At 43.6% G+C, this 137059-nt stretch overlaps 20 protein-coding genes across 32 annotated transcripts; 10 read left to right on the plus strand and 10 right to left on the minus strand.

The window, feature by feature from the left end:
* Positions 1 to 3511: 3511 nt before the first annotated feature.
* On the minus strand, positions 3512 to 4189 carry LOC122614327. The gene has a single exon (XM_043788888.1). It carries the CDS (start codon positions 4084 to 4086, stop codon positions 3739 to 3741), a length of 348 nt encoding a protein of 115 aa, XP_043644823.1. The 5' UTR covers positions 4087 to 4189; the 3' UTR covers positions 3512 to 3738.
* A 1673-nt stretch (positions 4190 to 5862) lies between these two features.
* LOC122612619 (60S ribosomal protein L30) lies at positions 5863 to 6875 on the plus strand. Its single transcript, XM_043786359.1, has 3 exons — positions 5863 to 5950; positions 6012 to 6200; positions 6619 to 6875. The coding sequence occupies exons 2-3, from the start codon at positions 6034 to 6036 to the stop codon at positions 6785 to 6787; spliced, it is 336 nt and encodes a 111-aa protein (XP_043642294.1). The 5' UTR covers positions 5863 to 5950; positions 6012 to 6033; the 3' UTR covers positions 6788 to 6875.
* A 95-nt stretch (positions 6876 to 6970) lies between these two features.
* Positions 6971 to 12022, minus strand: LOC122612618 (probable multidrug resistance-associated protein lethal(2)03659). Of its 3 annotated transcripts, none has more exons than XM_043786357.1 (5): positions 11478 to 12020; positions 11008 to 11262; positions 8919 to 10937; positions 7219 to 8845; positions 6971 to 7165 (listed from the first exon to the last, which is right to left on the minus strand). In XM_043786357.1, exons 1-5 carry the CDS (start codon positions 11543 to 11545, stop codon positions 7145 to 7147), a joined length of 3990 nt encoding a protein of 1329 aa, XP_043642292.1. In that variant the 5' UTR covers positions 11546 to 12020; the 3' UTR covers positions 6971 to 7144. The 3 variants fall into 3 exon arrangements, with proteins under 3 accessions (XP_043642292.1, XP_043642293.1, XP_043642291.1); XM_043786358.1 differs by lacking the exon at positions 6971 to 7165 and having other exon boundaries at positions 7172 to 8845; positions 8919 to 10717; positions 10784 to 10937; positions 11478 to 12019; XM_043786356.1 differs by lacking the exon at positions 6971 to 7165 and having other exon boundaries at positions 7172 to 8845; positions 11478 to 12022.
* Positions 12023 to 12266: 244 nt separating this feature from the next.
* LOC122612730 (probable multidrug resistance-associated protein lethal(2)03659) lies at positions 12267 to 18524 on the minus strand. 2 transcript variants are annotated; one of them, XM_043786539.1, is made up of 10 exons: positions 18489 to 18524; positions 17229 to 17326; positions 17076 to 17161; positions 16696 to 17004; positions 16422 to 16630; positions 14783 to 16365; positions 14239 to 14708; positions 13919 to 14184; positions 12932 to 13861; positions 12267 to 12869 (listed from the first exon to the last, which is right to left on the minus strand). In XM_043786539.1, the coding sequence occupies exons 2-10, from the start codon at positions 17303 to 17305 to the stop codon at positions 12825 to 12827; spliced, it is 3975 nt and encodes a 1324-aa protein (XP_043642474.1). In that variant the 5' UTR covers positions 17306 to 17326; positions 18489 to 18524; the 3' UTR covers positions 12267 to 12824. The 2 variants fall into 2 exon arrangements, with proteins under 2 accessions (XP_043642474.1, XP_043642473.1); XM_043786538.1 differs by lacking the exon at positions 18489 to 18524 and adding an exon at positions 17780 to 17865.
* A 675-nt stretch (positions 18525 to 19199) lies between these two features.
* LOC122613527 (keratin-associated protein 10-1) lies at positions 19200 to 21598 on the plus strand. Its single transcript, XM_043787740.1, has 4 exons — positions 19200 to 19365; positions 19432 to 19542; positions 20175 to 21056; positions 21211 to 21598. The coding sequence occupies exons 1-4, from the start codon at positions 19287 to 19289 to the stop codon at positions 21414 to 21416; spliced, it is 1278 nt and encodes a 425-aa protein (XP_043643675.1). The 5' UTR covers positions 19200 to 19286; the 3' UTR covers positions 21417 to 21598.
* Positions 21599 to 21949: 351 nt separating this feature from the next.
* On the minus strand, positions 21950 to 22495 carry LOC122614889. Its single transcript, XM_043789600.1, has one exon. The coding sequence runs from the start codon at positions 22493 to 22495 to the stop codon at positions 21950 to 21952; it is 546 nt and encodes a 181-aa protein (XP_043645535.1).
* A 448-nt stretch (positions 22496 to 22943) lies between these two features.
* LOC122614230 lies at positions 22944 to 24407 on the minus strand. Its single transcript, XM_043788759.1, has one exon. The coding sequence runs from the start codon at positions 24184 to 24186 to the stop codon at positions 23116 to 23118; it is 1071 nt and encodes a 356-aa protein (XP_043644694.1). The 5' UTR covers positions 24187 to 24407; the 3' UTR covers positions 22944 to 23115.
* Positions 24408 to 24957: 550 nt separating this feature from the next.
* LOC122613428 lies at positions 24958 to 27069 on the plus strand. The gene is made up of 3 exons (XM_043787607.1): positions 24958 to 25072; positions 25138 to 25269; positions 25473 to 27069. Exons 1-3 carry the CDS (start codon positions 25015 to 25017, stop codon positions 26957 to 26959), a joined length of 1677 nt encoding a protein of 558 aa, XP_043643542.1. The 5' UTR covers positions 24958 to 25014; the 3' UTR covers positions 26960 to 27069.
* Positions 27019 to 27650, minus strand: LOC122613429 (ER membrane protein complex subunit 5). Its single transcript, XM_043787608.1, has 3 exons — positions 27483 to 27650; positions 27364 to 27416; positions 27019 to 27295 (listed from the first exon to the last, which is right to left on the minus strand). The coding sequence occupies exons 1-3, from the start codon at positions 27562 to 27564 to the stop codon at positions 27101 to 27103; spliced, it is 330 nt and encodes a 109-aa protein (XP_043643543.1). The 5' UTR covers positions 27565 to 27650; the 3' UTR covers positions 27019 to 27100.
* Positions 27651 to 28083: 433 nt separating this feature from the next.
* On the plus strand, positions 28084 to 37861 carry LOC122613282 (EF-hand domain-containing protein D2 homolog). Its single transcript, XM_043787384.1, has 2 exons — positions 28084 to 28688; positions 36612 to 37861. Exons 1-2 carry the CDS (start codon positions 28450 to 28452, stop codon positions 37024 to 37026), a joined length of 654 nt encoding a protein of 217 aa, XP_043643319.1. The 5' UTR covers positions 28084 to 28449; the 3' UTR covers positions 37027 to 37861.
* Positions 37862 to 37907: 46 nt separating this feature from the next.
* On the minus strand, positions 37908 to 40716 carry LOC122613281. Of its 2 annotated transcripts, XR_006325679.1 has the most exons (3): positions 40539 to 40716; positions 38172 to 40483; positions 37908 to 38111 (listed from the first exon to the last, which is right to left on the minus strand). XR_006325679.1 is itself a non-coding variant. In XM_043787383.1 (2 exons), the coding sequence occupies exons 1-2, from the start codon at positions 40607 to 40609 to the stop codon at positions 38266 to 38268; spliced, it is 2289 nt and encodes a 762-aa protein (XP_043643318.1). In that variant the 5' UTR covers positions 40610 to 40716; the 3' UTR covers positions 37908 to 38265. The 2 variants fall into 2 exon arrangements, 1 of the variants encoding a protein (XP_043643318.1); XM_043787383.1 differs by having other exon boundaries at positions 37908 to 40483.
* Positions 40717 to 40898: 182 nt separating this feature from the next.
* Positions 40899 to 43301, plus strand: LOC122612102 (L-2-hydroxyglutarate dehydrogenase, mitochondrial). The gene is made up of 3 exons (XM_043785489.1): positions 40899 to 41312; positions 41831 to 42688; positions 42743 to 43301. The coding sequence occupies exons 1-3, from the start codon at positions 41191 to 41193 to the stop codon at positions 43128 to 43130; spliced, it is 1368 nt and encodes a 455-aa protein (XP_043641424.1). The 5' UTR covers positions 40899 to 41190; the 3' UTR covers positions 43131 to 43301.
* LOC122612101 (transport and Golgi organization protein 6) lies at positions 43129 to 46236 on the minus strand. Its single transcript, XM_043785488.1, has 3 exons — positions 46108 to 46236; positions 43848 to 46049; positions 43129 to 43787 (listed from the first exon to the last, which is right to left on the minus strand). Exons 1-3 carry the CDS (start codon positions 46166 to 46168, stop codon positions 43285 to 43287), a joined length of 2766 nt encoding a protein of 921 aa, XP_043641423.1. The 5' UTR covers positions 46169 to 46236; the 3' UTR covers positions 43129 to 43284.
* Positions 46237 to 46522: 286 nt separating this feature from the next.
* On the plus strand, positions 46523 to 57697 carry LOC122615251 (AP2-associated protein kinase 1). 4 transcript variants are annotated; one of them, XM_043790218.1, is made up of 9 exons: positions 46523 to 47020; positions 49841 to 49974; positions 50038 to 50171; positions 50247 to 50799; positions 50868 to 51439; positions 51953 to 52251; positions 52310 to 52540; positions 54764 to 55998; positions 56053 to 57697. In XM_043790218.1, exons 1-9 carry the CDS (start codon positions 46858 to 46860, stop codon positions 57124 to 57126), a joined length of 4395 nt encoding a protein of 1464 aa, XP_043646153.1. In that variant the 5' UTR covers positions 46523 to 46857; the 3' UTR covers positions 57127 to 57697. The 4 variants fall into 4 exon arrangements, with proteins under 4 accessions (XP_043646153.1, XP_043646152.1, XP_043646154.1 ...); XM_043790217.1 differs by having other exon boundaries at positions 54764 to 57697; XM_043790219.1 differs by lacking the exons at positions 54764 to 55998; positions 56053 to 57697 and adding an exon at positions 53760 to 54183.
* A 572-nt stretch (positions 57698 to 58269) lies between these two features.
* Positions 58270 to 60007, plus strand: LOC122615252 (homocysteine S-methyltransferase). Its single transcript, XM_043790221.1, has 2 exons — positions 58270 to 59039; positions 59225 to 60007. Exons 1-2 carry the CDS (start codon positions 58425 to 58427, stop codon positions 59603 to 59605), a joined length of 996 nt encoding a protein of 331 aa, XP_043646156.1. The 5' UTR covers positions 58270 to 58424; the 3' UTR covers positions 59606 to 60007.
* A 1104-nt stretch (positions 60008 to 61111) lies between these two features.
* LOC122612158 (homocysteine S-methyltransferase) lies at positions 61112 to 63394 on the plus strand. Its single transcript, XM_043785590.1, has 4 exons — positions 61112 to 61267; positions 61964 to 62133; positions 62200 to 62379; positions 62626 to 63394. Exons 2-4 carry the CDS (start codon positions 61977 to 61979, stop codon positions 63282 to 63284), a joined length of 996 nt encoding a protein of 331 aa, XP_043641525.1. The 5' UTR covers positions 61112 to 61267; positions 61964 to 61976; the 3' UTR covers positions 63285 to 63394.
* Positions 63395 to 63741: 347 nt separating this feature from the next.
* On the plus strand, positions 63742 to 64418 carry LOC122612159 (NEDD8). Its single transcript, XM_043785591.1, has 3 exons — positions 63742 to 63880; positions 64040 to 64170; positions 64235 to 64418. The coding sequence occupies exons 1-3, from the start codon at positions 63863 to 63865 to the stop codon at positions 64338 to 64340; spliced, it is 255 nt and encodes an 84-aa protein (XP_043641526.1). The 5' UTR covers positions 63742 to 63862; the 3' UTR covers positions 64341 to 64418.
* An 88-nt stretch (positions 64419 to 64506) lies between these two features.
* Positions 64507 to 66690, minus strand: LOC122612157 (glutathione S-transferase C-terminal domain-containing protein homolog). The gene is made up of 4 exons (XM_043785589.1): positions 66446 to 66690; positions 66218 to 66387; positions 65689 to 66154; positions 64507 to 65629 (listed from the first exon to the last, which is right to left on the minus strand). Exons 1-4 carry the CDS (start codon positions 66587 to 66589, stop codon positions 64652 to 64654), a joined length of 1758 nt encoding a protein of 585 aa, XP_043641524.1. The 5' UTR covers positions 66590 to 66690; the 3' UTR covers positions 64507 to 64651.
* A 1925-nt stretch (positions 66691 to 68615) lies between these two features.
* Positions 68616 to 69440, minus strand: LOC122614299. Of its 4 annotated transcripts, none has more exons than XR_006325737.1 (2): positions 69104 to 69436; positions 68616 to 69020 (listed from the first exon to the last, which is right to left on the minus strand). XR_006325737.1 is itself a non-coding variant. In XM_043788853.1 (2 exons), the coding sequence occupies exon 1, from the start codon at positions 69331 to 69333 to the stop codon at positions 69160 to 69162; it is 174 nt and encodes a 57-aa protein (XP_043644788.1). In that variant the 5' UTR covers positions 69334 to 69440; the 3' UTR covers positions 68616 to 69020; positions 69113 to 69159. The 4 variants fall into 4 exon arrangements, 3 of the variants coding, with proteins under 3 accessions (XP_043644788.1, XP_043644786.1, XP_043644787.1); XM_043788853.1 differs by having other exon boundaries at positions 69113 to 69440; XM_043788851.1 differs by having other exon boundaries at positions 68616 to 69043; positions 69113 to 69440.
* Positions 69441 to 73708: 4268 nt separating this feature from the next.
* On the plus strand, positions 73709 to 101491 carry LOC122613375 (S phase cyclin A-associated protein in the endoplasmic reticulum). 3 transcript variants are annotated; one of them, XM_043787522.1, is made up of 12 exons: positions 73709 to 74391; positions 74647 to 76905; positions 76968 to 78414; positions 78605 to 78862; positions 78925 to 79048; positions 80977 to 81116; positions 97199 to 97344; positions 97449 to 97541; positions 97830 to 97921; positions 100362 to 100688; positions 100787 to 100877; positions 100946 to 101490. In XM_043787522.1, the coding sequence occupies exons 1-12, from the start codon at positions 74205 to 74207 to the stop codon at positions 100963 to 100965; spliced, it is 5184 nt and encodes a 1727-aa protein (XP_043643457.1). In that variant the 5' UTR covers positions 73709 to 74204; the 3' UTR covers positions 100966 to 101490. The 3 variants fall into 3 exon arrangements, with proteins under 3 accessions (XP_043643457.1, XP_043643456.1, XP_043643458.1); XM_043787521.1 differs by having other exon boundaries at positions 100787 to 101491; XM_043787523.1 differs by having other exon boundaries at positions 73709 to 74385; positions 100787 to 101491.
* Positions 101492 to 137059: the final 35568 nt, after the last annotated feature.

Below are 137059 nucleotides of genomic sequence, written 5' to 3' on the forward strand. Positions count from 1 at the left end.
GCGGCGCACATCTGCATGGAATTTCTAAAGTACGTGCCACGGACGAACGGACAGAACGGACAGAAAGGACGGAACGGACACAAGCAGCCAACGAACGAGCGCCATCGTCCTGGCCCGATGCCATCGCAATGCCACAGCCGGCAGCTTTGGCGTGGTGCTCCAACCTCGTCCTGCGTTCGGTGTCCTTCCTCCTCTGTGCTGTGGCACATTCATGGATTACATAGCTAACCGTACCAGGAGCAGCCATTCCTATTCCGCCGTCGTCGCCTGTCTGTTTGTATGTATTTGGCGGCATGGCGGCATGGCGGCGAGAGCGTGAACCGAAACATGCAGAAGCTTTAGTGAAAAGACGCACTGAGCGAAAATGTTTGGCGAATAAAAAGATGGGGGTGTAATTTGTATTATAAAGGCCAGGATAGAGATAGGACTAAATATAGCAAATTGAAATAGCTCAAACCTGATGTCTTATATAAAATGGAACTCTACAGGTAAAACGTGTCCACAATTGTATTCCTATGAATATATGGCTTCTGAGGGTGATAAATCGGCGTAATTTCATAGCATTATCCTGGATAAGACCTTTGTTTTGAAGATTTTCCATGGTGCTTGTTAAACAATTGTTTTCCCAATTTCCGTTTGTGGTTCCAGTGTTCATTCGACACTGGCGTGCGGTGTTCAAGCTTGGCATTATAATTTCTTGCTCGGCACAGTGGCAGGCCCACGCACACACTTGCCAAATGGCACACAGACGGTCGCAGGAGCAGGATAAGGCTGGGAAACAGGCGGGCTCACACACACAGGGCGCACATTTTAACACTCTCGACAATAAACAGCATGTCACTTAGCTCAAACTTCAAAAGTGCGCCAGTCTGTGCACAGGACTTGGGCTTCGGCAGGATTGGAGAGGGGCGGAACCGAGGAGCAGGACAAGGGGAGTACTGGATCAGGGGCAGGAGTCATCGCCGCAGTCACCGACATCGTTATGCGAATGCCGCCAGCAGGCTTCCGTGCCGTGCCAAAGTTTTTTATTTGTCATCCCCGTTCGCTCGAAAACAAGAAGCGGCGACAGCGCGAAGTTTCCACCAGAAAGACGGTTGGGGGCTCGCTGATGGGCGATAATAAACAGGCCCAGACCAGACCAGACCACACCCACACCCACACGGGCCACCCACTCGCACCCACTCAATCCCAGCCACCTGGGCAGACGGAAGGCGCAACGGCATGAAAAAGGCGCTGGCTGAAGTGTGTCTCCTGGTCCTCGGGAGCATCGTCGTCGTCGTCGTCATCAGGAACAGGCGCTTGTTGATATTGCCTCCCAGTGTGGCATTAATTGGGGCTACTCCACTTGGATGAAGCCATACCAGGAGCTCCCATCGGGGTATGATTATACCCGAAAAGCAAGCAACAAATAAGTCGGACGGAGTAATTCGACGAGGATGGTGATTTTTCAAATCGGCTGCCGTTCAGATTGGCTTTCCATTCTAGAGATCTGAGCAATAGTTTACTAGCATGAAAAAAGTTTTGCCTATACTTAGGATTTGAGAAGGAATATATAACTTTTGCAAGAAATCACCTATATTCATATTAGCTTAGGCAATAATATAGGGATATATTAATATATCCCTCTTTGGCCTGTACTTGTAACAACGTACAGCCAAGAACTGGTTTTTAAATAATTTTTAACAAATTCCAAAATGCCATCATCATCCTTTAGCGCACAGAACATTCCGTGTACTGTCCGCTTCACAAACTTTCCGCCCAAAACGAAGTCAATTTGCCCCACTGTACGTGTAAGCGGTTTGATTGTCATGGCAATTCGAAAGCATTTGTCGGTCGCTCGCCCCTCATCGCCCACTTTTGGACGGAGCCAGCTCGACGCAGACACAGAATTCCACATCGCAGCGAAGTCCTGGCAAATACCATTCTGCGCCCCATCCCGCCCCTCATCCGGTGAGCCAGCACAGCAGCAACATTGGCAGCGACGGAGGAACACAGCAACGGGGAACGGCAGCGGCACGGCAGCAACATCAGCCACTTGCCACATTTGGCTTTCTGCCAGGACCAGACTCCAGGACTCGAGCGGTGGGCGGGGGACCGGGCGGGGTGGGTGTGGCAGCCCGACGGCAACAACAAGTACGTTCTACACAGCAGCAGTAACGACTGTGCCAGCAGCAGCAGCAGCAGCAACTAAAAATGCGACGTGCGAGATTATCGTGTCGCTTGTTGGTCGTCCCCGGCCATAGTCCGTAGTCCTCAGTCCCCGTCCGTAGTCCCCCGTCCGTAGTCCGTAGTCCCAGTGGCTGTCCCACACACACACAAAACTCTACTCCTGTTGGTATTTCTGTGGCTGCGCACGACCTCCTCTCCCCACCAGGCGGCACAACTTGCTGCCGCTGACGGAGGCAACTGCTGACTGCTACTTATGGCGCTGATGATGGCACAATGACAACAACAGCGAACGCAGATGAACGCCTGCGGACTGGGGGATACCTCATGGGGGATAAAATAATCAAGGGAAGCATCCAGTCCATCTAAAAAAACAGGATCCGTATGGCTTAGATGGGATGTGTATGACACCCCATCAAGACTACCGATATACCCAACGACACCCAGCAGTCGAGCTCAGCCAGAAAGTATGCAGCGTGCGCACGCGAGGATAACGACTCGACTCAACTCAACTCGACTCTGCTCGACTCGACTCGACTCGACTCGAGGACGTGGACGAGAACGAGGACGAGGACGACAACCAGCTCGACAGAGTGTGCGTGGGCGGGACGAACGAGTAGGAGGAGGTCATGGCATGATGTGGACGAGGATGTGGATGTGGATGGGGATGTGGATGTGGCTGTGGGTGTGGATAAGGCTGTGGGTGTGGATATGGCTGTGGCTGGGTGTGAGTGAACTGTGTGCGACTAATTGGGTGAGAGAATGTGGGTGCTTAAATTGGTTTCGTGCTTTCGTGTGACGCGTGCGGAGGCGTGTAAAGCCCGGCGTGTTGCTGTGTAAGTGTGCCTGGCTGAGGGTGTGTGCGTGCACATGAGTGTGTGTAAGTGTGCAGGCGACAGGCTGCTCTGCGGGTCCTCCTTCACGTCCCCCGCCCGCTTCCGCCCACTCCAGCCCCTTCTGTTGTTGCTGTTGCTGTTGGCATGAATGCTTGATGGCGTGACGGCAGCCGGTTGTTGCCAGCAATCGAAACGAACTCAGGGGAAAGCTGGGGGAGGAACTTCCCCGCAGACCGAATCCATAAATACCCAATCCGGCTATGCCAAGTGGTAAGCCATCAGATTCACGTACGATCATCGGTTTTCAAATTCAACCCATATATCTGAAGATCTATTATCTCATTGTCGGATATGCTGTGTATGTAGTTATCGCAAAGTAAAAGCTTCCAAAACAGTTAGTATACTCTATTTCATTTATTTTTATGTAAAAACAAATATGAATATATATTTTGAATATTACTAACTGATATTAACTACAGTTCGGAGGCGCATAACCTTTGCCCCAAGCCAACAGGACTCCCAACAAGGGTACGCAAACACAATTTACCCCGCCTGTATGTGGATTTTATTTTGCGTGCCTTTCCAGCACAGCAATGCCCGGCTCACAATTTCAGTTCTGTACTTTGGATTTGTGAGCTCGTCCGTGCAAGGACTTCTCACCCAGGACATGGTCGTTCCCCGCTGGTGCAGCTTGCTTACGACACCCAGTGCTGCCTGCCTACTGGACTCGAATCCCTTAGAGCGCCGAGGACCGCCGGGAAGCGACACTGTTCCTCCGGGACTCGTCTAGCACACGGTTGTCCTGGATAAGGATGATCGTATGCTCGTGCCCGGTGGCCACCATCGTCTCCTGGCGGCGGGTGCGCAGCCGCACGTAGGTCAGTTCATCCCCGTTCTCCAAATCATGCACCATGGAGCGGGCCAGGATCACCAGCGGCCTCATCCGATCGGCGTATATTTGGGTCACATCCGCAGGCAAATTGGTCCGCACCGGAACTCCACCGCCATCGATCAGGATTGCCCCCGTCACGCCGGGCAGTTGAACCAGCCGATCGAAGGTCGTCTGCACAGTGTTTGACGCCATGGCTTCCAAGAGCGGAAGTGGAACCCTACTTGGGCCAACTGAGGGGGCAGGGGCTGAATTATTTGGGTCCGGATGTGGGTGACTTAAAGCAAACACACAGACGCTTTGATCTCTGTTTCAAAGATGTGGTTAGAAGTTGGTTATCTAACTGTTCCCAGAATCTTTAAGGTCCCAACTAGTGATAAAGTGAAAATAAAAAAATGTTTCGCTTGACTAAACTGAGGGATTTGGCAATCACTAAGAATTTAATTTGTTGGCTGTAACGAATAGATTCATATTTTATTTTTTGAAAAATATTGCAGTAGTTGGCTATCAAGCAAATTGGTCAAAGTATTAATCCTGGCGTTCGAGCTACACATAACATTGCCCTTAAAAAACTGAATGCCTTGCGAATGCTTCATAACGCATTAGATACCACAGGGAAATGATTTAAGTCAATCCTGTAATTGAGTCCTTTACCATGGGGAACTAGCAGCCCCGCAAATCAATGGGCATTTCGCAACTTCATTTCATAGCGACTTGGAGTTAATTTCGCGGGGAGAGTGCAGATCTGCCCCGTGGCTATTGGGAAGGACATCCCAGCATCCCAGCATACAACCATCTAGCTAGCCGGCTAGTGAAAGAATTTCCGGACTCCATGTCAAAGGTTGGACCTTATTTGTGCTGCAGCACGCGTCGCCAGGGGAATGGAAGTGATGAGAAACTGGAGGTGGAAGAAGTAGCGAGCCCAGTCGAGGCGCCACCACCCACGGTGGGCAGGCGGCAATCATTCCTGCCAGCATGCGGCCACGGCTGCTGACGACGAGGGCGGAGTGGGGTGGGCCACGTAAATGGCGTTGAATTACAGCCCGACAATCGAAGCGTTGAAGTCCCGAACTGAAACTGAAAAGTTCACTCCTGCCCGGCCAGCAGCCTGTGCATCATTCATAAGCCGGGCCAGGCCACAGATTGTCTGGAAGCGAGTCGAGTGCGCACGAACGCAACGAGCCGATGATGATGAGCTCAGGATTCCCTAACAGGCAACTTTATGACTGTGGGTCATGGGCTGGGATTGGGTTGTGGTGTCGTCACGTGCCGGTCGCCGTCTGCGACTGACTCTGACTCTGACTCCGGGTGCCGGTGTGGATGCGGATGCGAATGCGAATGCTCCGTCCCGCCCTCTTCGGAGCCCCCAAATCCATGTTGTGTAATTCATTTGGCGTTGCGGACCCGTTCGCCGTGCGGAACTATTTATTCAATAATTCGGCGTAAAAGCTTGACACGGCGATCCAGGGTTGTTCACTCACAGAGCAACTGAATCTCCTCCAAACACGCGGTTGTGGATACCCACACCAACTGTTAAGTGTTTTAAGCTCTGTCAGGAATAGATTGTTAATACAAAACTTTAAGAGGTTGGCTACCACGCGGCTCTATCTATGTACTTCAAAAATGGTGAAATTGAACATATAGGTTTGGCATCGATAAATAAATAAGTATTTGCGAAATGTAAGCTTTAATAGATACGTGTCTATAGTACTTAATTTACAATTTTGCTTTACGCATTATTACGATGTTTAACATTTCAAATTTCACGCCCACCCATAATCTTCAAGAAGGTTGGCATCTTCAAATATTCGAGGTCGAAAACCGCGTTGCCAATCTCTTCCAGTTAGGGGTTGTATCGGCTAGCAGCTAATTTTGGTAAGAGACCACGCTAATTGTGGATTGTGCACTCACTAAATGGTACTTCTATGGCGTGTGTGGTATATTTTGGTATGGATCAATGGTATTATTTAGCATCACCGCGCCGGTCACACCAACAGAAACGTGCTACCCATTTCCGGCTGTTCTTCCTCTTTCTTTTTGCCATTGTCAGCCGACGAAGGTGGGTGTTTCTCATCCGCTTGCATAAAATCATTGGACTAACGAACTTCTATTGCTTGCAGTGCTTTAACCCAAACTATCAACATGGTGGCCCCTAAGAAGCAAAAGAAGGCGTTGGAGAGCACCAATGCCCGTTTGGCTCTGGTGATGAAGTCCGGCAAGTACTGCCTGGGCTACAAACAGACCCTGAAGACCCTGCGCCAGGGCAAGGCCAAACTGGTGCTCATCGCCAGCAACACCCCCGCCCTGAGGTGAGATGCCCATGAGTGTGCTACAGAGGAGTGGGTTCCCACTGCGCCCAAGTGGCCACGTTTTTGATGGAACCATATGGAGTCTGCCCTTAAAGCTGACTGAGAAGTATGATTCCGAGCGGCGGAGTAGTTGATGGAAACTATGGAGTAGTACGATCAATCAATCTCAAGCTTCGGACTGGTTCGCTTTAATCTGCGGCGCCTCCAAATGGTTCCACCAACAACGGGCCTGCACATCACTTGGGGTAAGGAGCCTGCTTAAAATTGCTTTAGTTGACTAAATTATGATGATCCTATTGATTCCGAATGCCTTGACGAATCCTTATTATACTAGAGACTCTTTCTGACTCTCAAACCAATGGTTCATCTTCATCGTACGCATGTTTTTCGGTACTGACATCCGTTTTTCCCATTGCAGGAAGTCGGAGATCGAGTACTACGCCATGCTGGCCAAGACTGAAGTCCAGCATTACAGCGGCACCAACATTGAGCTGGGCACCGCCTGCGGTAAATACTTCCGCGTGTGCACTCTGTCCATCACCGATCCTGGAGATTCGGACATCATCCGCTCGCTGGAGACGGCCTAAACTTATTTTTAATCGAACAAGACGACACAATAAAGTTTTGTATGAGCAGAGATAAAGTTTAAAATAAAAGCACTATTATTTTGGTAAATTCACGGAGATCAATGTTGGGATTAATTATTCCATCTTCAAAAGCTGGAATATTCCGTGATTATTGCACGGCCCAGACAGAAGGATTTCCAACAATTAATTTAAGTATCATTTTATTTAAAAGAACACATTGCCATTTTTCTTACTCCTTTAAGTACAAACGATTTGTATTTTACAATCATTATCCAGGACATCAAAATTCCACATCCATTAACAATTCAGCCCAATTACATTACGTAGACTAACACATTAATATGGTAGATATTGGTTTCAAATATGGTTTTGTTTGGCCTAAAAAATCAAGAAAAGTTAAATATTTACATTTGTTTCGACTTAGTGCTTACATTTTCGGCAACTTTAAGTAGATGATCAAAACTGGCCTTTCCCGTTTGCATAACCATTCCATGGAATACTTTAGCCTCTGACTGGGTCAACAGCTCATATGGAGAACCGAACTCGACGACTTCACCAGCATCCATCACCAAAACTTTGTCGGAGTCCATGATGGTATTTAGACGATGGGCTATCGTAAGTACTGTGCAGTCCTTGAATTTGTTTCGAATGGTGGCCTGAATCAGGGCGTCCGTCTGAGGATCCACATTTGCCGTAGCCTCGTCCATAACGAGAATTCTGTTTTCGCGCAGGATGGCCCTTGCCAAGCAGACCAACTGCCGTTGGCCTACGCTAAAGTTGGTCCCGCCCTCAGATATGATGCTCTGCAGACCCGTGGGCAACTCTGAAACTTCCTCCTTGAGGTGAACGTCCTCAAGAGCCTTCCAAAGCTTATCATCGGGATACTGCTCGAAGGGATCCAAGTTGTATCGCATTGTCCCGGAGAACAGGACGGGTTCTTGTGGAATAATGGAGATCTTGCTGCGTAAATCGTGCAGACCCATAACCTTTGTGTCCAGATTGTCGATGATTATTGCTCCATCGTTGTAGGACAGTCTGAAAAGTGCATTGATAATGGAGGACTTTCCCGCACCTGTGCGTCCTACGATGCCCACTTTCTCCATCGCCTGTATCGTGAAGTTCAGCCGCTTCAGCACACTAGCGGCATTGGGATCGGGCTCATATCTCAGACTCAAATCCTTGGTCTTCAGTTTTCCCTCCTCGGGCCAACTCTTTGGAGGTTGCTTATCCGCAGGCGAGTTGAAATCCCCTTCAGGCTCAAGATCTTGGTACTCCAAGACTCGCTCCACTGAGGTCATTGCATTCTCCAGCTCTGCGGATTGACGCATGCCCCACTGCACCATTCCCGTCATACTCAATGCTTGGGTAATTGCCAGGCCTATCTGGCCAGCATTGTGTAGAGGCGGGTTAAAGAAGTTGTGCAGTATCACCGATATCACGTATGCCACGCAAAACAAATCAAGGTAATAACCGAAGGCACGACTGGTAGAAACAAAAGTGTAGTAGCCGGAGCTGTGCAGATCCTGGTAGTTGTCATACTGGCCCGTCAGAGTTCGTTGGGCGCCCATCGCCCGGATAGTGGGAAGTCCAACAAGAGTGGAACTGAAGTGCGAGTACATCGGCGACCGAGCCACCGCCTCCAGGCGCTTTACATCCCTCGACGTCTTTAGGTAAAAATTGCGCCAGTAGTAAAATGCTAATATCATTGCAAATGTGTTGATCAAGTACCACGGGTTGGTCACGCACAGCACGCAGATGATGCCCGTCAGGGTGAGAAAGATCTGTATGCAATCCAACATGACGGCGGGCATCACCTCATCCACCTGACCCAGGTCATTGGCGAAACGATTGAGGATCCGGCCGGAGGGATTGGTGTGGAAAAAATACAAAGCCGTGCGAGACAAGCCCTGGAACATAGTGTTGTGCAGCTCGGTGGAGGAGTGCATGGTGATGTTAAAGAAAAGCAGCGTTCGGAGCAAAGCACAAATAACCAGTCCCACATTAATGGCAGTGAAGTAGTAGATATCCACCGTTGACGAAGAGGCGGTGTTTTTAACCCTATTAACGATAAAACGAGTTCAATAAACGAGTTAAATATATATAAATATTTGCAGATTCCTGTAGCACTTACCAGTAGGAGAGAAAATAATCTCCGCCAGACGCCAGGAGCTGAGTGCCAAAACACAGCATTATCAGCACCGCGAAAACGAGGACGCCGCAGCCTGCACCAAAGTATTTCTTGTACATGGACAAGCCGATTTGACCACCACTGCGGGACTCCTGCACCGTTGGCGCACTTGGTTTTGGTTTTTCCTTTTCGACCATGGATTCTAACGAGGATGAGCTTCCATTTGAACTTTTAGAGCTTAGAGAGCTACTCTGACGGGAAATTTTCGTTGACGTTATGGTCTCATCACCTCCGCCGCTGTTCTGAGTACTTTCCACCAAAAGCTGGGCAAAGTCCTGTCCGCTCTTCAGCATCTCCTCATAGGTTCCGCATGCCGAGACGTGACCCTTGTCCATGATTACAATCAGATCGGCGTCCTCCAGAAACTGCAACTGGTGGGTGACAAGTATCACCAGCTCTTTGCCTAGGAAGCCGCGCATGCATTCGTCGAACAGGTGCCTACCCACATGGGTGTCCACTGCGCTGAGGGGATCGTCTAAAAGGTATACATCCGCCCTGCGGTACACAGCTCTAGCCAAACATATTCTCGCTCGCTGCCCACCGGACAGTGAAGCTCCGCGCTCACCCACGAAGGTTCCATCACCGTGCAACAACTCCAAGTCCCGCTCTAGGGCACACCGCTTGAGGACAGTTCGATAGCGCTGCTTGTCCATGGGCAAGCCAAACAGAATGTTGTCGCGAACAGATGCATTAAAAAGCCAGGGCTCCTGGGAGGCGTAGGAATACTTGCCCGAGACTTGTACCGATCCTGATTCAGGAGGTAGCTCTCCTAGGATAGCCTGAACAAGGCTTGATTTACCCGATCCCACGGGTCCAATCACAGCTACAAGTTGGCCACGGCGCAGCGACATGTTGACGTTGTTTAACACCGGCTCATGTTGCTCCTGGCTCCAGCGCGCTCTTAAAGCTTTAATTTCCACCAAGGTATCTGGTTCCGTGCCAATCCGAGCCGGGTAAGACCTCTTCTCCACTTCTTTTAGCAAATGTTGTTCCTCTTCGGCTTGATCGTCCTTTCGCTCCGACATATCTATTATATTTGCTTCCTCCCGCATCATAAAATTAGTTATACGTCGCATTGATACCAGAAGTTCAGCAAACTGCGACATTCCACTCGGAAAGAACTTGCTGACAGTACGCCTAAGGATGTTGTAGAAGGCAGTGACGCAGAAGGCGCGCTCTGCCGTCAGTTTGCCTCCGCCTAGGACGAATCCCAGAAGGCTCACAAAGATAGCTATGCGACCTAGAGTTATCTCAAAGGAGAGCAGGATGCCGCGCAAGAGGTTCATCTTGCGAATGGAGCTCATCTCGCTGCGCCGCATCTGCCCTATCAGTTTCCCGAACGGACGCTCCCAGGTATACATCTTGATTACCTGAATGCCCGAGATGATTTCGTTCATCATGCGCACTCGCTGATCCGTGCGTAGGGCCGTCTGCAGGCGCAGCTTTGAAGTTACTCGGCTTAAATAGGTTTGCAGTGGTAGATACAGTACTAGGATGCTGATCCCGTAAAAGGAAGCGATTCCGATCTGTTCGTACAGGAAGTAGGAGGCGATCAACAACTCTAATGGGCCCAGCCAGAGGAAATGGAAATGGATAAGACACCGATCGAAGCGGTTGAGATCGTTAGAGAGCAAGTTAACCACCTGTCCGGTTGTGGTACCCCCCAGCGATGTGCGACTGAGACGCAGGGCCTTGCGGTATATGGCGCTACTTACTGCCACTCGCATTTTCATGGCCAAGTGCTGCAAGAATTTAGAAATAACCAAATTATATTTAAGTTTACTCAAGCATAAAGTTAGAGCCATTACCATCATTCCCATCATGTATGGGTGCGTGAGAAGAACGCTGGCCAAGATACAGGCTATAAGGAGCACTGCGTAGATCTGGGCATAGTAGCTATGGCCATTTCCGTGCTCACTGAACTCCGATATGAGTCCGGCCAGAAGAAGCGGCACTGTGGCCCTGTAATAAAGCAAATTAATCCGAATAAATTATCAGTGACATGTTGACACGTAAAGTCCACGGCTCTTACCTGGTTCCCAGTTCCAAGGCGGCGATTGTAATACCGGAAAAAATGAGCCTCCAGCCGAAGACGCGTCCGATGACCCGCAGGACACTTGGTTCAGGGCTGGAATCACCCTTCCGCCGGCACCGAGCCACTTCGTCCTCCCATGCCCGGAAGAACTCATCGCCCAGGCTCTCCGCTCCATGCTCATCCAGCGTTTTGTACAGATCCGTGGGCTGGAGCGTCTGCTTGCGACCCTTGAAAAGAATGGGCAGGGCAAAGCTGGAATAGAAGAGTAATTGCGTAAATTGATTTCGCAACGGCGGGTAAATGGGAGTTATGCTACGAACAGTATGTGGTATCCGATAACGGTTGTCTTCGGATGACACTTCTAAGTGGCAGTTGAAAGGTACATGGGTGAGTACATATGTACCGATGTACGTACAAAAGTGGTCAAAGGAGACACTTCTTAGCGGTAGGATGAAACGTGTGCGTACCAGAACATAAGCGAGGATAAGATACCTGCCGACTCGCGGGGATTGGTCGGAAGTTTACTGGCCTGCATGATTATGTAAATGCGCTGGCAATTTCACAAGCTCTCATAAACAATAGACGCGGAATTCAGTTCTTATTTATCAGCATTTCATCACTCGAGAGCATGCAACGTATGTATTCGTATTCAGCAGCAAAAGACAAAAAAGACAAACAAAAACCGACAGATGCTGGATCGCAATTTCGCAATATGCGGAACACGGAACAATTGATAGCGGAAAACTTTCCACTCGGCCGAATCGCCAAACACAACAAATCACTTGAGCCGTCCACGACGCCCCGCTTTTCCAATCATTCTGTTCAATGGTCGCGAGTAGCAAGCGCTTCGATGCCAAATCAAACGCTCGTCGAGCGCCGCCGAATCAGCTGTTCGACCGGCTGACGCAAGGGCCGTGCGTGTGTGTGTGCTTACTTACATGGTCACTTCAGCCTTCAGAGCATTAGAGTGGACCACTCAAAGATAAGATAAAGAGCGGCTTTCTAATTCATTCCCATCCTGTCATAGCCCTTTTACACTGTCCTGTACTATTGCAAAAATTGTACTAAGAGAAACTAATGCAAGTCAATACAGTTATGTAAACTTTTATATGCGTTAAATTTTTAATAATAACTGATAATATTATTAATATTATTTGAAAGTCTAGGTAATCAATTTAGCAGCTTGCTAACTATACACCTTTTTGAAAAATCAGGGTGGTGTTCCCACCGAAAAAGACTTCAGATGTGTAATAAAGTGTAATTTAATTGTTTGATTATCTTTTTATGTACATATGTTTGTATCAGTGTAGGTATCAAATACTACTATCTAGGAATTTTAATAATATAATATGGACAAAGGTTGCACTTTTCAGTTATAAGATAACTAGTATCGATTCAATGCGAACAATTATTTTACCAATTCTCCTGATGTTTAGCATAATAAATTATTTTCAATTTCAAATTATTGGTTTTTTAGGCTTGCCCCACCACAAACGGAAATTCAGTAGACAACTTTTTCATCGTATTATTAAATGAGGAAACCTCATTAGTCTACAAGTACTTCACTTGAACTTATCGCGCCTGTCAGATGTGATAACACGTATTATGTATATACATACATATATATCTAATCAATGTAATTTTTCTAACATATTCTAATATTGCAGCGAAGAGCGAAATATTAGGGTTCTTTTTAATATTTTTCTAATATATACTCCAGAGCATTTTATGATCCTTTTCTTAGCTGAACGTCTAAAAACTTAAGTGAGATTAAACTTTTCACACAATAATTATTTCAAAGCACTTTCGGCTCGTCAAGAGGGAAGCCTTGGGCTGGGTTTTTCACAATTTTCGAAGGCCTGAAATGCATATTTTATAAATATATATGAATTCCTTACAGATGAACCCGTTGAGATCTTACCCGTTGAGAAATCTTAAGGAGAGCGTCGTATGTGGCCTGCCCAGTTTGCTTGACCAAATCGTGGAAGACATTGGTGTCTTTCGCAGTTAGGAGCTCAAAGGGCGTCGCAAATTCCACAACTCTTCCGGCATCCATCACCAGTACCCTGTCCGAGTCCATGATGGTGTGCAATCTATGCGCTACGGTAAGGACGGTGCACTCCCTGAACTTGTTTCGAATGGTGGCTTGGATTAGAGCGTCCGTCTGGGGATCCACATTGGCCGTGGCCTCGTCCATCACAAGTATTCTGTTGTCCCGCAGAATAGCCCTTGCCAAGCAGACCAATTGGCGCTGACCTACGCTGAAGTTGGAGCCACCTTCGGTGATTTTCGTCTCCAGGCCAGTGGCCACACTGGACACCACATCCTTGAGCTCCACCTCCTCCAGCGCGCACCACAACCTTTCATCGCTATACTCATCAAAGGGATCCAGGTTGTGTCGCACTGTGCCGGAGAACAGAACTGGCTCCTGTGGTATGATTGAGATCTTGCTCCGAAGGTCATGCAGACCCATATCACTGGTGTCCCTATCGTCTATGAGCACAGATCCATCGTTGTAGGACAGGCGGAAAAGAGCGTTAATCAGCGAGGATTTACCCGCTCCTGTTCGTCCCACTATGCCAACTTTTTCCTTGGGTTTTATCACAAAACTGAGGGATTTTAGAACGCTTTCCGTTTTCTCATGGGGCTTGTAACGCAGACTTAGGTGGTCAAATTCTATTCTTCCGTGCTCTGGCCAAGATTCGGGTGGTTTCTCGTCAGTCGGGGCCTCCAGTGCTCCCTCTGGCTCAATTTCTTCGTAATCAATCACCCGCTCCACGGAAATCATTGTGTTTTCCAACTCTGTCGACTGGCGGACAGCCCATTGAACCGTGCTCGTCAGGCCCATGGCCTGGAATATATGCAGATTATATTATAAACGAGACATAATGTGCTTCCGATCGTATACCTGGGTTATAGCCAGACCAACATCGGCAGCACTAGACGGCGGAAAGATGAAGAAGGCCAGCGTGACAATCACTATATAGAGCACACAGAATGTATCCATCCAATAGGCGAAGGCACGCGAGGTGCTAATGAACATGTAGGAGGCGGAACTGTGCATATCTTGGTAGCTATCAAACTCCGCCTCCAAAATGCTCCCGGCCCCAAATGCACGAATGGTGGTAAGACCAGTCAGAGAAGAAGCAAAGTGGGAGTAAACCGGAGATCGAGCTGTCGAAAGGTAAGAATGGGTTTCCTAGTGGCAATTAGTTAATAAGTACTTACTACTGGCCTCCAAGCGTTTTACGTCCCTCGAAGTTTTGAGATAGAAAGAGCGGAGGTAGTAGATAACTACTCCAAAAGCCAGGGCGGGAATGAGAAAGAGGGGATTGACAATGGATATGACAATAATATTGCCGCTAATCAGGAGAAACTCTTGGATGACGGTCATCATAATGGAGGGCAGCATCTCATCTACTTGACCCATGTCCTTGGAGAAACGATTAAGGATACCTCCCGCAGGATTCGTGTTGAAAAAATACATAGAAGCTCTAGACATCCCTCGAAACATTGAGTTATGCAACTGGGTAGAGGCCTTCATCGCCAAGTTAAAGAACAGAAAGGATCGTTTAATGGTCACAATAATGGATAGCACTGTAATCAACATAAATATGTATGCAGCGTGCACTTCGATATCCACATCCCTAGAATATGTTGTGTCGTTATGGGCAACCTTGATATCATTTCCTGAGACCCTGAAAGCATAAGTTTTACGAATTTTACATAAGTTCAAAAACGTTCAAAAGCGTTAAAGTAATCGACTCCTTACCAGGGGGACAGAAAGTAATCTCCAAGAGAGGCTAGGCCCTGGGAGCACACGAAAAAGCTCATTATCACTGAAAAGGAGAGAAATCCGCCGCCTGCCCTAAAATAATCGATGTATACTCCTAAGCCGTTGCGATCCACATGTTGCCGGTCAAGGTTAATCACTTGTTCCTCCTGTAGATCCTCTGGGCAGGACTCCGCATTGGAGAGCACAGATTTCACACTGCTGCGCCGTTGGTCAGTCACGCTGGAGATTATTGAGCGGTCCTCCGCCGGCTCATTGTGATCAACAGGATCCACCAGTACGCTGCCAAAGTCTACACCCGATTTGTGAAGCGACTCATACGTTCCCACAGCCCTCACCTGGCCCTTCTCCATGATCACAATCTGATCGGCCTGCTGCAGGAACTGCAACTGATTGGTGACCAGTATGACAGTCTTGTCTCGCAGATATCCACGTAAGCAATCTTCGAAGAGTCGACGGGCCACATTGGAGTCCACCGCACTCAGAGGATCATCCAGCAGGTAGATGGAAGCATCCCGGTAAACAGATCTTGCCAAGCTGATTCTCGCCTTTTGGCCACCCGAGAGCGAGGCTCCGCGGTCTGCCAATATGGTTTTATCCTTTAAGGGAAGTAGCTCAAAGTCTCGTTCCAGAGCGCATTTCCTCACCACCAAATCGTATCGCCGGCGATCCATTGGCTGACCGAAGAGAATATTCTGACGCACAGTTCCGGAAAAAAGCCACGGCTCTTGGGCGGCATATGATATCGATCCAGTTACCTCGATCTCTCCCGATTCGGCACGCAGTTCCCCCAAAATGGCTTGTATCAGGCTCGATTTTCCGGAGCCAGTGTGACCCACAATGGCGAGCAATGTGCCAGCGGAGACCTGCAGGTTTACCCCACTGAGCGTGTAATCGGGTGACCCACTCGTGACCCACTTGGCTGTGAGTTCACTTATGGATATGCGATCTTCCGAATGGTGTTGAGGTTTCTCGGGAGTACCTATTAGCATGGGCATCTCTAGGAGTTTTTCGCTAGCCTCCTGAAGAACATCCTCAGCTCCGTTGGCAACTACCTTTTCACCCGGCGCTTCTACCTCTCCGGATAGCAAAAACGTCTGAACCCGCTTGATGGAAACGAGGGTTTCTGCAGTTTGCGTCATGCCCAGCGAAAAATATACTGTCATGTTGGTGCGTACAACATTGTAATAGGCTGTGATGAGAAAAGCTACTTCCGCTGTAAGGAACCTGCCCAAAAGCACATATCCCACCAAACTGAGAAATATGGATACTGGAGTGAGGAATCTGTTGAAGGAGAAAAGGAGGCATTTCGCAAAGGCCACGTGCCGGATGGCATTGACCTCCTTGTGGCGGGCATGGGCTACCAATTTTTCAAACGGAAGCTCCCAGGCGTACATTTTAATCACCTGGATACCAGCAATAATCTCAGTCATAATCCGCATCCGTTTGTCCGTCCGGAGAGCGGTCTTCAGTCGCAGCTCCGAGATCTTGTTGCCCAAATACATTTGGAGGGGTATGAAGAGCAGCATGAATGTCATGCCAAACACTGCAGCGATTCCTATCTATGAACAAATTATAAGTTTAAATTATTATCCGGTGTGATATTCTGGGAACTCACTGCTTGGTACATAAAATAGGTCACCAATAGCGTTTGTAGTGGTGCCAACCAAAGATAGTGAGTGAATTGAAGGAAGGTGTCCATTCTGCCGAGGTCATTGGAAATTAAATTCATTATATGTCCGGTAGATATTTCGCCCAGTTCTGTTTTGGTCAATCGAAGGCCTTTCCGGTAGATCATGCTGCTCACACCCACTCGAATCTTAAGGCCTGCAGATAGATAAAAAAATCATTTTCCTGAAGCTCAGTGCAACTCGGAAAGGTGAGGAACAGACCCAGGTGAGTGACGGCGAATGAGTACGGGTTCATAAGAATCACTTTGAGGGCAGAGCCCAAAATCACTCCACCCGCGTAGGCATATGCCATTCCATTTGATTTCGGACTGGAATGGGAAAAGCTAGATATAAGCTCCATGAGAAAAATGGGCTGCACCGTTAGTAGAGCCTCCAGGAAGAGAAGAACCACTCCGAGGAGAACGAAGTACTGGCCGAATACACCAAAGAGAACTCTTAGCAAACTGGCGTTTTTCTCGTAGGCCTCCAGTTCTTTCTGCCAGGAAGTGCATAACTTGTTGCCGAGCGTCTCTTTTCCGAAAAAAGGAAATGAGGATGTATACAAATTTGAAATATTATAGCTTGAATCTGGAAACACTTACCGGCTTTATGCTCTTTCAAGACCCTGAAAAGGTCTTTCACTTCCAATGTGACCTTGCGCCCCTTAATAAAAGTGGGAATGGTATACCTGAATTATTAAAACAAATTGACACAGTTTAAATATAGTTGGACCTTACACGTATGCACTCTCTTACCAAAAGCAAAGCGCAGAAAAAATATTCGATCGTTCGCGAGGATTCTTGGGAAGATCTTCATTCTTCAAGGACTGCATTTTACAAACCGGCTATGATTACTATTTTATGAATTAATTCAAACAGTAAGTAATAAATTCGCTCTCATTCGATCTAATTAGTGATTTTCTAATCATTTATGAATTAGCTATATAGCAGCTTGTCTAAGACAGGACAGAATGCCATAGTCGAGTGACTTTCAGTGACTATCAGACGTACCAGGTATTAGATAATAGATGTGAATGGGGGATGCTGAGGAGCAAGTAAAAAGCGACAATTATTCCTCACGACTCTGACGTAACTAAGGCCGTATTCTTAAGCTAATAAAAACTTCTACAATAATATAATGCTTAAGAAGCAATTTTTGGTGGTCGGCAAGGGAGTTCTTACCAAGTATTTAAGGTTTTGTTAATATGGGGACGGACTGTCATACGGACAGACGAACATACGGACATGGTCAGACCGACAATGCAAAAATGTTTATATTTTCGAGGCTCGAAACCGTATAATTCTACCTATAATATGCTTTCAAACGAAATAATTTATTAAATCGTGGTGCCCGGAATCTGGTTAAACAGAAATACGTCCGCACACAGAAAAGATCTTTAAGGGACTGAGTGGGTGCTACACCATTGGCTCTCGGTGCCAACTTTTCGGCAGATTACCCAGATTAGATTTCTGTTATATTTTTGAGCATATTGTTAAGATAAAGACTTTGTGTTGACTACCAGTCTGGTTACAAAAAGCCGTTAAAAGATATGTCTTAGGGATATACAACTAAGCACCGTCTTACAAAACAAGGATACTGTTTGTACTTTGGATACTTAAGGATACTTTGATAAGATTTAAGGGACCTAAATATAAAGGACTTGTAGCTAAGGTACATTGTTTATGATTGTAACAAGGCATAAGATTAATGCCCACTTATTTCCAAGAACAGAATAAATCATTTCGTTATTTGGTAATGAAGCATTATACGTTACTCACAGAGTTAAAGGGGTACTATATTATTTGAAAAGTATGTAAGAAGTGCAAGGAAGTGTCCTCTATGACTATTTATTCTTGCTCAGTTTCACCAGCTGAGTCTGGCTATCAATCTGAGTATCCGATAGACGAGGAAATTGACAATCACGATCTCTCTTGTTAGATTCATAATTAGATCATAATTACATTTGTTTGATTAATGGAGCTAAAGTCACACAAAGCAATAGAAACCAGTTGTACCTGTAACAGCTGGACTCACTGGACTTATCACTCCCACACTTTTTAGCTTTTTGCCCTTTGCAGAGGGTGTATTGACTTCACATGTTCGACCATAAGGAAGTATACACTTTGGCAAGATCAGGTACCGGTAGTATATAAGTCGGAACGGGCCACTATATCTTATATGTGTAGCTGCTATAGGGAAAATCGGATTCAATGTTTCTGATCATAAAGTGTTCTAATTCGGTATACATCAGTTTTTTGACCACATTTAACTTCGATTTTAACTTGATCGGAATCGGACAACTATATCATACAGCAGCATACAGCCAGAGGCACTATATTTTAAATAATATATTATATCATATTTTTTATTATAATTGTGTGCAATGATCTGCCGAAGATTTCGAAACACTATTTTGGCAACGATGAAGTAATGCAAGAACTTGGCAGCATGGGTTAATTTTTCAACTTTTCCAAAAGCTCCAAAGCAAATGCAGGCTTGTGGTAACTATCATCGCATGTGAACAGCGATATACACGCCTACACTTATATTCACACCTGGCCATTGAAGTTATCAGCCAAAAGAGAATAGACTTGCTCCGGTTATATATACATATACAAACATACATACATATGTAGAACAGATAAGCGCTGCATGCGGAGAGCTTGGTGAAGTTCAGGTGAAATTGATTATGCGAATAGGGGTAAAAACTATGGACAAACAGTGGGGGAGCCAGTTAACCAACGGTGGTCGATCCAGCCAGTTCGACATTTCAGTTAAGAAGTAAGGAGTAAGAAAGAGAACAAACGAGAGCCATGAGGGAATACAACCTATGTATTATTGTGATAGCAGCACTCATCGTCACCCAGCCGGACAGAACTTTGGCCACTTTGCGTAAGTTGCCCCGTTTTTGTATACGTTGTTCAAATAATTTACTTGTATTCATTATTGCTATTGCAGAGTGCTATTCGTGCAACTCATTGATAACTGAATCTGGAAGCTGTTTATTGAGTCCATCTACAGAAAACACTATACCCTGCGAAACTCAGTGCTATACTCAATTTTCAGCGGGTGAGTTTGTCTGACTCATGAGCGACTATTTAATATTCTTAGACAATGGTAGTGGCCCTCTTATCGTTCAGTGCAGCCGAAGGTGATAAGCGATTATCTCTGTTATTGATAGCTATTGATCCTTGCTTTTCCTGTACTTCCATAGCACTTTTCTAATTTCGTGCGGAACGAAAAGGTTTATGATGTAGTGACTCATTCGGCTGATACTCTGCCACCTCGCTTTAACGTTTTGTTGTCTTAGATTTGAATATTGTGTATGATTAGATTTAAGACGATAGACAACGCTATAGTAGAGTCCCTCGTCTATCAGATACCCCTTCGTCAGCTAGTTGGAGTTTAGGGAAGAAATTTCAAACTTCTGTCGAAATATCGGTGGAAAGTGCCAAGACATATACTAAAACTAAACACTTTTCAAAAGTGTGGGCTTCTAAGTGGCAATATTCTAAATCAAACTTGCTCAGCGTAGGCGTCACTAGAGTCTGCACTCTAGGCGAAATCTCGAAGGTTCAGAGAAATACTTGTTAAGGTTCCTTATGTGAACTATTTCTAGTAAGGATATAAGGAACCATAAGAAGTTTTTCTCTAAACCTTTTTTCTTGGCATTCAGTTATTGATTTTCTATATCCCAAAAGGAAATTTAACTCGGGGCTGCCTGGAAAATGGAACTCCGTGCACCTCACCATCCTGCTCGTCCTGCACAACAGAGAAATGCAACACGAATTTGGTGTGCCAGGAGTGCCTCGGATTAGAGGATTGCGCCACGACCAACGTGACTAATACGGAATATAATACGCTGTGCGACATTGGCCAGGTCTGCGTGAATCAGTTGAATGACAACAAGACGGTGACCCGCCAATGTGGCGTTTCCTGTGCTGCTGGAACGGAATCCACGTGCTCCTCATGCACGGAATCCCTGTGCAATGTGGGATTATACCCCAAAAATCGTCGGCAATGCTATACTTGTTCGGGAGCGGAATGCAATGCTGTCACAAGTACGTCGGTCGCGGGATGTAGTCAAATCGATGCCGGGTGCTTCACCACGGGAACCTCTACAAGCAACATGACCCGTGGTTGCACATCAGCCACCACCAACGTGAACTGTGCGGCTGACAGCAGTGATCCCAGTTGCCTCGTCTGCAACTCCGACTTTTGCAATAGTCTGGCGTACCAACGGGATGCCGGTTCCTGTATCATTTGCGAGAAGTGTGCGCCTCTACAGTTTGCAACCGATGCGAAGTCCTGCGGAGAGGCCCAATACAACCAGACAGTCGGATGTTATACCATGACTTCGGGAACCAATGTAAGCCGAGGGTGCTTGAACACCTTGGAGGCTGGGTGCTCCACAACCAATTCGTGCACTTCTTGCTCCGAAAATGCCTGCAATGTGGCTGCTAGCGAGATCAAGTGCATTGAATGCATCTCGAATGAGGTTTCCGGCTGCTGGTCGGCCAGTGATCCGGCCACGCTGCCTGCGGTCAGCTGCCCCAATGGAACGTGCTTCAGCGGAGTCTGGAGTAAGTTGGTACCAAATCTAAGAATAGCGAGTCAATGCTATAGTTTTCAAAGATTTTATTTGGAAATTTATAGGCGTACTCCCAAATTATATTATTATAATGCCTAAGAAAATACTACTGATTATACTGATAACCCATCAACATTTTCCCCTAGATGAACTTGGAGTACGAGGATGTTTTACCAATGCTAGTCACCTGATGCAGTACCAGTGCGATGCCAAAGTGGAGGCCTACCAGTGCATCATGTGTACGGAGAGCCTCTGTAACAAGCATACCTTTAATGGAGCAGGCACACTCGGGCAGGTGGGCTTGGTTGGTCTGCTAATGGGTCTAGTGATCGCACTACGGAGTGCCCTGTAATCCTGCTACCTACATATAGTTGGCTGATCTAACCAAATTACCAGGTGCCTGGGTCTATGAGTAGTGTAAACTATAACAAACAGACTAAAAGACATAACTTAATTATAGGAGCTGAAGCATTTTAAGAATACTTGTATAATCCAAAATAAATCATCTTAATAAAACAATGTTTCTTTCCGGGAGTTTAGTAATTATGTTCATGTTATGTGCTTAAACTGGCTGCAGAATACATAACCAAATAATCACAACGCCTTATCAACCGTAGTACAAATAATAATATCCTTGGTATATACATATATGTATATATTTATTGCAACAAAAAAAAAGACAGTTAGGTCAAAAAAGTTGATTAAGGTGCAATAGAGCAAGTTGGTAATATCGCAAGTTAAAGTTAAACTTTTGCATTCTAGATGACTCACTTAACAAAATGTAACATTTTAGTCGGCATGGTGACATCGCCGAATTACATCATTTAGGTTCCCAATGTGCCATTATTAGGTTGAAAATGCTTATAATAAAACAACGGTGCATTTTTAACTCCTGAAAAGCCATCCGGTTAAACAGAAGATCATTAGACTTGAGAACATTATTCGCGAGCCTGCATTCGTGACCAATCCATGTTGGTCTATTTCCACATAATTGCAATCATCATCGAAGCACTTCTCGCAGAGTTTTTCATGTTTCGCACAGTGTGCCAACGAAAATTCGTCCATGTCGGAAATGCAACTTCTCTCCATATAGCCATCTGGTCCTCCAGCGTTGTTGGGGAAGTGGAAGAACATAGATACGCATCCGTTCACTTCGCCCAATACTATGGGACACATCTTTTTTCCCTTCTCAGTTCTAGTTTTACCCTCGTTGGGAGAGCAGTATCTACAACTAAGGCATCTTATTGGCGGAAAAACGGTTGATGTTCCCTCGACAGGGGCCGAAGTTTCCTGCATTCTAGTGGTGTGTGCTGAGCTCATGGTGTACACTTCACTGGGTAGATTGATACTTGATTGCTCCTGGTAAACTCCATGAACTTCAAGGCATAACAGTAGAGTAAATAAAATAATATTTTTGGAAAGCAGACCCATTCTCAATTCAATTCTCTCTTCACGCATAAAACAAAAATGCTATTAGTATACTAGAATTATTCAACTGTGGCTCTGCTCTGCTGTGCCGTGCTTACAGACACGCTTCGATGATCTGGCTAACTGCAATCTACGTTTTGTTGAGCCATTTTATATGCTTTAAATATTATGGTTGTGGAAGTGGTCTCAAGGGACCAAATTTAAGCCCCGATCCCAGTATCCCTGTTCCATTAAATGGCTCGAACAATAATTATCCAAGTAATATATTCATATGTAAGTACTAGTTATGTTGTCGATAACCTTGCATTTTTAATCAAGGCTTTGTTAAAGTGAACACAAATAACTCAATAAACTGATTCGAACGTTGCGTCGCCTTTGAATACTTTATTTTATATATACATTTGAATATTAAGAACATTATATTTTACTATTCAAGAATGCGTTGTCCGCTGCAAAGAGATACTGTTTCATACAGAAAAATTCCTTGTAATTAGAGTTATGTATTTCATAGATAAACAAACTTATCTAGTCAGACAACCGATCCAATCTGCGATATTCAATATTAGTCATACCAACTGCTTTTTAAGTACCTCAATCTCAATTTACTTTTTAATTATTTTGACTCAGAATAGCGTGGGTGGATAAAAAGCCACCTGCCAGCTAATCAAACAGATGCTCCAGATGAGGAATGGAACCTCCAGATAATGGGTAACTGCTGAAGAGCCAGGAGTGACCTCATATTCTGTCATATTGTGAACATTACAATTGTCTTCGTAGCACGTAGGGCAGAGCTTCTCATTGTCAACACAATAACGAGAGAGCTCCATATCTAGTTCGGATACACAGCCCCGATGCAGGAAATACTTTTTCCCCGGAACAACATTGGGATCAATGAGAAGTATGGTGCGGCATCCATTCCTCTTTCCGGGTATCGGGCCGCAGAGGGACTTGGTTTCATTGGTGATCGTTTTGTTGCAGAACATGCAGGAGAAGCAGCTCAGAGGTTTTTTTTCTGGTTCGGGAACTGTTGGCTTGAGTGGTGCCAAGGTGGTTTCATCTGGTGGTGAAAGTGTGGTGTCCTCTTGGGGCCCATCAGCCGGGTAATCGGGTGATGGAGCTTCAGTTTTGTTGGTGGCTTGGGATTCCACTCCGCTCTCTGACAAAGTTGGTGGGCGAGTATCGGCAGTCACTTCAGAAGATGATTCCGGAGTATCCGTAGGTGAATGATCTAAATCAACTTTATCGGTTTGAGGAACTTCAATTATGGGAGAGCCACCAGAATTCCCGAAACCCTTTTCTGGCTCTTCCTTGTCCCCTTCTAATTTGTGATCCGTTTCAGGATTAGTGCCTGCACTTGAAGCTTCCGGAGCCTTCTCATCCTCTCCTGACTGGTGGCCTACTTGTCCTACTTGACTTCCATTATGTGGTATTTCCTGTGTACCCATACTAGCGTCCTCTGGCTCATGGTCATCAGTTGGACCTTGTGTTGTGTTCAAAAATAACTGGCTGTGCCCTAGGGACTCTGTGTTATTTTCACTGGCTTCCGCTCCCGGTAACTGATCTTCTTTGTTGTCTGAGTCTTCACCTGCTAGACCGCCGCTTAGGCTGACCTCTTCAATATTGTCCTCCTGCGCCCTGCTCCATTGAAGGAGAGCAGTTAGGGAAATCCAAATGACCAGCAGTCTCATCCGCATTGTGGTCACCGATCGGTTGTAGCTTCTCGGAGCGTATGACTCGGACAGGGAATAAATCTTCAACTGAACCCGCAGAGTGGATGTGTTTATCAGGGGTGTATCTTTTGTTATCGGTTTATCCCCGTTTTGAAGAGCTCTGCAAACATGAATATTTGCTCCGGGCTGGCCACCGATGAGGTTGTTGATTCCAACCTGTCCCGTGCCTGTTTAGCTGGCAACTGAGGTCGATGGTCATTAAACCGCTTGGACATGTGCTATGTGTACTCGAATCCGCTGATTGTCACGCAATTATCCGGTCTCTAAACTAAATCGATACGTTGGGGCGGTCGCGGGACCCTTGACCCACACTTTTGAGTAGCTCCAGACTTTCCCGCAACAAATGCGAGCCTCTGAATTATTGATGATGTGAACCCTTCGATGGAACCTATGGGACACTCCGATAATGGGGTCAAGGCACAGAGCACATTATGGTTATGACATTTTTGGCCATTATGCATATGCCGGAATTAAATTGACTGTGGTTGGGATGTGATAACTATGGAAAGGATTTCATTAAAACACCGGGAAATCCTTTTTTAATCTATTAAATAATTTCCACATTTCTACTCATGAAGTTTAGCTTTTTTTTTTAATGCTTTTATATGACTTCTCTGACTACTTTCAAGTTAAGTCTTTTTCTAGCTTATCCTTATCACCAGTTCAGCTATATCAACTCATTGTTATTGGTGTCTGATAAGTCATAAACAGATTATGGATTCCAATTTTGCAAACAAAGGTGCACATTTTAGCTTACATTCTTTATGAGCTGTCAAAAAGCATGGACTAAAGATGTATCGTCACTCAAGCTTCCAACGCCTGCTCCTCCTTCTCCTGATCCTCCTGAAAAGTGAGATATCCTTAAGTTCCCACGGAAATGCATTGTTAACCTTTGAAGGCGTTTTTTAATGACAGGCCGTTCTTTTGCAATTGTTTGCTACCACTGCGATTCCATTGCCCTGCCGGAATGTTCCCAGACCCTCGGAGAAGTGGGAGTTCTTCCCTACAAGGAGTGCCCCACCGAGCTGACGTGTGCCATGTCCATTGGTAAGTGCAGCTAAATGTGATTTGTAATTGATTCTAAATCGACGGATGGTCAGCCAATTTATAGAATCTATTTTTGCAATTCATTAATTTTAATGGGTAAAGTCCATTGATGGTTTTGTAACCGTGGGGGTAACCCTCATACAAGTTACTCAAAATATTTAGTAAATCAGAACTTTTAATACCATAACTTACACATAAACTAGTGGACTCCATCACATACCGCGGCTGTGGAGCAGAAACCCCCATCGCAGGAGCAGCTTACTCAAAAACTTGCTCATCAAACCTGTGCAATGCGGGTGTCTATCCGCCGGGACGACTTAAATGTCATCATTGCGCTGGACAGGAATGCGTTACGGCTCCAGCAGCTAAGCCAAAACCCTGTCGCTATCATTTGGAAGAGGATCAGTGCTACACGGATGTTATAAGTTCTTCAGAGGCGTACAGGGGCTGTGTCTCCGAGCAGAATCACACGTTGTCCAATGCCGCCAAGCTGTGTGACATCAATGGCTGTAATGCAGACCAAGGTGCTTGGAGTCAAGTCTGCGCCACCTGCGATTCAGCAAACAGCAGAGGCTGCAAGATAGATCTCTTTCAGGTCAACACCGGCAGGTGCAATGTGAGCCTATACGAAGAATGCCAGCAGGATGTTCTTTTGGGTGAGCAGGAGGACAAGTACTGCTTTAGCTTCCGAAGATTAAGCCGCGTGGTCAGAGGCTGCTCTACTAAAATGCCTTCAGACCTCGAGCCGTATGTAGAGCAGTTGGATAAGTGTAGATCCGGTGGCCATTGCAACGCGGGCTGCATTGCGCAGCAGAAGTGTTTAACATGCAACTCCATGGATCAGGAACTTTGCCGGACAAATATTACCTCTATAGCTAATAGCACTTGTAGCTCCGCTGAGGCCTCTTCCTGTTTTTCCTGTGAGTACTCAAACTGGAGTATTCAACGGGGCTGTGGAGCACCGCCGACCAATCCTCAAATCACCAAGTGCTATGAATGCGATGAAGGCGCTGGGTGTAATAGTAAGGATTTCACCCGGTGCTATCAATGCAGCACGGAGCAAGCTGGAGCAGGCTGTGCAAATTGGGAAAGACCTGGCGAGATATACATAGAAGAATGCGCTGAGCCAGGAGCACCATGTGTGGTGGTCTCCTATAATAACGGCACCACTGCGAGAGGTTGCCAAAAAACGGACTTCAGCTGTACTTCCGCAAATGTGGCCAGTTGTCGACCATGCGAAGGAAGTTTCTGCAACAAGGGCCCATTTCCGGAGGAGCGCCTTTGGTGCCATCAGTGTAGGGGAGTGCAGAACTGTGAGGACATCTCCAGGGGACAAACAGCTTTGCCTTGTCCTCTTCGAGGGAATGAGCCGGAGCATCAGGAATTGGCCTGCTTGGAGTACTTTGACATCAACAGTAAAGAAATTGTAAGAGGATGTCGTTCCAATGCCGAGCTATACTATGAATGTCTTTTAAAGAGTAACCATCTCGACAGTTGTCGCACATGTCACAGTCAGGCATGCAATAATAGTCCTGGCCAGGACTTAAGAGCTGGTTATGATCTGGAGACCAAGGCATTGTCCTTGTTACAAGGCAAGAGTGCCGCAATATCCATCAAAATTGCAAATGTTGGTTACGGAATTTGGTTGTTGCTAAGCGCTGGCTATCTTTCGAATTACGATAGAACCTGAATGAAATCAAGTCCTTAAAGTCGAATTATGTTTCAATATAAGTAATGACAGCCCTGTAATTGCTTGATCTTTAGCGTTATCTATATTGTAACTTGCAGAGACTATAAATAAAGGGCTAACAGAACTTAAAAGAAAGGCCTTTTATTCCGGTGGCGTATAGCCAGGATTCAAGGCACGACCACGGTGATTGAAGGAGTAGAACGAGGGAAAGTTGCCCAAGGTGTCCCAAGTTTTCTGTTGCATGTCCACGGTGGCACGGATCTCCTTAAAGTTGCCAACCACCTCGATAATGTTGTAAATCACAATCACCAAACTGATGACGGTCTGCAGGATAATCTAAGGATTGTCAAAGGAAAATCTTTCGTGAGTAACCATGAAAGCACTCTGCATGCCCTGAAACTTACGTCTAATGGAAGGCTAGTCCATTCCTGCTCCGTCAGCCTCAAATAGGTGCGATCTGTGGGGTGGTCCAAATGGTGGTTAATGGTCCAAAGTTTATTTACCACAAGCGACGGAAACTTACGATGGGCAGCAGAAAAAGCTGCGTGCGCCAGGCTGGCAAATCCGGCAATCAGCAAAAGTTTGTTAAACAATTTACTGCCCATTTTTTATTGAACAACTAAGAATTACAATCACAGTCGGAAGAATTTCCTACAAAATTTTGCTAAATTGCTATAAAAATGCGGGCACACCAGGGGATGGAACTTTGGCCGATATTTTAGGGTTGTCGGTACATATAAAATCTTTGAATTATTATTATTATAATAATCGTTTTAGTATTAAAATTGAAAAACAAAGTTTAATGCTAATCATATAGAAATACAAAATATATACCCAAATTTTAATGAAGAAATACCCGCTAGAAAATTAAACTCGTTTGTTCATCAGCTATAAATAAATATTTTGTATATGCCAAAATATTAAAAGAATTTATTCCTTGAAACGTTACTTCAATAATAGTTAGGTATTTTAATACCCCCAATTTAAATAGTCTGATTTGTATTTTATTATTTACTTTTAACTATCGCTTCAAAGCTCAAGTAATTTAGGTATTTTTCCGTGCACGGTCACTGCAAAAAAGTCGCCGCGCCCGCTGGTATATTTGAACGCACGTGTCACGGTCGCACTATTCGTCTCTCGGCGTTCAGAAGATTAAGAAGTCGCGGCGGTTAAGGCGCAACATCAGTGTCCAATAAGAAAGCCAACCTGCAGCAAAAAAAAATAAATAAAAATACCGGCTATTCAAACGCACCTTGCAACTGTTTTTTCAAAACCCCAAAAAGGATTTAGGGCCACGCCTCACGACAAAGCTTACGTGCAACGAGTCCGTGTTTGTTTTCCTGTCGCGTCGCCGCATTTGTGTGTGTATCCCGACGTCTCTGTTACGGTCCTTTTTGCGTGGGTGTGCCAAAAAGGAAGAGAGAGAGAAGGCAGCAGAAAAGGGCAGGAAAATTCCAGCACATTAAAGCGAGTCAACAAGGTCCGACACAATGTCCGTTTCCTCGAATGCCTCCTCCGCCTCCATCAAGGACAGCGTGGACAGCCCCAGCAGCACCACCAACACGGACAGCTCTGAGCTGACGCACATCCTCAATCGGCGCCAGGAGATCATGGAGTCCCAGGAGGCGGGCATCGAGGTGCGTCGCACCTACAAGGTGGTCAACGTCTACACCGACTTCCCCGAGTTCTCCCGTAACCAGATCAAGGACTACCAGAAGACCTTCAATACGTAAGTGAAGGCCGCTGTATAATCTTTCCTTTGGGGAACATTTAGACTGCAGCCATTCAAACTTTTTATATTGCGAAAATTATGTTTTCGGAATAAGACCCAAACATTTATTTTATTTTCAAATCGGTTTAAATTGAGTAAATTATGAATACTAAAAATAGCTGTATTCTCTAAATAAATAAAAAATACAGCTCCCGCAGCTTAAGTAAATATGAATTAAACTTAGTAAGTTCACTTAGATTAAAATACAATCCAGAAACAGTTTGAAAACTTTTGCTAGGGCTTTTAATCTGCAAAAAGTCTTCTGTGATGGCCTCCGCACTCCTTTCACCTGCCACGGACACTTTCCCAGGCATCTCACCGCATTTGCGTCTCATTAGACGGCAACATAAAACTCATGCGCCTAATGGGCATTTAAATTGCATTTACTGCAGCCCCTCCTTGCTGCCTCCCACCCCTCCCCTGGTCCACTGTGCAATGGGGCATGACTCACAAGTACTTGCGGAGCAGTTTTGTCACAGCTCTGGCTCATTCCCAAGTCGTGCTCCCGTCGCGCGGATCATGAGTCAAAAGTGGTTTTCTGCCCCAACACTTTCAGGCGGATTCAATTATCACACCACAGTAGAGTTCCCCTAGGTGCGATTCTCAGTAAGAAAAGTGATTGCTTTTCAAATGTTATATAAAACATTTACAAAAGAACATAATTGTTATTTTTTGTGTGTTCCCTAAGTAGGTGATTAGTTAGTATCATCATTAGTTTGTAGGGGAAGAATCTGTTCTGTAAGGAAAGAGCTTTCCTGAGTTAATAGAAGGGAGGACATACATATGCTCACTGAAACCTTTGCTCCAAGGTTTTAATGCTCGACCTTAAGGCTTAATACCACCCATTGGGCTTATCGAAGACCACCTGTATTTGTTTACGGTTTTGTATTACCATCCGACAACGTCAACTGTCGTCAAATGGGACACCTCGCGAACGAAAGGTGTTCCGAGGTTCTCCCTTGCCCAGTTTCCTAGTCTTGCGGTGGATCGCTTTAGCCCAGCTTGGGTTTCGCTCAATCAACCGCAGCAGTATTGCGCAATGGTTTGTTAGATTAAATCTCTAGAATTGTTATTTAAATTCAAGTAGTTGGCACGTAGGCTTCTCTAGGCTGATAAGTTATCTCGGCTTCATCCGAGCTATCTCTTTTACTCAGCTGATTAGCTGAGATTCGCTAAGCACCTGTTACCTCTCCTAAATGATTCAGAACTTGAAATGAGACTGAATCACTAGGCAAATAAGAAATATAATGAAATTAATTATAAAATTAATTAGCTCCCTTAAAACTGTAACTGATTTTGCTTACCTGTATCATTGGCCAGCTAACTAACTTATCCTAGCCTTAGGGTATCTTAAGGCTTCTTATTGGCTTCCTTATTGTATTCCAACCCAAAAATTAGAGTCTGTATTTGCCAAAACTTTAAAAAACGTAAGAAACCCGCATTATGGCAATACCAACGTGTTCTGCAATGGTAAAGTAATGCACAGGCAGCAAAAAAGATAAAAACCTGAAAGAAAAATTCACGCAGTCTGGGAAATACTGTGTGCATGTGCCACAAAATGCAGACAGACAAGAGACTTTTGGTCTGCGATTAGCTAATGTGGTGGTTTACATATATGGATTATAAGATTCGATTTGGACAGAAAATAATTGTGCTTTGATTATACAATTGTCTGTTTTGGGTTTTAAATTGAGGAAATGTAAAGGTTGGTATACTAGCAAGCAGAAGTGAGCATCTAAAATCTTAAAATTTTTATGTTAAATTCGCTGAAATATGGACACTGGTTTAGCTTTCATTTATTCAAGAAATGAATACATATTCACAAACATTTTTTTAAAATGGGTTTCAAAGCTGATGCGACATTTTTAGAATATCGTCACAGAAACTTCTTCAACTAGTTTTTATACATTTTATATTAGTCTCGACGAACATGACAAGATTAAAAGAAGCAAACAAATTTTTCATGGGGATTTACTCATGGGTTTACTCACGTACTTTATTGAATTATCTCCGTAGACTGTAGTGCTTTTTTCTACCCGACCAAATGTCAGCAGACATTTACCCTGGTGGCTTGATCTTCTTGGTTGTTTTGCGATCGGAGCTTTTAAATAATAATAACAAAAACCGGCTGAAGTAGCGCCTTTGTGCCGGCCCATTTGGCATTTCCAGTCACGTTGGATCGTCCGGCAACTAAAGTGATGTGATAAACTGGCAAGTTTAAAGCGCTTAAACCCGATCGGTTTTAATTAAAACATGCGATATATTCGAGAATATAAACAATTTGCCACTGATTCACGAGCGAGCGGATTTCTGGGAACATGCCTTCCCTTCCGATAATCAAAGTAAATGCAAATGTAAACAAATTCGTTTGAAGACGTCACAATTTAAGAGGAAGTCAGTGCCTCTCTCAAACTTCCCAAAGCGATAAGGTCCAGATAATTTACTGACCAAGCTCTGTTCAATGGTATACTATATTTGTTATATGCGTTATATTCACATATATACATGGTTTATTGCCTAACCTTTTTATCGCTCACGCAATGCTTTAAGATATCTTACAGCGTCTTTGTAGTTTGTTGTAGTTTCCTTGTTGTTTTCCCCTTGTAATACGCCATTTTCCGCACGGATGTCTGCTGAATTTCAGCGATATACAGAGGCACTAACTTCCGGAAGGCGATTAACTGCAGAATCATATCGATTATTGCAGTTTATGGCGTCGCAAGTCTGTCAAATTTCATAAAAGTGGGAAGTTCTTGCTTCATGGAGATTTATTTACATAAATATAGCTACATCGCCTGTTTGCAAAGTTCAGTTATTCCTGGCAAACTCCTGGAAAACCAACCACCATAGAACCACTCTCCTTTAGTACTTATTGATATTACAATTGATTCAGTGATGCATATAAATACAGTGATTACGCATTTAGTAATATTTCGATTGCGCGTACTGTATTGTCAAGTAAATACGCGTTACTCATGTATCTAAATCACGGGATATCTCAAATGTATTAGTCAGTTTTTAGCAATTCCCCTTTTAATATCATCGCATGTAAATATGAACATTACATTATGACATTAATCAGAACCCCAACAATGTCATTTACAGTATCATTAAAGGAATATTAAATTCAAAGTTATGAGAACATTGAATTGTTCAATACACCCACAGCACTTTGCAAATTAACAGAACTTTTCGAATTTTTTCTAAAAGATGGCAAATTGAGAAAGCTTCCAATTAGGGAGTGACCACTGTGGGCGTAAGGCGATTTTTGCTTTCCCCAGTTTTTCGTTGGGAGTGCTATTAATGCCAATGCCACTCGTATCGTTGGCTGTCGTCGCTCTGGTTACAGTTTGCAACTCGAGTTCATGGACAAAAAGCAACGTACTCGTACGCACTTTACAATGGGGGAGGAATCCGTTTCTGTGTGGGCTTTTATTGCGGCCGCAGTAGAGAGGAGAACCTTTAATTAAGTTGCCATTGCCACCACACCACCCATTATCACTCGGGCATAACCCCTTGACTGCCCCTCCTGCACTTGTGCGAATTAGTTATTCTGGGGTGGCTTTTTAGTGCAGGACTTTTGCGTTCCTAGAGAGAGTTTCTGCTCGCCCAAATGCATATTTGTATTCGCCTAGGTTCATTGACACTAATTTGGTTGTTCGCAAATGCTGTTTGCATGCCTGCTTTTGTGGGTTCGGCAATCTTCAGCGATGGAAAGCGGGTTTCCGGGCAATCGATAGCGCTGCATTATTGTACACCCCTCGCAGTTCCAGCTGCAGCCTCCACTTGTAATTATTTCCGCGCACATGTGCCCGACCTTTTCGTATTTGTCCAAAAATCGCGAGTTGCGAACTGCAGATGTGGAAATGCATCCAGCTGGCGACGGGCAGTCTGGCATGTCCACAAAACACGCTAAAGAAAAACGCAATAAAAAGGAAAAACCAAATGACGTACAGTAAACTAGCTGACAAAGGAGAGCCAATGACAGTGGGCCCCTGCCTTGTGTCCATCGACGCTTCATTGTGCGCATTGTGATTACAGTTTATGCGATCTACGGTTGCAGCACAAGTTTGGGCACAAAATTAGCATAGCAGACATGATTTGATCATAAACGTGGAATTATACTAGTTAACTGAATGTTCTAAGATACGATTTTAATTAGAATATTCTATAAATTATTGTATTGTATAAAAGCTATTTAAAAACACTTAAACAGGCATTACAGGCATTACAGGCGCAATAATATGTATATTATCACACCCGCTTGCAGTGCTATTAGATTGACCACAACTGTGTCAACATATGTAGTAGCAACTACTGCTTTATTGTCGAGTGTTGTCCACTCAATTGAGGAAATATCAAATTATGTGCGAGCCAGTGGCGCATCATCACCACTCATCGTGCGGCAATTGTGGTGGCCCCAACTTGCTGCAATTAGTCATGTCATTTGCTCATTGTCCATTCTATTTGTTTGATTTACTTTTGCGGAGATAAGGAGAACTCGATGTTGTGCTGCTGCTGCTGCTGCTGCTTTCTTGCTTCCTGCAGCAACTAAAAATAATCAGGAGCGACCCACGCAACGCTTCTTTTCCCGCTTCCCATCGCCTTGGCTTGCTCCAATTTCGAAATGTCAAAGTATGGCGGGTTTATTTTGGGAATCCCCTACCCATTTCATGCGCCATTGGGAAAGGATGGGACAGACCCCCATTAGAAGTGTGAATCGTCGTCAAGGAATGGTTGATTACAGATTAAACATGATTACTGTACAATGTACACGATGATATGTATGAAATACCACAGACCCTAAATAGCGTTTTAAATACCAGTTTAAATACAAGTTGCCCAGTCTGCCAGGCATGCCTTTTATTGATTTACAATTTTACATACGTTACCTGTGTTTGCACAGGCCATGTGCACAGGTGCATGTTTGGTTTCGAAACAGAAAACACTCGGGGAGCGAGTGAGACGACCCATACATCCAGGCCATTCAGTCAGCATCGGTGGAAATAAACAAGCGATTGCGTATGCAAGACATTGTCTTTGAACACTTTTCGCTTCGATTCGGCTCCAATAGATGTTGCTACAATGATGAAACCCGCCCTATGAAGACGCGCGGTGCATTTTAAACGTATTTTAACCGTTACCGCAAAGTTCAAGAACTCAACGCTCTTCCAACTGCATACGCGGCGAAGTTTGGATCGCACTCTCTTTGCCATTAGCCCACTTGAACATCGAGGGCACAAGAGCTCCGTAGCTGCAAGTGTGAGGCAGTTGGCTGCTTATAGCGAAAACCTGTGTTCAGTCTAGTAATCGCAACTCAGGAGCAGTTCTTAAAATAATTGGTGAAGTATTATCCCTGTCTGTATGAGTGCTGGACAAACCTAATATCTATAAAAGTTGATTTGAATATTTATATAAAGAACTTTCAATTGCACCCAGAAGCTATTTGAAAACTTTGCTTAAAGCTTATACCACTTAAACATTTTTCCAAAACCGCATGCTCAGACGTTTCGAAATCTAGAATGAGAAAAAAGGGAGGATTTGGGGTACACATAAAGGGTTGCTATTATTTTAACCGCAATTGTTAACAAAGTACGTGGCGAAGTACATGCATAGACAAATTTACGATGCAAATTGCGGCAGGCATAAACGGCAAGACCAATAACAATGGCCAGCTGACCCCGTTATTTGTTGAACTGTACACAAAAACACAAACGATAAAGAAAATCGCATGCATACATAGCAAATACATAGTATATAGCATACAGCATATGGCCCTGCCACAACATCAACAGAAACACCGGCCACATGCAATGGGGCATAAAGATGAACAAACACCCCCGAAAACATTGGAGTGTGAAGTTGCACGATTCATTGGTACGAAAACAATCAATAAAAATTAGGCTAAATCCGGTGGGAGGCTGCGGGTTGGGGCGGGAACGGATGGTGTTGCCCCACGCAGAAACAGCAGGTGCTCGAAAAATATAAACACAGAAAACATACATATTTGAGCTTTAAATCTGTTCATAGCAGAGTCTTAAATGCCATCTTCCTTGCCTTTGTTAATAATTAATAGTATGAAAAGCCTTAACAACCCAAAAATGTATCCATCAATAGTGGATAATAGCAACCATTACGGTAATAGCATCTGTGCTGCTGCCATCCTTATGCAATCGGTTGCAGTCCCACCCACGTGAATATCCCCAGTACATAGCTGCTGCTAAATTGATAGAATATGATTTAATAAACACAAGCGGCGTCATGTTTAATTGAATGGAGCAGTTTAAGTCTGTTGTGATTACCCCGGGGGGTAACCAAAACGAAAGCCAGACAACAACACCTTGATTAATTCGAAAGAAAACAACGAGAAACCGGTGGGCGAAAAGCAAAAGTGCCTCCAATTGTCACATTGACGCAACTCGAAGTTGGAGAAAAGAGTGCAATTGGAGTTAATTAAAGAGACGATAGCGTAACACAGGCCGTTGTTAATTGCCCCACTGGGATGGTGGTCAAAAGCGATGATGTGGTGATGGTGGTGATGGTGACACCTAGCCATCATTGCAGACACGCCTGAGATGATACAATTTTCATTGCATCGCGGCTAATTACTTTCACTCGCTTTTTTCTGCCCCAAACCATGGAAGCACGCAATTTGTCGATATGGATTCAATTATTAATGAAACGAAAGCGAAACTTCCATTGCTCGGCTGTAATCTAATAGATACTATTTCGTCATTAGGTGGCGGCTTCTAGGCGAGCGAGAAATCGAAACTGAAAGTTGCGACTATTGGATAACAACAAGGTGTACACACACATGTCGCGGATCGTGGGTAATGGGTGTTTATTGTCATTTGAAGTTGCTGCTTCCTTTAGCTGATCGTATTTTTAGCAAGAGCTCTAACTAGTTTAACTAGTTTCAGATGATCATCACGATGATCATCACGAGCAGCAGCAGCTGCAGCAGCATCCTTCGCCTAACTCGCAAGGTCGCTGGTTTGGAGCCTGTGCAACTAGTTTCCGCCACTTTGGATAGTGCTCGTGTGGCAAGTGTGGCTCATCTGCCGCCCGCAGCAACACGCGATTTTTTTAGACGACAGCGCGTGCTTCTTGCGTTTTCTCTTTTAATATATTACACAATTAGATATTAAATGGGCTTTATTTACATTTCCATCGCGATTTCCTGCCCACACTTTGGCGGAAGTTTGAACTCTTGACTCGCCGATTTCGGTCGTCGAACTGGCGATAGATGGTGAACGGGAATCCGAAGTTATGTTTTACTCGAAGAATCTGTTTATTTGCCAACATATATGAGTTATCTGTATTTTGAACCATCTCAATGCTTATCATCCCATCTTATTTTAAATACAGACAAAAACAGCGTAGGATCAAATTTGATTTTTTAGGCAAATCCTTTTGTAGAGTCACAAAACAATTAATAACAATATTAAATATTTTGATATTAACATGTTATTTTGAAATTCCACCTTTGCAAAGATTTAGCGTATAGACTACTCGATTTCGGGTAAAATATGGTCGATTCCTGGGTACTATCAAAAACATTAGAATAATTAGAATATTATAATGTCTTTGGTACTATTGTTTTACCCGTTGCTGTTGCTTGCAAATTTAGCATGAAATTGGGTTGCCCGCCGACCATAGTTTCCTGCCACCAACCATTTTTGCAGACAACGGGCCACGCGACCTCTGACGCCAGTGCACCCACGTTTGCATTATCGATTGCTAATCCTCGACATTGGGGGTCTCGTGTCTTGCGGTTGGTCAATGACCAGTGACAAATGTGTTCACTCTCACCTTTTCCTTTCTTTGATTCCCAGAGTGCTGACTAATTGATTTGCTTATTTTTACCTATCGCTTTTTCAGGTACGATACAGCTCGTGATGGTTTCTTGGACCTGCAGGAGCTTAAGTTCATGATGGAGAAGCTGGGCGCTCCGCAGACCCATCTCGGACTCAAGCAGATGATTGCCGAGGTGGACGAGGATAACGATGGCAAGATTTCATTCCGGGAGTTCCTGCTGATCTTTAGGAAGGCCCAGGCCGGTGAACTGGACTCCGATTCTGGGCTGAATCAGCTGGCCCGCCTCACCGAGGTCGACGTGGAGCAGGTTGGCGTGAGCGGAGCCAAGAACTTCTTTGAGGCGAAAATTGAACAACAGCTGCGGACGAACAAGTTCCACGACGAGATTCGGGCGGAACAGGAGGAGCGCCGGCGCGAGGATGAGGAGCGGGCCCAGCGACGTCAGCAGTTCCAGCAGCGGGCATCGATCTTCCAGTAGAAGATTAATGTTCCCCTTAGTCTAGCAAGTAATTATCTGGCGTAGGTTAATCGAATGTGGAACCAAACCCGGGAGAATAGAATACGCTTCGTACAAGCATTTTTCAAGCATCACATACACTAATTATATTCAAACTTATCGTCCCATACATATATAAACTCGATTTGCTGGCAAAAACATCTTGGGAATTGAATGTTATCTTTGACAAACGAAATGATGTTTTGGCTCTTTGAAGTACACATAACAAACTTATCAAGTATCCAAACATAATGTTCAATTTCTAAAATATATTTTTTTAAATCCAACCAAACTGAGCCACTTAGCCACTCACATATGCATACATACGTACATAAATAACGATCATACCAAAAGCGTATTTATAGTTAACCTATAGTTAAGTTTAAACTGTTTTATATTAAGAACTACTTTATTGTTTGGTGTTGCGCAAAATTTCTTTGTTGAATTACGTTAATCCTTCATGGCTCTCCATGTGTATGCTTTTTACTTTATGATTTTGTACTTTTAGTGCCATTTTTATGTTCTTCGTTTTAGTTGTGTTAATAAAATTGATAATTATGTTAAGCAAATCAATTTGGGAAATTCAACTTTCATTGTACATACTAATCCTATGTTGGCAGTCAATCTTAGTTTCTGTTGCATCAATCTAAAGTAAAGCACTAAGTTTCGATTCAGTATTTCACGTTTAAAGTTAGCGTTTTAAGCAATACTAATGCGGTAAATACGAATACACAAGAAAATACACGTACTTTTAGAGAGCGTTTACTACAAACTTATACTGCAATTTAAATAAATAAATGTATATAATACAAAATAATTAAAATCGCATTTATTTATTTACAACCTTTTCAAAAATGTTGTTAAAAACTACGAAACCTTGTTCCTGCTCAGTGAAGCGATAGTTTAATTAAGTAAAATTACTTATTACAAGTAACCTTGACTAGCACCAATTTCCTTCCCGCTGGGAACCCTTTATCACGTTGCGTGCTTTATTGGAAGGCCACCAACTAAGTGCCACATGGAGTACCTTTAGGTTTAGTGCTGACATAAAGATCCAGATCAGATTCCTGACGAACGAAAATTGTAGTGGCATCGCACTTAGTTTTAGAACAACAAATTGGTTTTACCTCAAAGATCATAGCATTTGCCTAAGTAAATACTGTTACTAGTGAGACCATTTCTTTGTCCAATTGTATTGTGAGTCATCTCCAGGGCTTCCAGTCACTCCCCGGCAGCTGGACCTTTTCGGAGGGAATGCCTGCACCTCAGCATATCGCATTTCAGGGCGTAACGACGCTGGCAGGCAGGACACTCGTGCGGCTTAAGCTGCAGGTGGTACCCCTTGATGTGTTGAGAGAGTCCGTTGCGTCGCTTGAAGACCCGCTGACAGATGCCGCACTTGTGTTGCCGTTCCGTCGAGTGGGTAATATTATGCTGGCGGAGTCCGTTGAGCGACCCAAATGATTTTTTACAAATATTACACTCAAATATTTGGGCGGGCGTAACTTTCTTTTTTGAATTCATAGCAGTCTGCACCTTCGTTTTCGACTTTCTTGGTCTGCAATTGACTTCATGACGACGATACAGGCGCCAGTGGGTAAAGGCAATGGCCTGGCAGTGGCGACACTTGAAGCTCTGGAGGCGCCGATGGTTTTTGAGCGACAACGATTGACATATGTATCGCATATGCTGGCGAAGACCCAAGCGGGATCGAAAGAACTTCAGGCAACCACAACAGCGTCCTGAAAAATTAGGTATTAACTTTACAAAGTGTGCTTCTTGGCGACGATGGTGGAGTATGTTCTTGAAGCTGGAAAATCGTTTCCTGCACATCCGGCAAGCATAAGCTTTTCTATGCAGCTTCCTTGGAGTTTTCATGTTTTTGCATTTCAGCTGCAACTTACGATACCTATTAGCCAGTTTAGCGTAGCTAGCAGACGCTGCAACCAGTTGAGGATCAGGTGTGGGTGCTGACAGTTGAGTGGCTGTCGGTATAAGGTCTTTGTGATGCAGGAAGCTACTCTGCATGTCCAGTATATCAATCTTTTTTCTAGGTTGCTTGGATACAGGACTATTATGCCACTCTGACTGCCAGTATTCCAATTGTTCAGTGGCCACAAATCCCCTGTTGCTCTCTAGTTTCATTGGAGGGTTAATAGTCAAGCTGGGCAGGCTTATATTCATTGGAGGAACACTAACCATGGGAGTGGAATTACCGTGACTGTGGGCATAATGCTGATTTAAGCTATCAATTGTTATAAATTTAGCAGTGCACAGGGTGCAGTTGTGAAGCCGAAAAGCAGCTGAAGATTCAACCACACTATCGTTGAGCACCACAATGTTGGGTTTGACGGACGTGGGTGGAACAGGCGGTGGCAACAGTTCGCAGATCAGTGGGTTGGGTATCTGGCTTACATTGGTCACAATGGGTTTGCATGAGCGCGGTTCGGGAGCTGATGAGGGAGCTATATTATCCTGAAGAGGAGGTGGGTCAGCAGGCGGAGGAGCGGCGTCTGGTACAGCATCTGCTCCCTCCACCTTTTCCGTTTTGTACTGATGCGGGGGTAGTTGCCATTCCTCCTTTGCATAATTGTGCTCTTCAGTTAGCAGTTCATTTTGCAGCATTTCATTGACTGTTCTTCCAGGTTGTAATCTCTCCGACTGTCCCACATCAGCGTCGTCGGGAATATTGATAAACGGATCATCTAGGTTGATAATTTCCATAATATCACAATTGTTGATAATGTCTTGGGCATTTAGCATAGGAAAATCGCAGAACTGAAACTTTTGTTCAGTTTCTTCTTGATCACAGCCATCGTCCTGCTCCAAACCCATGTCCAGTTCATCAGGAAAAAGATTGTCCAAACTCTCGCAGGCCTCCTGTTTCACACGAACCAAGGGTTCCTGTTTGATTTTTAGCTGTCGGCGGTATTTTCTCTGCAACTCACTCTGCGCCAACATCACCACATCGATGAACTGGGAAAAGCGCTCTAGTTGCACGCAGCACTCCTGGCATATTTCCTTCGGCAAGGTGTCGTCTTGAAGAATCTGTAGCGTAGGAAAGCACTTCTGGATCATACCAAAGAGCTCAAAACTCTTGTCAAACGAGGAGCAATTGGTGGCAGACGAACCACAAAAGCGGCAGGTGGCTTTTACACCTGTTGCTGCCGATTCAGCGGCACTGGAGAGAGTTTGCTTGTGCGTAGGCCTATTGCTTGGTGACAACTGTTCCAAGTGCCCATTTATGGAGTCTTCTTCCGAAACTCTAATTGATGGCACAGCATTCTTTTTCAGCGTTTTCCGATTATGGCTACAGTTGAAGTCCTCATCAACAAAGTGCCGACTGCACAGCGCACTCCATTTCGAAGGCATCCACTGACCACTCCTTTGGGTAAATTCCTTCCATTTCTGTAGAAGATCTTTCCGCTTGAAGGGAAATCTTTGAGGGAATAGAAGCTATAGTATTATCTTGTCAATTTAATTAACGAAATTACCTGTGAAATGAAATGCTGCCCGCGTGCACATATTTATGACTACAATTTATCACGGCGCAGTGGGCAGGCATCTTAAAATATGTATAGTCCAATCAGTTTAAATAGTTTTGCAGTTTTCTGTTGTTTACAACTGTAAGCTAGCTGTTGGTTGCTTAATCAGCTGTTTTTGTTTTGTTTCTTCAGTGCTTAGTGTTGGAAAATGCATCTCACAAATTGCTGGTAGCGGAATTTGTCAATATCGAAATTTAAAACCAATACTTCTATTTGTCGTTTCACTATAGTTTACGATCAAATGTAATGGAAATTCAGATCGATCACAGCAGCTTATCAACAAACCGAACAGCTGACGCACACGTCCTCCCCCAACCATCCCCTGTTACCGTTAATCCGTCACACTTATCAATTAGCGCGTTTATGACAGCCCCTCGGCCCCAAAAACCGCCCAGATGCTCGGCCCGTGAGCATATTTATTTTCTCTCGCCGCACGGAAAACTTCCACGGGCTTCAGTCAGTCAGTCGATTCCCACGATAGCGGGCTGTACGCACAAGTTTGCGGAGAAGACAAGGTCAAGCAAGGTCTTTCTTTTCGGGTTGGCGAAAAATCTAAATTCTACGTGCGTGCGCGGGTGGTGAAAGGAGAAAACAAAGAGAAATGGCTCAGGTGCGACTGCTGGTACAGGGATTTCGGCGGGGCCTACTTAACGTGGGCGTAGCCACGCCCCACGAGTGCACAGCGACCAACAAAAGATCGCAGCACAGCTCGTCGAGCAGCGGGTAAGTCTATTGCGGTTAAGATAAAATTGTCTCATTTTCGGGGTGTTACGGTCCTAATGTACTTCTTTACTGTTTCCAAACTCTCTGGTTGGTGTTCCAGAGGGCATGTATAACCTTCTATTTTGTTCTTAAATATGTTATGTTTCCCAATGTATTACCAAAGCGTAGTTATTTAGACTTTCTTTTGTATGATTACTTGCATATCAATAACTCCCACACAAGTCCTATAATATAAAACAGAGAGCATCACGGGAATCTGCATACTTAATCTCACTTTCTAGCCTTTATAGTTCACACGGACAGAAAGTCGGACGGACAGGCGGACATGGCGAAATCGACTCGGCTAGTGATCCTAATCAAAAATATATATACTTCCTAGGATTGAAAACCCTTCCTTCTACATACCTGTTGTATACTTTTCAACTCTACCAGGATATACAAACTTCTTCCTAAGAACTTGTAAAATGTGTTACCGAAAAATTCAAATATGAAGTGATAATTTGTTTATATTCCCTTAGAGATTATGATCTGGTTGTCGTTGGTGGTGGCATCGTGGGCGCCGCATCTGCCCGAGAGATTCTTCTGCGCCATCCATCCCTCAAAGTGGCTGTTCTGGAGAAGGAGTCCAAACTAGCCAAGCACCAGAGTGGCCACAACTCCGGCGTGATTCATGCTGGTATCTACTATAAGCCTGGAACCCTGAAAGCCCGCCTTTGCGTGGAGGGCATGCATTTGGCATACGCTTATCTGGATGAACACAAGATCCCGTACAAGAAAACCGGGAAACTTATTGTGGCTACGGATGAAAAAGAAGTGAAGCTGCTCCAGGATCTGGAAAAGCGTGGTATTGCCAACAACGTGCCGGATCTGCGAATGATCGAAGGCAGCGAAATCCAGGAAATCGAACCCTACTGCCAGGGACTGAAGGCTCTTCACAGTCCGCACACTGGTATCGTTGACTGGGAATTGGTTACTCAGCATTATGGTCAGGATTTTAAACAGTGCGGTGGTGATATCTACCTGGATTTTAATGTCAGCAAGTTTAGCGAGACCAAGGAGGGCACCGATTACCCAGTGACCATCCATGGCGCTAAGTCGGGTCAAACGGTTCGCACCAAGAACGTATTAACCTGCGGCGGTTTGCAGTCCGACCTGCTGGCTGAGAAGACTGGATGCCCCAGAGATCCCCGCATAGTGCCTTTCCGTGGTGAGTACCTGCTGTTGACCAAGGAAAAACAGCACATGGTCAAGGGCAATATTTATCCGGTGCCGGATCCACGTTTTCCCTTCCTGGGAGTTCACTTTACGCCGCGGATGGACGGATCTATCTGGCTGGGACCAAATGCCGTACTGGCTCTCAAACGCGAAGGTTACACGTAAGTCTTCTCAGAGTTCGTAGTTAAACACTACTGACCCTTTCCTTCTTTTAGATGGGGTGACATTAATCTTGTCGAGCTTTTTGACGCCCTACGCTATCCGGGCTTTGTAAAGATGGCCAGCAAGTACATCGGTTTCGGGCTCAGCGAGATGTCCAAGTCGTGGTTTATTAACCTACAGATCAAGGCGTTGCAGAAGTACATCCCGGACATCACGGAGTATGATATCCAGCGAGGTCCCGCTGGAGTGCGTGCCCAAGCAATGGATCTGGATGGCAATCTCGTGGACGATTTTGTTTTCGATCGCGGAGAAGGATCGGGAGCGCTAGCCAAGCGAGTGCTCCACTGCAGAAACGCCCCATCACCGGGCGCGACTAGCAGCTTGGCCATTGCCAAGATGATTGCAGACAAGATCGAGACCGAGTTCTCTATCGGCAAGTGATGTCAATATCCCAAACAATATAAGCTAAGTTCAAAACTTTCTTTCGGTAATGTCTGTACTCATTCGCCACTTTTGCATTTGCTTTTCGAAACTGTAATGTTGATCTATTGTGTAAAACAATAATAAAAAATTTATTAGGTTTTTAAAATAACCTTTAATTCAGTTCCAGTATGTGACGGTCTTTTTTCTGAGGTGAAACACTGTCCTTGATGCCCAATACATTAATCTGTTTTTGTATAGATTGCTCCTCCAAGGCAGATCGTATCAGTTTTGTGCACTTTTCGTTTAAAATTTTTAGACCATTTGCCGCATGCTGACGCATTTGAGGATCACAGGATTCCTCCGCTTCAATCGCTTTTAGGAGGCGATAAATGGGGAGTAACACTTCTTGGTAATCCAGAAGATTCTCCATACCATTTAATAGTTCAGCTAAGACCAAAACAGCTGCTCGCTTAGCGGGAACATAACCTCCGGTACTTAATTCACTATTAACCAGTTGGAGTAGCTCGTGGAAAAAGTTCTGCACCTGAAAGGCCAACAGACGACAAAGCTGGGAAAGATTGGAAAAGGCTGACATCCGAAATTCATGAACAGGAGACCGGGAGCCGTGCATGAAGCAGTTGAGGAGAACAGCCTTGTATCGATAGCAAAGCGGACCTGGATGGGATAAGTATACAAGTTTAGGGATAATTCATAGGTGTGTAGAACATAGCTTACCTAACTCCTGAGCGACTTTGAGAATAGCTTCACCCACTACAAGGCGGTAATCTAGCTGATCTGTCTCTGATAGGTACTCATCACTCAATTTGTCCAGAACATCGGACTCCATAACATGAACAAGCGACACAAAGAGCCGAACACAATTTAGAAAGGTATAAGATTCCTTTTCCTTGAGAGTGGTCAGCGCTAAAGCTATGATAAGTTGACCCTGCGCTAACGTTGCGGGATCTCTTTTTTTGAGCAAATCGATCATCATCTGAATCCCATACACTTGCATGTGGGATTGTTTGTCTTCTATCAGGGATCGAGCTTTTTGAAAAGGTTGTATCTTAACAACCTCACTTGGTTGCCATACTCCGTTAATTATTGTAAGCAAAGATTGTACAGACTGGTGAATGAGAGGGTTTGAAGATTGAGTACTCAACTGGTTCAGTTGCTCTTTCAGTTCTTTACAGTCTTTTGAAAGTTGAATTTTTTCACTGTCTTCAAGAATTTCCTGCAAGAGGTTCAGAACCAGAAGAAGGATCTGATCCGTGGTATCTTGCTCTCTAGATCGGTGGACAAGCAAGTCGTTTAGTATATGTAGAAGCTTCTTAGTATGCAGAGATAGCTGAGCTCTTAATGGTTGATGTGCTACCATTTGGTTTAAAGCAAAGAGCAAATCTAGCTTGAGTTGATATTTGGAGTGCAAAAAGTCTTTGAGCTCTGCTTCTGATGAAATGAAATCTACGCAGGCAGAAGATTTATCATTTAACTTTTTACCTATGAAGCCCAGAAGAGTGAGGAAAACTTTGCAAGTTAGGGAATGATGAGAGCTAGATGTGAGTAGACCGGGCAATATCCTGCCTACATCGTGAACTCCTTTATGATCTTTGTGAGCCACTTTAACCTGAATTTGATTTGCGTTTATGGAAGGCAGGATTATAATGCGAGGATTTAAACTCTTCCAAGGATGTTCCTTTTCAATTTCCCATTTAAACAGCTTTTGTAGTATCGCAGGTAATTCTTTTTCCGTCTCTCTATTGTCCAGACAACGCAATATAATGGCAGAAAGCTGTGATGAGCCCGGTGATTCCAGTGGTAGGCCATCGTATAGTTGAAGGAGCAGAGGAAGATAAGGAATAAGTAGACTACTAGGCAAGCAAGCCACGGTCGAAAAGCAGAAGATTTGCTGCCATAAGAGGATGTGATTGCTCAGTTCCTGGTGTTCCATTAATATAAGGCCATTAATAATATCTTCAGGGTTACAAAGGCGTTTCCAGTGCCTAGATAATATTTCTTCTATCTGCTTTCGATTTATATCACTTAAATCGTACAGCCTTCTGAGCGATAGAACACCAGCGCACATTTTGTCTTCATTCTGGAGATAGATTTTACAATAATCCAACACCTGAAGAATCATCTTTTCTTGTGCTAACTGAGAAAATCCTTTCCTGGCCACAATGCTAGCAACAATTTCCGCATTTCTGGTAGAACTCACATTGGGAGTTTGATGAAGTGCCTCAACAAGACTAGCGAATCCTTGGGGTAAGTTAAGCTTTCCTAACAGTTGACGATGCAATAATTGGGCAAGAGGTTCGCAGAGAGGTGTGGCTTTCAGGAGCAGAATGTTGCGAAAGAAATCTGCTTTCGATTCATATTGCCAGAGGTAGGCTATAGCCTTATCCAGCTGTGGAGAGTCTTCCTGCACACGCAGACTCACAATTGCTGCCAGAAGATCCCTTTGCACCAGCTCCATGGAGTTGGCTATGTGGTATTGTCGAATAGGCAGTAGATTTATAAAGAACTGAATGCTTAGGAGTAGCAGCGAAGAATTTGCCTTAACTTTCTCCCGGGCCTCACGAAATATAGGCGATTTGTAGAAATCCTCATGTAACTGGCATCGAAGCGAGTAATATGATAGTTCTTGGGAAGCCTGGATACATAGTTTCAGGTGCGCCACCGAAATAAGATCCTCCTTAGCGTCGCTGTGAAAATTAATGTTTCTCGTGATCGAATGTAGCACATGTTGCAGTCTCACTATATAGGATATATTAGGTTCCGCTTCGGGATCTATATTGGATTCCTGATCGACCGTTAACTGATATTCCTGGCATAACTCATGCAATTGCTGATTAATCTCGAGTTTAGCATATTTTTCCAAAATTCGCAGGTTGATTCCCAAGGCGTCGGGAGTCCCTGGGTTATTGGCTATATTTGCTGTCGTAATATATGTATTAAAATAACTAAAATTATTAAATAAAGTAATGTAAATTACCAAGAGCCTTAGTAAACTTTAAACTCTCTAAAATAGCAAAGTACTTGGCCGTATTAATCATTGTTATCACAACAAACTACAATTTGGCGAATTTGGCGACCATTTGCTAAAGATGAGTGTTTACAATGGCATCAGTGCAATCGATAATATACAGATAAGAGTAAAATAGTGTTGACAGTATAGCTTATTTAATCTGCGCGATATTTGAATGCAAATAAAGCAATAATAAAATGTTATATGTATATATATGAAAATATTACAAAAATGTGTGCTTATGTACATATAGCTTAATCATAAAACGTTACCCTTTAATTTATAATTATTTTTATCTATTATTTAGAATTTCAAATTTGCAACCCACTTTATCTGTATATCGATAGACGGCTGCACTAAGTGCGGACTGCACATCTGACTACAGCGAAGCGCTTTGGTCACACTGGTCCACGAACAACTTGAGAGCAGCAGGAAAATCGAACAACTTTCTTTTTCCACTGCATTGTGTGTGTGCCTGCAAAAACACAAAGTGCGCAGAATAGCTTTATTCAACTAGCCGATTCGACTCGAAAGTGGATTAATTGACCAGCGGCACAAAGGCTCCGCCCACCGCCAGCCGCCCCCGCAAAATTAAAAATTGCCAAAAACACCTACGCGCAGGCAATTAAGACCGTGTGAGCTAGTGTGCGTGTGTGTTCGCGAGTGTGTGTTGTGCTGCTGGGACAGTAAACATTTTCTGGTGAAAATCGGGGGAAAATGAAGAAAATCCTGTCCAAGTTCGAGCGCAATGAGAACTCGCGACTGGAGAATCCGCCCAACAGCAGCAGCTCGTCGTCCTCGAACGAGAAGAACAGCTTCGTGGGCAAGGTCTTTACAGTGGGACGCGTCACGGTCACCGTGGAGGATGTCCTGGCAGAAGGTACTATACTATGACTATAAATACCACTTTATATCTGTGCTCCCATTCCCCTATCTACAACACGTCGCTCGCGATTATGCTTATCACCTGGCTGATTTACAGGTGGGCAGTAGCCTGCAGACCGCATTTTGGTCTCGCCCCTCGTCAGAGATTAGATAAACCCCTTTAGCGCGAGAATTTCCAAATGTGGGGCGTACTTAAACCGCTAGAGAGCATAAAAATCAGCTGCGTATCCCCCATAATTGGGGGCGCCACTTGTCGCATTTCCGGTTATACATACGGTCCAAACACTAGTTTTCCAAACCTATTTTCTGTTTTTTCTCTCAAACACTTCATTAGGTGCGATAAGAGTTATAGCTACTACACTCCCACCTGGATATATTACCTTCTAACAAAACTTTAAAGTATTTTTAATTATTTAAATAATATTTGAATGAATACTTAATGTTGATGCTCTAGCACGTTCCCGTGCTGAAGTCTAACTGCAACATAACGCCGCGCAAAAATTTCCATTTTGCACTGCAATTTTGGCACGAAACTGTATCCATAACTCGGCTCTCTAATGGGTTGCAGATATTGTGACTAAATTTGTGTAAATCTTTAAGAGGTTTATTTTTGCCAAAACCAGAAGTCCCAGCCTTTCTATTGTGACAAATTATGTCCGCGTTAGACAAACCCGACTGTACAAACACAGTTACGGTTCTGGTTGGTTTTTCCATGGAATACCCATTGAATTCCCGTAGCCACTACACATGGCCACAAATCAATTGAATCAATTATGTTAATTTAGCCAATGAAGCGGCAAGACTAACACTCATCAGCCGACTGTCTCCTAGTCTTCCGTTTTCCACCTTTCGCCGAGCTAAATGGCAAAGTTCGCCCCTAAGGAATTGTTTGTGCTGTGTGTGTCCTTGTCCTTGAAATGCGGAGTGCTGCACATCATCCTGCAGTGCAAGTGCCTCCTCGTTGGCCTGGCCCCAGCACTCTCCGCCTAACATTTGATCATCTAACGATTGCTCACCCACCGCCTTCCCATTCATTCCCCACCTTTCCTTTAGCCATTACGTAGTGTTTTATACTTTTTATACTTTTGGCAAGCGGACTCGATTCGTAATTTTGTTTTGCGATGCGCTGGCGCCGCTGGCAAGTAGTTAGTAGATACCCTGTAACTGTAAGGCGGAGAGTTTGCCAGCAAAGGTAAATAACTAGAATAAATTATATTTAACAAAAATATATAACTATGTCATTAAATGTAACATTTTGTGACTTGATGAAACAAATCAGGAAGGCCTAAAAAAAATTATTGGTTTGTAGGAAACAAAACACGTACACATTATTTTAGAAAGAACCTCAATTTAAATTCTTTTACATGTGCCTAATATATGAAGTATTAGAATAGATAATGCGAAACCACTAATTTCGACGGAGTTTTCGCTTACAATGAGCAGTGTATGTGTATAACCAATTTTAGTCTGTCTGATATGCTGGGTACATCCAAAGCAACACTGTGCTTAATCACCTTAAATATTTACCTGCTTTCTTTGATTCAACTTTTGAGCACAACAATTACAAATGACTAAGCGTCAAACAGTTAACGAATAAAGCTTTCCCGCCGGCATCCCGCCTTCACCCCTCGCACCTCGTTCCTGGCTGCTTACCGCCCAGCTTGCATTTGACGCCCCTCCAGACACCTTTTCTACCCTCGTTTGCGATTCAAATTGCCTTCTCGAGCTTTCTCGCATCGCTACAATTGTGCATTGTTATTGTTGCTTTTCATACTATTATTACTGGATGTTGTTGCTGTACTTTTTGCCAATGTTGATTTGTTGCTGTTGGCTGGGCAACCTTCAGCATTGATTAACATTTGACGCCATAATTTCACAAAGTCGAGCAAAAATGGTTACATTCGCTGGTTCGCTATTCACTGCTGACTATCGTATACACAGGGAAAAATGATGTATGCAGTTATAGAAAATGTTTTATATATTTCGTCAAAACTTAATTATACTTTTAGCCAGTTACCACTGGTCATTATCTAATGGATTAACAAAAATGTATGGTGCCCAGTATTGATGATTTTTTACCAAGTTCCCACTGTGTCCATCTTTTTTTTGTTCCAACCCTCCGCCTTCCCCAGCTGAGTATTGTTATTGTCGCATGTTATTGTTGTTATTTCTGTACTTGACCTTCAATAGTTTAGTTTATATTGCGTTGCCTTTTTATCGTACATTTTGAAGTGGCGCAAAGCGACAGGTGGAGAGGGCTGAATGTGGGGGTATTCTACTTGAATTCTATTTGCAATAAACTGAAATAAACCTCATGCTAATGGCCTGTTAGGCAAAACATGTGTAAGTCGTTCCATGGCCAGACAGTAACTGCTATCGCTCGAATTCAGGTACCCCTTATAATTTGAACACCATGGGGGGATACATGTGAACGTGAAATGTTTATAGTCAAGAAATTCCATTATTATCACGTAGATATGTTATAAATGAAGTGGGAGGGAATTGCCCCAAATATGTGTGCTTTAAAAATACACCACACTTTCTTTCTTTTATAAACACATTAGTTCATTAATCAAAGAAAACATCTATTTACCAGCTAGTTCCGGCCTAAACTAGCTATTTAACATCTTGTATGTCCTATGACATAACATAAAATAACAGGGTACTCAACGGGTTGTACTTTTTTGCATTTCCTCCCCCCATTCAAATATGCTATGTTGTTTACAGCTGACAGCTGTTATGGATGTCTAGCCACTCAACTTATCCCACTAATGCTCTGTTTTTCTCTTACCCCATCTCTTCAATACTCACGCAGGTGGTTTTGCCATGGTCTTTTTGGCCAGGGGCAACGGCGGAGGCAGTTCCTCGGCGACCAAGTACGCCTTGAAGCGAATGTACGTCAACAATGAGCATGATCTGAACGTAGCCAAGCGGGAGATACAGATTGCGGTGAGTAAATAAATCAGGGCAAACCAACCTAATCTAATAGGACAATAACTTTTACTCCCCCAGAGCAACCTGAGTGGGCACAAAAACATCATTGGTTATGTGGACTCTAGCATCACGCCCACCGGAAACGGGGTGTGCGAGGTGCTGCTCCTGATGCCCTACTGTAAGCATCACATGCTGGCCATGATGAATGCGAGGTAAACGAAGTGACCCTAAAAATCTAGTCCGCTTGATTCCCGAAGTCGAATGTAATTCAATGAAATCCGCCACAGATTACACGTTGGCTTCACGGAGCCCGAGGTTCTCAACATCTTCTGTGATATTGCCGAGGCTGTGTCTCGATTGCACTACTGTCAGACTCCGATCATCCATCGGGATCTCAAAGTGGAGAACATTCTGCAAACGGACGTGGGCAACTTTGTACTCTGCGACTTTGGATCGGCAACGGCCAAGACGTTAAATCCTCAGCAGCACGGAGTCACCGCGGTGCAGGAAGAGATTCAAAAGTACACCACTCTATCTTATCGGGCTCCTGAGATGATCGACCTTTACGGAGGAAAGAGCATAACCACAAAGGCGGACATTTGGGCTCTGGGTTGCATGCTATATAAGCTGTGCTTCTTTTCCTTGCCTTTTGGTGAGAGCACGTTGGCTATTCAGAATGGACAGTTCTCCATTCCAGACTCCTCAAAGTACTCGAAGGGCATGCACCAACTGATTAAATATATGTTGGAAACCGATATGGAGAAAAGACCAAACATTTGGCAAGTTTGCGAAGTGGCCTTTCGACTGGCTGGCAAGGATAATCCCGTTCAGAATCTCCATGTGAGTAATGCTTTATGTTTTATGTTTCTTAAATTGGTGGATGCTAATCTTTCTTTGTTTTCTATCAGAAAACTCCCATTCCAAACTTCGATCTACTAGTAGTGCCTCCGTTTGAATCGGAAGCCAAGAGAATCAGTGCAGCGGCCTCCAAGGCGGCGAAGGCTCAGAATGTGTCAGTTGTGGAGGCGGGAACCAGCGTAGCTCCTCGGTCTCGTCCTAAGGGCTCCTCTTCGGTGCATGGAGGAAATCCTTTGGGACTCGGTTTGCCACCTAGTCCCTCGCCAAGACAGAATATCACCTCTCCACAACCTCAGCCTCAACCCGTGGTCGAGCAGTTCCAGGCCAACTTCCCAGCTATGCCACCTACTGTTGCTCCACCTCCTCAAGCTGTCACTTCGGCAGCTCCTACTGCCAGTAATCTCTTCGAGTCAAGTGGCTATCCAGATCCATTCAATGAGCCAGATGCAGCAGTAGTTCCAACCGAATTTTTACCTGCAGCAGAAGAACCTAACAAGGAAGAAGTGCCTCAGGACCTAAACGTAATTGCTGGCACGCCCACAAAGAGCATGTTGACGCCTCCCAAGCCCAGCGGAGGCGGTGGTCATAGACGAAATGTTAGCGACACTTCGGCCTTCAATAAGTAAGTTGCATTTACGAAAAAAGGGTAATCTAAAATCAAGAATACACATTTGGATTTAACAAGTTTTAATTCTTATATAAGTTACCCTTTTAAGCACCATAGTTATGTCTTTTAAATTAAATAATCGGTCAGAATCACTGTTTCTTTTCCCCTAAACTAATACAATTCCACTAAATAGCTTTCAGACTGCAATTGTAATATGGTTACAAAAATATTTAAATATTCTTGATGTTAGACATTTCAAAATGCGTTGGTCCTGCACGATCTGTATGTGTTCTGTGTTCTGCTCTTTTCTTGTTCTTTTACTCAATCTCTGCTTGTCTCTTTCTGTGTTTTCCTGATCCTTAAGAGTTACAGTTAGAAGTGACCAGGACGAGGCCGATGAGCCACGGAGTCAATAGATTCTTTCTAGCCTTAAGACCTCTTACTTACTTTTCTGGCTTTGCTTGCTTATTATTTTTTGTCCATCACTCACTGATCATCTAATCATTCATTCGTTTTGTTGCGCTCTAGAACTTTTGCCAATGAGACAAGTCAGTTTCTGGCCCCGTTTAACAACAACTTTGCTGCCATGGGAGACGGTCCGCAGACTTTGGCTACTGCTGCCTCAAATCCTGGCATATATGCATCTGCAACGGCGAACTCATCCGCGGTATCTATTAGCGAATTAATGAAACCAGAACAAGCAGCAGTGGAAAAGCGAGTGGGAGCCTGGAATCCGTTCGAAGAGGAGCAGCCCTTCAGCCAGATGACCGAGGATCACATCTTTGAGGCAGAGTTCGACAAGATTCGACAGAGAGGTAGTCAAGGAAGTAAGTTTTGGGTAAAAAGTTAAGTTTAAGTTTTAACTTAACATTTTAATTTGTTTAGGCATCACAGCAAAATCGGCATCCACAACTTCTACACTAACACCTACGGAGCAGATTCCTTCTGCGGTTGTGGCTCCCGTTACAGCTGTTTCAGGTGCAGTGCCTCCTCCGCCAATTGCTGCCGCTGTATCTCCTCACCCGTCGCAGGTCTCCGAGGATCCATTCGGATCGGCGCCATTCAGTTTGCCACCCGGACTGCGTGAGAAGGCGAGCTCGCTGCGCAAAACCGGAGGTAAAGCATGAAACTCTACCTTAACTTTTTGCAATGCCAGAATACGTTTAGTTTTCCGATTGTCGCTTTTGTTCGCTCTCAATCTCAATCCAGAAAGTGAAAGTGATTTGAACGTAGACGTAGACGTAGTCTAAAAACTTCCTAGTAACGCTATGCTCAACTCAGCAAAGTGCCGCCAAGGCGATCTCCTCGATATCCTCCATCCAAGGAGCCGCTTCCAGACCACATCGGCAGCCGCCGTAAGATAAGATCAGCTCCAGCTATAAATTAACCGTATTCTAGCCGATCGCTGCTCGATCGAAAAAATTTAGGGTGCCATATAGATGCGGGAAGATCCCGCGAATACTATTTAAGTGCAATCAATCAATTTGTATATACCCCATGCACCTACTAACCAAAAAAAAGCACCAAAAATATCTCAACAAACTGTCTTATCTATTGTCATATGAATATATTCGGTGATTGATATTTCTTCAAAATGAGCTATAATTCCCTAAACCTATTTGGTCAAAAATACCACATCTCAAGCTTTTAAAAAATTAAACCCCTAAAAAGTTTTATTTCTTCCTGGAAAATTAGTCTTTTGGTAAACTTCTTAAATTTTCGTAACTTTGCTTTTGTTTATTGGGAAAATAAATAAACCTTTTTCCTCCCTCCATTTATTTAACAATCATCAATCTACGCGCTTCTAACAAAGTAACATTTGGTGCTGGTACTGTGCTTGATACAGACTATCAGAAAACCAACCCGAACTAATAAATTACATATATAAATATATTATTATACCTAGGCATAAAGTTAATTTAGTTATTAATGGTAATAAATTAGCGGTTGTGGTTCAAAAACTAACCAATCAAAAGAACAAATTTCAATTATTTGTATTGTACAATTCATTGGCTTATTAGTACATGTATCTACTCTGTGTGTAATTGTAAATTAAGCTAAGAGAAAATTTTAAAAATATTTATTTATGTTGTTGGTGTAGAGTGTAAAGCAATTCAATTCTAACTGACGTATACATTTTTGGCAATAATCAGATAATTTGGCATATCAGAGTTATTACTTACTATACCTACATGTGTAAAACGTGCAATTCTAAAGATTAATGCTAAAGAGATTATTATTATGGATCTGTAGATCTATTTATCGCTAAACACGAAAGCTAACTCTATTAAGATTTTTACATTCTTATCGTTTTTAATTTCCGCTTTCGAAAAAGTTCGCATAAAACTTCGATCTGTGCGGATGTGGCAGCAGACAAACAAACAAAAGTAATCCAATCAATTGTTATTTATCACTACGAGAGTCCAATCAACGCAAGACAATATATATACCATCAAGTTCGAGATATTCCAATAATGTTTTTTAAATTGTCCAAATTGATCACTCTTGTCCCCTACTCACAGCGACACCAATTAAAATGTTATACTAGCTTTAACTACTACTCTTGTTAATATTGTATATATTTTAACGAATGGGAGAAACAAACTTTAAGCATTAAACCAAAGAGCTAATACTTAGTAACTGAATTACCCAAAATGAGCAACCGATAAGCGCAATGAAAGCAACAAAAGTCAGGTAACCAAGACACATACAGATTATCAGATAACAGCAAATACAGATTATATCTATATATACATAAATCACTATATATTTATACAAACCAATTAAAAAAGGGCGTAAGCTTAAGCTCGGCCACAATAATTGTATAAGATTTAAACCAAACTGAAGCAAAACTGCAATAAACTCTATATTATGTTTCAAAAACTGAGCATTGACAAAATGTAAATCAAGCTAACTAAATTTGTGGGCCCCATTATGATAAGTAATTGATGCACAGATAAACATTTGAATTTCTTAAAATTAGAATTGGTTATTGGCCAATTTAACAACAACAAAATGTTTGATGGAAAATTTCCAAAAATCGTATTGCGAGCCTCCAAATCAACAAATAATTTTCCAAATCAATTGTTGGGTCAACATTACAACTTTTTCCAGCTTCTATCGTCGCCTTCGTCATTCAACTAACAAAATATTACGTATACGTCACGTTGAGCATAAAGCATTCATAAATCACTTAGTAACATATTACATTCCAGGGGATAACAACCACGTGTTCTCACATTTATCATCCATACATAGTTGTAGAACAAACTGCCGCTAACCCGTAAACCCGTAATCTCATTACCTTACTGCATAAAAGTCCTTCGCTCTCGTCCACAGCGAAATTCATCGGCGTTTCATCAGGTGGAACAGGAGGCGGAGTGGCCACGCCTATCGGCTTGGTAGCGGGAGGAGCAAACACCGCCACCTCATCCAACTCATCCAAGTGGGTGCTCTCCCCCACTTTGGAGGTTTCCAGCGAAGAGAAGACCTCGCTTATCAGCAAACTCAAAACAGACTCGGAATGTGGAATTCCAGGCGGTGTTGGAGGGGCTGGCGAAGGTGTCTCTGGTTATGTTAAGCTCCCTGTGGAAGACCGCAACAAGTACGAGAAGCTTCGCAGCAAAGATCAGCCAACTTCCGATGACTCCGATTCCGAAGCTTCGGAGTTCTTTCAACAAGACAGCGATGAAGGAGGTGGCGGCATCTTTAGGCAAATGCAGATGGTGACTAGCAATTTGCCGGAAACCATCCATAAAATCCAACAGGTTGCCTATCACAAGGTGGACAAAACAGCTCATCTGCCAATTGTAAAGAAGCTTCGCGATAAGACCAAGAAACCAACAACAGCTGCCCATCAAGCGGCCCAACAACTAAATCTCATGGCTGCTGCGGTAGCTGCACAAGCTGAAGAAGCTGCCAAGGCGGCAGAATCCGACGGTGATTCCATCGGATCTGCCAGTGACCTGCGGGCTGAGGATGATGATATGTTTGACGAGAATCCTCGACAGACACAAGCCAAGCAACGTCGTCCTTTGCCAACAGAAATGGATGGAATAAGCGAGTCAGTTAAGACCTGTAGCAGCTCTGCCTACCATGCAGAATGTGAAAGTGTAACTACCCATGAAGACGATGTACGGAGTAGGGTGGTGGTGAAGGTGCGAATGAGGAAGAAGGACCGTGCCCTTGTGACTGGCACTGGCGATCCAAGTGCTCCGTCAGAAGAACTAAGTCCCACTTCCAGCGATCTCCTGCACAAGTTTGGTGATCGTCCATTGCTCCTAGATGATGAATTGGATTATGGTTCTGGAGAGAGCAAGAGTAGCACTGAATCTCCTGTGGCACCAGCTCTGCCAACAAATCCCGAGATGCAGGAATCGGAGGAAGATGTGTTCGCCCTGGCTCCATTTAAATTACCAGTCGGAATTCCTCTGAAACGAAAGAGTAAGCCCAAAACTAAGACCAAGCCGTCCGAACCTGAGATGTGGACTTCTACACCAGTTAAAACCGCCGCTGTTGAAGACCCCTCTACCAACTTTGCCAGATTTCCATCGCAGCTCACGCCAACAAATCATGTAGAAAATGTGCAGCTAGACGAGTTCAATGAACCAATTTTCAATCCCTTCCAGAAAAGCACACAGAAGACGCAGCCGGAGGACAGTAATCAATGCGACCTGTTCGGCTTGGAACCATTTCCACAGGTAATTCGTACAATCGAACAGAACCCACAGCACCACCAGATCCACCAATTTCCCAGCCACAACAACAATAACAATGTGATCATAGTGCCCGCCTCCGTATCTGTTGCTCTTCCTGCCTCCGTTCCTGTGTCTGTTTCCGTCACTTCGTCTGCCCCACAACTGGTGACCATAAATCACTCGATTATTATCAACAAAACCCCGGAGCCACCGATGAACTTTAATAATAACCAGACTGTTAAGTCGAGTGGCACCAGCAGTGTCTATGTGAATGTGCCGTCTTTCTCCAGCATGAGCACCAGTTCCTGCTCCAGTAACCAGCCACAATCCTCACCATCAGCTGTGACTCCAGTTCAGGCACCTCTTCCAGTTCCAGTTCCTGCCTCTGTTTCCGTTCCAGCCGTTCCAGCTCCAATACCGGCGGTTGTTACCCATTTGCGTCCTTTGCTGCCAATTGCCGATAATGCGTATGTGCAAATTTCCCAAGATCGCTGCTCAGATTTCACACCGGACGACGAGGAGGAGCCCGTGGTGTTGCGTGATGCCGATGTGGTGGCAGACGGTATATCTACCCCTGCGAAACCAAAAAAGGAGAAGTCCCATCTGGCTGTGAGGGTTCTGCCGGGAAAGCTCACACAGAAGGTTAAGGGACACTCGTACAAAAAAGTAAGCGCGGCTGCCCTGGGATCTACCAGTTCCCTGAGTTCCGGCAGCAAGCAGAAGCACCAACGATTGCAGTACCAGTCCCACGACGATGATGACGACGAACAGGATCAGGATGAGAACCGAGGAGCTGGCGGCGGTCGCAATTTCCAATCAAACACCATACAAAATTCAGCAAAAACCGGCTTCAGCAATATGAGTTTCGAGGACTTTCCCTCGGATCAAGAAATGGATCGTCTATCCAGGACCATTCCCTTCGAGGTGGTTAGAAACGAAAAGATGTTACTCGAGGCGGAGAAGAAGTTCGGTTCCCTCAAACGGCGGAACAATTTGTTCTCATAAGTGGAAAGGGGGCACGACCATAAAGGAGACCTGAGACTGAGTGTTTCAAATTATGTTGGCATTTCGTTGAAGCTTTTCTCCGTTCCGTTTTTAGTGTGGTTCCAAAAATAACCGATATGTCTTTTCTTTTGAACATAGTATTTACTCGAGTGTAGCAATGTTGAAAAGTGGTTAATACCATCTACACATACACATATTAAACACACAAGAAGATCAATACCTATAACTGTTATTTAGTGCAAAAATGTAAACTAGTTTTAGGAGCGAAACAAGTTTAATTTATACAGTGTGTAAATTTACCAAAGTTACATTTATTTTTGTGGCATTTTCAGCTTGAAGTAATTCATTAATTATTTATTTATACAAAACTATGTGATTATACACCCACACCCAATAACAACCCCAAAAAACAATTTATCACTTAAGCCAATTGCATTCACTGACACACCAAGGTATTTAAGGATTAATTATTCTATCCGTATCGAATAACATACGCGTTTATGTTAGTACACCATTTGTTTTGCATTATGTATTATCTCGACTATATAAAATATGCATATTGTATTTATAATTTATTCCAGTGTTTTCTTTGGTCTCCTTGGGAAAAGCAGCAAACTAGCCTTCTCCTAAGCCAAATCAAAATTGTAAAGCATTAACTGTTGAGGGCTTATGTATCAGCTGTTAGGTTGCTTCTTGACAAAAGATAATTCACGGACATCTGTTGCTTATCAAAATATTATATATATAATTTTGCGGTTAAGAACCTCATACAAATGTTTCTTCTCGTCAACCGCTTGTTGCTATTTTAGTACTTTTGTGACATTAAATGCCATTGAATTCTTACAAATTTACAGTAGCATCTGAGCATAATTCGATTTTTACTTAAACACAGTACGTCTGTTTTTAAAACATCTTAGATTCTTTGTTTGTAAAATGCATTTTTGCAGACGATCTCCAGGTTTATGATAACTATTTGTCCTAATATCCTAAAGTTTTGTTTAGGATGAGCTATTTACATAGTTTTTTAGATTTCCAACTTATCGAGTGACCACTGCACTCGTAAACAAAGAACAGCTGAGATGTGCTAAGGTATGTGTAAGTTTTTGCGTTGTGGAAACTCAGGCAAGATAAGCGGAAAAAGTTGCCAGCCCAAGCGAAAAATCCGACAAAAAGAATAAAATTCCAAGTCGGCAATACTTACAATATCACGTATCTGTCAGATACAAAATTTTGTCGTATCGCACAGTACGCTCCCAGAAATATTTGCAGTTTAGCGGAAAACGTACATCAGCGAAGACATGAAGGAGAACCAAAACTGGAACTGGGACACTAAACCAGTTCTGGTCAAATGCGGAGGATTCTCCTCGCAATTGGCCAGGAATGTGAACGAAAAAGTGGACGGTGATCCACTGTGGGGATCTCGATTTGATGCCACCAATCCAGAGGCTGTGGTCCAAACACATTTGGATTTTCTCCGCAACGGCGCGGATATTATTCTAACCAACACATATCAGTCCAGCGTCGAGGGTTTCGTAAAGTACCTGGGCGTGACCAAAGAACGAGGTGTGGAGTTGATCCGAAAGAGTGTTCAACTGGCCAGGCAGGCAAAGGAACAGTACCTAACAGAAATCGGTTCTGAATTGGAGTCGTCTCTTCCCCTGATACTGGGCTCAATAGGTCCATATGGCGCATGTCTCCACGATGGATCTGAGTACTCCGGCAACTATGCGCACAAGATATCCAAGGAGCAGCTGAAGACGTGGCACAGGACGAGAATCGAGATTTGTCTCCAAGCTGGCGTGGATGGATTGGCCCTGGAAACGCTTCCCTGTCAGCTGGAGGTGGAGGCGGTTACCGAATTAGTACTGGACAACTTTCCGGATGCCAAATTCTGGGTCTCCTTGCAGTGCAAGGTGAGTAAATACCAAAAACAAAAATGGTACAAAATGTATCGGAACTCTCGCAACTAAAGTATATGCTTCATAAATCCACATTTTCAATTTAAAGATTATTATAATCGAGAGGTCGGTTACATTTACATAAATTAAGCTTCGAAAACCGTTCTTTCAAAATCCCGTGTCTGTGCTCATATTTTCAGGATGAAAAGCACTTAGCTAGTGGAGAACCCTTCGCGGAGGCGGCTCTCTCTGTCTGGCGGTTGGTCCAAAGTCGGAAGGCTGAGAACCGGCTCCTTGGGATCGGCCTGAACTGTGTAAACCCACTATTCGTGACCCCTTTGCTATCATCGCTTACCAAATTGGCCGGATCGGATCGCATCCCTCTGGTGGTGTACAGCAATCGCGGCGAGATCTACGACGCGGAACAGGGAGAGTGGACTGGAACAGGCGAGGATGTGGTCAAGTTTGTGCCCGAGTGGCTCCAGCTGGGAGCGCGCATCGTTGGTGGCTGTTGCCGGGTCTATCCGACGGACGTGTTGGCGATTCGCAAGTACGTCGATGGCCTCAACATAAAGCCGTAATCGGGCGAGAACTCCGGACACTGATAGCAGCCTTGTCGCTAATGCGAAAGCTGTTTCGTGTGACTAGACCTAGACCTATTTAGTTTGCTAAATACATATATATGTACTAGATGTACCCAGATCAGATGGCTTCCTAATCAGCAGAGAGTGGAAAAAAGCGTGGACGGCTGGCTGGGAGACAAACACAGATTATACGGGCGGACCAAAGGTAAACAAGAGGGCTGGGGATATGGGCAGACGTTCGCCCAACGACTGTTTTTGCAAACCTAGCTAAATTTTTCAGTCCAAATCAAAACAATCTTTTATAAAATTATAACACGTAAACATGCATTTGTCCTTTAAAAAACTTATTGTGTACTTAGCTTTCTATATTTTACCCAAATTAAATTTTGACACATAATTATTGTTGTAAAGTGTGTATGTATGCATGTACAGATGTAAAGCAATAAATTGAAAAAAGAACTCAAATTTGTAGTATTTAGTCTTATAGTAATTTTCCTATAAAAGATTGATTAACTATCATCTGTTTTAATTTACCAAGGCAAACCCTTCAGGTTCGCGTCATATTTTATACAGAAGAGTATTCTCGGACTTCTCGACTGTATCACTGTGAGCGGCAGTCTACGTAGTGATGGTGAGCACCAAGAGTAAAGTGCACCAGGAAACTACTATAGTCCGATCAGAATCCAATTTATATTTTTATTTAAAGCTGCATACCGAATTTTCGAAGGAAAAAGGAGAGAGTGAAAGTGGAAGTACTAACATTTTAAATCTGAGGCTGTTTTGTCCGGTGGAGCCGCATGCCCATCTGTGCAAAACTATTTGTATTTTGTCCCACTTTAAGGTATTCAAAATCAAGATGTTAACTATTTTCTTTTCTGAATGAAAGCCTCCCTCACTCCCTTTTTTTATTTTTCTCCAAATATTATTCCTAAGTCTCACCTCGTTAAGAGGTATTTGATTGATCTCTCTTATGTTATGTTATCTTATTTCCATGTTCCTTAGCGGGTTGTTTACCAGGAAAGGGGTTTCAAATTATTTTTTTCTTCTACATCTGTAAACCTATTTTTGGACCACAATCTATTGTGTGCGGTCGGAAGCTCCCCCATTTTCCTTTGAGGAGGACAGAGTCAACAACCAAGTACATCTTGAAGTGTTGGTCCTACGCGGCGTCCAGAGGTTATCGACGACGACTTAGCAGAGCCGACATCCCGAGCAGAGTCACTCGGAAGCCAGAACCACGCACTGCGGCGCTCTGACGATTTCATCAGCCTCGTGGAGGGGGAGTCGCAGTCCACCCGGACAATCCAATCTGGCTGGCCAGCGTCTGGCAGCTGTGCACCCGGCTTATCGCCCACAAAGTATCACTTGGTGGGGGCACTCTCATGTTTGTGTTTGCCGTTTTGTTTTGTTATAAATTATTATTATTATTATTATAAATTTCGCCCTGATAAGCCGCACAGCTGAGTGGCCCTTCAGAAAGTATAAAAGCCCCTCGTCGCGCAGTGAAACACTTAAACGTTCGTTGAGCACCCAGTGCGACTGATCATATCCACCGGTCCGAAAGTTTTGTGATAACCACTTGATAACCAGACAGTCTAGCGTCTAATAAAGTTGTTATTGAATTTGCCCATTTACAAGATCCATAAACAAGCTGTCAAGGTGAGTGCGAGACGTTATCGTGTGTTTGTCGCTTTCTGACTGATAGATTCTGGGGCACACGGCGTATACACTATCCAAGAAGTAAAACTAAATAGTCTTATAAACTTTTCTAAAGCTTTTCCACTGATACAACTTAAATTGATATATTTTTATTTTTGCTTTTAAACAATCTATATCTTTGAATTATGACATGTAATAAATGACTTAGTTTAAAAGATATACATTAACCATATAATGTTGACAAATTTTCAAGATCTCATGTTGTATATATTTCGAATGTAGCATTTATTGAGATACCTAAAAATACGACCTCGATTTTATAATTGTATGTATATGTTTTATTGAGAGCTATTTGGAAATATTTTTCACCTAAAATCGAACCTTTTAATAATAAATCTTAAATAAATTGTAATAAAAAATATCATTAAATATGATCCACAACCATATATCTTAGCTGAAGTACTTAGACATGTTTTCCTGATTGTTGTTCTTGAGCAGTCGAAGCCCCTGTCTTCATTTCTTCCAAGTTCGTTGAACTACAAGTTAGAGATTAGATTTTCCGATGCATTGTATCACATCGATCTGAATCCAGTGGAATCCAGGTGCCAGACCTAATATACATATTTGATAATCTCGCAGCCCGCTGACGTAGAAATGTAACTAATAATCAATTGGCCATGGTTCCTCCCCTCATAGTAATCTTTTAATCATGGGTTTGACGCGCGTGCTGTTGAAGGATGGCGGCTTTGGCACCCAGATGACTGTCCATGTGGGTAACTCTGTGGATGGGGATCCGCTGTGGAGTTCCCGCTTCAATGCCACCAATCCGGCGGCCATCATCAGCACCCACCTGGACTTTTTGCAGAGTGAGTAAATGTTTGCTGGTAGCAATTAGCAACAGACTAACTGAATTTCCCCTTCGACAATACCAGATGGTGCAGATATCATTTTGACCAACACCTACCAGTCCAGTGTCGATGGTTACATGGAGTATCTGGAGCTGGACGAGGAGCAGAGCATAGAGCTGATAAAGAACACGGTCCGCTTGGCACACATCGCCAAGGAGCGCTATCTCACCGAGTGTTATCAGGCACAGCTGGCGATGCCGGAGGGTAAGCGGACACCCACATGGTTCAGCTCGAGTTAGATTAATTGATATTTTCGATCGCACTTTAGATTGCGCTCAAGGGAATTAGGTACTCATTAAATATTTAATTTAGTTTTGAATGTTTAATTATTTCAAACAAAATAAAATTCGTTTTTTTTTGTTTTGCTTAGTAATTTTGCTCGCGGAAATGCTCGTGCTTAATTTGCAATTTCATTTTAAAAATTAACCAAGTCCGGAACTTTTTTTTTAGGATACCCTCTGATCATCGCCTCTATTGGACCCTTTGGGGCCCACCTACACGATGGCTCCGAGTACACCGGTAGCTATGCCGACTATGTGCCGGCCAAGGAGATTACAGATTGGCATCGCGTGAGGATCGAAGCATGCTTGGAGGCTGGTGTGGATGCGCTGGCCATCGAGACGATTCCCTGCCAAATGGAGGCGGAGGCCCTGGTGGAGATGTTGTGCGATGATTATCCGGATGTGAAGTTCTGGGTGGCCTTCCAGTGCAAGGATGAGAATACCTTGGCGCATGGAGAGACCTTTGCGGATGCGACAAATGCTATTTGGGACCTGTTGGCTGAGCGTAATGCCCAGGACAAATGCCTAGCAATCGGAGTAAATTGTGTGCATCCCAAGTTTGTGACTCCTTTGTTCAAGAGTTTGAATGGAGACCGCGAAGTGGGTGAGCAAATACCGCTGGTGGTGTATCCCAATAGCGGGGAGGTCTACGACGTGGTCAACGGCTGGCAGGGAAAGGAGCACTGTGTTCCCCTGGCAAACTACGTACCAGAGTGGGCGCAACTGGGTGCCAAGGTCATTGGAGGATGTTGTCGCACCTATGCGCGGGATGTACGCCACATAGGGGAAGCCATTCGCGACTGGAACAAACTGAAGAAGCTCTCCTAGAGATGCACTTCTAAGCTGGGGATCTCAGTAACTTCGAAAGAACAAAAGATTATTCATTTAGTACTGTAAATATATGTATTTAGTTATTAAGGCTTAGAACTTATTTGAATAAAAAAAAAGGAAAGACAAACGAAAAGTTTCTTTACATTCTCCGAGTTACAACATTAATAAGCACATTGCTATTAATTGAAATCCTTAAAATATGGCGCTTCTTATTTCTATGGTTCTGATGGATTTGTTTTACATTATTCTTAATAAAGTAATCAAAATTTCAGTTCTAATTAAATAGGACTCGAAACCGAATTAGACAAATTGTAAATAACCAAATGTCAAAATGTAATATTTACAGGTGCCCAAGTAGAGAATTTGAAGAGATAGAAACGATGAAAATATACTATACTTTAATAGTGTGTAATACAATCGATAGTGTACTCCAATCATCGATAGTGTAATCGATGTTTTGACAGTCGTACCAACGCCGAAAGTGACAGCCAAAAAAAGAGAACCAGCTGTGGAGATTTGCAAAAATTTAGGAAATTTTGAATTTGTAGAGGAGCGGCTAGTTAAATACAGACAAAATGTTGATCAAAGTGAAGGTTAGCGGGGGAGATATGTATTTCAAAATAACTAGGATAAAGATAAATCAAAGCCGACGTGTCTAGCGGCACCCCAAACAACAACAAAATCGGGGGAGATTACAGTGAATATATGTGTGGTTGGATTATTAATGTAAATATGTATTATGTTTCCATTAGACCCTGACTGGCAAGGAAATCGAGATCGACATTGAGCCCACAGACAAGGTAGATCGCATAAAGGAGCGCGTGGAGGAAAAGGAGGGCATTCCGCCCCAGCAGCAGCGTCTTATTTTCTCCGGCAAACAAATGTGAGTTTTGAGCTATTAGTCATTGATTTTAGGTCATTTCGCATCTGAATGACTTCCATTCCAGGAATGACGACAAAACCGCGGCGGACTACAAAGTGCAAGGTGGATCTGTTCTTCACTTGGTTTTAGCTCTGCGAGGAGGTGATTCCATTCTGATACCTTGTATGTAACTAGCGTGTTCATAAGCGGAAAACATTCATTTAAAATTCACTCAAATATATTAAGCTTGAGAAGCGTCATATGGAGAATTAAAATATGTAATCTATAAAGCAGTCCAAAAAGTGGTTTAGAAGAAAACAAATTGTATATTCGCATCAGAAAAATTTAGACAATGAATTGAAGCCAGCATGGTCTAAGACATTTTTATTGTAAGCCAAAATATAAATCATTCGAAGAAAAAGAAGAAAACTGCACAATGGCGGGCGTAGACTTAAAGCATATTAAAAAGGCATTTATTTTGTCTCAGTGGCAGTTTGTAAGTTCAGTTCTGTTTAACAAAACGTCCGACTAGCAGGTGATTCTTTGGCGTGCACTGTTCGGGCTTTAAGCGTGTGAGAATAACCTGGTAGCCCGCCTCCACCGCCTGCAGCTGGCGATCGGTGTCTACCACGGACATGCAGTGGAGTCCCTGAAGCGTGGTTTCCGGCTTGCAGTTGGTGGTCCCCATCTCGTGTGCCTGATCTGCCGAGTGGGCAATGTACAAGTAGTTCTTTGCGTCTAACACCCTTTGGAACGCTGCGCTCAATGGGTACGAAATGTGAGCCATGGGCTGCAGAGAGCCGTAGCAGCAAGGACAGCAAACAAAATGTGCCTTGGCTCTTCGGCACTGCTGCAAGACGATATCTGTGGCTGTTCCACAGGCATGCAGAGAGGCCCCGATTTTAAATGCTCCGACAAAGTAATCTATATTGCATTGGTAAAAAACGCAATTGGTTAAGCCCAATTCGGTTGATCTTTTTTGAGCTTGGAGCAAGGAGAAAGCTTTGTTTTCCATCACAATAATGGTACAATTTGGCAATTTGAGAGCTAGAAGTATGGCCAAGTGCCCTGTGCCGCTGCAGAAGTCCACAATGCGGTCACCTGGTTGCGCCAGGGAAACCACCGCATTGGCCATGTTCTCCAGCTGCTGCCTCTTGCGCTCGAGTCGCTCCTTGGGCAGTGCGGAACTCTTGGCATGTGTGGGCTCAATCTGCTCCCAATTGATAAGCTGCTGGCCATAGGTGTGCTCCGAATCGGAGCTGAATTGCAGTTGCAGCGAAGAAAGCTTATTTAGAGCCGCTTCCACCATTAACTGACTGGTGTAAATGCGGTTTCTGGGTTTATATCGCTTGGGATCGGCTTTGTACAGACTGGTGGCCTCGCAGTCGGGGATTCCCAGTTCTCCGGGAGGGGTCTTTACAGCTTGCGGCACATAAAGATCACTTAGAACCCTGGCGCACTTATCGTCAAAAGAATCGATCTAAAACAAATATAATTTTATATCTTCTATATTTATTTGGGAAGATCAACTGTACTAACCTCGCTGAACCAGGTACTAGTAAGTGGAAAATGGGGCAGCATCTGCCCGCAATGCTGGAAGACAATTCTAAACAGGGGGTATAAAATTATATCGGCAATTGTGAAGCTGATGCCCTCGGCAAAGCGATGTTCTATAAGCAGCTCCTCCTTAGGTGTGGTGCACTTAATCTGCACTCGTTCTCTCTTCTTGACTTTGCCGCCATTCTCAGTCTGATTGGCCTGCTCCCTGGCCTGTTTATAGATGTTATGCATCCTCACTGGTTCGTTCATATGCTGCTCGAACCTTACCACTTCTTGTGGGACGGAATCCAAAATTTGCCCACTATGAAGTTGACTGACAACAGCAACCACATCCACCTCACAGAATCTAGTCCAAATAGAGGCTTCTGACGGAGCCAACAGGCAACTTCCCTTAAATCCTAAAAGTTTCTTTAGTGCCTCATTCGATTGTCTTGCAATAAGCTCACTGAAATAAAGGAAATATTAAGTGAATGTTTTCACTTATTTACCAATAAACTTATTATCCAACCGGCAAACAGCACACGTTCCAGCTATGAAGGTATTTCCGTCCTTTTCGTAGATCGGAAGTTTTAAATCCTGAATGGCGGGCAAGGATGCGGCATCCCTGCACGTGATGTGTCGATCCGTCAGCTCCTTTTTGAGTTGGGAACTTCGTAAAGCTATTTTACCGCCTTCGATCTTAGATTGAAAATTGGTTATCATTCTATAATTAAGCTACATAATTGAATCAACCAACCTTTGTGGAAACGAAGTTCACTCGCACATTTTTTGGATCGTTTAAAAATTTGTATGTAAACAAAGCCAAGAACGAGGACACACTAGTATAAATGGTGGTCTCTTTTTGAGTGCTGATCTCGATCTCCAGGTACAACTGATCCATAGTTTCATTAACCGATCATCAAAACAAAATGGAAACTAAACGAAAATCGAAAATATAATAAATGAGCAAGAAAATTATAAACCAGCTGGGGGCCAAAAGGGAAAGAGGAAGAGCCATCGGCATTCATCTGTCAATTTACTCTGCGATGTGAACTTCGGTTATCGATTACTTATCGGACTGTATGTGGCGCACTATTTAAATTTTAAAATAGCATATCCATATTTATATCTATGGAGATCATAGCATAGCCTATTTTTAGAGAGTTGTAAATTAACTTTGTACAATTAAACTATTTAATATTGTTAAAATAAAACTGATAATTCTCGTTCTCGTTGTAAAGAGGACTAAAACCAATTTTAATGTCAAGAACCAATTTCTGAACACCATATTAAATATGCCCTTTTGGTTTGATGTATTTACGTTCATTTCTGTGATGCAAAAGCTATTGTTTTCAATAAAATATTCCTGAAATCCCTTCTGACACAGACTAGTTTTGGTTCGCCTTAAGCAGATCATCCTTTTTTTATGTTTCTGTCGTTCCCATTCTTATTCCCACTAACTTCCCCTGTTTTGTCCCTTCCCAATGCCTGATGGCTAAAAATAAAGAAGTGCTGCTTGCCGCAGTTCTTCTGGCTCAGCAAAAAGGGCAACATAATTGTGGTGATACACTGCCCTTGGAAATAATCCTTCCACTTTTAGGAGCAAGTTGGCTTAGAATAGTTTAAGCAAGTAAAATTTTAAAAAAACTAAAACCAAACCAATTTTGCAACTTAAATATTTACATATATAATATAAATACATCATTTGGTCTTACGGAATAGTAAGTCAAATAACTTTCTAAATTTCTTAACATAAAGCCAACATATATACATCATAACAAGTTAGTGACGGTGAGATGATTTCAAAATTTGAGACCTGCTAAAGTGGAAGGGTATTAGCCGCCCATTAATGCAAGTTAATTTTAGCCATTCCGAGGAACGATGGACCAAGGAATGGGCATAAGGTAATGGTAATGTTGATGTGGAATGGGAATGGGAATGGGAACCCGGCAGAATGTTGCGACGGCTTTCTTTACCTGCTGTACTTTGCTGCTCGCCTGCTGCGATTTCTAATCGAAACGAAACCTTCTACCCTAATGATGGCCTCGGGGAATAACCTTGGCCCTTTGTTAGCTGAAAAATAGGAGTTTATAATAATTTTTTGCTTGGGGAACGAGAACTCAGTGATACCACATATAACTTGCAACATGCTGCATGTATGAGATCGCTGCGCTCCAACCGCTGTTCGCCTGCTCGAAGTTGTTCCGTTAAAATCTGTGCTAGGGCAGAGGCCACAAAATGTTGCACAAAGGGCCGGCAGCAGTCATCCCGCTCGCACTCGCGTACTCCTTGCGAGCCCTTCGCCATGAAATGCAACACCCAGCACTTAGGCCCTCTCGCTCTTGCTTAGAATTTTTTCTCGCTTGGAACGTGATGGGGAACACAGCATGGGAATGGTAATAGGAACGGGATTCGGGAAGTAGCAGCGGGAAGGGGTACTGTGCTCTATCCGCTTTCCAGCGCTGCTGCTCGCCTGTTCCCGGACACCATCGAAATTTCACATGTATTCCCACGGCCTGAATTTTCCCATGAAGAAGAGGAAGAGGATGGGCAGAATTTCAACAAGAGACAGCCGGAGAATCGCTCACATACACACTCTGCCTCTTTTTTTCCATGTTTTTTTTATGCATGAGGGTAAATGCACTGGAAAGTATTACCCTTTTTATCCTGAGATCAAGAGATTGGAAAACTAAGTATCCACGTGTACCTTACCTAACGTATGTAAAAAGTAAGAAAGAACGATTTATAATTTATCATAATATTTACCTGAGTACATCTCATCTAAAACATTTTTCATGAGATTACTAGGACATCAGGACCAATGCTTTTTGAAAGAAATTCAATTTAAGTGTTTCGAAATGATGTATAAAACAAACAACAAATGTGCATATAACAACTACAATATTTAAACCCACACCTTTGCATAATTGCATTTTATATAATCTTTTATATGGCATTTCTTTACAAAAAATAAATAATTATTTAAGATGCTAAACTTCCTTCCTTATTTAGATATTTAAATTGGTTTTATTTCGTTGAGTGCATGGTTCTTCCGTTCCTGCGGCTCTGATGGTCGTTTTGTTTATGTTGCTGTTGCTGATGATGCTGCCCCTTCTCAAATTCCCATCGCCCTGCTTCTCCTCGACCTCCTCCCAACCTCCCGATCCATGGCAGCGCCTGAAGTCCAGACTGGTCCTGGTCATGGACCCTTGTCGTCTTCGTACTTTACTTCTGCATTCGCTTGGGCTAACATCTTCTTCATCTGCTGCATCCGCGGCTGCTTTAACCTCTTTAACCTCTCCTTCGCTAAGGCTTTTTCTGCATCTGTGGCACTGTGGGATCGGTTTAGAAATAACTTTGGTATAGAAAACTGTATAACACCATTAATAGATCGGATAAAGAAATTTAAAATTACCATTCTTACAATTTCAGTGCTAAAATGTAGCATGAATCGCGCTTCGAGCTTTGGGATCAACAACTTCTCCTCAAGGGTGGTGACCACAGGCGGTGCAAAAAGTTGCCGATGGCCGAAATTAAGGTCGTGGTAACGTGCACACTATAATGCAATGGAACGTATAAGAATTCTAGACCCTGGAGAGGATTCGGTCGAATAGAGCGAATGTTGAAGATTGGTAGTATTGCCATGGTCGGGAGTGCAGGGATAAAGACAGCCAACTGAGGAATAGGATTTGGAAAAAAGAAATGCTTATGAATTTTGAAGTAGAATAAAAATCATAAGAGACAAGACCTACTGAAAGTACAGAGCAACCAGATGTTAAAACACGTCTGTAATGGCTGTAGTTTACTTCATATACCCACTGTGTCCCAACAAATGCGGCCTTGGGGAGCTCCAGGAATGCCCAAGCAATTGCGAGACAACTGGAACCACTTCCTCAGTCACCCCCTCCTCCTCATTCCCTTGCCCCTCGTCCTTGAACAAGGCCTCTTCTAATGGTCGATCCACGACGGTCGTGTCTCCCCTCTTCATCGCCCACCTCACTGCCCCTCCGCTCCAGCAACTTCGGTTTCCGATAATGTGGCATTGACTCGGCAGAAGTTATTCCAGTTATTTGTGCCACACTTTGCCAGACATGCAGCCATATGCTCCGGCTACTGCACTCCTGGTCTGTCAATATGTTCAAGGATTTTTTCATGCTTCCAGGCATGCCGATGACGTATGTTGTGTCTTGCTATAAGATTTGAGCACATAGTTACCTCAGAAAATATTTCGATTGGAGGCACTTGTAAACTGGACCAGCCTTCTATTTTGATTAAACGAAATGAGAAGAAGACAAGAAATTGTCTTCAATTTAGGAAACTTAATTTCTTAGTGGCAAATCTGTAAATCTTGAAAATAAAGTTTTATTATTTTCTTATACAAGAATGAAGAATTCCACAATTAACACAAAACGAAAATTTAATCCCTATGGAAAAATAACACCTTTTTATAGGTGGAGCTTTTATTGTGATGGAATTGAATATGAAATCGTTCAGAGTTTTTAAATAAACATACATATGTACGCATGACTTGTAATTTCCAACCAAAATCAAAAACCGAGCATAGGAGGAGTGCCGAACCGCAGAGTGAGCTCTAATATGTAGTCTGCTCAGAGTCTAACTCTATCCACCACTCAATCTCAATTCGCGGAATGATTTCCCCAAAACCACCACTCTATCGTCGCCCCACTCCACAGGCACACGTTCATACATAGTACGCCCGCTCAAAGCGACTCCATGGCGAGGCAACAAACAAACAAACAAACACGCAGACAAGCAGACAGTCTGACAGACTGACAAACAGACAAACAGACGCCGTAGAAATTCACACTCAGTTGAAACGGAACGAAATCGGGGGCAGCGCGATAAATCTCATGGGTTAGTGGCTGCGAAGCCTGGGCGCCTGTTCGTTAGAGTCCATGAATCGAAATTGTGTGGCTCAAGTGACGATGTTGTCTTTTTTTCGACTTCGTTCACCCGCCCGATGCCTTAATTCGAAAATTAGTGCTGGTTGCGTTGCAGTCGCTTCAATTGACGAGAGCGATATTCGCATGAGAAGATACTTTCAGACTGCGAAATAACTTGTTTTTAATATCTGGCGGTAGGACATTCCTGGAAAACAAACACATATGTATATGTACGTACATGTACATACATGTACTTGCTGCTCAAAAGTTGAGTGTACGGGTTCTTTTCTTTCGTTTTTTTCGCTCCGCCGGCGCTTCCGATTCGAACAACTAGAGCAGTGAGCAGCATCATTTAGATTTAGACCGGAATTGTAACAGGCGCACAGCGCCGATAGACCGGGAGAGCGACTCGCTGCGATTATTCTCACCCTCTAGCTGTCCCACTCTGGCGAAGTTCGCGTTGTCCCTCTCGCACGCGGTGAGCTTTCGCTTGGAGCTTTCGGTTGAGCGGAACTTTTAAAGGTAAGTTTTGAATCCAACCATTCGAACTTGGCGCTCTTTCAAGCTCCTGTTAATGGGAGAATTCATTTTAATTGAATTTCGAACCGATAAATTAACTTATTCCAATTTGGTATCCTTCAATGCCACCGGGCATGTGCTTCCGCAATATGTTTTCGCAGCATTTAAATTCGAGATGAGATCAACAAAAGATACAAAGTTCCTGAGGTATCACCTTTTAATATCAAAACAAGAGAGAACGCTATAGTCAAGTTCCCCGACTATATGATACCCGTTACTCAGCTATTCGAAGTGCGAAGGAGAGTCTTCAGCACATACAGTTTTTGGCGGTTTTGTGGGCGTGGCAAAAAGTTTTTTGGCAAATCGATAGAAATTTACAAGACTAATACAAAAATGAAAAAATATCGAAACATTTTTCAGAAGTGTGGACGTGGCAGTTTTGGGCGGTTTGTGGGCCTTAGAGTGGGCGTGGCAACATGAATCGACAAACTTGCGCTGCGTCTATGTCCCTGGAGTCTGTATGCTTAATCTCAACTTTCTAGCTTTTGTAGTTCCTGAGATCTCGACGTTCATACGGACGGACAGACGGACGGACAGACAGACATGGCCAGATCGACTCGGCTACTGATCCTGATCAAGAATATATATACTTTATATGGTCGGAAACGCTTCCTTCGAATCTAGTATACCCTTTTACTCTACGAGTAACGGGTATAAAAATTATTGACAACACAATCCAAGCTGAATTCGCTGGCAAGGTACTAATTAAAACCAAGAATTCCCTTCAAGCTGATCAATTCATGAAGCTCATAAGTGAAAAAGACCTATAAATATATCCACGGTCAAATAATTCAAGAAATCGAAGCATGGCTAATTTAAATTACATTTCAATCAACTACACAAGGAAGTCAGAACTAATAAAACCATTCGGAAAGTGGACTACTGACTACATACAATAACCGCCACCACGATGAATCTCTATACTCATTGACAGCCAAATCTTTTGTCTCTTATTTGTGCCAAGCCAAAGCCACCTTCAAGTACACAGGATTCTACCCACAGAAACATCATTACCTACAGATTGGACGAATTCCACATGCATTTCCACTGCATCCAGTTTTGACCTAGGTGAACCCATGCCATCCGGAACAGATATAACCAACAAACCTTTCAAATAAAACTTAAACGCTCCAATAGAACACGAACGGCTTTTGTAACGATTACAAGGAATTACTAATTTTAATAAAACACTTCCACCCAAACATAATTTGACTCCAAGAAACACACATCACATATACTTAAAATACAAATAATACTCAAATTCCGAAACTTCCAAATCCATCCGCATGGCGATTGAAAACACACAAATGCTACTCCACAGCACGGTGGATACTATTGCAATTAAATCGCATGAAAAATCTACATTGTCTCATTCTACATACATCCCTCCTAACAAAACTTTTCACCTTTGGACCCAAAATCAGTTGTTAGAAGCAACTGCCCCTGTTTCCTCTACAATTAACCAGAGAGGATGACTACTGCTGAAATTTATCAACGTGGACCCTACGTTATGTGACACACAAAGCTCAACATCAACAAATATTAATAACCAGGAAGACAACAACGTCAAATCAGTTATCCTCCAAAGTGCAGATCACAGCATAGCCAAACATTCCTTGGTAATATAAAAACTAGAATCACTAAATAATAAAACAAGATACAACCTATATACATACATACTATGTACATATACAGATAGCAGTGAAAATCAGAGGGGAACTCTGAATTTGCCTTGACTCTCTGTCAAGCAAATACGAAACGTCAACCATAATTCTCTGACAAATCTTTTCTACATGAAAAATCGTCTTCTTGGTAAAAGCTGACAAACCCAAGAAAGCTATCATACATATATATGCCTTACGTAAGACTAAAAGTGAACCAACATCGACAATACCAAGAAAAGTCCTTTCTAAAATAATCAGACTACGGCTGGGACACTCAAGATTGTCACACGGATTCAACCAACAAAACAGTCTATGCCGATTCTGTTTTGTTAAACCAGCCAAATTACTATATCTATATATATATATATTATAGATTACTTATATATCTATATTACTATTACTATATCTTCTCTTATCTTAAAATATGTAAATATGCTTTACAAATGTTAATATTAGTCATTGTAGTCTGTTTAATTAAATAATTGTGTAAGTAAATTGTTAAGTAAATCTGTACCCACTAACCGGCCAAAAGTCTCAGTTACTAATAATTTATCTGTTTAATTAAATAATTGTGTAAGTAAATTGTTAAGTAAATCTGTACCCACTAACCGGCCAAAAGTCTCAGTTACTATGGCCGATCCCTCCACGTAGCTTAAGATTAAAACCTTCAGTTACGGTGTATAATAAATAAATAAAATATATTAAGTATTGTTTTATTTTATTTAAGCTTCATTTTATTTAATTTTTCCAATATCGAAAAGCAGTTTTTAAATTTGAATTTACTTTCAATATCGATACAGTCCGCGCTCTTATCGATAGCTTAGCAACCTACCGATTGACCAATGGCACTTGGTGCCCAATAGCAACCGTGCGTTCAAATCAGCTGGCTCTGCTCGGCTGAATATGGCAGTATTCAGAAGTTCAGTTTAGACGCAAATTCTAAGGGCTTTTTCTATTTAACCGATCCAAGGCAAGCAGCAGACAACTGGGAAAGTAAAGGGGAGCCCTTTAGGTCTGGATTGACCACGTAGCGGTTCCTATAGGCAAGTCACGCCGTCGAAAAATGCTGTCCAGTCCACTGGCGCTGCCAAATTCTGCGACAAAAACAACAAAGAAGCGACGCCTGAAATAGGAGCAGCGAAAAACAGAAATAATCAATTAAAATCGAAGCGGAAGCAAGTGTTTTCCGCGGAGCATTGTAAACATTGGACAGGTTATAAGGATTCAGTTTGCATCAAAGGACAAAACCAAAAGTTGCGTGAACAGCTGCAGCAGCTGCGTGGGCAGCGACGCGGCAGAGACGTCGGCAGAGGCTGCGCAGCAACAGCAATAACAACAAGCTTTTTGGTCTTCTGTTTTCTTTCCAACAATGGAAATGCGAGAGGTCTTGAGTCGCGAGGGCAGAGAGGCGAAGAATCTGCTAGTCTACCAGTTCTGCGATGAGACAACCTCGAGTGGTGCAAGCAGTGGATCTGTGGGCGGTGGCGTTGGAGGAGGAGCAGGTGGTGATGGAGGAGCAGCTGTTGGATGCGGAGGCGTACTTTTGAACGGTGACTGTAAGAACCAACCACTGTTGCTATTGAGTATCCGGTACTTGAGGAGTTTATAGGGTTATAGCATTCTCTCTTAGTTATGAAATTACCTTATGTTGTCTAAATAATGTTTAGAAAGCTTCATTTTCGAATGGTTAATTTAGTTATACCTTTTTGTCATAATTTTCGGAAAACCACATGATTACCGGGTATTAAATAGACTTCAATGAAATATGCCATTCTAATTAAAATTCTCATTAACATTTAAATCCATTGCAGGCTATCGGAAGCCACCAATGGTGCCGCCGAAGTCGCCCAACGGTACGCCTAAAAACTGTCAATCGCCCACTTCACCACGACTGAAATCCGCTGCCAGTCTGGGAGGCGGCGGAGGCAGTAGTAGTGGACCACGCGTGCGCAGCGCCTCCACTGGAAGGGACAAAAAGTCTGAGCTGCAAGCCAGGTACTGGGCCTTGTTATTCGGAAATCTACAGAGAGCTGTTAATGAGATTTATCAAACAGTGGAGTGCTATGAAAACATTTCCAGCTGCCAAGAGGCTATCCTGGTGCTTGAGAACTATGTGCGAGATTTCAAGGCGTTAAGCGAATGGTTCAAAGTATCGTGGGACTATGAATCTCGACCACTGCAACAGCGTCCCCAAAGCCTGGCTTGGGAAGTGCGTAAAAGCAATCCCACACCCAGAGTTCGGACTAAAAGTCTCTGCAGCCCCAATAACTCGGGCAAATCCAGTCCAGCCTTGTTTCCGGGTACTCAATCCGGAAAAACCTCACCGTGCTGTGATCAAGGACAGATTTCGCCAAGAAAACTATTGCGTGCCTATGACCAAGTGCCAAAGGGAGCAATGCGACTAAATGTTAGAGAACTTTTTGCGGCCAACAAGAGAGCTACACAAGGATCATCACAATCTGATAACATAGAGGGTCCTCTAGATTTAAGTGGGGACAAATCTAATTTTGTGCAGCTGAACACGCAGTATTCCCAAACAGATCTGGAGGATCCACATCTAACTCTAGCGGATGTCAGGGAGAAAATGCGCAAGGAGGCGGAGGAAAGAGAAGCTCAGAATAGGATTGAAAAGGAGGCCTTAGGAGAAGTGACCATTCCAATAGCCAATGAATACACAACTGAAATCGTGCACAAACAAGAGCCGTCTTTTTTCGAACAACCAATTATTAACGTAACGGAATCTGATTTAATGCAAACAGCACCAGAACCAACAGCTCTAGAGATGACTGTGGCCTCTCTGGAGTCTATGGAAAACGCCTTACTTAATCAGCAGGCAAATAAAGAGCCTACGCCGCCAAGCACTGTCGTTAAAGCACTGGCGGAAATTTGTAAGAAGCAACAACCATTAAATTCCATAGCAGGAAACATTGTTCAAAACAGTCCCCTCAAGTATTCCAGTGTGCTAAATCGTCCCTCCAAGAAGATGCTTCCAACACCTGGAGGAGTAGCAGCTCTCAAGACCATAGCACCTAAACCGGGTCATGTAAAATCGAATTTAACGCCTCCAGTCAATGGTTTACGTCGCACAAAAACTGTTCCTCCTCCTATAAAAACAACTGGTAAAAGTGGATTACAGCTACATCCCAGGCCCTCTAGCAAAACCGAGTGCCATGGTCCACCCAATAATGTGGCCTCTAGATTGTCTGCACGCTCCCGAACCATGTTGGAAATAAATGGGAGTAACATCAGTTCAAGTGCTAAAATTCTCCCGAAGAAAAGTAATCCAGGTTCCATATTAAGCACTGCCAGAAGAACTACTATTAGTTCTAGGCTAAGTTCTAGGGAGGATATAACTAGTTCCACATCCACTCTGAAAGCTAGCAATGAACAACTTTCAAATTCAAGAAACACTCTCAAGGCGGATGATCAACATTCCGAACCAAAACAGATTCAACTTCCGACAGATGCTAACGATGGTTGGTTGACTGTGAAAAACCGAAGAAGGAGCAGTATGCATTGGGCAAACAGATTCAATCAGCCCACAGGCTATGCTAGCTTGCCGACGTTGGCGTTGTTGAACGAGCAGCAAAGAGAGCAGGAACATAAGGAAAATCAGAAAGGTGAAGCTGACGGTGACTGCAAAGCTATGGGCAAAGCAATATCGGCTAAAACTAGAGCTCCAGTTAGAGAGGCAAAGGCCAAAGCGAAGACATCAATAACCATCACCCGACCAGAAATCAAAAACGCCAAGGCCAAGGTTAATTCATTCCCCGTTCAGAAAAGCTACACTAATCAAGTGAAGAAACCAGAAAAGCAGGAAAAGTCCGATGCCACAGCTCCTACGCCAATTGTTTCCTCAAGTAACACTCGAAGCAGCAGCAGCAGTATTTGTATTGGACGTAATTCCATTATCAAACGACAGAAATCAGATCTTACAGGGCTTAAAATGACATCCTTGCACAAGGAGTACATGAGGAGTGAGAAGAATGCGCTAAGAAAACTTCAACAAAAGGAGCAGGGCAACAGGCAACACAACAGCAGCTCCTCTTCCGCGGAAACCGTTGTGGAATGTAAGTATTTAATATTAGTTTAAAGATATGATGACCTAAATATCAAATTTATATTATTTTAGCCTGCAACGACGACCATAGCAAGATCGATATTAAGATCCAAACCAACTGCGAGTTCTCCAAGACCATAGGCGAACTCTACGAGAGCATTGCCCATTGCAAGCTTCCAAGTGGAAGTCTTAAGCCCAATGCCAGCATCCTGAGTGCTTGTGACGAAAATGAAGAGCAAAATACTGATGACAACGAGGAAGAGCGTAATGAAAGGATCTTAGGAGAGGTTCAGGAATCTCTGGAGCGTCAGATCAGGGAGTTGGAACAAACTGAGATTGATGTGGATACGGAAACAGATGAAACTGATTGTGAAGTTCAGCTGGAGGAGCAGGACGACGGAGTGGATGTATTGGAGTTGGGCAGCGGTGATGATTCGGCTGTTTTTGTGACCATGAGCGATGATGAAAACGCCAGCTTGGAGTTAAGATACCAAGCGTTGCTTTCTGACATGTCTTGGAACGAAAGGGCTGAGGCTTTGGCCACCTTGCAGGCTTATGTTGCCAGACATCCTGGAAGAGCTCAAGAGCTGCACCAGAAGTTATCATCGCCCTCCAGGCGTCGTTCTCTACAAGAAACTCTGAAAAAATATCAAGCCAAACAGGCGAGAGCTCAGCAAAAGCGAAATCTGCTCCAGCAGGAAAAGGCAGCCAAATTACAGCAGCTATTTTCAAGAGTGGAGGATGTTAAGGCAGCTAAGAATCAAATTATCGAAGACAAGCGTCAGAAAATGCAAGGAAGACTTCAAAGGGCAGCTGAAAATCGAGAACAATATCTGAAGCAAATCATTGAGAAGGCTCACGACGAGGAGAAGAAACTCAAGGAAATTAATTTCATCAAGAACATAGAAGCTCAAAACAAGCGGCTGGATCTCCTGGAATCCTCAAAGGAAACAGAGGGAAGACTACAAGACCTAGAGCAGGAAAGGCAAAAGAGGGTGGAAGAAAAACTTGCCAAAGAAGCCGCTGTGGAAAGACGACGACAAGCCCTGGAAAAAGAACGTTTACTCAAACTTGAAAAGATGAATGAAACGCGTCTAGAAAAGGAGCAGAGGATTGGTAAGATGCAGGAGCAGAAGGAGAAACAGCGACAGGCACTGGCGAGGGAAAAAGCCAGGGATCGTGAGGAACGACTTCTAGCCTTACAAGTACAACAACAACAGACGACGGAAGAGCTTCAGCGGAAGATCCTCCAAAAACAAATGGAATCCGCTCGTCGTCACGAGGAGAACATCGAACACATTCGGCAAAGGGCTCTGGAGCTGACCATACCCACAAGACAGGCGGAGGAGGGACGTGGCGATCAGGACGAGTCCGAGGATATCTTAAATGGAAACGCCACGAGCACCACCAATGAGGATTGCGATTTATCATCTACTCTTTCCGAAGTGGGGGGCAATCCCGGTCATACGAGGAGCTACAAGAAGAAGATGAAGAAGCTTAAGCAAAGGATGAGTCAGTGGTGAGTAAAATCAGACTCCTTAACTTTTATTGATGGAATTTCATTAATGTCTATAGGAATTGTGTATTATCGTGAGTGTTGAATTTATGCTTAATCGTTAAAACTTATTGGCTCTCCCTTGGGTTGGCTTAAATAAGCATAAATCTGAAATCAGAATCTGTATTTATTACGTTATGTGCTCTTCTTACAGCGCTGCCGACTATTTGGATAGTTTGGATCCCTTGCCCGCACACGTAAAAAGAGATAGTACAGTGCCCAAGTTGCTAAATCTGGTGGTCAAGGGTGGAGGTGCCCAAGGACTGGAAAGGAACCTAGGCAACCTATTGCGTGTCATACCCAAAGCTCAGACCTTCGATTTCCAGGCTTTCCTCTGCATGGATGGCTTGGGCATATTGGCCAACCACGTGATCAGCAAGGGCATGGAGTATAACTCTGACATCTCCAGGAAGTGAGTTTTACCTTTCCACTTTTGAGTATATCTTTAAATTCGCTACTTTGTCATTGTTATAGGTCCGTCAATTTGGCCGTGCAGCTGTACAGGAATGCCTGCTCCGTGTGTCCTCAGATTGCTCGTCACGCTCTTCTGGGCAATTCCATAACCGTTCTGTTCGATGCCATCAACAAGAGTTTTCAGGTAATCCTCAAAAAACCGCTTCACAAAAGAAACTTTCAGGAACTTTTGGCCACCCAAACTGCTCCACAATAAAAGTGTCGCCAGGCAGTCGTCTCGCATCGAGGCGTTGTCCGTGGGATTGGGGCAGAGGGTTAGGAGCGGTCGCAAAACTTGGCAACTCACAATTCCCCAGGCCACGTCGAAAGTCGCCTATGTGTGTGGTATACATTCGTACTTGGCTGGCGTTATATTCCTGCCGGCATCCACTTAACACTTGGCCGCGTTTATGTCTCTGTCCAACTAAAACTCGCTATACTGAAATCCTGGTGTGGCGGGGATCTTGGGGATTAATCAAAGGTCTTTGTGCAACTATATACGAGTAGTAGTAGAGATTGCCATTTATGTGCACTACGTGAAGAAAAGCAGTTGATACCTAATTTCAATTGATTAACTATATTTTGTTTGGGTTGTCAGAGATATTTTGACACCTTGTTATTTCCCTACATTTTTATATCTCAAATCAATATAGTTTTAAATTAACTAGGCAACTCAAAATAAGTTGGAAAGGGCATTTGGTAGACGATTAGCCCGCAAGACCCTCTTGGCCCCGTTTTAAGTTTATGTTTTGCTGGCTTTTGTTTTTGCTCGTTTCGCAGGCGTTGTTTATTTGCCATTTCTTTGACGCTTTTATTTGGCGCTGCCTTTTGTTTGTTTGGCATTTTTATTTGAATTTTATTTACTGGCCCCGTGGCTCGCTTGTCTGCCGCCTGGCCCATCAATTTTTAAGCACTAGGTCGGTTCCCTGATCCCCGCCCAAATGGATCTACACTTTCTGGGGCTCTTCCCTCTCCTGGCAAATTTTTCATCGTGTAAAATGTTTATACATTTGCGGCTGCTGTTAAATCAATCGTTAAGTGGCATAAAAAGCCACCCTTCCACCCAATATATGTACATATGTATATTTTGTTAGTATTTTTAATTTTTATATTTTTGCTGCGTTATACATAAGTATGTAAGTTGGGGCGTGAGGAAAAAGGAAATATGTAAAATATATTTATTTTGACTAAATATTTAAAATTTTGTTACTTTTTATTATTGTATATGTAACTAAAACTTTATCTTTTTAATATTAAATGTAATACAAAAGCTAAAAAATAATATTAAACGTGTACAATATACACAATATTCTCAGGATGAAGAGGTATTGCAAATCTGGTGCCTTCCCAATTTAGAAATGTTGATAGGACATCATTTCTTTTCTCTTATTTAAATCTATATACATATTTTTACTGCGCACCGCACTTTGGAGTTGTTGTTTTTGGTCGTTGGCATTGTTAACTTGGCTCGTGTTCATTGTTAATCTCCCCCCTCCCCTCTCCTCAACTACTTCACCTTCCGTTTTTTCGTTGATGGATCAGCTTGCGCGCCGCTTGTCATGTAATGAAGAAGAAGGTGACTGTGAGAAGGAGAAGAGGAGAGGAGAGAACCGAAGAAGGCGCAACAGAGGAAAAAAGTTAACTGAAAGTGAGCGAGGGAGAAACATCAATTAACTTTTTGATTGATGTGGATGTCTCTTTCTCTGTTGCTCTGTCCGTTTGCTGTTGCTGCTTAAATTGATAATTAATTTAAACACGCGACAAAAAATTTCACTACTGGCCCCAAAAAGCACGCAACAATTGTGCGATGCTATTTAACTTTTTTTTTATTTTATTTATTATTTATTAAGTGAAGAATCTAGCTATTTTATACTTCATTTATCTGTCGTATGTGTTATTAACGGGGATTCAATTGACCAATTTCCCAAACAAGCATTTTCATTGCAATAGGCGCTTTATTTTCACAATATTTAACATACATGAAATTGTCAATATTTAGATAAATTTTTTTTCGAAATTAAGCCCTATTACCGAGATACGTGTTTTTTCTAAGTCCTTTTCGATCTCTTGCAGTTACCCGAAGAAAAATCACCACAACATCCGGTCGAGTTGTCCACGGAGCTAATGCTGGCCTGCACGGAGGCGCTGTCCTCGAGTTACGTGAAAAAGAACACCCACCCAAAAGTTCCGGAACGCCTGCCGGACATGATAAAGTGAGTACAACAACAAGTGCAGCTACGCCGGCTTATTGCGGCCAACTACAAAAACTTCGAATGAAAAAAGGGGAAATGCGCGAGTTCGAAACCAGACGGGAGTGGGAGCGAGATGGCCATTGTAGTCGGCACCGTTGCCATCCCTTTCGCACACCGGAGGGGGCGTGTTCTTCTGCGCGGAAGCAGGACAGCGAATGCGGCAGCGCTGCCAGCGGCAACGTCGCTGCTGCTGCGCTGCCGGCCGTGCTACGTTTAAAAAATATTATTAATTTTAACTTTTATTTAGTTGGTCACACTATCGCACAGCATGTGGGTCGCCATCGCATTTGTTTGGTGTCTAGCACATAAAAAACAAATGGATTTCCATTCTTGAACAACTGTTTACTATATAGTATGATTATTCCTTCACTTCACTTGTGTTTTGGTAGTTTTTATCATTTCTGATGCTACTTGCATTTGACTACGTGCATATTAAAAGTTAGTAAATTAAACACTGAATTCAGTTAATTCCATGAAAATGGTGGATATCCGCTTCTTTAGCATCTTTCATGCTTAATCTTGGATTTCGCGCTCCACTTTAATTTTGCGTCCTGCAAGGACGCCCCCCCGCCCCTTCTTCTTCATCTGATTGTTTTCCATTAATTTGCGCTCATTTTTATAGACAAGAGTTTTAATCGAAATGTTGCTATTGTTGACGTTTCCATAGCTGCAAAATACAAGCGCCATTTTGTAGACTTTGCACAACAAAAAAGGGTTTCATTCGTCAAAAAAATGTTCGATTTCTTTTATTGCAATTTTAATAAATCACAAACTGCTTATGTACAATATGACTGTTCAAAAATATGATAGTTTTCCCTTTATATTGAAACTTAAAATCCAATATCGCATAAAACTTTGTATCAGTTAGTTTTTGTGTGTTTTATCCTTTCATTGTTACACAAAAAACTTTGTTGCCATGCATTTTCCAATTGTGAATTGGCTTTTGTGTGTTACATTTGCGTTTGTTTTTGTTTCGGGTTTTCCCAGCCATTTTTTGTGTTGGCTTTTCTTGTGTGCCGTGGCTTTTGTTTATGCTTTTGTGTGTGCTCTTGGCTCTGACCAATGTTCTGCCTTCTCCTAGCTGTTTGCTTTATTTTTTATTATTCCCGTCTTGTTGACGGCTGTTTTTTATGTTCTTTGTCAATTTTCGTTTGTTTATATTTTCAATTTGGTTACAAAAGCTTTTCGTTTATTTTATTAGTCAGCCATTGTTGTTTTATTTTTTTACGTTAGTGTGTCTCCTTTGCAGCCTTTTGTGGTGGCTTTTGCTGCTTTTTATCCTCATTCTTTTGGTTACTCGCCTTTATTTCTTCGGCCATTTTTCGTAGCGCGCATCTCGGCGCTCAATTCAATTACAGCGTTTGCAAAATCAAATTTTCTTTTGACTATAATTTTCGGGGAAACAACCCCCGGCTGGCCCACTCCCCTTTATGGTGCCTGCACCTTGCGCCATTTTGCCTTGGAAATAAATAAACTTGGCTGAATGGGAAACTCAATTCGCCGCACTTGAATGGTCCGCCATCTTGCACTTCTTCCTCTTCTGGCCCTTTTCCGTTTCCGTTGCTTCATATTTTTTCTGGCCACGAAGTATTTGGAATTTTCCGGCTTCCTAATTCGATTGGAGCTTTCTTTCTTGTTCCTCTGCGTGTCGCCTTTGCCGGATGCATAATTAAATTTTTGTTTACTTTTAATTGTTCAGGTGCGGGGCTCTTCAAGTATATATTGTTTTGCATTTGAATAAGTTTTCGGGGAGTCGTGTAATCGAATTAAAGTTGACAAAGAGGAACTTTTAATCTACACAAGGGTTTTCATTCCGTGAGGGCAGTGAAACTTTGCTGGCACTTAGAAAGGTTTTTTGAAAGATTTTTGCTTTCTGAAAGAAAAACTTCCTTTTGCAGATATTTAAGTTTCTCAGTTCTAATTATATTTGACTTTGGTTTGCTTAATATTTAGAAAAAACACATACATAGTTAAAGATAAAGCTAAAGGATAAATACGTTTATATTGGCTGATGTTTCAAACTATCATTATCTCTCTTTATGATTAATTGCAGTACGTATATGTCGATTGAAATAGTATTTGGTTAACCATAATGCCCTTCATAAATCCTGCCACCATCCAGTATGTCATCCCCGTTCAAGAACCATGACAAATTTGATTTGTCTCGCTCTGGCACCTTCACATCACACAAAAAGCTGTGCGCAGATCTACGAGATATCTTTTTACACTGTAATAGATTTATAATTAATCAACACAGTCATTAGCCCTCTTGGTAAAAAACGGGAAGTAAAGTTTTTTAATCACGATTTGATCATCAATCGCAACAACTGAAAAGGCGGCTCATCGCAATCATAACGATGATTTGGCACGCGATAAAGCAAACACCCCTTGGCGCGGAATCGAAACCAGAAAGCAGAACCCAAACCGAAACCGGAACCGGAACCCCTTTCACCTTGCCACCCCTAAAAAGCAGTCATAATGAAATATATGCATATTTTTCTGCTTGTAGGGGGAAAACCAAAAGGTCTTCTCGATATTCCCCAGCTTGTCTGTCGATGCTCCTGCGGCTGCTGTTTCCACTGGCAGGATGTCAACAAGGAGGACAAGGAGGACATGCTGGCAGAGTTACTTCCGCTCGTTGCTCAACTACACGACTGCTGTGCGGCAGTTAATTTAATTACCCTTTAAGTAACCAGATCGAATGGCCAATTTGGAGTTTCGGCCAGCAGGCCTTGGAGCTGCTGCATCCACATGCTGCAGTACTCGTATGTTCGCATACAGAGTCTGAGAGTGCAAGATTTTGTGTCACGGACTTTACTGAGACAAAAAAATGGATTGAAATTAGGTAGAAAAAAGCAAGTTAAGCATGTACGTAATCAAGTTCTTAGCCTAAGTTCTTCAAAAATCCATTTCCATCTGGGGTATTACATATAAAATAAGGATTGTTGACTACTCTTCATTATATTTATTGTATGCTTTCATACATTTCATTCTCCCAGTGCCAATAAAAATCCTCGGCTCAATAACAAGGACAGTATCTGGCATCTAAGCACACTTGCACACCCACACACACGTGCCTCTCGGTTTTATTTTACCATCGACATATTAGTGCAACTATTAAGACCTTAAACTAGACAGCAGCCCACGCCGCCTTCGATAGACCATGGTCTTTGACTCTCCTATCTGGTCAAATGTATTAATTTCATTCTGGGTCCTTTGTCCATGCTGCTCTTCTCGTCGCTTCTCTTGTCGCTGTCTCGTACTCCTTTGGAAATATCCTTCGACTGGAAATATCTCCTGTTTCTCATGTTTCTCCTCCCCGGCCCTTTGTTTGTTGGCTTTTTTATGTGCTGCGTTTAATATCCGATTTCAGTTTCCCCTCGTCTCAGTTGATTCTTTTTGACAAAAGGCTGAGCATAGGGAAAACTCGGCTCAGTTTCTGTCCCTTTCGCTTTGTTTGGCTTTGGTGAAGTTTCCTATTTGCCCACTGTGCCGCTCCTTTTGTTTGCCCCTCGCCGTTTCCACAATTTCTCCCTCCCCCGCCGCTTGAAGGAAAATCAAAATATTGACTCTTAACGGTGTGCCTATTGATCTTTCAGCTACCCCGAAAACGGGAGCGGGGGAGGGTGGAAAATTGGCAGTGGGCGGGGGCATTGAATTCATATTAAGCAGGCTTTCTCTATTCTAAATTGTTTAATTAGAAGTGACATTAAAAAAAGGCATTTGTAAAAAAAAACGCATGATTGTTTACGAATTTAAAAATAAACTGTTTGTACATACATACATATGTACATACGTGCTAGAAATTAGGCCAACTACTAATTCAATCAATTAAAATATATTATAGTAAAGTTGATTCTACAGCCTTCTTTTGTGTAAACGCATTGCACTGCTTATTTCATAACTTTACTTAACGTTAAGGACCACCTGCCAGCTTTTTGCATGTCATAATTGAATTCAAATCAGAAAGCTGTCACACAACTAATCAGAGTTGTCATCTGGGTCCTGTTCCTCGCATTTTGCAGTACGAGTGTTCCACCTCCGACTGCAGTCAACTGCTCAACAGAGCTCAGTTTCAATTTAAATTTCTATTTCTATTTCAGTTCAGTTGAGTTTCAGTTTTCGTTTTCAGCAACTTCGACAGCAGTCGCTGAGCAAACCGAGTAAGGGGTATCAAATAGACTGGTGGCAAGATTCGTAACTTTCGAGCTTACCCTCTACTCTACCCGAAGAGGTCATATGCAAAAGTCTGACATATGCGCTGACATTTTGCATGCAAAAAGGCGCAGCAGCCTCAGCAGCTACTGCCCTCTTCCCTGCCTCCCTCAAACTCCTGTCTCTTGTCGGGCTGCATGTCAAAAGTTTGATGAGTGCCTGTCCAGCTCCGCCGCATGTCAAAGGACGAGCAGCGGGGGCGGGGGCATTGGCAGGGGGAGGGGAGGGTGCGAGCGGTACGGCTTTTGGCTATTGAATTACCTACAGGCTCAGTCCGAGGCTGAGCCACTCTTCGTTTGAGTGCATTCGCTTTGATTTTGGCCTGGTTTTTTGTTGTTGTGCCCACTGCTCTGTTTTGGGTTTTTCCTCTCTGGGGAAAATTTCCGGGGGAGTGGGTGTGCCGGCAACCACCCACCAAGATGAAGTTGTCTCTGGTAGGCGACATATGTAAAATGTGTAAAGTGCAGTGCCGGTTACAGTTAATTTAATGCTCGTCAGATGCGAAGTACTATATCTCCGGGATGATAATGCACCCTCTATAAAATCACATCCTTCCCGGTTCAGTTTTCGTTGTTCCATCACTTAAAAAAAACGGTCAACCAAATATGATTTTTATAAATGCCAAAAATTTTCAATGAAATAGCTGGTAATGATTAAGTGGTTGTCCAAAAGGAATTTGGTTGGTAAACGTAAAAAACGTACAATTTTGAATTTAAATGAACTTTGATACATTTTAATATTCTGTATAAGTGTAGTGCAGCAATTGAAGTGTACAAAAAGTGTTTCTTTCAGTGCAGTTAATGCGCGTTGGTAGCTCTCAAAGCAAACAGGCAGGGGGTGATTATGAGGGGGTGGAGATAAACAGAACGGGAACACAAAACAGGCGCAAGGACAAGGACAACAAGGACAACCAACTGACGCATCACTCAATCAAATGGCAATTGTGAGGGCTTAACACGAGGCCTCGGGCCGCAACACAATCGAAGTGCCGAGCTACCCTCGCTCAATAGTTGTATAGATAGATAATAATGGTCGCATCCCCTGCTGAAGATCCCGATACGGGGACCAAAACTGGTGCAAATTAACGCGCTAAGCACTTGAATCGGGCCAACTGTGGCATGAGTAATGCCCTCAAGTGGCCAGCAGATGGCGCACATTACAAGCCGCTAATCCGGCTGCTACCCTATAAGCGCACCCATACGCTTTTTCAGACTCGCATAAAAATTTACGACAAAACTAAAAATCTTCGCAAAGTATTTTTTGAAATGGCCCAGCCGTAAAGGTCATTTAGCACTAAAGGAAAAGTCGCTGCTATGGTTATGGCTATTCAATGGCTGTGGATTGTTTCAGGAGGAGGGGGTGCATATACTACACGTATACTTACTTATATACGAGTATATATGTATATAGGGGCGCCGCATTTATGATTGGGCGGCGACTTTCCATAAATTCTAATTTGATTTTGCCACTAAAGTGCCATAAGAACGCAATTTGGTTTCGACTCCCCATGCATATATTCATACTTGTACATTTATTTGGAGAAGCGCTGGAACCCTACGTTGGGCATAATTTTTTACGATGCTCACTCTGCGACATTTTCATTCGCTCGCCATTTTCCATTTTCTACTTTTCCACATACACACTCTCACACTGGGAAAGCCAAATCGCAGGCGCCCATTTTCACTGACTTTGGACCCAGACTCTAACTTACTTTTCTACCCTGAATATCTAAGGGTACATGAACAATCTTGAAACGGGTCTTAGTTGCTCCTTAGTTTTTTCCTTTTTTTCATATCTACCTTTTTTTTAGTTTTTAGCATGTTTTAAAATTATTCCATTATTTTCCAGGAACAATTTTACCTTTAAAGTGCTGTTAAATAGTTCCTATCTTTCAATCAGCTCTATGAGCAGGGTATTTGAGCCTTCGCTTTGCCCTTCTCGACTTGGTTACGTTTAATGCCCGTGCCATTTTTTGTGACCCACCTCCTGGTCGTGTGTGTTGTTCGACTGGCTTTTGTTGGCCGTGTTGCTATTTTATTTTATTATATGCACTTTTCTTCTACAAAATGGCGGCAAACGTCGCCGCACGGTCCTGTTCAGGGTCCTTCTCTGGCTCTGGGACGGATCTTAAGAAGGAGTTTTGGGGGAACATCATCGTTATGGTTGCGGTTATTTGGCGCCATGTTTTTGTACTACTGCCGCTGGGCTCCCCAGCTTTTTCTTCTTCGCGCCTCGTTTGAGTTTTACGAGCGGCTTTACTTTCTGGCAGCTATTTCGACTTTGGCTTTTTAACAGCCTCGCAAAGGTGGACGGGGATTTGGCGACCCAATCCCAGTGCCAATTCCCATAGAAAAATCCCGTCATCGGGCTGCCCCACGTGTGTTGTCCATTTCTGACGTTGATTCCCCCACCCAGTTTTATATTTTCCAACGTTTCCTACTTTTCGGGCTTCTGGATGAGCATCTGCGGTAGGCAGGAGGATGAGCAGTCGCCGCCTCATGTGGCCCGGTGACAAGCCCCATATGGAAAGCAGGCACACACTGGGAAAAAACTAGCTTACATTCAAAGAAGATATTTAATAATTGAAAACAGATAAGTTGGTACCACATCTTAAAAAGAAAAGAAAATCTACTAATTGTGTTCTTTCTACTAAACTAATTGGCCTTGCAACGGACTGCTGTTGAGTACTGGATTTTCTCTCTGTGCAAATGGGTAAAAACTGCTGAAATTTTATTTTCAACGCGCGTGTCGTAATTGAAGACGCCCGAACTCCTCCTCCAGCCCCCACCCAGCCCCTGTCAAAATATATATATGTATTTAATATAAGACAAAACGTTTACTCGTTGCCTGTCGCCCCAATGTTTTCCCGTGTGTTTTTGGGGTAAATGGAAAACGCTTTGGGTGGCGTTCGTTACTAAGAAAACACAGGAGATGCGACGCGCGATGGAACGGAATGGTTTGGTATGGCATTGCTATATGGACGGACGGATGGACGGATGGATGGATGGATTGGATGGACGGGTGACGTGTTGATGAATTTTCACTTTAAGAACTCGGCTAGACAGGATCGGTATTATATATCCCACGGAGTGATTGCCACATCCGTGTTTGTCTTCGCCTCTCGTTGGCCTACCGCATGCAGATTTCATTTTCCATCCCATATCTATAACTCGGATTTACTTGAGTTTCGCTGAGATATTTTCTGCCGGCCTCTTGGGTTTCATTTCCCCCTAATTCTCCGCACTTTTTGCACACTTTTCTGGAAAACTCACGACTTTGCCCACTTGACAGCTCAATCTCGGCACTTGCCAGGCACTCTTTAACATTTTTTTACCCCTAACTCTTGGGTCTGCGCGTAATGCGAGTTTAATCACTGAGCTATAAGGAGTAGAAGTGAGCAACAACCCCGGGGCACATCTATCTGCATCCCTTTAAACCCGAACTGACAACCAAATGTCTTAATTTATTCATAACTTTTTATGTATGTTTATTAGACTGCGTAGACTGCAGAGCGAGGGGAGGGCAGGGTGGTGGGCTATTATATTGTTGTCCCCGGCCAAAATGCATCCCTCACCCCGCCTTAAACAATTTCCATGTTTTGATTTATGAATGATAATGCGCCGTGACACATCCGAAGCCAAGCGGAGCGAACCCAACTGGATGGGCCAGGAGCCCATGAGCTCTTCATTTTGGCATATGTCTGCATTGCGTTAATTTGCATTAATGGGCGTGGTAATGGGCCTGCAACCGTGGCTGCCGGTTTTTGGGCGGTTTAATGAGGCGCAGCCTTGTGAAAAGTTTAACAGATTCGGTAGTTTCGCAAAATATGCACGCCTGAAAGTAATTCAGATAAGGGGTTCAATAGCAACTGTCGCAAAAAAGGGTAACCTTCTGCTTGGTGGGCGTGGCAGGGGGTTATAAGTCAATAACTAATATGGTTATTATTAACCAATTTTATGGGATTAATGGGCGCGCGGAGGGTTTCGTTGTATGATAATGTACCATATGCTATGTGCAGATGTATCTCATGCGAGGGCAATCCTTTCGCCGCGGTTTTGCTAGGCGCCATAGCCATACCTCCATTTCTGCGCTACCTTGCGGTCGCGGAGCCTGTACAAGCCATCTCTTTCGGCGTATTTATACCGCGCTCCGAAGCCAAGCGGAGCGAACCCAACTGGATGGGCCAGGAGCCCATGAGCTCTTCATTTTGGCATATGTCTGCATTGCGTTAATTTGCATTAATGGGCGTGGTAATGGGCCTGCAACCGTGGCTGCCGGTTTTTGGGCGGTTTAATGAGGCGCAGCCTTGTGAAAAGTTTAACAGATTCGGTAGTCTCGCAAAATATGCACGCCTGGAAGTATTTCAGATAAGGGGTTCAATAGCAACTGTCGCAAAAAAGGGTAACCTTCTGCTTGGTGGGCGTGGCAGGGGGTTATAAGTCAATAACTAATATGGTTATTATAAACCAATTTTATGGGATCTAATGGGCAGCGCGGAGGGTTATTCGTTTGTAATGAAAATGTACCCTTTCTTGAGTTTGGTAGCATGCTTTAATATTTAGCGCTGTTAACACTTTTAATTGTATGGAGCACGATATTAAGCTAAGAACTGACTTTCGTTGGTTGGCTAGCTCTAAGGCTCAGAAGCCCAAGGCGCAGAAACTGGTTTATAGATATGTTCACATTATGTGCAGATGTATCTCATGCGAGGGCAATCCTTTCGCCGCGGTTTTGCTAGGCGCCATAGCCATACCTCCATTTCTGCGCTACCTTGCGGTCGCGGAGCCTGTACAGCCATCTCTTTCGGCGTATTTATACCGCGCTCTTTCTGCCACACCGTTGCAAATCAATTTGCATCAGTTTCTGGGCTCGGGCATCCTCATTCTCCGACTGAATCATCAGCGTCATCCAGCGACTGGTGCAAGGTAAATGAATTAAAAGTTGACGCTGCTCCGTACGGCAATACGTACAAATTCATTTGCATTCAGAAATGAAAATAAAAACAGGGGAGAGTCCAGAAATTAATTACGATCTCAACTGGAACTCTTATCAGTCGAAGGTGCGGCCCTGAAAAAACACACAGCTGCCTTTTTCGCCTCTCCGCCTCTTCGCTTGTCATTTGATTGGTATCATTGTTGTTCTTATTTTACACTTTTCTCTCCTGCGTTTTTTTGTTTTATGTTTATTACGAAAAATCTGAAATTAGTTACCATTTTCGCAAAACAGAGGGGTTTCGGAGGAGGTTTTCCTTGACAGCTGTGTGACCACCAAAAAATAAAAAAAGGACCGTAACTGATGTCCTGTCGAGTCCTTGAGCATAACCAATGGGATTCGATTGGTTTTCTCATACACAAATAGGAAAAACTATAAAATAGTTCTCTAAAATGTGAGTTCTACCTTTTTTTAAGGTTTTCGATACGGGTTTGCTTTGTGTTCGACTAATTGATGGCCTGTAAATGAAATGTAGAAAACAAGTTTTTCACTTTTTATTACGGATATTTCAAGTGTGTACTTAAGATACAAAAAAATAAGTTTGCCAAGACACACCCCTCTGTTGTTTTGGTTACATAATGAGTACTAACGTGGACTTAAAAAATTAAATTATAAATCGATCCAGATTTCGCGTAGACCTCCCGCTGGGAAAACTTTCAAACTGCACCCAGTCATAACCGCATCTCCGCCTCAGCCAAAACATTTACCAATGCAATTAAACCATAACCGTGCACCCAAAGCATAAATTCTGTCCTCACATAGGGGTGTCCTTTTCCAATGACCATTTCGCCATGCGTGCCACAGGATAGCTTCGTAAAAAATCAAAAATGTGTTGCGCCCGAATGCGGTCAATTCAATTTCAATTCGCTTCTGAATTCCGAATTGCATTTTCCGGGCAATAATTGATGGGCAGCGGAGCAATCGGTCCTTTTCCACTCGCCCATGTGCCCTCTTTCAACAATTTCAACAATGGGATAAGTCTAAGTAAGTGGGTTATTAGCACCGCAGGATGTCCGAAGTGGCAAAAGGACATGCAGGCCGAAAGGAGACCCCTGCCGGCAAAGGAACCCTTGCTGGGCATTAGAGAGTCACGTCCCAGCTCCTGTTGATGTGATTATTGTTGTTGGAGGAGTTTCGTATTAGTAATGTAAACATGCACAGCGAACAATGTGAGAATGTCCGTTTCACATGCAGTACACAGTACACATGCATATTTTAATCCAATGGTGCCCTATGCGATTTAAAATTATTTTCCATCTAATACAACTAAATAATACCCCAGTAATGTACGACAATAAACTTCAAAATAATCATACTTGACTGGGTGTTTCTCCCTGTGTGCACAGAAAGGTAAGAGGCAATTGAAATTCACGAGAGAACTATTGTTCCGAGTCTAAGCTCCATTAGCCGCAATTGAGATCTCTCCGTGCAAATCCCTGTGACATGACGAATTGTCTTAGTCCTGGCCGGGATTTACGTAATAAATATTACCCCCTTGCCGCTGGTTTAGTGACAGCTGCTGCACGTGCTGCCCTAGTAAGCGCCATAATTATGATGATAAAATGATGATGATGATGTCACACTGTTGGTGTCTCTTAATGATAACGATGTCCCTGCTCTCGCCCACTGATAAGGTTACTTAACACCACATGCCCACATTTTCCTCGTCGCCCATTAAAAGTTCACCCTCTCGCAGTACAACAAACCCCCTTACCCCTTACCCCTTACCTCTTACCCCTCGGCCCCCGATTCCCTTTATGGCCATAAAGGAGGCGACCAACTTGCAGCGTGAAATTATTTAACACGCGCTCTAATGCATAAACATGGCCAACAAAGTTGCCAACCGAACCCAGTACCAGGTGTTGTGTAATTTCAGCATCGTCAATGATAGCCATGTGCCCGCCGAAAAATTTGGTTGGGGCTCTGCATAAAGTTTTGCATAGAGTTCATATTACATATTGATTAAAACGAGCTTTTAAAACAGTGAAAACATGTTTAGAGCCCGATTTCATAGTTGTTCTGTTCAGAAATTGACATTTTATTTTAATACTTTATTGCATGATGCCTTACCGTATGAACGTCTTTTAAAATATACTTTGTTTCGCTGCTTAAAGTAATGTATATATTTTTTAAATTGGTGACCTAGCTTGCATGCCCTGGTATCTCGGCCGAGGGTTGCTTCAGCACTTCTGGTCCTCCAAGCCACTTGTGGGCAATCAGAGCTATCGACTCTGGCCGGCTGTTTGACTGCCGATTGCTACCCCTAAAATGCGACTCGAGTTGCATTGTTTTGACATGACACCCGAATCGGGACGCCCGGGGATATGTGATGCATGTATGAATGTATGTATGTTCTGCCCTTCAGAAGGGGGGACTTCGCAATGGCAAGGCGCAGGCGCGACAGTTTTAACCCTCCGAAGGGAAACAGTTGCTCTTAATCAAGTGCTGACAAGCGGCGGAGAAAACAATTTGAAATTGCATTTTAATCAACTCCGGCTCGTGGGCACTGCGGAAAGTTACGGGGTAGCTAGCTACAGGCTACATTTCCCTGATTTCCCTGATTTCCTTTTTTCCGGTTTAGTTTTCATTAACACCTTTAGAGCCGATCCGTGTGTGCCGCTTGTTTTGCCTGCCGACTACAATCGAATTTCTAATGTTGTTTTAGGCCACCGCAAGGCGTTGAGTTTTATTCACATGCCTCTGACCTGGATCTGAATCTGAATGTGAATGTGAATCGGGTTCGGATGCGGACTCGGATGCGGATGGGTCTCTACGTGTGTTCTCGGATGCAGGATGGCAGCCAGCTGGCGTTTTTCCAGCCTGCGTTGTTGACTTTACTTGATTGAATGAATTTGAATCTGATGAATTTCAATGGTTCGTGTTGAAATTGAATTACTGCGAAAGCTGCTAAGCAGATTTGGCTGTGAAAACACAGAATATGTTGGGGTTAAAAATGTCCAAAGCATGTTTTGGTTGGGTAACTAGACAGCACGTGAATTTTAAAAATTTTATTTAACCTCTGTGTAAATAATTTAATGAAGGAATGCAATTTGTATGCTCTCTGCTATTCGTAAATAAGCATAAAAATTTAGATCCAGCCGAAAGCCACTGCAAGTATGACGGATCCCGTACCTCAGTTTTACAAATTAAGCATACAGCGTACAATTAATAAAATATGTTTATTAAATAATTGGCTTAAGGATCCTCCAGTTTGCCACATAAGTTATGAGTTACCCAAATTACATTAACACTCAAAATAACATTGAGGTATTATGACGCAAGTCGAAACCATTGATTAAAACTTAATTTGCTAATTTGTTTATCAACTCTTTAATAAGCCAAAACATGGAGTTCCGCGCCCAAAATTCAGCCACCAATCCCATAAATAGTTGTACAATCGATTGTCCAATTGTTTGAAAAGCCACGTGCTGTGCAAATTTCACTCCAAAGCCCACCGGCAATGGCAATATAATTCTTTCATATGCTAATGAGCAGCACGCGTCTAGCATTAAATGTGCTCAAAATGCAAAACCGATTAGCAAAAGATTCAGATACGTCCGTCCATAAAATACTGCTAAATGTTCGTAGGCAAATACGAGTGGCATTTGCGAATTTGCGAGGAGTGTGTGAGATCCCGGGAAATGTGACATTGCATCCATTTAGCAGCTTTCGCAGATTCAAGTGCAAGTCCTTCTCAAACCAGCTGGCTTCCTTGTTTTCAGAGCTGTGTTTTTTGTTTTTCGGTAATAGATAATAGAGAGTGAAAGAGAAATTGTTGTGCAAATAATTTCCGTTTGCTTGATGTTTTGATTTCAATTAGGCGAGTGCTGATTACAAACACTAAAAATATCAAACAAAACCTCGTTCTCTTTGTCTGTCCGTTCATTATTTTCTGTGTGATTTATCATAATAAACGAAAGCGAGTCATCAACAAAAGGAGCTCATTCATCGTTTGATGTTTACAATACAAATGAATGGCATACAGATTTCTGCTATTTAAGTGGCAAGCCATAAACATATACAGATCCATAACATTCTACAAATGAATGATTGATATGCCATGACAATGTCCTGCCGCAGAAATCTGAAAATCCAGAGTTGACCACCGAAGCTGCCGTGGCAGCCGTGGCAGCCGTAGCAGCGTTGAAAAGCAAACACGGCCAGAAGCAATTTTTATATAGCCGAAAAATCCATTTTGACCCCTTTTGACACAGCCAGAAGTCCTGTTCGCAAATAAAAGCGTCCATTACTCAAACGCTAGCACACACGCACATAAGCAGCCAAACGCACACACACACACCCACTGGAGAGGCAAACAAAGCAGCAAGGACTACGTGCCACCGCCAGGATGAGACCCCAAGTCCCGCTGTTCTATATCTGTATTTGTGTCTGTGCTGCCGGCTTAAGATGCTTGCGTGAAATGAGTTCTGTTGCAGCATTAGCTGAAATTATATCAAGGATCTTGGATCTTTGATCAATAGCTCATAAAACTCTTAACTCTGTACATGTTTGAAAAAGATGGTGGTTCGAGCTTTAGTTGCAGCATTATCGTCATAAAGGAAAATGGCTAACGCTTTTGATGTTGCCTCCATTCGAAGGTTAAACAAAACCCTTTTTGCAAACTGAAAAATAAAGCCAAAAGTACATCTCTGCTGATCCCCTGCTGATATCCCCACAACATTTCTGGCGTTGTCAACTGTAAACATACTTGAGCTTCCTGTTTTGCTATTTGTGCCTCGCATCGCACACAGGACACTTAGCGCAGACAGGCGGACACAAGGACACTGGGACGCGGGGATGCAGGGATGCAGGGACAATCCACACGATGTTTGCTCTCCTGGTTGGTCAATCTAACCCACAGCCTCGTCCGCTGTCCCTTTGGCCTCTGCTGGACAAAAAGTACTCGGCAAACTCATCAGCACCACAAAAATATCCTTAATAATTTTCTTAAACCAACAAGCACAAAGCTAGCACGCAGCACGAAGGATGCTTTTACCCCCGTTCTGTGGGCGAGTGGATGAGTGGGTGAGTGGGTGACCGCCCCTTTCCCGCCGCCAGTGAGCTGTCATCGTTTGTCATGTGTCCTGGCCCGAGTTTCGCCTGTGGAAAGTATTTAGTTCGTTGGTCGCATCAATCCAAACACAAAATGGCCAACTCCCCGGCCAGAGACGTATCGGATGTGGCCGAGGCTTCCTCTGCCAGGATAGCAAACCCGGGACCAAGGACCCCGGGCAGGACATAATCGTCAGTGCCGTAAAATAAACAGCAGCCAAAAGCAGCAGCCAACGATGGCGACAAAATAAAAATAAAATGCGACAACACGGGGCGCAAATGGTTGTCGAGGGGGCAAACCACTGGCAGGACACCCAGACAGGACTTTTTCGGGTGTGAAAAGGCATTTGGTGCAAAGCTCGAAATAAAAATAAGAATCCCCAGCAAAAAAAAATTAACATCCTTGTTAGTTGTGAAAACACGTTCGTTAAATACGCGCGACAGTTGCAGGCGCACCAACCCTCTTCCCTCCCCTCCCCTCTTCTCCGCCTTTTAATCATCAAGGACCTCCCTCAAGTATGAGTGTGTGTGTGTGTATGTATGTGTGTGGGACAGGCGCAAATATTTTAACAAGTGTCAAATGCACACGCTACTTAACTCAAGCTCTGTGTGTCTTGTTTATTAAACAAAATAGTTGCAATTGGCGAGGAAAAAGTGCAACCCCTTGTTGCTGGCTGAGTAATGTCTTTTTTTTTTAACAGAAACAAGAAGTGGTTTCCTTTCCACTCTCAACTGGAAAATGTCCTTTTCACGGGCGCTTGTAATTTGGGCATTTCTGTGCATTGATTTCGGCACTTAAGACGCTTAATCGGCAGCATAAAACAGTATGGGCAGCGGATTTGTGCACACTTCAAATAATTTTGCCTTCAAATAAGGCTTTAGTCGTGGGAATCCTTAAAAAGCGGTTCCCAAACAATGGGAATATATTTTGTGTAGATGGTATAGGATTTATGTTCTCTTTCTATTTTTGAATACCTATTAGAGTGCAATTCGTTTTTGCAAGTGTAGCCAATGAGCAGCACAGTTCGCCGAACAACAATGTTCAGAACGAAGGGACTAGGGGAGGTAACCGGAAGCAGGAGGGACCAGGAGCGGTCCTGCAGGACCATGGGCATGCATTTCGGCATTTCGGGCTGGCATAAGCTGGATTAAAATCAAAACAGATTTGCGCTGACAATGACAACGGGCATCAGCATCAGCATCAAAATCAGCAACAGAAGCCGGAGCGAGGACATGTTAATGTTCACTCGGAGGTTAAACAGGACAACAGGACACAAGTCCTCCACCCTTGATATGAGAATGGAAACACCTTGCTGGGAGAGTAAATGAAATGTCATTTGCCCCTTGAATAGTCCGGATGGAGAGGTGACCATCCTCTCCGGCCGGTGCTGGGATACTAGTCGTTTGCGAGGGGGAGTATGAATTTAAATCGCTTTCAAATCATATGACACATGGTCGGGTTCCAGTTGCTTTGCCCCGTGAACGCTCCGGGCGATTAGCAAGTGTGGAGTGTCCTGGTCCGAAACGTAGCCAGTTGAAGGGGTAGGACGTGGGTGTAGATCAACAGAACTAGCAACATACGGACATGAAAACCACGGGGCAAACTAAGAGGAAACGGCCGAGTGACTACGGCTAAATAACAATGAATAGCTGAAAGGTACAGTTGCTCGGCAAACAGAGGGGATTATTGTAATTAAATCTATATTTACTGTACTTATTTGAATTATATCAATTAAATAACAACATATTTCGGACCAATCTTCCTTTTCCCTCTCCCTTTGCAGCTTCGCCGTGATCACGGGCCTGATCGAAGTCCTTTCCCGACGCATTCAGAAGGTGCGCGAGTCCATCGAGGGCAACAAGAGCGTGATGCTGGGTCTGCTGACCACCTTGGGCTTCCTGTCCCGCTTCATTGATGTTTGCCAGCCCGGTGAGTCACACTAGCACTAGCCAGCTTCTGAAGTCGCACCTGCCAGAGGTAAATATACCGGAGCAGGATCGTTGCTTACTCGTTTCCCTATCCTCTGTCGACAGGTCCTGCCGATCCGACACGTCTGCTGAGCGCAGCCAAGTCCACTGAGCTCTTTGGAACCGTTTCGATGCTCTATGGCTGCGTGATGCCAATGGGTGAGTTTCAACTGAACCAAACAGTAGCTGAAAATGGAATTGCGGGTGCGGAGGCGGAGTAGAGTGGTGGAGTGGTGGAGGTGCTAATTAGATTTCAATGCACTTTACGAACAACCCGAGCAACGTGATCTCCTCGCAAAGGCGGAAATTAGTTTTGATTTTTCCGTAAGCCTCTAATGTTTTATGAGTGAATATCCGCTATCGCCGCTCATCCGCCTTTCCTACCTATTTTGTGACTCGATTTTCTTTCTTATTTCTGTTCTGTTCGGTTCTGTTCTGTTTTTGCAGGTGAATGCATTCCACCACGCACGACCGCCCTGGCGGCATCGACTTTTCATCTCTACGTGTCCCTGGCCTGCCTGGATGTGAACACCTTCCAGGTGAGTTTGCCCTTCAACGGGAGGGGATTCTTGGGAGTTTCAGCGCAAACGACAAACGTCGAACGTCGAACGTCGTGCGTCGCCGTTTAAACAAATCAAAAAGTCAGCCAGCCAGCCCTTACCCCAATTCGAAAGCACAGTGGTTAGTGCCTAAGGAGATCACAAAATCTTTCCTAATGTTTAAGATTCATATTTTATAAGGATGGATTCCTAAAGGTTTTTTTAGAGGCTTTGAACAATGAACATAACATAACATAACATAACATAACAATGAACATAAAGTAGGTATTTGGTTTATAACTAAATCAAAGGTATTTGATAAGTTTAAACCTAGTTGTTAAACATAGTTGTTATCTTATCTAAAAATGACTTTTACAGGCATACAGTAGTTTATTTCAAAGTCTTTCAAAAATTATTTGGAATCTAAGATTAAATCCATATTTTCACCAATGTGACTCAATTTTGCCCGCTCAAGCAGCGAAGCGCAGAGAAAATTTCATTAGAATTTTTCTCGTCTGTTTTATTTTATTTTTCCGTGGAAACTGCTGTTGGCGTGTGTATGCGTTTGGCTTTTCTTTGCTTTGCACTTCTAAACTTTGTCGAACGTGAAATCGCCTGGTGAAAATTGAGAAAATCGGCTACAACAACAAATACAACAACAACAATTGCAGCATCGGCATCAGGGGGAGGAACTGAAGAAGAGGAGGAAAAGTTAGTGTAGACGTTTAAAACTTTGCGATTGCGGCGGCTTGCAATCTGCTAGTGAAATTCGACAGAGTGATTTGCATATTGCCAAATGTCATGACAGCCACCACGAGAATTGTGTATTTAGTTCCTCGGTTTGGGGGAAATGCACAGGAGTCAGGGCAGAGTGACATTTGCGCTTTGCGCAACAGACAACACAGCGCCAAATGACAAACACAACATGAGGCGGACGCCATTGAACCGCGATGACATTTCGCTCTGTACTCGTGTACCTGTGAAAATTCGGAGGAGAAAATGGCGAAAAGGGCAGGATTGGGTGGTGGGTGGGTTCGGCTTGGCTTGGGGGCATCAGGACGAAATAGAGGATGGGTGGCATACGCAAATATTTTGACACTTTACTTGGGCCAAATGTCGGCTGTCGTCTTGGCGTGGCCTAAAATATTTATGCCAACCGTAACGAAAGGAACCGGATTGGAGTTGGCAGCCAAAACCGCGCCAATGAAACAGAATGCCGGAGTGCCATCGGGATTCTAACTGAGGTTCAGCACTTGAACATTTTAGTGATAAATAGTGCAGCTACAGTAACGTTCTATATAAAATTATATCTATGAATTTGTGTATCTAATGCGATGGTCTATGCTTAACTTTTGCACATTAAAATGATGTGATCCCCAAGCAGGTTGCATTTATGCAATTATTTAAAATGAGTAGGATTCACATTTGACTTTTAAACCAGCTACCAATCTGAAACAGCTATCCAAAGTGTTTTTGTGCAGAGTTTGGCAGCTAGGTTTTAATTTCCTGTGTACCTCATCCGGGTATCTGAGTTCTCGAGTGTGTGCGTCTGTTGCACGTGTCAATATTTAACGGATGCAGGCTGGCAGAGGCAAGGCTACGCACTTGACAAACTAATTTGCTAGACAAACTTTGCCGCTGCCAAAAGCTCCAACCACGAATTGCACTGGGATTAGAGCTATTTGTTTTAAATTACCACAAAAATAGATAAGGGTTTCGGTTGCTCGTCATCACCATCACCATCATCATCATCATCGTCAAGTTTTGCGAGCGAGGGTCGGTTGCTCCGTTTTTGGCAAATAATTTGATTCGGTTTTAATCAGCAAACTCAATTTTCGAGAGCCGCTCCAGAGGCCGCGTTTGTTTTTGCGTAAATATTGACTTTGTAAAATGAAATTTTCAAGTTTAACCCAAGCCAAGCCAATCCGAAGCCCACGCAATTTCAATCGTTCTCGAGCGCTCTCTGTTTTTTTTTCTGTTTTACTTTTTCGTTTCCGGCTGGAAAATCCTTGCCGCTCGCTCATATCCTGCCAGGGTCGGAAAAGTGAGGGGCGTTGTTCTAGCCAGCCAGGCATGTCAATTGTTTGGCTAAATATTTGCTCAGTGCTCGTACTCTTACTCATACTCGAACAAGTTGCCAGTTTCAGTTGTTGAATTTCGAGTTTCGGGTTTTGGCCTGCCAGGATAAACAAATTAGAAGCGCTCTCTGGCTCGCTCGGCGAGTCCCTTATGCAAATAGCAGGCAAATATATAGGCAGGATTAAATAAACAATCGGGCCGCAGGACGTGCCGGCCCTTCATTTCCTGCCCTAAACAAGTGGCACTCTTTGATATTTGCTTTGACTTAATTAAAACATTTGCTCAGTGATTTCGGCTTCGGTTATTTTTTACCATTGTTGTTGGCTTGTGTTGCCAATTAAATGTGCTTCGGTATTTTCAGGAGGCCCTGACTGTGGAGGGTCCTTTGTCGCTGAAGCTGCTGGACGTGATGACCCTCATCCTGAACTGCAGTTTGCTCAATGCCCAGTGGGCGAAGAACAGCGAGAGCACCCCAATGCTGATTGACCTCATCGCTTCGCTGGCCTTTTTCTGCGTCAACAATCGCAGGCACCAGGACCTGCTGATATCTGAGCAGTTTGCCGTGATCTTCAAGAACCTGGCCAAGTTGCCCACCCAGTTCAACCCTGTAATTTATCCCTTCCTGGTCACGGTTTCCTTCAACAATCCGCCTGCCAGGGAGTTTCTCTGCAAGGACTTCGATTTGTCGGTAAGGGTTCTTAGTATCTAAAGAAAATTGCACAAACTTGTAATGATTTAACTCACTGAACTCACAATTTATTATTACTATATTCTACAATCTTGCAGTTCCTAGACGAGTACAGCAAATCGGAGATGGCGCAAAAAAATGTCGTCATTAAACTGATAAACAGCCGCACCAAAGACAAAATCAGCACCGGTAATAAACAAAATGCGTAGATATATGTTATGTGTTAGGGCGGCAACTTAATATTTATGTATATATAGATTTGTATCCCATACAATGATCCCTCAACCTGAAGTCCCAACTTTCAAAGTGATATTATTTTCAAAGAAAATGAAAAATCTGAACGGCAAAACTACTTGAAACATTCGCAAGCAGATGAACAGCAGGATATTTGAATATCGAATGCAGAAGCGGCACACAAAATATTTGTAATATTATTTATATAACCCTTAACTTTATCTTAAACTAGTTTACTTAACAATCACTTCATCTCACGCACTCTCACACATTCGCTAAACACATTCACAACAAGTCGAACTCGCATAGATTTTATATTAATTATATACCTAGTACATGTATTCATTGTAACTTATGTTTAATGCAAAGTATTAACATTAGTTTAGCGCTTCTCTCAAACTCACCCACAAGCCCAGAAAATTCTCAGTTATCGAATTAACCCGTGCTTTTAGCATACACAACTTTCACCTACACAAAAAAAGAAATGGGAGAAAGGCAAACATAAATAAAATTACCCTATGTATTTTTATAAATATCAACTTTTTGTGCAAAAACATTACAAATAAAGCAATGCAAATGAAATAAAGAACTGAGCAATCAAAGTATTATTAAGAGTAAATACATGTATGGTGGCAAGGGGGGTTCGTTTTCATTTAATTAAATCAATATGCAATATGTAATCTCAAAGTAAATATTTATTAGCATTGCCGTATTAAACAACAGTTGTTTGAATGACTTTATGTTCCTGTTTCTGATGAAGTTAAATAGGTACTACCAATTAACTTCGAGATCATTTAAAACAATTAGCACTTGGGTTCATCCCAATTCATTACAAAATGTAATTCCTTATAATGCACCCTAGCCAGGTGTATCAGCTTTTTCCTCTTACGTTTGAAGTGCTGCATGAAACGGCGGCCTGGCAATTTCCTCCTCTCCCCCGAAAAACAACAAATTAAAAACGACAAAAATAATGTGCCCTAATCATTTGTGGGCGTGGTCCAGAGGGGGCGTTTGGGGCTTTGTCAGCGAGACAAAGCCAAAACTCATCAGTGTCGGCAACGCTGAGACATCGCGCAATGTCCTTTTGTCCTGCCGACTGAAAGGGGGGCGTGGCAAGGATTCGTCGGGGGCGGGAGGACGGTGTGGGCTGGCCATTGTCTCGATTGTCCTTGTTGTTGCACCTAGCCCGGAATTATGTATGTCACACGGCGCGAGAGAAAAAGAATCAGAGGAAGCAGTGGCAGCAGTGGCAGCATTGGAAGCACTGGAAGCCGTGGCAGCGACGACATCTAATTTCTTTGGACATTGTACGTGTGGGTTTTTAATGCTGCCATATGCACAACCCCTGGGCAGACCCTCGCTTTTTACTTTTTATTTTGCCAAATTGAAAGAGCTCGAACAACGACAACAAGTACAATAATAATAAAAGGCCTCAAGACTCGTTTTCTCTGGCGACAGATTGAAGTCACTCAACTTGAAATAAAATGCGACAGCGCTGAACAGTTGCACAATCAAATGGGGACAATATGCGGCGGATATCCTGGAATATCCTTGTTTTCGAGGGTAAGGTATGTTGGACTTTGAAGGCAACGCCAGCGAATATCAATCTGCCTTACCTTTCAATTTGTTGAGAGATACTACATATTATTTTTGTCAACTTATAAATATAAAGATATTACATTTATGTACAATAAATGGAGAAAGATGTGCAAAATTTTCAGATATTAACTCGAATAATATTTTATACACACCCCGTTCATACTATTTACGGAGTAAGAAGCGTTTATCACTGATTTGGTTTGCTATTTCCCTTTTTCGTCAAACATCATTTTTAATTTGAGGCCCGGAAAGCAATGAACAAATTGGTGTTAGCAGAAGCCAAGTGCTCGGGCACAAAGAATAGAAAATATTCAAGCGAGTGGGTGGGGTGGGGGGTGCAGTTACAGTAGCTGGCAGAGGAAAGGCTGGAGGTGGAGTGGGTGCACTTGCCGCAAATGAAAGTGCGTCAATCAACCCTTCCAACCAGCCAGCCAGCTAGCCATCCATCCATCCGTGCACTATCCATAAAAAGTCATAATTGCTATGTAGATGCCAGGACTCCCACTGTCCCACTGCCGCACTGTCCAACTGTCCACTCGACTAATTGCCGCAAGTGACTAAGCAGACGACATCGTTGAGCGGCCATGTCAATATATCACAAAATACCAATTTCACCTTCTCAATCAAAATTACGGCCGGCTACAATATCGAAACGGCATAGAAGTCACCCCCGGGGGAGCTGCGTTTTGTGTAGATTAGTTTAGCATAGTCAGGGGCAATTAAAATGAAAAAGTGTGCGTCTGGGTTGCGTGCAGTGGCCTCATAAGACTCGAGATGGGGGTCATTTGAGCGGGGAGGTTGGTTGGCTCTAGTCGGCTTTAAGCCGCCGAAAAGTTAATTGCAACTTAAAGAGGCGCAGCAGGGCCAACTGATTTCCAGGCGCGGCCAGGACAAACAAATTTTAGACCATCACACAAAGTTTGTTGACCAACGGAAACCAGGAAAGAGACGAGCTTGAGGAAAGGAGGAAGTTTTTGTCCGAAAGCTTAATACTCTACCAAGGATAATATTTTCGGTACAATACGTGTAAGGTAGCCTATATATTTAAGCACCTTTGTGGAAGTCATTGTTCTATACCCAATTAAAAAGAGCATGGAAAGGAGGATATCCGAAAGGGAAAGGGAAAGTTGACTATCCTAACCGCTCATTTTGTGTATCTTTCGTGTGTTTTGTTTCCTTATTTTTTGTTGCGCCTGGACTTCCGGTCAGGATACGCTCCTAATTTGTTTACAAGGGCTAGCCGACGGTCCATACTTTATTTTTGCGCCACACTCAATTGATTCACCTACACAGAAAACGAAACTCTAATTTTAGCTTTCTGGTTAAATGCAGGCGTTCATAGTTTATAAAAGCTTGTTCATATAATATTTACTTTTGTGTTAATTTTATTAACAATTTTTTTGAAGATCACACTACATATATCTTAAATACACACTACAAATATTACAAAGAATTACATACATATTATATTTGTGCTCTGTGTATGCCGCGTTGGGAACTTGGTCATGTAGATTCTACAGTCCTGACGTGTCCCGTGCACATTATGCGCGATGCATGGTGTCCGATAAGAATACAGGACTCAGAAGGACTCGCAGGACTCAATGAAAAGCGCACGGAGGGTTGACTTTCCGACTCATATTCCCGGACTTAGCGCACAAATAATGTGAGCAACAATGGCATTGCGTGATGACCTTATGATGACACCCAGCTGATTATAAAGAAATATCCTGGACTTGGCTTGCGTGCTCGCCTCAAATTCAGCGGAAATGTTTGCAGCAACGGTAAATTATGTAACACACGCAGGATATTCGGAGGCGGGGCAACTGGAAGAGCCTTACCCATTGAAAATCAGCGGAGCGCAGTGGCCTAAGCTCCTGTTGCCAACTCCCATCCATGGACAATGTCCTTAAGCGGCTTTGCTGATGCTCATTTGCACGTATAACTCAGCAAGACCCGACTGGAATAAACTCAGCTCAACTGAGTTGTACCCCCAAAGGCAGCGAAGCGTCACGGCTTAAGAGTACACAGTGAGAAATATAATACATATGTATGTACATATATTTTTGACCAGAATTAGTCGAAATGTAGTAAGTTAAAGATGCTACTTCGCTTAGCTTATTAAGAACAATTGTTTTACTCGAGCATCAAAAATTGATGAGCTGAGATATCGTGTGCACTATAAATTCAGCACTATGCACTATATGATAGCGATTTTTAAACGGGTTAAAACTCTATGGGATCAGGGATAAGTTATATATCCATTTGAACAGATCGAACAGAAAAATTCACCATTATCGCTGTGTTCCAGTGTCAGTATGCGAACGCAGCGAATAGGATCTGTGTGTTTGTGCAACTATTAGTCCCCGAACCATTTTCTCGGAGCTTTGCTTTCAGCTCCAAATTTATGACCACATAAATAACGCAGCAGAAAAACCAGTGGCAGTCGAAGCCAGAAAGAGATAGAGTTGGAGCGAAAGAGATGGCGGCAGGGAGGCATCCGCCGAAAAACCCCACATAACCAAAACGAGATCAAAACGAAGATAAGAGTACCTTGGAAAAATATGGTCATATGGTATATACGGTAATTATGTGGCGTTACCCCAAATAGGTCAATAGTATTATTGTGATTTGTAGAACCAGCACAGTTAAAATAAAATTATCTATTAACCAATGCATATTATTGTATATTCCTTTAATCGTGGCTTGTTATTAATGAACCCACAATTAGGTTTTACTTACTAAGGAGGGATTCTTTATTTTTGGATTTATCAATTTGGTATTCTTGATTTCCTGTAAAGGAGCTCGAATTAAACGATAGCCCAATCTAAGTCCATCATGACTCTCACTATCAGTGAGCTAGCCTCTACGGTATGGTAAAAAACCTGCTGCTCGCATTCATTCATTTCATATGCATATTTATAGCTTAAATAAATAACAAATAATATGGCTATAAATTTTGTCACTCTCTTTTGTTTCAATAGCCAGCCAACAACCAGAGACAGGCCGAGATCCGAAACTGAACCGAGCAGAAGGAAGTCCAGTCCCCAGACTATAGCCATGTATTTACATATATATGTATTTACATACATAGATGTATCGGGCGCAGTTCATATTGATAAATATTAAATATGCATAAATAAAACTCGACACGACTCGACAAATGAACGGCGAAAATGTTCGTTTGATGCCAAAATGCCACACTCGAAAAACTAGTTTGGTGTCAGGGAAACAGGGTGGATAGGGGGGTACGGGGGAAAAACCATGACAGTTTTCTGGCCATAAATCACTGACATGTGGCCTAGGTATCTCTCCTGTCCCGATAAGACCGCCACCGGAGATAACACCAATTTGTTGTAGCTAAATCTTTATCGCAGCACTTCCGTGCGGTTTTGCTTTTTATTTATTTATTTTTGTATTTTTTTCGAGTGCAGCAGGGAGATAAATTAAAACCATGTAAGTGGTTAATTAAACGCGTTTTACCCGCACTCGCCTGGCTCATATCGTCCTCGAATATATAGCATATGTTGTGGGGCGCACTCGATAAGATAGGCGAAGATACGACTGCCGGTTGAATAACTGGGAGAACATTCCCAGCTTAGAATATTCTAGAGTGGAATATTTAATTTTGTTTTAAATCTATCATAAAGTGTTATACAATTATAGACAGGAATTTAGGTGGCTATGCTAAGAAACAAACTTACACTTTACGATTTTGGTTGAACTTAAGGAGAGAGCCCATTTACATTACGGTTATGCGAGATGTGTTTTATGGCCTTTTTATTTTGAGTGGTGTCTGCTTGGGGCAAAAGCGTTGACAGCATTTGTTGAATTTTCAAATTGAAGCAGCAAAGAGATGCTTATACTCCAAACGCCATATCCTAAGGGCGGAGATGGGGCAGGAGAACTGGATGTTGGAAAGCATTCCATTTTCATCATGTGCTATCATGTGCTATCTCGGAGATATTTTCGGTCTCGCATGCAGATATGCGTTCGGATATGTACATTGTACAATATTGCATAAATTATTGATGCCAACTTTTATTTATTCCCATTCTTTTGCCCACATACGATACGTATTTTTACATATTTGAAGACAGTTGGCAGTCGGCAAACAGACGCACACTCGAAAACAAATGCGATGGTATAGACAGTCAGTTCGTCTGTCAGTCGCTCCTCGCTCGTCGCTCGTCATATTTGCGTGTTTGCATTTAATCATCGAAATCCATGCAGCGGCAGTGGCAGTGGCAGTGGCATGCCACGCCCACACTTCTGGGCGCAGACCACAACCCTTTCGGCAGAACCCCACCCACTTCCGCCCCTCTGCCCCGAGCAACTTTTGCGTTATTTGCATTTGCTGGAAGTTGTTCTCCGTTGATTCGCCTCTTTTTTCAGCAATATAATTTCCACTTTATGGTCTGACTTCAAAAACAATAAAAGAAGAGCAGCCAAAAGTATTTGGATTATCCAGATGAAGGGCTGGATCTTCTTTTATAGCGTGGACTTTAATGTCCAATCGCATGGAAATAGCAGGAAGTCCATAGTAATTTACAGAAATTACAACAGGTACAAGATCCCATTATTTTAAGATATTGTACTGCTTAAGCCCTCACATGAATTTAAACATTTTCCGTATGCCCTTTCACATATGAATGCTTTAAAAGGAAAAATTGTAACTCTAATTGACAGCTAACATGGACTAATTCGGGACACATCGGTGCAATTCTTCCTTAATCATCCTGACTTCACAAAAAATGAAATAATCTCTCATAATTGTCAGTTGACATGAAACAACTATTTTGTTTGCGTTGTTACGCAGGTTGCCAATGAATTGCTTGCCTCTGGTCATGTCCAGTCAGCTTTTGGTAATCGGAAAAGCTTATCGGGTGGTGAAAAGTCCCCCAACAAATTTGCGCAATGAAAACAACTCCATCAATAAACCAGGAATCTACTACAGAACACTCGAAATCAAGGTAGCAATGAGGACGACAATCTGTCAATTAGTTATCATGTTCAGTGTCAGCACAGTATGATTTTGATTTAATTTTATGGGCCAAGTCACGATATGGGCCAAAGGCTTGATAGGGCCATATGCGTATATAAAAGTGCTGATAGTGGATATGGTGATAGTCATACAAGTAATCCTACATTTCATATGCTGACAAAAAAACCAACCAAAGCTACATGAAATGTATTATGCTATATATATACTTTGGAAATACTGGATTAATGGATGTTGCTGAATATTACTATGCTGTTTAAACTATAGTTATATAACCACTGACATATGGCTAGTGTTTTATACTACTACATATAGAACTTTTCTCACTGTGCAGCGAACGAAAGGGATAGAAAATGACAGATAGACGTAGCAGGGATATTCAGGGATCCTTTGTAACACCGCAAACTGTGTCCAGCATTTCTGCGTGTTTATAAAAAATTAAAAATAAAAATCTGTGCCCAGGGTCCACGTTGGAAAAGCACGTGCCACGCCCCCCCTAACGCCCACATTGTCCACTCTGCTTGCCACATGCCAGTGCACTGGCAACCACCGCCCTCCCTCGTCCACTGGACAATGCCGAATTTTGGTTATAGTTGGCTTTTACACTGCCGGCCATCATCCATTGTTGCCACTGCTGTTGGCCATTGTTATTCTTATTCCTGTTGTTTTGCTGCCACCGCTAAGGCAACGCATTTGGAATTCAAATTGGAATTTCAGTACAGTCGGAAGTCCTTAGGCAGTCGAATAAAAGTTGATAAAAAGTTCCACAAATTTTGGATATTACCACGTATTTCAGTGGTCAGAGAATGTTAGTTAATTAGGGATAAAATCTATGCTGTTATGTTTAATTTTAATTTATGCTTTTTAATTTTATGGCATTTTTATTAACGAATGCATTTCATTTAGGTATACACTTTTGAAGGCGATCTTATATTTAAGTTTTTATTAGGGAATTATTTAGCCTGCTCTGTTCGCTTACAGTTTTCCGTAAACTTTTTCTGTCTGGACTTTAGTTTCAGGTTCTGCGCTGCAATGTTTTTCCTACTTCCATTTGCTTTTATTGCATATTTGTATTTTGCATTGTTATTGGCCATGCTTGGTTATTTTTGTGAGTGGGAGGAGTTGAGCGAGGGAGGAGGAGACTCTCATTTGTTGTTGGCTTTCCCCTTCATTTTTCACATCAGCCGCACAGTTTCCCATTTTCCAACTTATTCCCTTTTCCCTTTTTCCTTTTTGCGGTTGTCCATTTGTTGTGCGACTCTGCCTTTGTTTAACTTGTATATTTTTCAGGTTTTTTAGGCACGGGCGGATTGTGTTTCGCAGGCTTTTTCCAAACTATTTGTTTGATACATGGGCATAAAATAATTTGCAAGTGATTTTCAGCATTAACGACAAGAATGGAGGCATTAAAAATGCAAAAAGCGTTGGCTCATTCATAATGCAAGGGCCAAATAAGAGAAAAGGGGTTAAGGGTGGCGCAACTGCAATCGCATGAATAATATATAAGCGTGTGGGCACGGGGGGCATGGCGCTGGGTATCCTGCAAAGCCACTTTAATCAACTCTTCTGCGGTGCATTTCAAAGCAAACGTCAGCCAATCCGGGCGATCCCAGAAAAGCCCCCGAACAAAAGCCGTACAAAACCCAAACTGAGCTGTCAACGCTTCTCCAATCCAATCCACCAACACCAGAGCCAGTACCAGCACCAGCACCAGCACCCCACCCACCCACGTGTCCCCCACTTGTCACCCGATTTGCCACCGTCCACAGTCCGCCGCTCCTTTTGGCACGATTACAAGCTTTACGCTCGCCGTTTCTGCTGCATGCAAATCCCCTTTTGACACTTGACCGCTTGACCAGCGCAGGTCAAGCATTTTCCAAACACCGCCCACAACCCACCGCCCAGCAGCGAACGCCCATGGGCCACCCGCTCATTTCCTTGATGGCTTCGTGGGTGTCATAATTTGTAATCCTGCAGCGCAGCCTGTTTAATTTTCACACCTTTGTGCTCGTCGCTGCAACAGCTCAACTCGAATTCCCGACACACGACCAACGGCGGATTAAGCGGCTCATCTGGACATCTGGACATTTGGCCAACTGGCCACTTCACAGCCCTGTACAGTGGAACACTTGACCCCGGTGGGGAAAATTAATAAGCTAAAGCGAACTCGAAACTTTGGCCATTACAGAAGTGTATTCGTCTGGAGATTAGGCAAAGGGCACATCAAAAGCTAGATGAACAAGACTTCGAGGTGCAAGTCGAAAAGGGCGTTTTAAATCGATATCAATGTGATATTTCTTAATATTGCTAATGACATCCTGAATAAACATCGTGTTATTGCTAACTCTCTTAGTTAAATGTAACTAATAATAAAATGAAGAAGGCATTGGTTAGTTAACACCTGATGGGAAGCAGTAAACTTTTATTGGGTAAAGCTCTTAAACGAAACGTACATAAGCATGCAATAAGTGAGACATTAGGACAAATGGAAAAAATCCATAATCATTCACAAACGAAATTTACACAATTTCAGCTTATCCCTGGGCTTATATCTGCACTCAAAGTTAATTTTTTCATAGATTTCCTTACCGCTTATGACTGACAAAAAAAATCATTACTGCCGAGTCTCTCCCACAGCTTTCGACAGATTTCGGTTTAGCAGGGTTAAGTAGATACATATGCATATCCACCAAATCGTTTAGCATGATAATCGAAATGGATTTGCCCCTCAAGTGCTTGCCCCTTGTCTTGAGTCTGTGTCTCTCTAATGCTGCATGCCCCGCCGCTCCTTTCTGCCCCGTCTCTATCCTACGACTTAACGCCCGGTTTTGGCAATGCCTCAAACGACAAGTTGGCCTGCACTGAAAACAAATAGCATACTTTAAATCAAGTCCTAATCGATTACATACATCAGTTAATATTCAGGATAGACGAGGGCTCTTGCTAACTTACGTTCACTATACGATAAACTCTACGAGAAATTGTGTTTTTACACCAAATTAGATGGGCAATGCTTTTCTTTCTCTGTAGGGAGATGAACAAATCTTCGATGACCGTCGAAGGAGTTGGCATCGCCGGAGGAGCGCGGGGTAGTGGCACTGGATCTGGCACTGGCACTGGCACTGGCACTCCAGTTGTTGGGTGAGGAGTCTGGGTCTTCGGCTGAGCCTGGCGCTCGCCATCATCAAGTTGGCGTGTTTATGGGCCAAGCGGCACAATTAACATGTCGCGGCTTTTAGCGTCTCTGGCAGCGGCAACAACTTCGGAGGCAGCTTGCACAAAATGACATATGAGGCGCATAATTGAAACTTCAAAGGAGCAGGGGCGGCGTTCGGGGCATAAATTAGGCGGCTGATCGCTCCGGAATGGCGATGTTGCTGAAGGTGAGGAGTTCCATCCGCCGAGAACACGGGGTCGTCATCGTTTTGGATCCATTAGCGACGTGTGGCGGCGACGGGGATGTGGAAGTGGCAACAGTGGAACAGCAACTGAAACACCGGCCACATTAGCTACAGTAGCCCCCGTCCCGTTTGTCTTGCCGCGCCCTTCCATTAACACAACATATACCCATATAGTTGCCGTAGTTGTTGCTACATGGAAATCAATAAAATACTGAAACACCGGCCACATTAGCTACAGTAGCCCCCGTCCCGTTTGTCTTGCCGCGCCCTTCCATTAACACAACATATACCCATATAGTTGCCGTAGTTGTTGCTACATGGAAATCAATAAAAATCTGCGTGTGCGGTGATCTAGCATCCAAATGGGAACTGCCAAGATCCACACAGAGCGAAAAGTAACTACCTAACTAGCAGCGAAAGATCTAAGAACTCAATACTTAAATGCAATATAAGTCAAATATTTTCTTTGCGAAAAAAAACCAATATTTTCAGTTTGTATGATAGTAATATTCATTTACTTCGGCATTTCGCTCAGTGTCCCCCTTAAGTTCAAGGGGAGGCCGCCAGTGACAGGGACGGCAACTGTCGCAGAGGGAGATGAAAAATGTTGTCTCATTGTCGGCATTTGTGTTTTCCCGCCGATTTCCATATTTTACGCCATAAATTAAGCACTTGAGGAGCCCAAACGCCGAACCACTTAAAGGCAAAAGAAAATTCTCAATTGTTGCAGCGCAGATAAGGAAATTGAACGTTTTGTCTGGGCTAAAACTCCGAACCGGAAGAGTCAAATCCGAAGATACTCGGCTGCGTGTGGGAAAAAAGAAAATCAGAGAAAAGAAGAGAGAAGAAAAGCCCGCAAAGGGCAAACGAACACGCAACAAATCTGCCGTTTACTTACCAGCACTCGCCGCACTTTCCACCCGAAATACCCATATGTGGAGACACCTTCGACCGCCAAGTCCAAGTCCAGTCCAAGTCGAGTCTCAGCCCCAGTTCCATCCGACGGACGATTTTCCGTTCGAGTCTTCCCGGCAGACACTTTGCTGGAGCTTAAGCACTGCCAGACACGCCAATGGCAACCAAAGTCAATAGCCAGACAAATGAAAAGCTCTGCTCGAGAGCGAAAAACTGTGAGAACCGAATGTTGGTGCCGGGCTCCAGGGAAAGTTCTAAATGATGCAGGGCAGGGAAAACAGAAGTCTGAGATGCTCTTTCGGAAGACAGAAAGCTGTGGCGAGTCCAAGAAATTTGAGCATGCAAATGATTGGCATACAAGCAAAAACTATTAAACAGTTGGATTTAAATTACAGTTTTAGAACTATATAAAAAATAGTTTATTAGTTTTCCTAACAAATATGTAGAAATTATAAATAAACCCACTAGGCTATATATAAGCCATTAAATATATATTATATGTATATATATAGATCTCAGAATTAGTTTTCAAAAGTCCTAGTACAAACCAGTGGAGCGCAAACTTTGCTGCGCTTCCCCGTAAAGAGGTAGAGCATAAAACGGTTGATTCCGCACGAATAAGCATCTTGGTGGGGCTCGAGCCCACTCTCCACCCAATCCGACTCATCCTGGAGGGCCAAAGGATGCGCAGTGAGGAAGGAAGAAGGACGAGCGGGAGGAAGCCCCAGCGAAGCGTAAACATTTTACACTTTTGTGTGCAATGAAAGCGACGCCATCTTGATGTGGATGTGAATGGGAGTCTAGGAACGGGGAATCCGTCGACGAAACGGGTTCGGAGTCGCCAAAGGACTATAAAATCATTTGAGCTATGCCCCACACCGAAAGCGGGCTTCTTCTTTTGAGCAGCCTTTCACTTTCTTATCGCGCCTCCTGCAATTTGTCATAAATTCAGCAATTTATAGGCCAGCTCGTAAAGTGCATGAAAAATGCGACAAAATTGCAGCAAACAGTAAGTAAACACACTGCACGCCGAAAATGGAGGGGGAGGGGAGGGGAGGGGATGAAATTCGTTTGCTGCTTAGATGGCAACTAAGTGTGGTTCCTAGTGGTTCGTGGTGGTTCGTGGTGGTTCCTGGCGGTTTCTCTGCATCCTTGCCGACACGTAAGCCAAAATGCAAATGTAAAGCAACACCTCCTGCCTCCCCCACCACGCCCACCACGCAAAACATTTGCATTAATCATGTTTGCATTGCATTATGCAGCAGCATACAGTAGCAGATGGGCGTGGAGGCGGCCTAGAGGGGCGTGGTCGGGCTTAAAGCCCCACAGCACACACTCCAAATATGCGCTGGGCTTGGGTTCGGTCCGCTTTTCCATGCGAAGGACAGAAACTCATGCATAAATATTTTTTTTGCATAAACAAAAGTGTTGAAAATGCAATTTGCTCCGTTTGTGGGCAGAAGGGGCGTGGCAGTAGGAGTATTCTGCGGCGTGATGCTTAGTGTGAGGCCAAACCCACAATAAAAACACAAAAAATAAAATAGATGAGTGCGGGTATGATGCCAGAACAAGAAAGCTACAAACATGTGGTTAGTGAAATATATCATGAAGCTTACACTTGGGGATCTACACTGAAAATAGCTACGAAAAGGCATCACTGATTAAGCATAAAATGTACCAAAAGATGTTAGTTTGTATACAAAATAAACGATCATAAATGTCTATATTATATGAACAATCAAATGTTTCAATTTAAAAAAGTAACCTTTTTTCCAACTAAAGCCAAACTCTAAATATTTTCATATTTTCTGCAAACCCACAATTATTTCCCCATTGTTTATTCCGCGTGGAAAAATAAAAAGTCTCATCCTCTAAAATGGAAAGCAGAGCTTTTCCGTGGAACTCTTAGCTTCTGCCCGTGGACATTGTCCCTGGGCCACAAGAAAAACGACGCGGCCTATGCGGCGTATGCGTATGTTTCGAGTCCACATTATGTATACGCACGGTGGCACCATTCCCCCGAGAGAGAGTGAGCGAGAGAGAGAGAGAGAGAGGGGGAGAGAGAGAGAGAGAGGGAGAGAGATATGCTGATGGCCGAGGGGGACCAGACACATTTATATGGCAAACTGTTTTTAATGCTTTTAATGCGCCAAAGTGTTGTTTCATTTTCATTATTTGCACAAGCTGCCACACATTTAAATGCCAGTCCTCCCCTCTGGCTGGTTGATTGTGTGTGTGCAGCTGTTGAGCTATAATCATAATTTCATAAAGCACATTTTCACAAAAGCTTTCAGCACCCTAAACTGCATTGTAATTACAACGAAAGCGTTGGCATGCGAAGCGAGGGGATCCGACATCGCAGGGCTGTTGGGGCCGATGTGCACCACCACCACAAAGGACGAAAGGACCCGCGTATTTCGTTGCTGCAGCGCCGCCAAGGAGCGAACGGAGCGAAAGGATACCGGTATCCAACATGTTGGTCCTCACTGCTGGGTTGTCAGCCCGGCCTTAGCCGCCTTATCTAATCCAGCAGTTCTTGAGAATTGGAAAAGTATTCTAAGTACTATATCAACAAGAAATCGCTGAGAACGGCGCTTATATTATCAATCCATTTCTTATCGCAACAATAATATTAATAACATAAAAAGAGGATGTTCTCACTTACCGGTCTGTCTCGTAGTTCTTAGCGCAAAATGATTATATAACCCCTGAATAGGTAATGCTGTTGTTACATTTTGTAAGTTTCCTCGTATTCCCTAGAAAACCTGGCAATCCTGGCAATCCTGGCTTGCTGGAACAAGAGGGAAATGCAATTGGTGGGGGCAACTTCACTTGTTACACTCGTTGTTGTTGCTGTCGCACCCCGATCCGCGTTTCCCCATCCTGACTCGCCTTCACCCTACACCCTTCACCCCTCACCCTACTGCGTGTTGCGTGTTGATTTCGACGCATAAATATTTCAAAGGGTTCAAACAAAATGGCGTCGACGCGCAATAAATACCAGAGCTATGCATGTGTGCTCGTCGTGCGAGAGAGCGAGCCTGCGCCTGTGTGCGTGCGTGTGTGTGTGTGTGTGTGCGAAAATGTAACCCTTTCTGGCCGTGTAATAAAAGTGAATTTATGCAATATTTCTGCGCCTTTGTGCAAATGGCATTTGTAATGCCTCGAACAACAAACAGCAACCAGCAACCAGCGACGAAAGTGTCCTCGCCAGGCGTGTTTGTTATGCTAATGGGCCACCAACAAGGCATTATGCCCGATCCAATCGAGTGCCATCGCAGGAAACACGAATTTTCGCGCTGAATCTATTAAATAATAATTAAAACATTTGCCCAAATATATTCATCAAGAGGGTTTTCACCGAAGTTTGGAAAATTTGTTTGCTTTCGGCGATAAAAGAATTGACAAATGAGCTAGCCATTAAAATTATTTATTAATCGGATTTTTTTATTTTAGAAACATTTTTGAATTGCTTATTTCAAACTTTTGATTGTGTGAATCATAAAATAATGCTTATATAAATATTAATCTCAATTTTTAAAGGGTCGGCGTGACTGTTTTGGGCGGTTAGTGGACTTCAAAAGGTGCGTTGCACTCAAATTAATAAACAAAAAATTGTAAACATATTCATTGTGTGAGCGTGACAGTTTTGGACATTAGAAGGGGCGCTGTGTCTATGTCTCTGCAATCTGGATGCCTAATCCCATTTTCTAGCTTTTATAGTTCCTGAGATGCAGGCGTTTTACGGACAGACAGACGGCCAGATCGACTCGGCTATTGATCCTAATTAAGAATATATATACTTTATAGAGTAACGCTTAGTTCTACCAGATAAATACTCTTAGCCGTACGTTAAAGTCGAGAGCTTAATCGTATCTTTTAATCTTTTAAAGATCCTGAGATCGAGTCCTTCATACGGACAGACAGACGGACATGCCCAGATGGACTCGGGTAGTGGTCTTGATCACGAATATATATGTATATATGTATAAGTGTATTCGCTTGAGCTAGAAAAAGGGTCCCAAATAGCGGCCGCACCTTCACAAATTGTAAGGACTATGTGGTCTTAGGTTGTCTTTTAATTTGATCCAAATCGAACGATAGTTTCCTGTCTTATAAAGGCTCTATTTTTTTTAAATTGAGGGCCAGTGGGTAATGGTTCTTCCCATCACCTGGACACCTCCACAACCCAAACTTCTTGGACTCTCGCCGAAGAATTATTGCAACACTTGTTGCCTGTCACTACAAATGTTTGTCGAAGGGTTAAGGTGGCCTGGCACCAACACCTGGGTACCAGCCAAAGAACCAACCGAAGCTGAAATGCTGGTGAATTTTCGTGCCAGTTACAACTTGCAGAACCAGGGGAAAAGTGGCAAGAATAAATATCAAAAGCAGAACAATAGAGGCGGGAAAACAGCTATCCATCGCCTCGGGAGGTTCGCATACGTTGAAAATATAGAGAGTGAGGAAAAAGAGGTGATTTTCACTAGCTTGAGAAGGCAAAGGCAAAGAGGCCTACAAATGTCATTCAAGCGCTTGGTTGCACATAATAGCAAAGGAACCAGTAGAGGTGCACTGAAAGAAATGTATAGAGAAATATGTATAAATTAGCTCAGAAGCATGCAAGCTCTGATATTAGAATTTAAATAAAGATATTTTTTTTTGATCGACTTTAATCGATAATGCAATATTTTGGGCTAACAAAATAACATGAATTTTATTATTTCTTAGATCTGAGTCGAATTTTTTCAATGTATTACGTCTATGGCCAGGAGTTGTCGGTCTTCTCAAGTGCCAATGGTTTTCCGCCTTTGGCTTTTTGGCCGAAACGGAAATCCATTAGGTTTACCCCATTGTGTCCCGCTCTTCATCCTCATCCTCTCAAGCGCTGCAGTTTGCAGTTGAGGGAGAAGATTTCCGTTTGACATGGCACAGACCCCCTTAACCCATTGTGTGCCTACTGCCTAGCACTCTTCCCTTCACAATCTCGAAAACGTTTTGCATACATTTCGATTTGGGTCGAATCGCAGGTTTATGCGTTTTGATTAGCATAAATCAAAGTAAGTCGGAGGTAGCCATGACTTAGGCACGTTTCCATCGGTCCAAAATCACCGCATCTTTATATTTTTCGCTTGTAAAACACTCGGAGGAACTGCTTTGGAAACACCTTTCTCTTGGCGAAAACAAACATGTACATGTATTCAAATACGAAACCAGAAATCCGAAATCCGAAACGCAACAAAGCGAGCCTGATGAAAACATTAACATTATACCCGAGATTTTTTATGGCTACTTCAATTTTTGATGGTTGCGCAAGCTCGAGATACTTTTATACGGCGCTGGGTGTTATGATTACTTTGCGGCACTAGATCAACAAATATAAATATTTATTTCATTTTTAACACAGCAATAAAGTCTACTTACCAAAATATTTTCTTTAAGTTCTGGAAGTATGTGATAAATGAAACAAAACAATGATGACTCTATCCAATATGGAAAATAAATAAAAAGGTTGAAAGAACATTCTTTTGAAGGAAAACCTTGGCTCAAAAAGAGAATTAAATCGTCTTCATGTTCGAGATTCGTTTTCCCTGATTTGGGTGTTCCTTATAACAAATAAGCATTGGCTTTTTGGAGTTTTTTGGAGAATGCGCATGCGAGTGTACCATAAAATTCGTTAAGTATTCGCCGCGACAGACAAGAGACAATCGTAAAAAAAAAAACACAAAAAGAAGCCTAACACCGCGCACAAATCGTTAATGACGAAGTATTTGTGTTGTTTTTAATTGCCCGTTGGGCGGCTTGACAGCCTCTGGGAAGTTGATGAATTCGCGACGCCCGCATCGGTCAACCACATTTACATTTGGCCAGGTGGAAAGGCGGTAGAAAGGCGGAGGGAGCGGTGAGGTGGGCAAATACCCGCTGGAGTCACCTGTTTTTTTGGTTGGCAGGAAATGCAGTGCGGCTCGTCAGTGTCAGTGTCAAAAGTCGGACTTCGGACGACTGAGACATTACAGAAATATCTTGATAACTCAATCTCCGAATCTTAAAAGGGGGGAGGATACTGCGCAGAAAACACCAGCGTCATGGAAGTCCGCCTGTCAGTCAGCTCAGATCCCAGCGGATCATGACTTGGCTGTTCCATGGCCCAGGAGCGGTGGAAATGTTGCCACAAAGTCGTGGTCGTGGCCACAAATTGGCTTGATCGGTGCCGGCTTGAAGTCAATTTGCGACGGCTTAGGCCCATGGACCATGGATCGATCGATCGATTGGCATCAGTCTGACTCTCATCTGACTGAACTCGGAAAACTGACTTGCTGACTGACGGACGACGGACTAAATCTCCCGAGCAAGTACTAAGTACCTGGGGATGAGGGACAAACGAACTGCGAAAGTGCTCCACAAAACATATGGCACACAATTATCCAACTGACAGTGACGATGTGTTAAGAAATGCCAAAATACAAGCCCGTTTTCGGAGGTTACCAACTAGTTGATACCCTGGAAACGTTGTTTAGTGTTTTGTATACTTAAAACTAACTAAATGACCAATGTTTATAAGTCCGAGAATTGGAGTTATTAAAAAATTGCAGGAACAATTGTATACAATATTTATACCGCGTAACAATTTTAAATGTCCAAAACCGCGAGATGCATTACACCCGCTTGATACCCTTCCTTTCTCCTACAAAAACAAACAGCGAATGGAATATGAAAATGATGAAGGAAGTAAATGGGAAATCTGTGGCACCCAAAGGCCACGGCCACGGACTGGAACCGGGTGCCTTGGATCCAGCAGCAGCGGATCCCAGGGAACCAGAGGCGGCACATGGCGCCCCCTGTGCGGCATTTATCATGGGGCCTCCAGAGCACTATATTTAGACGACGGGCTAATGGATGCAGCAGGGAAATAGAGGCAGATAGGGACAATGGGGAGGGAGTGGGAGGGAGGCAGATCCGATCCGACCTGGCACAGGCCACACTTTCAAATTCATATTTATTGTCTAGGCTGCGGACTGAGTGCATTTTTATATATGGCAGTCCATTTGCCGCCGACTCTCCCACCAGCTCCCAAAACCAAAATAAACAATAATTGAACATGCACGAGAAGAAATTCTGAATTTCACTAGCTACCTACTTATTGAAAATCGTTTTAACTTATTATGATATACTCGTATATCAGCGTAAATCAGAATGTGAGAATAGAAATAGAAAACATAGTGAAATAGTATATAAATTTAAATGAGGAACAGAAATGAGCTATTTGAAAGTCTGTGCTTCAATAATCCAATTAAATTTCTTTCCGTGTAGAAGCGGAAAGGAAATCGCATTGTAGTGCAATCAGGGGATACAAGGAGCCGTGTAGGCCGTGAAATGCGTGGCATTTTAAAAGGTTCCACATTTTGGGGGTCAAAAAGTCGGGGGCTAATTGCATTGATTAGCTGACGGAGCGTTTTGCCGCGCATCAAAGTCGCCTCGGCGGGCAGGAAAATGATGGGGCAACGGTGGGTTAAGGGCGGGGTACTGAGGCAAGTCAGCTGTCAGTCAAGTGGCGACATGTTTACTTGGTTGGCAGTCGAAAACGGAAAAAATAAAAAATACCCTTGCCCCTTTGAAGCCACAAAACCAAAGCCAAAACCAAACCACAAAAAACGAGAAAAAACGAGAAAAAACCATAGAAAGAAAGAAGAAACCAAGCCGAAAAATACGGAAACGTTTGAGCCGTGCCGCAAATGAAAGGAAAACATTTTGTTGTTTGCATTCATATTTCAATATTTTCCTCTGATGGTTATTAGGTGGTGTGAGATGTTATTAGAAGATGCATGAATTCCAATCTTCCGAGAGATCGGTGGAGTAAAAAGAGCGGTGATCAAAGGTGAGCGACTCTCGACGGTCGATGGACAGTCGCCTTCGCCTTCGCCTAATGCCGCTGGCGATGCCAAATTGACATAATGTGGCGTTTAACAAATTCCCAAACAATGCACATCCATCAAGATCCAACGGTTAGGATCAGGGCTGCACAAGTGACTAGGGGATTAAAGGCGATTCGAAGATTGTATTCAAAAGATATTGTTCTCAAACTGAATTATGATTGAGATATTTCGGTATATGGAATGGGAGATATGCCTCTGAAGAGATGCGATAATATAATATTCGCGGTAATAAAATAGTTTATAAAGAAATCATTTAAATTGCAGATGGTATACCTTGAATAATATTTGCATGCCAAAGCCAATTAATCTTAATAGATGATTTGTTGCTGTGCATGCGCTTTTTTATATTCCCATCACGTAATGCCCTACTTTACGCACATTCACCAGCCCTAATCCCCTTGGAAATTCCCCTCCAATTGAGTCATATCTGGAGAGGCAACCAAAAGGCGTATCTTTTGGGAGGGGCAGCTGCATTGGCGATCGGCGTTCGATCGCAGCGATAGATAAACTGCGGTTGCGGCCAAAGCCGAAAAAGGTGTAGAAAAAGTAAATGACATAATGCAGCATCATCACGGATGGCTGGCTGGCTGGCTGGCTGGCTGGATGGATGGATAGAGGGCTGATCTTTGGATCGGCAGACAGGGCATTAGGCTAATCGGATGGCCGGTGGGTCACCCAGACAGATATTGTAACACCAGAAAGATAAGAGCCGAGGAACAAAAAGTGCCGCCTTTTGTCGCCATCGCAACGCTTTTCACGCCTCCGCCAGCCTCCAGATGTCTTCCCCCCGAATCCGAATCTGAATCTGAGTCTGAATCTCTATCTGTATCTGCATGTGTACGAGTATCTTTGTATCTCCGCAGCTCGGTGTTCCACTGCGTGTTTGCCCAAAGATGCGTTAAACGGGGAATAAGCCGCTTTTGTAGTGAGCATGAGCGCCTTAAAGAACCCAAGAGCTCAGGTAAATCTGTTTAGAGTTTAGTGTTCGAAGGCCACAAAATGGCCGAGAGCGTCGCTGTAAATTCGATTTGCATTTGGGCCAAGGGAAATCCGCCAGTGCCCATGGCCTAATGCGTTAATCACTTTTCGAAAGCGTCAATTGAATGTCGCGTGGCAGGAACTCGGCAATTTTGATTGAGGGGACGAGATGAGATCGAAATCAACTACGAAAATCAACTGCTCTAATAAATTGTCGCTGGAGTGACTTGTGCGGCATGGGAGGATGAGAGTTCCTTGGGGTGACGCCTTACACTTGTCCCTCAATTCGATCCAAGCCGCCATCCGAGAAACCACCCATCTGCATCCATCCGCTGGCGAATGGCCGCCACGTGTGCTGGACAATTGTTGTTTATACTAACAATTTGTGAGGCAGGAAGATGAACATTTAGCTGGATAACCCAATCCTCTTGCCACGGCTGATTGCCCGCCAATGTGGCCTATTGTTTTGCTACTTTCCCCCCTTCCCACCGCCCAGCCACGTGGATCCTGCACGTGCCGCTGGCCACCGATGACGATGACTGCGTTGATGATGCCTCCTCCTCGACTCAACTCCCCCGGGGAGACACTTCCACTCCACATCCACATCCACTTGGTCTTCGGCGGTTCGGCGGTTCGGTGGTTGCTGTCGCTGCTACGCTTCATTCCGTTTCATTATGAGGCACGTGTGCCTTAACTTCCTCTTTAAAACACTTGGAAAAAATTTGTCCTTTAATCAATAGTTATATAACAGACGTATGTATATTTATTTGATTTTTTTTGCCCTGCAAAACTATGAAAGTGTGTTCCAGCAATTTGCACTTACAGCAGATAAATGTTTTTAGTTTGATTCTTTAATTCTTAATTAGTGATTGGACTCTGAACTGAACTCTCATTTCTTCTCACATTAAAATAAGCTATTTGAAAAATAACCTAGCCCAATCTATTTTGGACGAATGGTTATAAATATAGAAATTTTTTATTTTTAAAATATTTTTGTAATTTACGGTCAGTTACAGGATGGCGTTTAGTAGAACTTGGTTCATTGGTGTTTCTTGCTAGCTCCAAAAAGGAAGGGCACATTTTTTTGCAAGTGTACGAGCTTTCTTTTTCCACTTCCGCAACGCTCTTTTTTGGTGTGTTCTTTTTTTCTTCGCCGGTTAACTTGCAAGCGTTGATCCTTTGACTTTTGTGCTCAACACTTTCGCTTCACTCCAAGGACTCGCGTTCGCCTGAGGCCTGGGAAATTGTTTTCGTCCATATTGCGCGTTTTTGTCACGCTGCGTGTCCGGCGCGTGCACCACTCCCTCCGCTCCTCCGCTTCTCCGCCCACCGCTTTCCCGAGCCCCACCCCCTTTCCCAGCACCCCTCCCCGCAAGCGTTTTTTATGCGGGGCGTGTAGTGTGGCTAATATTTTCCTGTCGGGCAATCGCATGGCAGAAATTTACTCATTACCATCGGCGGGAGGTGTTGCAGAGATGGTGGATGGGATGTCAGGGGTTTTGGGACACATGCGGTGCACTTGCAGCGGTGGCCAATGTTTATGATGATTGAATGGGAGTTTTGCAACTCGAGCCCGGGTCACAGGTTGCCTGGGAAAATGGTTGATGGGAATTACCAACGATGGAAATTGCTTGGGGGAAGAATAAACGAAATTTGGCCAGCTCATGGAAAATGTTTCTATTATGAGTGTGGATGACTTTTTGATTTCGTGTAAGTCACTTCTGATAGCACATAAATTCGCTTTAACTTTGAGTAACTAAAATCATCACAATTAGGGGTTGCGAGAAACAGCAGGGTACACTTTTAGGTAATTGTTAAAAGATGGTGAGAACTAGGTGGTGAGACTAGAGTATACATATATGTGCCTTCAGATTCTACCATCAGTTTGATCACTTTCTTGTTTCCTGGTACATTCGCCAAAAGGAGATTTTTGAGATCATATCATATATGCGTACTTAGCTCTGTTAATTCACATCTGCAATCAGATAACTTTCCACCAGTCCAATGAAGTATCGTATTTAATGGAAATTTTCCCATATACTCGTATCTGTTTGAGCAACTAGAGCCACGACAACTCAGTACTCCGTCCAAAGCAGCAAAAAGATCAATTTCAAATCACTGGAATAACGCAGCCAAAGTCACGCGAAGACAATGACACAACCATGGACAACCATTGAGGAATCCTTTTGAGGGCAAGGTAGCAGTTATTAGCCAGGACCAACCCCTTCCACTTACCCTTCCTCGCATTTTGGCAGGACCATAAACTGGGAACAGGAAACACAGGCACTTCCTAGACGGGTGATTTATAACTGATTACGCCTGGAGAGACACTGACAACAGGGCAGGTAGGGAATCGGCCAGGAGACTACGCCATGAGGTACACCATTATAGGGACTGGCATTCCACAGCCATGACGCAACCGAGAAGCCAAAAGATCCCAGCGCTGGCCAGGCAATCCTCCCCAGGAGCGGTAATGAAGTGGGTGCGCTTCTCCGCTGACGCCGCCGGCTTATTGCGGTTGACGTTGACGGCGACGCGGTGGGCGATCATTAGGCGCTCGTTCCACGGTCAGTTGCTCTCTTTCCCTACACGGTGAGAAATTGTCAGTGCACTTTGGCCCAAGAATGATGGACTGAGTTGAAAAATGGTCCCATCATTTAAAAATATGTAAATTACCTCTATTATTAATATTTCACAGATGAAAAATTGCAAAATAGAAACAAAATGCGATGTTTTAAAAATAACCTGATAGATATTTATAGAAAAATGCGACTGCGGTTTGGTTCCTTGATAGTGAGCGTATTGATATTCACTTTTTCCTCAGTGCACCATTTCCAACCCCCTCTCTCTCCTCTCTCTGCGTCTTCCGCTGCTTGTCGCGCCGCATTGATTGTGACCAATAAATACGCAATTGATTTCGGGCTTCTGGTATTGCATGGCCGTTCTGGGCCCAGTCTGGAGTCGGGAACTCAAATTCAGGCCGAAATCCAGGTAGGGCAGCGCCGACTCGGCTCTTATCAGTTCGGGACGCGAATTCCTGACGTGCGGACAACCTTAAGCGTTCCTTAAGCACATTAGAGGCCAGCGACGGCGGCGGCGGCGGAATCGGAGACGAGATCGGAGTCCGTGGAGATTTGTATACTCGGATGCACGAGTCCATATGGCTGGGGCCACCGGTCCGAGGTCGCGTCTTTATGATTTATGGCGTACATGAGCGAGCGCTGCTGGCAGTCAGTCTCGCGCTCTTATCGACAGCTCACTGTAAGCAGCTTAGCCCAACGCATTTCTCCTTCGAATTGGGAGGGGCAAAGCTACCTCCTAAAAATCAAACTGAGGAGTATTTGGTTTAACATTAAGTACGTACATACAATGGCTTCTTAAATACCAAATGGAACTTAAATTGAAAGCTAAATTGTAAGGAAATGAAGTAGTTTTTATGGTTTAAAAACTTCTCCCTTGCAATTCTATGCCTTGGAAACTTCTAGTGGAATGGAAAGTATCCCTCTGCGGCGTAAGAAAAACTACGAATTGGAAGTACGGAAAACTGTGTATTTTCCTGCGGCTTTTCCGCAAAAGCGTGCATAAATTGTCTGCGGCAACCGAAGGAGCAGAGCAGCAACATTAGTGACTTGTAAGCGCATATGAATAAATTATTGAGGCTCACGGCTCACACACACGGAGAAACAGAGAAACGTAGTCGTACAGTGCGTGCAAAAAGCAGAGACTCCTTTTGAAGTCGTGTTTTCCCCTCTGTGGGCGAGTGCCATATGGTGGCTATTTTTGGTGATTAAGCAGATGATACTCGGGGTGCATAAAAACCGGGCAACAACCAAAACCGGCGACCCAAGTCCAACTGCGTGTGTGCAGCAAAAAGTTCATCGTCATTTCAACGACTAGGATCATAAATTTAGTAACCCCAGAGCAGAAACGAGCCCAGCCCAAAGGAAAAGCCCTTGTAACAGCCAGAGTTTGAGTGGAGTTTCATTCCAAAGTTGGGAGTACGGCAAATAAGAAGGCTAGAAGCGGCTCGAAATGGGAATGTGGAAAAATCGTGTAGGAAAAGCAGCCAGAGAGGAAATCAGAAAGGCACAAACGTGAACTGAAACAAAACGAAACCCCCAGAAAAGTTAAGACACTTTAATGGCAGTTCTAATGCTTAGCTTCCTAAGGGCTTTCCCAATGCGATGTGTGTGAAAAGTTTCTGCAGGGAAAGTGTCTGAGATCGTTTGGCGAACTTGTACTGAGGATTTTCTCGGTGATTCATAATGAAATGGCTGCGTGTATGCCGAGAAAAGTCCTTGTCGGAAAGTTCATTGAAATGGGAATAGAATAAAGTGTGTGAAAACATCTTGCAAAAAGTTTGGCTTCGTTTTATTGTCGTATTTAAAGCTCCTTTAAAATATATTTGATTTTATATACCGAATGAATAACAACACTTTAATGCTATAGGAGACAACTGTAAATCGTTCTAAATGCATTCGAAATTTTGCTTTGCTCCTGACTGTTTTTGCACTTTGGATATGAAGCTTATGTGAGATCTCCAAACAATATAAACTGGAATGGAATTGCTCCGATTTCAGTGGTTAAATTTAGCCAGCCTGTGTTACCTTTCTGCACCAAATAGCAGCTGCCGGCGAGTATCTTCAGTTTGTTCAGTCGCTGACATGAGTCATGTATCGATATAACCATGTACGCCACAGTGGTGCACTCCACTTACAAATAAAGAAAAACAGGGGTGTGGGGCCACGGGAAAGGCAACCCCTTCTGCTAGTTGAAACAGAAAATTATGAAGTGCCAGCGACAACAACGGAGCCGCCACTTGAAATCCATTAAATATTTGTAGAAACCAATAAAAGCAGAATGCCAATGGAATATGTACGAAAAGTACACATACTCGTATACAAAAACCACAAAAACGGCAACTGTGCTGCTCGAGAGTCCAGAATTCCGAATCGGAGTAGGGGCACCGCCAATGGAATGGGTTTGCAACTGGAGTGGGAGAGGCCGCAAGGACCCTTCAAGGATAACACGCGACTGCGCTGAACGGCAGCATCAGTTGTTGGCACTCCGATCTGAAGGATCTCCGAAATCAAAAGTGTGGAAACTTCAGTGTGTTGAAACGTGTGCCAAGAGCAGCTGTCCCAGGATGCGATGTCCTTTGGTCAGTCGATCCTCGAGTCAGCTGCCATCCCGCTACATTTCGAATCGGATTACCAGAGGCGCCACATATGTATCTCGGTATCTGAAACATGTCAACACTTTCAGGCCACGCTTCAGATTGCAGTATTTTCCCTTTACTTTCTACGCCTAAATCTATTTTAATGCGACGACACTCCAATGATTATGAGAGTAAACTAAAACCTATAAATATATAGAATACGTCTTGTGTGTAACAAAGTAACAAAGTAAACTTTAAATGTTCCTTTACCTTTGAGCTCCTTTCCGATCGATTTTGAGCTGTTAATATTAAAGTACACACGATAATAAAACCTCTCGGAACCCGCCCATCGAAAATGTCAACATTTGTTTCGCATTGCAACATTTCCCTATAATTTAGCCGGGCCTAATCTACTTACATAACCGTAGCATCTTATCAATCAGCTGCCGAGGTTAAATCACAGGGCCCGTGATGATTATAGGAATTACGCTCGAGGATTCCCCGGATTCAATTTGCGGATCATGCAGCGAGCACTCCTTGTTGCTCACTTTAAGCCACTGACTCCAGGCCATTAATCAAACTATTAGCAGTAAATTTTCGGCCTCCACCCACACAACAACCCACACAGCCACCCCAGGACTCACCAGGACAGCCCAGGACACCCCAAGTACACACCCCTTTTTGGAGTGGAAGTGCAAAAAGACTTCGCCTCGGCTGCGAGTGGGCAGAATATATTTATGGATTCGGGACTACACTTCGAACATACGCGATAATCACGATAATGCATCCTGTAATCAACTAATAAGGCTCATCTAGCCGCAAGGACATCCCTCCCCGAAAGGAAACATGACTATCAGGGGGTTGGCCTGAAAATTGAATTTAACGCGCAATATTTTGTGCATTTTCCATGTTCGCTGTCTGGGATTGGGATCTTATGGTCCACGGTCTATGGCACTTGGGGTGCTTGCCGAAAATGCAATTCATGTGTTTCTGTGTACACAAAAGTTGAGAGTGAAATTTATGACTCGCAGCGCAGGCTTTTCCGCCCCTTCGAAATCCAAACAGAGGGGTGCGCGTTGACTGCGGCCAGCCTCAGCAGGATTTTATTGGAATGGCTCGGAGGATATGGTGGGGTCGGGGTCGGGGGTTACGCTATCAGTCCAGCGCACATGTCACGAAAAGCAAGTGCCAGTCCAGCGGAGATGCCACCGAATCGATCTCAGTCCTGGCTGAGTGAAATATGTTGCGATATTCGATACGCCTGCATCGCAGGCTTTCCAAACAAGATGCCAAAGAAAGCAAAGGATTAACTTGGTTAACTTAGTTGTGGAAACAATGGAAGGGACAGAATCTGAATATACACTCTTTAAACAATCTGTTTTAAATTCAATAGCTCACCATGGAAAGCCACAGAAAAGCTTGTAACATGCTAATTGCAATCCATTGCCATCGTGTGATACATCTCAGAGAAAGCAATACATTGAGCATGTGTATAATTTCCCCGTATGGCATCAGACAATGCTCAATCAAGTCGGATAGTCAGTGTCTGCTGACCGGCCACAAACCAGATGCCCCCTATTAGCCGGGAATATCTCCAACAAATGACTTATGGGCCTTCAAAGAGAACTAAATTTGTAGCCCCTCTCGCCAGTCTACCCCATTCTTATTTTATTTTATTTTCGGTCTTGTCTGGCTTACAATTTACATGAAGTCGGCCTTGTTATCAAAACGAAAATTTGTTCGCCGATAAGGCGTTACAAGCTGCAGGAAAATAAGAAGAGCTGGCCGGCTGCAGAGAGAGAAAGACGATGAAAATGGAAAGAGAGGGCTGCAATCTATTCAAATGAGACCCGCTGGGGAGGCAGAAATTAGGAAAGGTATTAAGATAAAACTGGGCCACAAAACCGGGCAACGAAAGAAACACGCCCTGCAATGGCGGCCTGCAGCGAAGGTCCACGCGATGGGCTCACCTGGCAGAGGTGGGGGTTGAGGTTGAGATGGAGATGGAGGAGGAGGAGGAGGAGGAGGTTGAGGTTGGGTTTGAGGTGGGTAGGTCTCTTTCTTCGGGCCTCCTTCCTCCCTGCCCCCGCCAGCCTTCGCGTTCCTCGTTCCTTTGTGTGTGCGTGCGGAGTCTTTCGATTGCATTGGCGCCATGTTTATCTAATTTGGGGACATTTATGCATGGCATTCCGCGCGGTTGTTTATAGGTTCGGTTAAACCTGCACTGATAACACACATCGAGTCCCCAGGTCCCAGGTCCCAAGTCCCAGGTTCCAGATCTCAGATCCAGTCCCGAGCCTCTGACTCACCGCAACAATAAAACCCGACCCGAACAGAACGCAACTGCGGCAAGGTGAGCTCTCTGCGCCGAACTCTCGGGCCTGACAATTAAGCGACCCGCCGGCGTCTGGCCTCATAAGCATGTGTGTATGTGTATGTGCCCAAGTACGTATAAGTACACGCAGAAAAATGTTTTCAAATTTCGGTAGGCGATGTCATGACATTGCCTAATGTTGAATTATCAGTTGGTTCACTTGCAGACCACAATAAGTGCACTATCAAGCAGGATCGAAAGTACTTTCAAATACAAGTTGCTCCAGTTTCTCAGAGTGCAGCCGACTTTTGGTCTGGTTTCGGTTTGAGTTTTATGGAGGTGCGCTGCGCTGGTGGAGAACTCGTAGTCATTTGGCTGCCGCTTATCTTTGGAATGTAACTTAAACTTTAAGGATTATTGCCTACAATAAATTTGCGCGAGTCTCTTAGGGCTGTAAGTCAATACGTAGGGCAAAACCCCAAATGCAAGCCGCCCTTTGTCCTTTCGCCCTCCGCTTCATTATTAGCGCTAATTAAAAGCGTATAAACTTTCACTCTCGCAAAGTTCCGGGCTGAGGCAGGCTTTCGATGCTTTTGGACACGTGCCGGGCTGCTCGATTACCTGATTACCTGGCTGCTAATGAGGAGGCGACAGCGGAGAGAGAAAAGGATTCGTTGCATATTTCTTATGTTTCCTCATTTATCCTGCTGACGGTGCCCCTTCATCTGGCCGCCTGTCAGTTGGCCCATGATTTATGACACATACTCCGGTCCAATCGATGGCCAGAAGTCATAACACCCACTAAAGCCAAGCCAAGTGGAATTCCTCGCCTGTCCGAGCACACTTCACTGACAGGCGTCGCCAAGTGCACTGTAAATAACTTAGGTTGCCTTCAAACACGAATGGCCTAAGCTGAAAAAGGTATGTCATAGTTCCATCAACTTTTGATGCATTAAAATTCAAAGCTTTGCCAATTATTCATCTAATATTATTTATACGATATTCTCGATGACCATCCCCACTTTTTCTAGCAGTGCTTGTGGCTGCTTCGAAATCACAACAGCCGCTGTCTGGCCACGCCCACTCTTCCGCCCCCCGCTCCGGGAAATAAGCGCGAGCCAGCCAAGCATGTTCTGATGCGATGACGGCGACACTTTTCCATGCGGTTGTCAAAAATATATTTTTATTGCCACCAAAATGACAACACTTAGCTCCGCTCTCCCAGCCACCCCTCCCCTCGCCCTGGCCTGTGTTCTTCGAGGCAGCTTCCTCTTTTGCGGGTGTTGACTGTGCGCTCATTCAAATCTTCCGCTTGATTAGGCGCCAATTCGCACAAAAGCTTTCGAGACACAGAATGTGGGCGGGGCTGCGCCCTGCAATCATGCAATACGTGTGTGTGTGTGTGTGTGTGTTCGTGTGTGGGTAAGAGGGGTACGTCTCCTAGGGGTTGCTATTGTTCACGGCCACGGATTTAGCTTCCAGTAAATTTCACCGAATCGTTACATTTGCCCCGCGCATTAAAGTTAATGACAATACGCAGTTGATAATACTTGACAATTTTTTACCAGCCCATATGTCAAGGGTTAAACGCCCCTGACAACTAACCCATCATCACTTTGAAAGGCTTACCCGCGCACTAAGCCCAAGTCGCTGTGTCCTCCTGAAGCGCTTTATTCTGGGCATTATGTTTTATGATTGCCTCACCAGGCTCTCAGATCCTTGGGATCAGCACCTGGCAAACGGCTGGCGTTAATCAGGTTGTCTATACGATGGAACGTCCTGTTCTTATTGCCACTCCTGACAAACACCTTTACTTTAATTGGGTATTTACTAAGTCCAGTTTGAAAGATAATTAAACAAATGTTGATTCAGAAGGTTTCAGTAGTTTCAGTACCCCAAGTATTACCAACAAATTAGCCTAAAATGCAGATCTTAGAACACGTTGTTCATAATCGAGTACAGGGTTATGCAGAACTAAGTAAATCTATATAGGGTACCAATATCTGATTTTCTGAACTCTGTCTTAGACATATCTATTTTAGGGTCTTCAGAGTCCATATCACCATGCTTAACTTGCGCATTGTTTTTGCTGCCGCTTTGTTGTCGCTGTGCACTTTTGTTCACCATTTTGGTCCAATCCCCGCCCCCCGTTTTCCTTACGCCCTCCCCCCATCGCGTTCTGCTCCCCTGGCTGTTCACAGTTTTTGCTTTTCCTCTACTCTGCATAAATTTTCCCTTAAGGATTGTCGCTGCTCACGAGTACACATAGATACGAACGCACACATACCCATAGGCAGTGGCAGGCAAACACACACAGGCGAACAAAAGAGCTTCGGTAGCAGGTGCCACCACCACCAACAACAACAACAACAACAGCGGCAGGAGCAACAATTTACAACAACAATGGTGGCAGGAGCAACTAAAAGGGTAGCAAGTGCCAGTAGGCAGGTGGACGACCAAAAGGGGTTCGAAAAGAGGAGGAACTGGGTTTCCCCAACAACACAAGTTGCAAGCAGCGTTTGTTGTGCTTTATCCTTTTTTTCGCCTTGCCCCCTGACAACAGGAAAAGCGCTTGCCGCCATTTTTAATATGGCGCACAGCCAACACACACAAACACTCGTAGTGCTCGCACAATGATACAAAAGATTGTAAGTTTGAAATGTTGCTTAAATTTAAAAATATAAAAGAAATATTCGATATCAGGTTTAACAGTCTATTATTTTTATGTCCCATCTGTAAAATAGAAGGAATGACTTGTTAATGCCATTAATATTTAAGAAACTATTGAACGTGAAATTACACAAACATACTAGAACTAACTAGAACTAAGTTCTACTTTAAGATATCCGGGAAATATTTCGTAGCTCCTTTCATGGATACTTTTATTGCGCTGAAGGCCACGGTGCATGTACAGATGATCATTTCCTCCTACGGCCGAAAGGACCTCGACTTAAAGGCAGCTAAAATATAGCCCTTCTCTTGGCCTTTTCCACTCGCCTGTGGCTGCCTTTTCACTTTTACGACTGAGCATGTGTATGTGTGTGTGGGTGTGGGTGTTTTGGTGCAAGGTACCCTTCCGTCCACGCCCCCTCTCGTTTGCAGCCCCTTCTGCCCCTCTCCCCTTCTTCCCTTCCTCCTGCCAGCCTCCTTTTCGGATTTGCATATAAACCACTTGCAAATGTATGCGCGCGCACAAACACACCCACACTGGGATATTTGCATTGCGGCGTGCGAGAGCGAGGGAGATGGCAATGGGGGCGAAAGAGAGGGACTAGCGAGCTTTAGCGTCATATAAATTTTCGATTGATATGCAAACTTAAAAGGAACCGCAAAAATTATGCTCCACTGAGCAAATGCGACGCTCAAGCGGTTGGTGGACGGAAGTCCTGTTCCAGGACACCCCCAATGTGCTGGTGTGTGTGTGTTGGTGTGTGTTGGTGGCTTCGTGGGTTTGTGTGTGCTATTCTGGAGGTGGGTGGATTTTTGCACCTATGAGAAAAATAATTGTTTAGTTCACCTCTGAATTATAATTTAATTAAATATTTCATTTATGGAATAGGAGAATAGGAACTTAAAACATAAAGCTTTAATGAAGTTTGTGACAATGGCTTACATTTTAGTAATATATCCTAATTGATCACAACAATCCGGCCTCTCCTAACACGATATATCAAGGTATATTTCATATATCAAGATTTCTTTGTCTGATGTTTAATGCTTCTAATAACACACACATTCTGCAACATAAGCCTGACTACTGCTTACCTATTTGATATCTCTACTGCCCAAGTTATATAACAAGCTCAGGTATTAGCCCTATAATATGTACCGCACTGTACCGTACTGCTTAAATTCCCAGATGTGAGCAGCTTGGGCGCGTCATAAAATTCAACAAGCTGCTCGGCTAGGCAACTTACTGCCATCCGATGGGTGGATTTCCCATTTGAGGAGTATGAGCAGGATGGATGAGTAGGTTTTCTAAAATTCAGTGCTCGAATGCCAGGAAAATCGGGCAACCAACAAATTCGATGGCCCGAAGCCGACCGCCCAAAACTAAAGCCTCTGCTTAAACATTTAACGAACTGCAGGCCAAAAGCTCGACAGGCCGCGCTTGACTGACAGTTGACTGCGTTGTTCGATGTTGGGTTGTTTTGGGTTGTTGGCTTGTTGGGTTGTTGGATGGTTGGGTTGCTGGATGGTTGGGTAGTGGGCTGGTTGGTTGGGCTTTGCATATTCCAGTTCTGACGCACAGAGAAAACCGAATGAAATATATTTTCCAATCAAATTGAAATGCAAACATGTGCAACGATTGTGTGGAATTTCGGAGGGAGTCGGCAGATAGATAGATAGATAGATGGCTGCCTGCCGTCCGGATGCAGCCAAAAATTGGAATTGAAAAAGTCATGATAACAGAAAATTGCACGCTCTGTGACTTTGAATGACAGATGAGTTTTCCTGCGGCTGCTGCTGCTGCTGCTGCTGTTGCAGTACGAGCAACAAAAACAATAACAACAACAGCCGCATTCGCACTAACTAAAACAACAAAGCGTTAACAATGAAAATGTCGCGCACGCGTTGGCGAAAAAAATAAAGAAAAACAAGGACTGAAATTCGGAGTGAGGAAAAACAAATAACAGCTGCAAAAATGGCAGGGGAAAATGGCAAGAGCAACAACGACGCCTACAACAACACCCAATGAAATAGTGTGTTTGGGCCTGGAAACTTAATTCAAAATCAACAATGGACAACAAAATATGAAAGACAAAAGGGCTGTGGGGGAAACTGGACTGCTAAATACCCTTAATCAAAGTCAAATCTGAAAAGAGGAAAGATAGTGTTAGAATCTGGATTTCTGTTTCAAGTAAGAGCACTTGCATTCATTGAGTTCTTCACCTAAAAAGAAAATGCAATGGTCTATTAAGCCACATCAAGAAGTCAAAGTCATAGTATTGCAATAACCGTAAAGAGTATGTTTCGAAGTTCTCCTGAAGATGGCCATTTGTTGCTTCTGTTAAAGGCCAGTGGAAAATGGCGGAAACGGAAGTTGACTTCGCCACAAAGACGTTGACAATAAGAGCAACCTGAGGACTTATCGTTTCGCATACAAAACCCCGAGAAAACCGAAACAGATTGAAGAAGGTTGAACCGAAGGAACTCCTCCACATACCGACGACCTTTGGGTTGCCTTTTTTCCTACGTTGGCCTAGCTGGCTGAATGACTAACTGACTGAATGACTGACTGACTGAATGACTGAATGACTGGGGAACTGACTGACTGGCTGGCCGGGCTGGCTGCTTCCGCTTTTTACGTTCATTGCCTCTGCCACAATTTTAATTTTCCTAATGGATATCGATCCTGCAGTCGTCGTCGCAGCGGCAGCAGCAACAACAACAAGAACAAAACTGGCTGGCAAAAAGGATAATAGACTTCTTTATTGTGCATGCGACTCTATAAAAGTCAACTCCTGGACTTTGTTGTACGCTCCCCTCTCCACCCTCCCCTCCCCTCCGCTCCTGCTCCTACTCGCTTTTCTCTGCTGTTTTCCTGTTTTCTCTCCTCTTGTGTTCTGTTGCTCATGCGAAAATCGAGGGGGCGGCGGCGAGGGAAAGTTGGGTGTTCGGCGGACACACAAACCAGGCCAGACACAAACACCACCACACACCTGGGCACTGAAAGAAATGGTCGACTTCATTCAGTTCTGTATGTAAAATACTTACATACATATTTGGAAAGCAAGCAAGTATCTAGGAATCTAAATCTAAATCCTTATGGAAATAAATATTTAACTGTAACCATAGGTCTAAAAAACTAAAACATAAAAAAATGTTTTTTTACATCATTAGTTATTATTTACTGTACAATAATAATTAATGATGTAAATGTTACTATCGATTTTAAGGTACAAACTTCTCTCAGTGCACTCAAATACACAGGGCAGGCTGCATAAATACTTAAGCAACAACCTCACACAATAAATAATCTGCTACGTCATGCAAAAGGGAAACTCCAGTGGAGCTCTTTGAAATCGGGAGAAGGCAGGGGTTCCATGGAGTCGGCAGACATTGGAAATTAGATTTCAGCCTGGCTGAGATACTACCCCCTATCAGCACCCACCGCCCCTCCTCTCCCCACCACCCGTGTAATACGACCGCAACTACACATGGCAACGTTTATTTGGAATTCCATTTTACATCTGCCCCGGATCCGCCAAAAGTGCGAAAATTAAATGAGCCACAAGTCGGGGCGAGAGGACGAAGGACTTCCACACCTCTGTTTGTGTAGGTGTCTTTCCTAGTTTCGCTGCCTCTGTTCGGATACGTTTTTGGCCACTTCTTTTCGCCAAATGTTTTTCGAGGATTGGAAATTGCCTAAACCGTCGTTTGGATCGCAGTTGGGCATATATTTGCATTTGCTTTTCGGTTCGAAAATAACCGAAATGGAATGGGCATCATGATGGCAAAAAGTATCGGAGTAAACGAAAGTGAAACTCAAGAACGGTATAAACTTATTTAATTAGGGCCAATGGATACGAAAGAAGTATACAGACAACGTTATCATTTGCATAATCGTACTCAAGACTGCGTTTTTTGTATTCATTACAAGTATGCCACTCACCTTAGCTTAAATGAATACATTTTTATCTAAAAAGCTAAAAATCAATAATCATAACTCTTTACAAAATGTTGTAGAAAACCCTGAGATTTATCTATTTATTAGAACCAGTAACGTTTAGAACATTGAGAAGTAGTATAATAATTACGAATATGCAACTGCCAAATATGATTAAAAAATGGTGACAAGTTCTGGTAATTAGTCCCTAGCGTACTAAACTAATAGAATATTCGAATATATTGCATGTAAGGCTATAATTAGTTTCCTCCTGCAGCATTAGTATTGAATAATGGGAGCAATAGGATAATTTCCTGGCAGTCAATTTAATGTGTAGTCTCAAGCAAGTCTAAGCAATCTTCCCTAACAATTCTTTCTGCCAACAATTAGAGCCAAGTTAAGCTACCTGTGCAATTAGGCCCAGAACAGTAAGTCGTCCATCGGTCGTCCTGCGATCAGCCGTGGGCTTGAGCAGAAAAGTGCATTAAACAATCGCTAATATAGCATGTCTGCTCCATTTCAATTAAACGAAACGAAACGAAACGAATCGAAGCGCAGCGAAACAAAACTATTTCAACCAACAAGTTGAACGTGGTTCCAGCCACATCGATGCGCCGTGGCTTGAGTGACATGTCCTAATTCGTAAGCGTTGACTTTTACCGGCATTTCAATTAACCCAATTAATGGACGGGACCTAATTAAATTTTGAATTCATGTTGCCAGTAAACGCACACCCACACACCCACACACACAGCTGCCTAGTTGGCCCGCACACAGATACGCCGGCACACACACCCTCGCAGGGGGACACACAGACATCAGTCAGCTGTTTTCTGCTGGCCAGCTGTCGCTCGAGTGCGACGGAGATGGCGCGAAAGCCTCGCCATTCGGGGGTGGTTGGGGGTGGCAGTGGGTGGCAGTGGGTGGTAGCTGGGGACTGGGGCTGGAAGGCAGCAAGGGGGTGGCTCGCTGTAACAAGTACGTACTAATGTCGGCGTCTGGCTAACTGAGACACGGCTATGAATGAGTGCCCCAAACGGAGCAAGCGGGCCACTGAAACTGTAGCTCGATGACCTTGATTATACAACGCAGCAGCAGCAGCGCCACCACCCCCTCAACCAGCTCAACCACCCTCAGCCCCCAAACAGCCCCGTTCGCAGCAGGGCCACTCCTTCAAAATACCCTACGTCAAATAAAAATGGCAAAAAATAGTCAGAAGCTACAGGCACTCGAAAAAATTCAAGAGATCTAACTAGCCTAAATGGCATATTGAGACAATATGCTCAATCTATCTCAATGTAATAAATATCTCCGAAAATCATACAACTTGTTTGTATCTAAAGCCTTTAAGATTCGATGTTCATGTGGAAGCGAAATATTTTTAATTCCATATTCTATTAAACACTACAACCTATCTTCAAGTTCTTCCTGGATTACAAAGCAACCATATTTAAACTGTTAGAACAAGCTTTTCTTCGAGTGCACCCCAAGAGTGGGTGATGGTAACTGGTAACTGGTAACTGACATTACAACAAATCATCGGCCAGCAAATGTTGGCAACTGGGTGCCAAGTCAACGAACTGCTAACCGCAACACAGACACCGACCGCCACCCACTCGAACACATATATAAATTGCCGCACGGGGCGTCATTAAAATTGCAACAGGGCCTTGAAGGAGCAACGGAGCAAAGGAGCAACAGAGCAAGAGCTCTGGAGGAGGGAACCAGAACCAGAAGACGAAATCAAAAGATCAATAATTATTATGATGTTGCAGCACACCCGAAACGAGACGCCTTCAGACCGCACGAGCCAAGTCAAGACGGGCAGGTGAGACAGGTGGGAGGGAGGGGGTGGAAGGCTCCGCAGCGGAGGGGCTACAGCCGAAAAGTTCGACAAGCGCATTACAACAGTTCGGGGGTAGCAGGACAGGCGGCGCATGAAGGGGGGGCAAGGGGTGCGCTTGCTTACAAGTGCAACCATTTTGTAGTACAAACTTCGAAAACCAAAAGCGAAATTGGCAAAACAAAAGGCCAGCGAAGGGAGCGGGAGTGCGGGAGTGCTGGAGTGCGGTCCACCCCCTGACTGCCTCCATTTGTGGATTGTGGATCCCGCAGCCACAGCTGGAGCCGATCATGCGCACTCCGCCCAACCGATTGGCCCGCTTCGCCGCCATTTAGAAAAGGCCCACCAAGTGGAAGCGAAAGAGATGGGCCTGGTGCGCGACAAGG

This window comes from Drosophila teissieri, chromosome 2R (assembly GCF_016746235.2).
Source record: "Drosophila teissieri strain GT53w chromosome 2R, Prin_Dtei_1.1, whole genome shotgun sequence".
Taxonomy (NCBI): Eukaryota; Metazoa; Arthropoda; class Insecta; order Diptera; family Drosophilidae; genus Drosophila; species Drosophila teissieri.

Bases quoted from the DNA above. Each gene is read 5' to 3' on its own strand.
- LOC122614327 (XM_043788888.1), bottom strand. From the start codon at position 4,086: ATGGCGTCAAACACTGTGCAGACGACCTTCGATCGGCTGGTTCAACTG.
- LOC122612619 (XM_043786359.1), top strand. From the start codon at position 6,034: ATGGTGGCCCCTAAGAAGCAAAAGAAGGCGTTGGAGAGCACCAATGCC. The intron at 6,201-6,618 runs GTGAGATGCCCA...TTCCCATTGCAG, and splicing joins AGCAACACCCCCGCCCTGAG to GAAGTCGGAGATCGAGTACT.
- LOC122612618 (XM_043786356.1), bottom strand. From the start codon at position 11,545: ATGCAGGCCAGTAAACTTCCGACCAATCCCCGCGAGTCGGCAGGTATC. The intron at 11,263-11,477 runs GTACGCACACGT...CTTCTATTCCAG, and splicing joins TTATCCTCGCTTATGTTCTG to CTTTGCCCTGCCCATTCTTT. The intron at 8,846-8,918 runs GTAAGTGCTACA...TATCGTTAATAG, and splicing joins GATTATTTTCTCTCCTACTG to GGTTAAAAACACCGCCTCTT.
- LOC122612730 (XM_043786539.1), bottom strand. From the start codon at position 17,305: ATGCAGTCCTTGAAGAATGAAGATCTTCCCAAGAATCCTCGCGAACGA. The intron at 16,366-16,421 runs GTGAGTTCCCAG...ATTTGTTCATAG, and splicing joins CCTATTTTATGTACCAAGCA to ATAGGAATCGCTGCAGTGTT. The intron at 14,709-14,782 runs GTAAGGAGTCGA...TTATGCTTTCAG, and splicing joins GATTACTTTCTGTCCCCCTG to GGTCTCAGGAAATGATATCA.
- LOC122613527 (XM_043787740.1), top strand. From the start codon at position 19,287: ATGAGGGAATACAACCTATGTATTATTGTGATAGCAGCACTCATCGTC. The intron at 19,543-20,174 runs GTGAGTTTGTCT...ATATCCCAAAAG, and splicing joins CTATACTCAATTTTCAGCGG to GAAATTTAACTCGGGGCTGC. The intron at 21,057-21,210 runs GTAAGTTGGTAC...ATTTTCCCCTAG, and splicing joins GTGCTTCAGCGGAGTCTGGA to ATGAACTTGGAGTACGAGGA.
- LOC122614889 (XM_043789600.1), bottom strand. From the start codon at position 22,495: ATGGGTCTGCTTTCCAAAAATATTATTTTATTTACTCTACTGTTATGC.
- LOC122614230 (XM_043788759.1), bottom strand. From the start codon at position 24,186: ATGCGGATGAGACTGCTGGTCATTTGGATTTCCCTAACTGCTCTCCTT.
- LOC122613428 (XM_043787607.1), top strand. From the start codon at position 25,015: ATGTATCGTCACTCAAGCTTCCAACGCCTGCTCCTCCTTCTCCTGATC. The intron at 25,073-25,137 runs GTGAGATATCCT...TTTTAATGACAG, and splicing joins TCTCCTGATCCTCCTGAAAA to GCCGTTCTTTTGCAATTGTT. The intron at 25,270-25,472 runs GTAAGTGCAGCT...CACATAAACTAG, and splicing joins GACGTGTGCCATGTCCATTG to TGGACTCCATCACATACCGC.
- LOC122613429 (XM_043787608.1), bottom strand. From the start codon at position 27,564: ATGGGCAGTAAATTGTTTAACAAACTTTTGCTGATTGCCGGATTTGCC. The intron at 27,417-27,482 runs GTAAGTTTCCGT...ACCACCCCACAG, and splicing joins AGCTTTTTCTGCTGCCCATC to ATCGCACCTATTTGAGGCTG. The intron at 27,296-27,363 runs GTAAGTTTCAGG...GACAATCCTTAG, and splicing joins GGACTAGCCTTCCATTAGAC to ATTATCCTGCAGACCGTCAT.
- LOC122613282 (XM_043787384.1), top strand. From the start codon at position 28,450: ATGTCCGTTTCCTCGAATGCCTCCTCCGCCTCCATCAAGGACAGCGTG. The intron at 28,689-36,611 runs GTAAGTGAAGGC...TCGCTTTTTCAG, and splicing joins TACCAGAAGACCTTCAATAC to GTACGATACAGCTCGTGATG.
- LOC122613281 (XM_043787383.1), bottom strand. From the start codon at position 40,609: ATGCCTGCCCACTGCGCCGTGATAAATTGTAGTCATAAATATGTGCAC. The intron at 40,484-40,538 runs GTAATTTCGTTA...ATTCCCTCAAAG, and splicing joins GGCAGCATTTCATTTCACAG to ATTTCCCTTCAAGCGGAAAG.
- LOC122612102 (XM_043785489.1), top strand. From the start codon at position 41,191: ATGGCTCAGGTGCGACTGCTGGTACAGGGATTTCGGCGGGGCCTACTT. The intron at 41,313-41,830 runs GTAAGTCTATTG...ATATTCCCTTAG, and splicing joins CACAGCTCGTCGAGCAGCGG to AGATTATGATCTGGTTGTCG. The intron at 42,689-42,742 runs GTAAGTCTTCTC...TCCTTCTTTTAG, and splicing joins CTCAAACGCGAAGGTTACAC to ATGGGGTGACATTAATCTTG.
- LOC122612101 (XM_043785488.1), bottom strand. From the start codon at position 46,168: ATGATTAATACGGCCAAGTACTTTGCTATTTTAGAGAGTTTAAAGTTT. The intron at 46,050-46,107 runs GTAATTTACATT...ATATTACGACAG, and splicing joins AAAGTTTACTAAGGCTCTTG to CAAATATAGCCAATAACCCA. The intron at 43,788-43,847 runs GTAAGCTATGTT...TATCCCATCCAG, and splicing joins CAAAGTCGCTCAGGAGTTAG to GTCCGCTTTGCTATCGATAC.
- LOC122615251 (XM_043790217.1), top strand. From the start codon at position 46,858: ATGAAGAAAATCCTGTCCAAGTTCGAGCGCAATGAGAACTCGCGACTG. The intron at 50,800-50,867 runs GTGAGTAATGCT...GTTTTCTATCAG, and splicing joins ATCCCGTTCAGAATCTCCAT to AAAACTCCCATTCCAAACTT. The intron at 52,541-54,763 runs GTAAAGCATGAA...TCTCGTCCACAG, and splicing joins CTCGCTGCGCAAAACCGGAG to CGAAATTCATCGGCGTTTCA.
- LOC122615252 (XM_043790221.1), top strand. From the start codon at position 58,425: ATGAAGGAGAACCAAAACTGGAACTGGGACACTAAACCAGTTCTGGTC. The intron at 59,040-59,224 runs GTGAGTAAATAC...TCATATTTTCAG, and splicing joins GGGTCTCCTTGCAGTGCAAG to GATGAAAAGCACTTAGCTAG.
- LOC122612158 (XM_043785590.1), top strand. From the start codon at position 61,977: ATGGGTTTGACGCGCGTGCTGTTGAAGGATGGCGGCTTTGGCACCCAG. The intron at 62,134-62,199 runs GTGAGTAAATGT...CGACAATACCAG, and splicing joins CCACCTGGACTTTTTGCAGA to ATGGTGCAGATATCATTTTG. The intron at 62,380-62,625 runs GTAAGCGGACAC...CTTTTTTTTTAG, and splicing joins ACAGCTGGCGATGCCGGAGG to GATACCCTCTGATCATCGCC.
- LOC122612159 (XM_043785591.1), top strand. The intron at 64,171-64,234 runs GTGAGTTTTGAG...CTTCCATTCCAG, and splicing joins ATTTTCTCCGGCAAACAAAT to GAATGACGACAAAACCGCGG.
- LOC122612157 (XM_043785589.1), bottom strand. From the start codon at position 66,589: ATGGATCAGTTGTACCTGGAGATCGAGATCAGCACTCAAAAAGAGACC. The intron at 66,155-66,217 runs GTTGGATAATAA...CCTTTATTTCAG, and splicing joins GGAACGTGTGCTGTTTGCCG to TGAGCTTATTGCAAGACAAT. The intron at 65,630-65,688 runs GTTAGTACAGTT...TATTTGTTTTAG, and splicing joins CTAGTACCTGGTTCAGCGAG to ATCGATTCTTTTGACGATAA.
- LOC122614299 (XM_043788853.1), bottom strand. From the start codon at position 69,333: ATGGCAATACTACCAATCTTCAACATTCGCTCTATTCGACCGAATCCT.
- LOC122613375 (XM_043787521.1), top strand. From the start codon at position 74,205: ATGGAAATGCGAGAGGTCTTGAGTCGCGAGGGCAGAGAGGCGAAGAAT. The intron at 97,345-97,448 runs GTGAGTCACACT...CTCTGTCGACAG, and splicing joins CATTGATGTTTGCCAGCCCG to GTCCTGCCGATCCGACACGT. The intron at 97,922-100,361 runs GTGAGTTTGCCC...CGGTATTTTCAG, and splicing joins TGGATGTGAACACCTTCCAG to GAGGCCCTGACTGTGGAGGG.